General features: G+C 56.3%; 36 protein-coding genes across 36 annotated transcripts; 15 read left to right on the plus strand and 21 right to left on the minus strand.

Moving 5' to 3' along the window:
• Positions 1–28: 28 nt before the first annotated feature.
• Positions 29–2,782, minus strand: IE81DRAFT_319351 (putative HXT5-hexose transporter). Its single transcript, XM_025512701.1, has 4 exons — positions 1,940–2,782; positions 1,596–1,680; positions 1,065–1,510; positions 29–969 (listed from the first exon to the last, which is right to left on the minus strand). The coding sequence occupies exons 1-4, from the start codon at positions 2,340–2,342 to the stop codon at positions 236–238; spliced, it is 1,668 nt and encodes a 555-aa protein (XP_025373147.1). The 5' UTR covers positions 2,343–2,782; the 3' UTR covers positions 29–235.
• A 1,440-nt stretch (positions 2,783–4,222) lies between these two features.
• IE81DRAFT_338852 (subtilisin-like protein) lies at positions 4,223–6,438 on the minus strand. The gene is made up of 2 exons (XM_025515554.1): positions 5,144–6,438; positions 4,223–5,064 (listed from the first exon to the last, which is right to left on the minus strand). Exons 1-2 carry the CDS (start codon positions 6,307–6,309, stop codon positions 4,398–4,400), a joined length of 1,833 nt encoding a protein of 610 aa, XP_025373148.1. The 5' UTR covers positions 6,310–6,438; the 3' UTR covers positions 4,223–4,397.
• Positions 6,439–7,115: 677 nt separating this feature from the next.
• On the minus strand, positions 7,116–7,634 carry IE81DRAFT_79404 (hypothetical protein). Its single transcript, XM_025517647.1, has one exon. It carries the CDS (start codon positions 7,538–7,540, stop codon positions 7,235–7,237), a length of 306 nt encoding a protein of 101 aa, XP_025373149.1. The 5' UTR covers positions 7,541–7,634; the 3' UTR covers positions 7,116–7,234.
• A 488-nt stretch (positions 7,635–8,122) lies between these two features.
• IE81DRAFT_79402 (alpha/beta-hydrolase) lies at positions 8,123–9,421 on the minus strand. The gene has a single exon (XM_025517646.1). The coding sequence runs from the start codon at positions 9,249–9,251 to the stop codon at positions 8,292–8,294; it is 960 nt and encodes a 319-aa protein (XP_025373150.1). The 5' UTR covers positions 9,252–9,421; the 3' UTR covers positions 8,123–8,291.
• A 1,366-nt stretch (positions 9,422–10,787) lies between these two features.
• IE81DRAFT_296418 (translation initiation factor eIF4e) lies at positions 10,788–13,637 on the plus strand. The gene is made up of 4 exons (XM_025512139.1): positions 10,788–11,242; positions 11,327–11,382; positions 11,455–12,040; positions 12,157–13,637. The coding sequence occupies exons 1-4, from the start codon at positions 11,055–11,057 to the stop codon at positions 13,469–13,471; spliced, it is 2,145 nt and encodes a 714-aa protein (XP_025373151.1). The 5' UTR covers positions 10,788–11,054; the 3' UTR covers positions 13,472–13,637.
• Positions 13,638–14,676: 1,039 nt separating this feature from the next.
• On the plus strand, positions 14,677–16,476 carry IE81DRAFT_284530 (FAD-binding domain-containing protein; the record flags this gene model as incomplete). Its single annotated transcript, XM_025511592.1, has 1 exon — positions 14,677–16,476. One exon carries the CDS (start codon positions 14,677–14,679, stop codon positions 16,474–16,476), a length of 1,800 nt encoding a protein of 599 aa, XP_025373152.1.
• Positions 16,477–16,955: 479 nt separating this feature from the next.
• On the minus strand, positions 16,956–17,790 carry IE81DRAFT_319356 (hypothetical protein). The gene is made up of 3 exons (XM_025512702.1): positions 17,509–17,790; positions 17,263–17,417; positions 16,956–17,154 (listed from the first exon to the last, which is right to left on the minus strand). Exons 1-3 carry the CDS (start codon positions 17,513–17,515, stop codon positions 17,041–17,043), a joined length of 276 nt encoding a protein of 91 aa, XP_025373153.1. The 5' UTR covers positions 17,516–17,790; the 3' UTR covers positions 16,956–17,040.
• A 4,998-nt stretch (positions 17,791–22,788) lies between these two features.
• On the minus strand, positions 22,789–25,642 carry IE81DRAFT_319358 (cora-domain-containing protein). Its single transcript, XM_025512703.1, has 2 exons — positions 24,580–25,642; positions 22,789–24,437 (listed from the first exon to the last, which is right to left on the minus strand). The coding sequence occupies exons 1-2, from the start codon at positions 25,440–25,442 to the stop codon at positions 23,171–23,173; spliced, it is 2,130 nt and encodes a 709-aa protein (XP_025373154.1). The 5' UTR covers positions 25,443–25,642; the 3' UTR covers positions 22,789–23,170.
• Positions 25,643–25,955: 313 nt separating this feature from the next.
• IE81DRAFT_338858 (hypothetical protein) lies at positions 25,956–30,387 on the plus strand. Its single transcript, XM_025515555.1, has 3 exons — positions 25,956–27,069; positions 27,140–28,001; positions 28,070–30,387. The coding sequence occupies exons 1-3, from the start codon at positions 26,428–26,430 to the stop codon at positions 30,181–30,183; spliced, it is 3,618 nt and encodes a 1,205-aa protein (XP_025373155.1). The 5' UTR covers positions 25,956–26,427; the 3' UTR covers positions 30,184–30,387.
• Positions 30,388–36,231: 5,844 nt separating this feature from the next.
• Positions 36,232–38,200, plus strand: IE81DRAFT_79541 (hypothetical protein). Its single transcript, XM_025517648.1, has 2 exons — positions 36,232–36,797; positions 36,878–38,200. The coding sequence occupies exons 1-2, from the start codon at positions 36,653–36,655 to the stop codon at positions 38,095–38,097; spliced, it is 1,365 nt and encodes a 454-aa protein (XP_025373156.1). The 5' UTR covers positions 36,232–36,652; the 3' UTR covers positions 38,098–38,200.
• A 2,101-nt stretch (positions 38,201–40,301) lies between these two features.
• On the plus strand, positions 40,302–44,995 carry IE81DRAFT_308022 (P-loop containing nucleoside triphosphate hydrolase protein; the record flags this gene model as incomplete). The annotated part of the gene is made up of 4 exons (XM_025512362.1): positions 40,302–40,808; positions 40,882–41,465; positions 41,508–42,650; positions 42,684–44,995. Exons 1-4 carry the CDS (start codon positions 40,333–40,335, stop codon positions 44,993–44,995), a joined length of 4,515 nt encoding a protein of 1,504 aa, XP_025373157.1. The 5' UTR covers positions 40,302–40,332.
• Positions 44,996–46,547: 1,552 nt separating this feature from the next.
• Positions 46,548–47,814, plus strand: IE81DRAFT_79638 (hypothetical protein). The gene is made up of 2 exons (XM_025517649.1): positions 46,548–47,232; positions 47,304–47,814. The coding sequence occupies exons 1-2, from the start codon at positions 46,690–46,692 to the stop codon at positions 47,592–47,594; spliced, it is 834 nt and encodes a 277-aa protein (XP_025373158.1). The 5' UTR covers positions 46,548–46,689; the 3' UTR covers positions 47,595–47,814.
• On the minus strand, positions 47,703–50,553 carry IE81DRAFT_79677 (hypothetical protein). The gene is made up of 2 exons (XM_025517650.1): positions 50,332–50,553; positions 47,703–50,176 (listed from the first exon to the last, which is right to left on the minus strand). Exons 1-2 carry the CDS (start codon positions 50,356–50,358, stop codon positions 48,035–48,037), a joined length of 2,169 nt encoding a protein of 722 aa, XP_025373159.1. The 5' UTR covers positions 50,359–50,553; the 3' UTR covers positions 47,703–48,034.
• Positions 50,554–51,717: 1,164 nt separating this feature from the next.
• IE81DRAFT_344068 (hypothetical protein) lies at positions 51,718–53,373 on the plus strand (the record flags this gene model as incomplete). Its single annotated transcript, XM_025515767.1, has 1 exon — positions 51,718–53,373. One exon carries the CDS (start codon positions 51,718–51,720, stop codon positions 53,371–53,373), a length of 1,656 nt encoding a protein of 551 aa, XP_025373160.1.
• A 204-nt stretch (positions 53,374–53,577) lies between these two features.
• IE81DRAFT_319366 (putative GGC1-protein of the mitochondrial carrier family) lies at positions 53,578–55,623 on the minus strand. Its single transcript, XM_025512704.1, has 4 exons — positions 55,387–55,623; positions 54,991–55,235; positions 54,544–54,773; positions 53,578–54,322 (listed from the first exon to the last, which is right to left on the minus strand). The coding sequence occupies exons 2-4, from the start codon at positions 55,141–55,143 to the stop codon at positions 53,806–53,808; spliced, it is 900 nt and encodes a 299-aa protein (XP_025373161.1). The 5' UTR covers positions 55,144–55,235; positions 55,387–55,623; the 3' UTR covers positions 53,578–53,805.
• A 297-nt stretch (positions 55,624–55,920) lies between these two features.
• On the minus strand, positions 55,921–57,288 carry IE81DRAFT_319368 (adenylate kinase). Its single transcript, XM_025512705.1, has 7 exons — positions 57,091–57,288; positions 56,887–57,031; positions 56,755–56,819; positions 56,534–56,672; positions 56,425–56,458; positions 56,266–56,350; positions 55,921–56,174 (listed from the first exon to the last, which is right to left on the minus strand). The coding sequence occupies exons 1-7, from the start codon at positions 57,133–57,135 to the stop codon at positions 55,995–55,997; spliced, it is 693 nt and encodes a 230-aa protein (XP_025373162.1). The 5' UTR covers positions 57,136–57,288; the 3' UTR covers positions 55,921–55,994.
• Positions 57,289–58,093: 805 nt separating this feature from the next.
• IE81DRAFT_79805 (hypothetical protein) lies at positions 58,094–62,271 on the minus strand. The gene is made up of 6 exons (XM_025517652.1): positions 60,799–62,271; positions 60,555–60,717; positions 60,206–60,478; positions 58,644–60,133; positions 58,321–58,573; positions 58,094–58,239 (listed from the first exon to the last, which is right to left on the minus strand). Exons 1-6 carry the CDS (start codon positions 62,181–62,183, stop codon positions 58,153–58,155), a joined length of 3,651 nt encoding a protein of 1,216 aa, XP_025373163.1. The 5' UTR covers positions 62,184–62,271; the 3' UTR covers positions 58,094–58,152.
• A 920-nt stretch (positions 62,272–63,191) lies between these two features.
• IE81DRAFT_319371 (Profilin/allergen) lies at positions 63,192–64,685 on the minus strand. Its single transcript, XM_025512706.1, has 6 exons — positions 64,395–64,685; positions 64,120–64,217; positions 63,893–64,030; positions 63,485–63,497; positions 63,334–63,407; positions 63,192–63,244 (listed from the first exon to the last, which is right to left on the minus strand). The coding sequence occupies exons 1-6, from the start codon at positions 64,405–64,407 to the stop codon at positions 63,200–63,202; spliced, it is 381 nt and encodes a 126-aa protein (XP_025373164.1). The 5' UTR covers positions 64,408–64,685; the 3' UTR covers positions 63,192–63,199.
• A 530-nt stretch (positions 64,686–65,215) lies between these two features.
• On the plus strand, positions 65,216–65,743 carry IE81DRAFT_344073 (hypothetical protein; the record flags this gene model as incomplete). The annotated part of the gene is made up of 4 exons (XM_025515768.1): positions 65,216–65,269; positions 65,371–65,428; positions 65,533–65,616; positions 65,697–65,743. 4 exons carry the CDS (start codon positions 65,216–65,218, stop codon positions 65,741–65,743), a joined length of 243 nt encoding a protein of 80 aa, XP_025373165.1.
• A 360-nt stretch (positions 65,744–66,103) lies between these two features.
• On the minus strand, positions 66,104–70,302 carry IE81DRAFT_344074 (hypothetical protein; the record flags this gene model as incomplete). Its single annotated transcript, XM_025515769.1, has 17 exons — positions 66,104–66,529; positions 66,603–66,818; positions 66,896–67,145; positions 67,238–67,299; positions 67,370–67,411; positions 67,505–68,734; positions 68,801–68,881; positions 68,955–69,000; positions 69,065–69,077; positions 69,140–69,191; positions 69,281–69,422; positions 69,498–69,664; positions 69,729–69,792; positions 69,860–69,904; positions 69,976–70,055; positions 70,134–70,217; positions 70,288–70,302. 17 exons carry the CDS (start codon positions 70,300–70,302, stop codon positions 66,104–66,106), a joined length of 3,015 nt encoding a protein of 1,004 aa, XP_025373166.1.
• A 2,575-nt stretch (positions 70,303–72,877) lies between these two features.
• Positions 72,878–75,641, plus strand: IE81DRAFT_319374 (hypothetical protein). Its single transcript, XM_025512707.1, has 3 exons — positions 72,878–73,882; positions 73,948–74,482; positions 74,552–75,641. The coding sequence occupies exons 1-3, from the start codon at positions 73,077–73,079 to the stop codon at positions 75,248–75,250; spliced, it is 2,040 nt and encodes a 679-aa protein (XP_025373167.1). The 5' UTR covers positions 72,878–73,076; the 3' UTR covers positions 75,251–75,641.
• IE81DRAFT_308036 (alpha/beta-hydrolase) lies at positions 75,172–77,523 on the minus strand. Its single transcript, XM_025512363.1, has 3 exons — positions 76,077–77,523; positions 75,768–76,002; positions 75,172–75,681 (listed from the first exon to the last, which is right to left on the minus strand). Exons 1-3 carry the CDS (start codon positions 77,142–77,144, stop codon positions 75,479–75,481), a joined length of 1,506 nt encoding a protein of 501 aa, XP_025373168.1. The 5' UTR covers positions 77,145–77,523; the 3' UTR covers positions 75,172–75,478.
• Positions 77,524–77,683: 160 nt separating this feature from the next.
• On the minus strand, positions 77,684–81,658 carry IE81DRAFT_319377 (hypothetical protein). The gene is made up of 5 exons (XM_025512708.1): positions 81,480–81,658; positions 79,505–81,413; positions 78,837–79,438; positions 78,537–78,763; positions 77,684–78,462 (listed from the first exon to the last, which is right to left on the minus strand). The coding sequence occupies exons 1-5, from the start codon at positions 81,552–81,554 to the stop codon at positions 78,111–78,113; spliced, it is 3,165 nt and encodes a 1,054-aa protein (XP_025373169.1). The 5' UTR covers positions 81,555–81,658; the 3' UTR covers positions 77,684–78,110.
• A 391-nt stretch (positions 81,659–82,049) lies between these two features.
• IE81DRAFT_308040 (Clavaminate synthase-like protein) lies at positions 82,050–83,752 on the minus strand (the record flags this gene model as incomplete). Its single annotated transcript, XM_025512364.1, has 2 exons — positions 83,248–83,752; positions 82,050–83,159 (listed from the first exon to the last, which is right to left on the minus strand). The coding sequence occupies exons 1-2, from the start codon at positions 83,512–83,514 to the stop codon at positions 82,050–82,052; spliced, it is 1,377 nt and encodes a 458-aa protein (XP_025373170.1). The 5' UTR covers positions 83,515–83,752.
• Positions 83,753–84,412: 660 nt separating this feature from the next.
• On the minus strand, positions 84,413–86,669 carry IE81DRAFT_319379 (alpha/beta-hydrolase). The gene is made up of 3 exons (XM_025512709.1): positions 85,885–86,669; positions 85,481–85,807; positions 84,413–85,401 (listed from the first exon to the last, which is right to left on the minus strand). The coding sequence occupies exons 1-3, from the start codon at positions 86,393–86,395 to the stop codon at positions 84,560–84,562; spliced, it is 1,680 nt and encodes a 559-aa protein (XP_025373171.1). The 5' UTR covers positions 86,396–86,669; the 3' UTR covers positions 84,413–84,559.
• Positions 86,670–87,138: 469 nt separating this feature from the next.
• On the plus strand, positions 87,139–89,020 carry IE81DRAFT_319380 (NAD(P)-binding protein). Its single transcript, XM_025512710.1, has 4 exons — positions 87,139–87,804; positions 87,923–88,209; positions 88,308–88,503; positions 88,621–89,020. The coding sequence occupies exons 1-4, from the start codon at positions 87,456–87,458 to the stop codon at positions 88,752–88,754; spliced, it is 966 nt and encodes a 321-aa protein (XP_025373172.1). The 5' UTR covers positions 87,139–87,455; the 3' UTR covers positions 88,755–89,020.
• Positions 89,021–90,276: 1,256 nt separating this feature from the next.
• On the minus strand, positions 90,277–92,560 carry IE81DRAFT_80152 (hypothetical protein). Its single transcript, XM_025517655.1, has 4 exons — positions 91,592–92,560; positions 91,107–91,518; positions 90,922–91,042; positions 90,277–90,849 (listed from the first exon to the last, which is right to left on the minus strand). Exons 1-4 carry the CDS (start codon positions 92,463–92,465, stop codon positions 90,364–90,366), a joined length of 1,893 nt encoding a protein of 630 aa, XP_025373173.1. The 5' UTR covers positions 92,466–92,560; the 3' UTR covers positions 90,277–90,363.
• A 1,862-nt stretch (positions 92,561–94,422) lies between these two features.
• IE81DRAFT_319381 (ARM repeat-containing protein) lies at positions 94,423–98,968 on the plus strand. Its single transcript, XM_025512711.1, has 10 exons — positions 94,423–94,741; positions 94,821–94,892; positions 94,976–95,196; positions 95,284–95,562; positions 95,644–97,282; positions 97,349–97,434; positions 97,684–97,754; positions 97,828–98,057; positions 98,125–98,401; positions 98,477–98,968. The coding sequence occupies exons 1-10, from the start codon at positions 94,736–94,738 to the stop codon at positions 98,833–98,835; spliced, it is 3,240 nt and encodes a 1,079-aa protein (XP_025373174.1). The 5' UTR covers positions 94,423–94,735; the 3' UTR covers positions 98,836–98,968.
• A 547-nt stretch (positions 98,969–99,515) lies between these two features.
• On the minus strand, positions 99,516–102,447 carry IE81DRAFT_344083 (hypothetical protein; the record flags this gene model as incomplete). Its single annotated transcript, XM_025515770.1, has 2 exons — positions 99,516–101,075; positions 101,164–102,447. The coding sequence occupies 2 exons, from the start codon at positions 102,445–102,447 to the stop codon at positions 99,516–99,518; spliced, it is 2,844 nt and encodes a 947-aa protein (XP_025373175.1).
• Positions 102,448–108,604: 6,157 nt separating this feature from the next.
• IE81DRAFT_80404 (hypothetical protein) lies at positions 108,605–110,306 on the plus strand. Its single transcript, XM_025517657.1, has 3 exons — positions 108,605–109,188; positions 109,250–109,780; positions 109,852–110,306. The coding sequence occupies exons 1-3, from the start codon at positions 108,952–108,954 to the stop codon at positions 110,272–110,274; spliced, it is 1,191 nt and encodes a 396-aa protein (XP_025373176.1). The 5' UTR covers positions 108,605–108,951; the 3' UTR covers positions 110,275–110,306.
• On the plus strand, positions 110,199–111,608 carry IE81DRAFT_80436 (hypothetical protein). The gene is made up of 5 exons (XM_025517659.1): positions 110,199–110,832; positions 110,899–111,029; positions 111,115–111,130; positions 111,195–111,318; positions 111,391–111,608. Exons 1-5 carry the CDS (start codon positions 110,321–110,323, stop codon positions 111,481–111,483), a joined length of 876 nt encoding a protein of 291 aa, XP_025373177.1. The 5' UTR covers positions 110,199–110,320; the 3' UTR covers positions 111,484–111,608.
• A 360-nt stretch (positions 111,609–111,968) lies between these two features.
• On the minus strand, positions 111,969–112,519 carry IE81DRAFT_80407 (hypothetical protein). Its single transcript, XM_025517658.1, has one exon. It carries the CDS (start codon positions 112,428–112,430, stop codon positions 112,059–112,061), a length of 372 nt encoding a protein of 123 aa, XP_025373178.1. The 5' UTR covers positions 112,431–112,519; the 3' UTR covers positions 111,969–112,058.
• On the minus strand, positions 112,081–114,064 carry IE81DRAFT_363450 (putative ornithine carbamoyltransferase precursor). The gene is made up of 3 exons (XM_025516771.1): positions 112,915–114,064; positions 112,604–112,808; positions 112,081–112,517 (listed from the first exon to the last, which is right to left on the minus strand). The coding sequence occupies exons 1-3, from the start codon at positions 113,862–113,864 to the stop codon at positions 112,467–112,469; spliced, it is 1,206 nt and encodes a 401-aa protein (XP_025373179.1). The 5' UTR covers positions 113,865–114,064; the 3' UTR covers positions 112,081–112,466.
• A 309-nt stretch (positions 114,065–114,373) lies between these two features.
• IE81DRAFT_319386 (hypothetical protein) lies at positions 114,374–117,988 on the plus strand. Its single transcript, XM_025512712.1, has 7 exons — positions 114,374–114,790; positions 114,906–115,102; positions 115,177–115,551; positions 115,652–116,506; positions 116,589–117,030; positions 117,116–117,312; positions 117,398–117,988. The coding sequence occupies exons 1-7, from the start codon at positions 114,733–114,735 to the stop codon at positions 117,566–117,568; spliced, it is 2,295 nt and encodes a 764-aa protein (XP_025373180.1). The 5' UTR covers positions 114,374–114,732; the 3' UTR covers positions 117,569–117,988.
• A 278-nt stretch (positions 117,989–118,266) lies between these two features.
• On the plus strand, positions 118,267–119,618 carry IE81DRAFT_80530 (hypothetical protein). Its single transcript, XM_025517661.1, has 3 exons — positions 118,267–118,653; positions 118,788–119,200; positions 119,303–119,618. The coding sequence occupies exons 1-3, from the start codon at positions 118,376–118,378 to the stop codon at positions 119,365–119,367; spliced, it is 756 nt and encodes a 251-aa protein (XP_025373181.1). The 5' UTR covers positions 118,267–118,375; the 3' UTR covers positions 119,368–119,618.
• A 422-nt stretch (positions 119,619–120,040) lies between these two features.
• IE81DRAFT_80476 (hypothetical protein) lies at positions 120,041–122,115 on the minus strand. The gene is made up of 3 exons (XM_025517660.1): positions 121,561–122,115; positions 120,472–121,483; positions 120,041–120,356 (listed from the first exon to the last, which is right to left on the minus strand). The coding sequence occupies exons 1-3, from the start codon at positions 121,898–121,900 to the stop codon at positions 120,281–120,283; spliced, it is 1,428 nt and encodes a 475-aa protein (XP_025373182.1). The 5' UTR covers positions 121,901–122,115; the 3' UTR covers positions 120,041–120,280.
• Between the last annotated feature and the right edge of the window lie 745 nt (positions 122,116–122,860).

Genomic DNA, 122,860 nt, shown 5'->3' on the forward strand with positions numbered 1-122,860 from the left:
TGAGGTGGCCATTGAGCACCAACTTACCACTGACCTGTCACGCCCGTGCATTTGCATCATGGCATCACCGCATCTCGTGAACGATGCAGCGAGGTGTGTCTGAATCAAAGGGATTTCATTCTTGCAGCGAATAAGATGTAGCAAAGAATACGTCGAATGTACCTCGCGAGCTCAGACGAGCAAAGCTTTCGCCCGCGGGCAGCTTCAAAGTGTCGCAGATGAGGCCTGATGCACATCAAGCATCCTCCGTCTTCGAGATGGGCTCCTCGCGACGTTTACGCGCAGTATCCGTCTCGTCTCCCTCAGAATTCGGCTGCGATTTCCAATGTCCGTGTTGCGGATCTTCGACATTGAGGACATCGTCCGTCTTTTCGTCTCGAACACGAGCTGCAATGTCCAAGCGGTTGGCTCTTCCCGCAGGAGCCCACTTGCGCGACTGCCACGGCTTGACGCTGTCGTCGTTGTACATTTCGTCGATCTCTTCGAGAGTGAGCCCCTTGGTCTCATACACGAAAAAGTAGACGATGAAGAATCCGAGAAAGTTGGCGCCGGCAAAGACGAAACCAAAGGCGTAGTCAATGTCTCCCGTGATCGGCTGTGTGAAGAAGGCTAGCAAAAAGTTCCAAAACCAGTTAGATGCCGCAGATAGCGAGGCTTGCTTGGCTCTCGTCTCTGAAGCGAACGACTCTCCGATGAACAGCCATATTCCTGGCGCCCAAGTGGTAGCGTAGAAAACAATGAAGATGCACGCCGAGGCGATCATGAGACTGCCGAATGTCGGATCGTTAGGATTGCCGACGTGTCCTGCAAGACCAAAGATGAGGAGCCATACTGTCATGCCGATGGCGCCTACCATCAAAGGGATGCGTCGACCAAAGCGCTCTAGAATGTAGAGAGAGCCGAAAGTCGCAACGAAGTTGACTGCTCCCAAGATGATTTGTGTGACGAAGCTGTCACTCAAGCCGACACCTGCGCAAGAGGAAGCAGAGCAGCGTGTCAGCAATCGCCTGCCGCTATACCCGAGTCCCTCGCCTCGCGCGCTCTGCAAGTCTTTCCGCACGCACTGTTGAAGATGTTTGCTCCGTAGTAGAAGAAGTAGTTGGCTCCCGTCAACTGTTGTCCGGCTTGGAGAACGATGCCAAGGATGGTGCGGTACAGCGTCTTGTTTTGGGGACGGAAGCAGTCGATCCAGCCAGCTTTCTTCAGTTTGGCTTCGTTTTGCACGTACGTGATGATGGAAGCGTACTCTGCCTCCACCCAGGGGTTCGAATCTTCTTTTGTTGCGCCACGAACGCGCGCGACGGCTTCATAAGCTTCATCGTGTCGACCACGGGCAGCCAGCCATCGGGGCGACTCGGGCAAGAACCAGATGCCGATGCCGAGGACGGCAGCAAAGGCCACGCCGAGCAGAATGGGTGTCCGCCATGACCAGCTGCCTTCGATGCTTCTGGTACCGATGTTGATGCAGTTGCTGACTAGAATGCCGAATGTGATGGCCAATTGGTAGGTGCTGCGATGCAACAAGCATAGCAGCGTCAGTGGTGTCGAGTAAGGGTCACGAGCGATGAGCTTTGGAGCGTAATGCGGCGACTCACGCGACTCCTGCACCTCGCAATTGGCTAGGAATTGCCTCTGACTGGTAGAGCGGAACCGCGGCAGACAGCGCGCCGACTCCCAAACCTGGATCGGACGACGTTGGCAGGGCAGAAGTGAGTCAGCGAAATTAAGGTGCGACTCCTTCACTCGAGCTCGCGAGCCTGTAACGGCTGCGCCGCGAGACGTTGCCATTGCATGGGCACTCGAAGCTCTTCAATAGCGTGCGGCAACTCAAAGATCTGCCGATACGCTGCTTTGGCGTGCAGATCCAACGTCGCCAAAATCTGATCTTTCCCACACACGAGCGCTCGTACTTTGCGCGTCCAGGAGCCGCAGAACTCACCTGAGACGAGCCTGCCGATTGCCACTTGGTACCAAGCGTACTGCGCAGTGACTTGGATGAGAACTCCAATGCTAAAAACGATCGTCTCCACCGTCATTGCGAGCCTTCTGCCGAGCTTATCTGCAATAGGGGCGCCGAGCAAGACTCCGAAGAATGTTCCGATACTCAGAAAGGATACGATGAGTCCAATGAGCCAAGAGTTGAATGCCGGCTCGGTCATCATCGTCTCCGAGTCGAAGATGGTTTCCGTCGCGAAGCGTTCCTTGAAGTCGGTCATCTCTTGGATACCGCTGATTTGTCCAGTGTCGTAGCCGAAGAGGAAACCGCCGACACTGGCGACCAGGGCCACCGAGATGGAGGTGAGCCCAATGGGCGAACCTCCTACGGTGAAGGTGATGGCCATCGTGCTTGTCTCGGCGTCCTGAATCGAGACTTTGCTAAACGGGAGGATGCGTGCGGCAGGAGCGAAATCCAGAAAGCGCTTCGGACAGAATCAAGCGCTGGGCTGCACCGGTGGTGGTGGAGACGATGGACGCTGGACGGGATCAGCCCCGCGCTTCTTGTACTTCTGAGATCCGACTTTGTTAGACAAAAGGGTGTGCGGGACTCCAGATGTCATGCACTTCGATGCGGGGCAATCATCGACGAAGACAGTGTAGAAGCCTCGTTCTGCGCGCTTCTCTCTCCTCAGTTGGGATCAAAAACCGCCTCGGCTGCTGCTCGTGTGTGGAGACGAGCTAGGCTTCCTCCGACGCTAGAGGACACGGCCTGCGTACCTGCTTCATATGTGCCCTTTCCTGTGCCCGTCGCATTCCCCCTGCACCAGCCCCTGTCCAATTGCCTCCCACAGTCAAGCAGCAGAAGAGAGTGCATTCATAACTCCACGAGTATCCTTCCATCCGCGGCCATTGCATGGGAAGCGGATTCGGTTTCAGACTTCGCTGCCGGGTCGGTCTCAGGCAACGGTCGAGAGTCACAACAGTTGCGCGAGCATCCTAGCTCGCATGGCTCTCGCCCGAGCTCGTCGCTCATCCTGCCCCGCGCGTCATTTCATGCAGACGGCACGTACAGTACACAACGAGAACCAGCAGCAACAACACCGATGACGCATTTTTCGTCCCTCGAGCTGCGAGTCGCCGACTAAGCCGAGAGAGCCCGTGCGGTTCTGGTGCCGTCTGTTGCAAGTGAGCTGCATACAGCTGCAGCAGATCTTGCCGGATACAGGGTCCGGCAGCATCGTATGTGCGCGATTGCATGCGCATGCAGCCCGGACAACGGCCGGGTGCGGCGCGCGATGCCTCCTCGCTTTTTCCCTTCTGCCCCTTCCTCAATCCTCCGCTGCTACAGTGACGAGTATGACTTACTCGAAGCCTCGTCCAAGCCGATGATGCGAAAGCCACTGAACAAATCGTGCGCTGATCTACGCTGCGCTCTTTGCCGAGCGCCAAGGTGATTGCTTCATTGTGAGCGGCAGACGGTAGCTCCCAAGTCGCCGGAACGGCGCAAGCAGATTTTCCCCGCCCCGCCCAAATACCAAACATGAATGTGCCGTGCAAGAACAGGCGACCAGCAGCAGCAGGAAAGAGAACAAGTCAGACGATCAAGTGGCGCAGGCCAAAGCCGCACGATCAAAATAAAGATGTCCGACAGGCACTCGAGTCGTGACCGCTCGAGAGAGCTTGCCTACAAGTCATGATTCAACACGCCTTGTTTGCCGTCACAATCAGCCCACTCACGACTACTCGTTTGGCTCTCGACGAGATTCTCGGTCGTTGCAGCGCAAGTTGCCAGTCTCAAGCCGATGCTGAAGACGAATTGCCGAGCTCACAAGTCTGTGAGTGTATGACAGAGACGCTTGGCAACGATTGGCAAGGCGGTGTCGCGTCGGAGCTTCGTCGGCGGAACTGAACACCCTGCATGCGCGAGCGCGTATCTTGGTCGCAAGACCAGCAGCTGGATCAAGCAACGCAAGTGTGTCGAAAAGTCGGTCAGGAGGGCTGCCCAATTCAAATTATTCTCGACTCTTAGCTGCACACTTGCGGAACAGATGCGGTTGATGAGAAGCCGGTTGATTTTCTTATTCGCAAAGTGAGTCGGAAGAGGAGCAAATCCAAGATCGTGAGCGACATCCACACTATGAAGCTCTTTGCGCCGCAACAGTCAGCCCTTTACACTGGGACCCTCCTCGTGGAGCGGCCTCAGTCTGCTGACAGACCCGCGCTCCTCCAGGACCCATCGAGCTTCGGAGTGTGCATGGCTCATGCCAGGAGCACAGGGTTTAAAGAGAAATGGTATGAATTCGAAAATGCTAGGTGTGAGTCTGACAAATCCAACGTGCCCTGGGCTCTGTACAGTGGGTGGATGTAAGGATTCGCTTCGTTTCTGATAAATGCACGGTCTTCAGAGAGAAAGGTGCGCGGCTAACGAAAACGTCTCTGAGCTCGCGTGAGCTTCACCTTCATGCCGTCGCGGCGGCGAGGAGCTTCTTGAAGTTGGGAGTTCCGAAACCGGTCACAGGGTCCCATCCCTTGGCGGCAGGGAAGCCGTCAGTGTCGCATCCAGCAGATGAGCCGGAAGTGATGTCCGTGAGCACCTGCTCAGGTTGACCGTAGTACAGCAGGGGGTTGATCCAGCCGAGGTTGGGCCTGCCGACAGCTGCGCGAGCGTCATTGAGCAACGCAATGATGGAGGCGATGGTAGGACCCGAAGCGCTGGTGCCGCCGACGCGCACGTAACGGCCTCCGACGACAATCAGGTAGCGAGAAGCTTGAGCGGCAATGTCGGGGTACGCGCGGCCGTTGGGGTTGAACAGGCCCGCGTGCTTCTTGCCAAGAGTCTTGAGATAGCCCTTGACGGCGTTGTCTTGATAAGCGGGTCTTGCAAAGTACTCGCTGAAACCGCCGCCAGCAAAGAAGCCACCGATCTTGGAGGAGACAGCGACCTCTGGTGCGTAGGCTTCCGTCCCTCCGACGGTGATCGAGTATGGGCAGGAGGCAGGGAATGCGGGGAGGAACTTGCGAGTCTTCTTGCCGTCGTTGCTCACGCAGTTGCCGTCTGAGCCAACACCATTATCACCTGAGCTGAAGACCATAGAGACACCGCGTGCCGCCAGTCCGGCAATTTCACTGGAAAGAAGGGATGAAAATTGTCAGCTCACAGTTTCCCCTCGCAATTGATTTCGTTCCAAGGCCTCGCAGCACTCACCCGCACACGCGGACTGCGTAATCGCGAGGGACGGTCTGTTCGTCATCACCGTATGAAGTGCTGACAACGGAAGGGATGGTTTGTTGAGAGAGCAGGTACTCGAACTCGGTGGTGTACGGCTCGTTCGTGTTCGTAGGAGTGGCTTGGTCCGGGTTAAAGGGAGGGCGGCCGCCATTCGAGTAGTAGGTCGAAGGAATGTTGAAGCTGATGGCAGCGACGGTCTGTACATCTAGATTAGCTTCGACACCTGGCTTGCTCTGGTTGTTTCCGCCACCGTCGATCTGGGTCAGGCGGTACTTGTAGTTGGCTGCAAGAGCGTCAGGGCGCTCAGTGCTCAAGAACTGGTTAAAGTCCTTGTCGTTGGGGTACTCCTCCAAGAAACCACTGATGCCAATGAATTGTGAGTTAGGCTTTTGGACCTTGTAGTCGATTGTGCCGTACAGCTGACGAATGCACGTGAGCGTCGTCTGGTTCGTGGTGGTGCAAGCAGGTGGGGGAACGGCAGCAGCAACATTGACGGCCAGGCGATTGTCGGCGTGCACGACTGTCTCATCTGCGTGAGGCTTGTAGCCCACTGGCAGCCATTCGGCGATTCTCGAGGGGGCACGATGAGCCAAGGGCTTACCAAAGTAGGTGGTGGGGCCGACAAGATCGACATGGTCGAAGACGCTCTCGGGTACGGAGTATTCGAGCGCTCGCACGACGACCTCTCCAGTGCGCTCGTTCAAGAACTCCGCAAATTCGGCACCTCCAAGCATGGCGCTCGCACGCTCCACGGGGACCGTGGCGCGAACCCAGTCGCCCGCGAAGCTGCGGCGCGAAAGGTCCTCCTTGACGCTGTGCTCCTCGAGCCAGCGACGCACAGCTGCAGCGCTTTCTGCGCTAGGTGTGAGGTAGGAAGAGACTTGCTCGCGAGACAAGAATTTGCCGTAGCGGGGAGACTTGGGGTCGGAGACTGCAAGGATTTCCGATTCGAGGTCGGCAAAGGCGCGCTGCTTCAGAGCGATGGAGAGAGGGATCTCTGTGCCGGCAGCGACTGGGCCTCTGCGCACCCATCCAGATGGCATGGTCACCGACTCCTTGACACGCATGGCGCTGGGAGCCGGAGCAGCCACTGCCATAGAGGCAAGCACTATGGCCAAAGCTGTAAACGTAGTGAAGCGCATCTTGAGTGCGGTCGCTCAGAGTATTAAAAGGAAGACAAGGAATGTATGTGCGACCGGATCGTCAATGACGAAAGCCTGGCTTGAGAAGAGGTGGGAAAAAGGGAGCGGGGGAAGGGGGATGGGTGGGTGGGTGGGGAGGTGGATTAGGAAAAGTTGGTCTGGCATCGAGCTTGCGTCACATATATATGACCACAATGACCGGAGCGGATGGACTGCTGTTCAAGCTCTCGCGAGGCAGCATGGAGCTAAGCAAGTCTCGGTGCTCGTGCAAGATTCGAGTGTTCAACGACTGGCTACGTAGGTACAGCCTCAACGCACACCAGGCCCGCCGGGTCAACCTCGCGGTCGTGCACTTCATTCACGATTGCGCGTGGGGCCTGCAAGCAAAGCCTGCATTAGCGCGAAATTGTGCAGAGATAACCAAAGCTACCTTGCGAGTGCAGGCATACAATTTGAATTTGATGTTCTGCCGTCATCTCTCAGTCTGTCTGCTGCTTTGGCAGCTGTGTGTGTGTGTGGTGTGCAAGACTCACGACTCATCAGACTGCTCATTCGACGATGCATGTACGATGTAGGAAGTCCAAAAATGATGTACCGATCCCCGCCTAGAATCGTCATTCTCTGTGTGCACCCCTCGTGTCTTTGCTGGAGGGGACCTGCCGCGCAACATTTCACAACGGCTGGACAGGCGAGCAGCGCCAGCCCCGAGTGGACTTCGAAGGCCAGAAAGAGCCAATGCAAGATGTGAGAATTCGAATCACACTCGTGAATGGTGAGTGGGCATACAGCTAGGCTGTGGCGGAGTTTGGTAGGCAGGGCCATCTCACAATCCTAAGATCGATGCACACAGGCGCGCTAGTCGTGAGCGACGCGCTTGCGTTCTTCAAGTCCCATCTGACGCAAGCGACGAGTTCCTATCGTAGAATCAAATGTATCCGTCCGAGCAAAATGAGGGCTGCTCCCGCACGGCACTTTGCGAGTGTAAGAACCTAGCAAAGCCCGGTTCGCTGATTTGAAACTGCAACAAAAGCTTCTTCTCAAGTGCACTTCTGTCGCAGACAGCAGCAGCCCTCAACGCAGCATCACGAATGGCCCGCCGGCCAAATGAACCCAACCGCAGCGGGGTGCATCGCCCGGCGGTCAAAAGCGGCGATGCGCCCGAGTGAAAGACGTGCGTGCGGTGCGCGGATGCAAGTCCGGTCCGCACCGCGACCACGGAGAGCAGCCTCATATCTGCTTGACCTTATCACCTTCGGCGAAAGGTGGAAGGTGGACAAGGGCCTCACGCAAAAGAGCGACCAGCACGAACATTCGCGACCAAGGACACTCTGGGCTGAGCGGTGCGGCAGCTCCCAATGTTTGTGTCATTAAAAGCGAAAGTACCGGACAGCCAAGCCCGGAATCCGTGACAGCGGCACGATCACCAATGGCGACCAATTTGCAATCCTCGCACCTGCCCCAGCTTCCCTTCGCATTCTGTACATCGCGGCTCCCTTGGGCAGACGTGAGCTGCGATGTGATTCGTGACTCGTACGCAAGTAGTAGTAGCAGTGAGCCTCATTTCTCGGCAAGCGGGATGTTGGAAGATAAGAGAGGAAGTTTTGCGTAGCGCATGACGCCGAAGAGCATGCATGCGACCGTTGGCAACTCGACGCAGCCGTTCAAACAGAAGCTGCAGCAAAGGATGCGCTCGCGACACTTGCCCTTCTAGACAGTCCGGGGTCACGACTCGAGTCCCTGTACGCTATGGACTAAGGCAAGGGCGACACAATCGTGAATAATCCAAGCGTCTCACACCTGATCATGTATCGTGTCTGTGGCGCTGCAGGGCATCCAATCAAGGATTTGGCTGGTGACTGCGAACAATCACGTGAATCAGCAACGAGCGGATTTCGGACTTCTGTCCGACGCAAACGAGGAATGTGGCTCCACCGGCGCTTTGACGTCGTGTGCACGATGATTATTCTGATTGCTGCCTGCACTCACGACTCCAGGCTCAGATGTTTGGTCAAAAAGTCTCCTAGCATCATGATAGACTCGCGGGCAGTCTCTTTGGAGCCTTTGTGTGTGTATGCGTGATCCGCCGCCTCGAAGCACTTGTGCGTGACATCCACACCTGCATCGCCGAGTCTACGTGCGACCTCATCGCCTTCGACCCCAAGAGTGTCTCGACCGCCGGTCGTGATCAGGAGCGGGATGCCTCGACAGGCTTCGGCAAGAGCCGGATCGTGATAAGGCGATGCAAGCGGCGTGGAGCGGGAAGCGATGTCTGGAAAATATACTGCTTGCACAAGAGCCAGCTGCCACGCGGGTACGACTGGGAATATGTTACTGTGCTTCGAGCGCCGCTTGGAGCGCGTCACGTCGAACATTGTAAAGTAGGGTGCCAATGCTCGAAGTCGCAGAGTCTCGTTACTTTCCGCATGTGCCTGCTGAGCAATATTCAGAGCAAGCTTGCCACCAGCGCTAAAGCCACTGACCGAGATTCGACTGCTGTCCCATCCGTGCGCTTCGCGACTCTTCGTGCTCAGCCACTTGCAGACATCATAGACTTCCTCTTCAGCTACCGGAAAGCGTTTTTGCGGCGCGCACGAGTAGACCGGGCTGACCACCACCATGCCGAGTCCAGCCAAATGAGAGTTGATGTGGTCGTCTTCCCAGGGTGACGACAAGATGCAGCCCCCTCCGTGGATGCTGACGTGGATGGGAGCGCCTGTGCCCCGAGACTGATCGGTGTGCGTGTTCAGCTTCGTGCCCGGCGCCGCGTCGTACACCCAGCACTGAACATCTCCGTGCCGTGTCGGAATTGGCAAGACGCGATGCTCTCTCTGCTTTCCCAAGTAGAAGGATTTAGGTGGACCAACGAGACTCAATGCTGCTCGCTGACCAATGTACGCCATCCAATAATTCTTCGACGAGATGTTCGCGCTGCTTCCGGCCATGATGGCGTTTGCGCCTTCGTCCCTGCGAGACAGAGCACTGGGCGCGACTTGAGCGGCCTGAGCTCTGCCAGACTAGAGAAGCGGTCTTACCGCACGTTCGAAGATCTTCTAGGGCACCGCTGAATAGCCTGTCCAAGGTAGATGAAGATAGGCAACCTTGGTCGCTGTTGATCACGAATTCCGCGCGTGACTCGGGAGCCGTGGATCAATCTGTGGCTGCGCCGCTGCGCAGGCTAAATCTCACTGGAGCGTTGCCTGGCTCGGAGGAGCTCCCAACAGTCAACGCGGGGCCAAGTCGCTCGACTTTGGTGCGGCACCAGACTCCCAGGGCGTCCGGTCATTCACGACATGCAATTGTGTCGATCGAGCCTGAATGCTGACGACGATTCTGCAGCTTGACTTGACCCGGTCGAGCAACTCCGCTGAAGTTGTGCACTATTCAAGTTGCTAAGTGCACGCTCGCGGGAACAATTATCGCGATTTGAATCAAGAATGGTTGGTTGGTGATTCTTGTATACCCCCTGACTCGTGACTTTCACGATCGGTGATTGAATGCACCACAGACATAGCATAGACCCGCGACCTTTCTGCGCGCTTTGGCGCTCGTCGTGCATGCGCGTACATACATGGCGCACTCACTTATTACTCGTGACTGCCGGCGCTGCGCCAAAACCGCGCGCACTCCCCGGCCGTCGGAGCGTACGCGTGCGTCAGCCTGATGGGCGCGGGCTGATGAGCTAGCTGCGATGCGTCGCGCCATCAGCTTCTGTTCTTATTGCTGCTGCTGCTGCTGCTGCTGCTGCTGCTGCTGCTGCTCATCATGGCAGCGCCGCATTCAAGAGTGTTGACCGTTGAATTTGAAGGCGCGCGGTATTTTCGCTTATATGATGCTTGCGGCTCGGCGGCCCCCTTGGATTCTGTCGACGACTATACGTCCGAACAGAGCTTCGTTGTGTCGCGCTCGACAAGAACGTTCTGCGTGATAGCAGCGCCTTCAGCCGATCACGATCGAACCACGAACAACGACGAGACTTGACAGAATCTATATGAGCCTCGCGATGGACGCAGCACTCGTGACTAACGGATCATTTTGCGTGGTACCATCAGCTGTACGGCATGGTGGCACCACATTCACATTGTGATTCAGATTCACATTTCTTGATTACCCCATACCGCCGATGCTGCATACAAGTAGCAGTCGTGACTTAAAGTGACGCGAGTATACGGTTACTCGATCTTGACTCAGATCGTGCACGAGGGCAGGGTGCATGATGTCCCAGGTTTAAGCTGTCATGCGCCCACAAGGCGGTATGGCGCACCTCAAAAAGTCCGTGCACCGAGACTGTGAGGCACTTGGTCAGTGTAGACACGAGAGCGGCTGGATGGCGCCCATGCATACGCGCGAGTGCGCGTGCACGCCGCTCCATCATGCACGCCGTGTAGCTGCATGACCGCGGCCCTCGCGAGGACAAGACGTCGCGCCTCGTGCTGAGAGCACGCCAGGATCGAGGCATGGTGCAGTCGAACTACCAGCATGAGCCTTTTTGCTTGCACCGTCTTGCGCTTCTGCTTGACCTCCAGACGCTGATCCACCACATCGCTTGTGCAACTTTGCGCAGTCCGTCGGTACCTCCTCGTTCCGGATCATTGATATTTGAGCTGCTACTCTTGTGCTCACACTACTGATACCATCCCGGGCACACCAAAGGCATCAAGGAACCAATTCGTCGAAGCCTTCCTGCTGGGGAAAAGCGATCTCACAAGGGCTTTGGTAAGCTCGCTCGCCCGCCCGCCCACGCAGCCATGTCACACCCTAGCAGCGAAGAGGGTACCACCCCTGGTGGAAGCTCCTTGGCCGTCCCTGCAAACGCACCAACATCGTCTGCTGGTCTCACGCCCACCTCTGCCATGTCCACATCCTCCCACAACTCCGCACGCTCAAATGCCTCTTCGAAATCGCGCGTGCCAACGCTGAGCGAGCTCGCCGCGCAGTAAGTAATGACAGCGCCCGTTTCTCTTCTGCTGGCATTGCTCTTCAAATTAACGTTTGAGCTCTGTATCCTGATCTCGCCCAGCATGAAGCTAGATGCGCCCACAAGCGGCACGAGCAGCGGATTCTCACCCAATGATGGTATGTCACGCGCCCCTTGGCATATATCCTGGTCGGTCGCTGATTGCTTGCGCTCTCATTCTCACATGTCAGCCGCGCCCGCACGAGGTCGTCTTGGCCTGACCGGACGACTCAACAGCTCTTCGGCTGCGCTTGCACCTGGTGACGATGCTCAGGACGTCCATTCTGCAGATGAAGGAGGCAACGAGAGAGTGCCGGCCATGTTGGCGCATGGGGAGCCTCCAAGCAGTTCAAGTAGATCGAGCTCGCCTACCAAGCGCCCGGCGACAGTCCGCCCTTCCGGCAGCGGGGGTAGCGCCAGAGGTTTGCCAAGCCTACAAGAGATCAGAGAGAGAATGAGCAAAAAGGGTCTGCAGACAGCCGGCGGTGCAGCTAGAGGAGAGACCCCATCCGGCTCACCCACCGAGGAAGTGAGCGAAGAGACCGCGCTGGGGGTTGATGGTCCAGCTGCAGGCGCAGTGAAGCCTGCGAAGTCGGCTGCGGTTGGAAGTGACAGCGTTTCAAAGTCAGCAGAAGCGAAAGCGAGCAGTGTCGCGGAAGACACGAAAGATCTGACCAACGCAAAGGCGGAACCATCTTCGGCAAAGCCAGAGACACAAGCGGCGGAAGCGGCCTCGAGCATAGCAGCTCCAAAGGATCATCCTCTGCAGCACAAATGGTGAGTCCGTGAAATGTGTACAAGCAAGGACAGGCGAGCTCAGTCCTGCAGCACTGCGCCAGCCCTCTCTCTCGCCTGGTGGGCCATTGCTGACCACCGAGCCACACGTGTTGCAGGACCCTGTACTTCGACTCCAAGACCTTCAACCCATCTTCGCAAGCCAGCACACCTGCTACAGGTCACACTGCGGACGGTCCTGGCACGCCAGGTGCAGCGCTACCCGGAGCCTCGCAGAATCCGATCTCGCCGCTACCGCCCACGCCAAATACGGCCAACATCCAGAGTTGGGAAGACACCCTGAAGATGCTTGGTGTTTACAAGACTGTGGAGGGCTTCATGAACGTGTTCGCAACCCTCAGGCGACCTTCGCAGCTCGAGCGCAACTGCAACTATCATCTCTTCAAGAGCGGCATCAAACCGATGTGGGAAGACCCAGCGAATGCCTCAGGTGGCAAGTGGGTGCTGACGCTTCGTGGGACTAGCGGCGCGTTGCTTGATCGTAGCTGGATGTGGCTCGTCTTGGCGCTCATAGGAGAAGAGCTAGATGACGCCAATCACATCACGGGTGCTGTGGTTTCCACCCGGAGCAAAGGCGATCGCATTACCCTCTGGATTCGTAACAAAGATGATGTCGATCTCGTTAACAGGCTGGGCAAGAAGCTGGTGCACTTGCTTGATATCGAGCACGAGCCAGGCGTGTCTCTGGAATTCACGTTGAACTCGGGCCCTGGACCTGCCAATGCAGCTGCTCAAGCTAATCGCTACGTCCACTTCTCGAACGCACCACCTCCGCCAATGCCCGCATTCTCACCAGCGGGAAATTCTGCTGGGCCCGGAGGCTATAATAGAGGCCCTCCGCCGCCTGGTCATGGGCCTCCTGGTCCTGGCCCACAGCAAGCGCCGCCGAGCAATTATGCACCTCCGCGAAATGTGCCTTTTGGCGCTCCGCCCGGGCCTGGCGGGCCCGGCTCTGCACAGTATCTTCCCGGTGGTCCCCCTGCAGGCTCACCACCTTCAGGACCGCCAGGCTCAGCTCTAGGTGGCAATGCGGGATTTGTGTTGCCCAGAAGAGGATCAGAAACTGGCCACATCGGACACGGCCCCGGTAATGTCGCGTCGGCGGCAAACGGCGGCGGAAGCCCAAAGAAAGCGTTCTCCTCGCTGCAGCGGCACGGCCCTCCACACTCGATGCAAGGGGGAGGTCCGCCTGGTGGAGCGGCAAACATTTCTGGTGGGGGTGCTGGACTAGGACTGGGATTGGGCGGACCGATCGGCCGGACCCCGAGTCCTTCTCCAGCTGCCGGAGGTGCTCTCGGCACCAGTCCAAGCAATCGTACGGGCGTCTTGCATGGCAGACAACCACCTGCGATGGGGCAGCTAGGCAGCGGTGCAGGCATTGGTCGCCATACTGGTCCGGCGCGCGGTGCTTGAGGCTTCTAGCTAGTATACCTTTGGACATTCCACTCGATTTTTTCCTTCCAGCCCTATCAAGTGAGCTTAGCAGAGGCGGCCTGCCTCGCGCGTGCCCACACAAATCCTCCCAACGTGTATTCTGATAGCTCGATTGTCTCGACAAACATTCCTCAAATGACTACTGATACCTTTTGCGCGCATGCTGCATGAAGATGTGAGCTCTCAAGCGCAAAGACCTGGGCTGAGATGAGAGCAACTTCAATGATTGCGTGATTTAAGCGTCACGATTTGATGTGTGCGACGGCTCCACGGGCTCTTTTGTTAGCTGTCTCAACGCCTGCAACCGTCATCATGTATCTGCACGACTCGCCAAATGCGAATGGTGCATTGTGAGGGTCAAGCCAGCATCACTTCTTCTGGTTCAGATTTCGGAATGTTGTCAGTCACGAGTGCGCTTTAATTGCGCCGTCTGCGTGGGATCCAAACCCAAACGCGCCTTTTTACGCCCACGAGCATATGCCGGAGACGCCTTGCAGACGGCGCCTGTCGGGAAATGTGGGCGGTCGAAAAGACTGCCAAAGTGCCCTCATCTCGAGATGTGGTGATATCGGCGCCATAAGAGGCACGCGAGTGCAAATCACTCATCAGTCGTGAGTGCATGATATATCATGAGTCGTGACTGAGTGCCTTGGACGCACGGGCGGACACTTCGTGACTTCGTGACTGGAGGATTTCGCGATGCTTACCTTGGCTTTGAACTCGGACGGGGCATATATATGTGATGATGCCAATCTTCGATTTACACCTCACCCATCCTTGCACATCTCACACCATCTCTGACTCAACATTACTCATCGCTGCTATTCTGCTTGTGGGCATCGCTAGACCTCTCCCTGTACCCAAACGCTCGTGACCAGCGCTTCCTCTTCCCTTCTGGATCTGGTATCCACAACACGCTGGTATTGCGATCAACAGCTAGTGCCACGGCTCCAACACGCTAGCAGCACTGCTCGAAGATTACCCGCTTCAAAGTGGCTCATTTTCCAACCTTTCGCAAGCCCACGCCCGTCCGATCAATCAGAGTAAAGGGAGCAGCAGTCAGCATGGCGAGGGTGAGTACTGCCAATGCGTCCTCTCGCCCTACGCGACCAAACTCACCTCTCCTTGCGTTCTCGAGTCAGACTACGAAGTCGCCCGAGGCCTGCAAATGCGGGTCAAGGAGTATGAGAAGTGACCAGGGCATATCTTTTTGCAGCATCCGGAACCTGGCCGCCATCCTCCTCATCCAGGCACTGCTCTCGCTCTCGACGTCCGCCACGCCTGCTGCATCTCACCGTGCCAGAGCGCTCGGAGCTTGGCCACCAGGGAGTGGCGTCACATACCCGTACGAGCGCAGCGTCCTCTCCCCAGATCGAGTGGCACGAGCAGTGAATTGGAATCTGGCCTCCTGCTTGGAAGGTGCCAGCGTTCCCTACGCCTCTTCGAGGACGAACAGCACAGATGCGTATTGGGACGCCGCCCAGTCCGACAACCTCAGGTACCACTTTCATCCCTCTGCCATTGCATATCCTCGCGATCATGCCGGAGTCGAAGAGGCTGTCAGGTGCGCGACCCGAGCAGGCAACACGGCTGTGAGCGCGCGGAGCGGAGGTCACAGCTTTGCTGGATTCGGGAGCGGAGGTCAGGATGGCAGTCTGGTCATTGACCTGGGCGCTTTCGACAAAGTCGTCTATGATGCCGGCAAGCAGACAGCACAGATTGGACCTGGCACGCGCCTTGGCGATGTGGTCAAGGAGCTGTGGAAGCAGGGCAAGGCTGGTATGCCCCACGGAACCTGTCCACCTGTTGGCACCGGTGGGCACGCGCTCTGCGGCGGCTTTGGACCTACTTCACGTAAATGGGGCATGGCGACCGACAACATCTTGAGCGCAGAGGTGGTCTTGGCAAATGGCACCAGCACGCACGTCTCTGCCACTTCAAATCCGGAGCTGTGGTGGGGTCTGCGGGGGGCTGGCTCCTTCTTTGGCATTGTCACTTCTTTCGAGTTCAAGACGTACAACGTAGACAGCCCAATGGTCTTTCTCGAGTACCGCTGGTCTCCATCTATCAAGTCAGCAGATGACACTGTCAGCCTGGTGGAAGCCGTGCAGGCATTCTCGCTCGACCAGCGATTACCGGCCGAACTCGGCTTCCATTTGCAGTTCCAGCGTCCCAATGGCGGTGATCCGTCTGGCGGCACAATATCCATTCATATGCGGGGCATGTTTTCGGGCGACCTGCAGACGTACAAACCGCACGTCGAGCGACTCTTCGCAGAGCTAGCATCGCACAACGCGCCGCGACCTGATATGTCCACGGAAAAGCAAATGGACTACCTGACCATCATGGAAGAGTGGGACGACTTCGGATCTCCTGGCGATAAGCTAGACACTCTTGCCGAGCGTCTGGTGCACAACAGCTTTATTGCGAGGACATCGCTCAGTATGGGTCAAAAGGGCTTCACGCACCAAAGCTTGCTACCCCTTATGCAGCTAATGTGGGACGACATGAAGTCCAGGCAAGATCCTGCGAGACCATTCAGGAATTGGGGTTGGAACCTGTACATGGAAATGTTTGGCGGTGCGAATGCGAGGCACAGAGATGCTGATCTCATCAGAGATAGCTCCTTCCCGCACCGAGACGGACTGTGGCTCATGCAATCCTCCATCGGCACAGCAGGCTTCGGGCAGTTTGGGGACGACGCACGGCAAATGCTGGACAAGTTGGATGACGTTGCTGCCGAAAGCATGCGAGCTTCTGGACTGGATCGACGCTCCTACTCTTGCTACGTAGACCCCAATCTTTCGGAAGAGCAGTGGAGAAGTCTTTACTATGGCGATGCGATCCCAAGGTTGGAAAAGCTCAAGTCTGAAGTGGACCCTACCAATCTCTTCCGCAATCCGCAAAGCCTCGTCCGGAAGGTGCCCAATGACCCTCACAATGGTCAGATCAAGATCTCGCACCCGCTGCCGCGGTCGTCTTAAGATCACCGCTTTGCTTTCTCACTCTGTGGCAGTGGAGCAGCGTCATCCTTGTTTGCACGTCAGAATTGCTACGCCTGCGCCACAAACATGCAGCTTTCGTCTCCTCTTTGCACCTGTCAATGTCATCGCTGTACACTTCTTCAAGGCTGTGAACAACGGCGAGCGCGATCTTGGCCTCTTCCTGCTAAGCTTGCGCCGCCTAGACGCCCGCTCGCTCAGCGGGCAGAGAACGCTGATGGCCCGCATATTACGGCCTCTGGGCACCCACGTTGAGCGCCATGTCAGTCAGCGAGGACAATCAGCACGCTCACCTTGCTATACGCTTCGCTAGCTTCGAATACTTCACGCGATGTCGCATGTGCATTGTAGTGAGAAATGGTGATGCATTTGCTCGTAGCTCCATCACTTTGAGGCAGCTTGTCGGCAGATGCGAGCGACATCCGCTGATCGGCTCCACCCTAGCATGCGACCGACGCTTTCCCTCTGTGTAATCAGCCAGACTGCTACTGATCCTCATACCCATCCGCGGCCCCTTCGTTCCCCTTGCCGAGACTGCGCTGCCCCTTACTTTCCCTGAGCAGCAGATGACATCATCTTTGCATTCTCCTCCTGGAAGCGAGCGCCCACCCTTTCAGAGTGTTTGAGCCACTTTTGTGTGCAATTTGCCACGCAGGCTTCCTGCACAGGGTGATCAGAGGGAATCGTATGCCAAAGCAGGTGCAGGTGCACAACCGTTGTTAGTGACAGTCAAGCTTGATGAGCGACAATGAAGGAACAGCGACTGACTTCTTTGGTGCTCAGAGCCTTGCTGGTGAAGTCGTTGCAGCAGCTGTCGAAGCATCGCTCTACCAGACCAGTGTAGAGCTTCATGAAGTCCTTCATCTGCTTCTTCTCGATGATCTGCTGCATAGCAGCTTGCTCGGAGCCGCTAAAGCTGGAGACTGTGCGCCCCAACAGAAGGAGAGCACGGTCAGCATACGATGCGATGCAGCGTCTTCTCGATGATCAACCTCGAGCTTTGGAGGGACTCACAATCCATGATGGCTTGGCGCAAGGGGAGATCTCCACTTCTGTGGTAGGCTTTGTAGATGTCCTTTGAGTTGCGACCGGGCGATTTGAGCGCGTCGGTCTCTTTAGCGTGTGTCACAGCTGCCTGCCGGACCGAAAGGTATGGATGCCCTTTGATGTTGCGATTCAGAATGCCTAGAAGTGGTGAGGGTGAAGTGAACGGTGGCTTGGATGGCGCGCACAGCTTCAGCGACCACTAAAAATTTCAGGGATCAAGTCGTGGAGGCGTAGCACACCCGAATCGTGAGCGAGGGCAGGCTGCATGCCGCTGCGTACGTGCAGAAGCGCGGTTGCATGGCTTGCGAGAATCAGAGTGGGGCGCGCAATTATGGTGGCGGTATAAGCCCCCTGCGCGCGCAGTTGCCTGACTGTGACTATAATCTGAATCTACGCTGCATGCGCGCGCGCGGGGAAGATGTGTGTCATTCTCGGCTCGCGCGCACGCCGGCGCGTCTTTGGCCCGCCTCCTTCTGGCGTCCCGTCAAACCTCGGACTTCGCGCACTCTGGACTGTCACGCCTTCCTTGCATGCTTCCTGATCATCCATGATCTCTCTCAACGATCGATGCTCGATACCTGTCTGATCACGCTGCCCACAATTCAAGCCTCGCTGCTACCGCTAGTCTGCTTCTCTTCCAGCCCAGCCCAGCCCTACTTCTTTTTCGCTGCCCAGGCTCTGCTGAGCGACCTTCGTGCACCTCTTTCCAATCAACACTTCGAGCTTTCTGGGAGAGGTGAGATTCCTCCTCTCATGAAGTGCATCAAGTGCAAATCCTTCATGAAATCTGAGCAAGGATTGGGCTATATCCGACGGGTGCCTTAGTCGCGTCTTTGCGAGCAGTACGTCAGTTCCAAGATGGGCGACGCTGCACGCCGCGATGGCAGTATCGACACGGCAGCTCCCGCAAAAAGCCGTATGACTGCAACGGAATTGGCAGGCTTATCCCCGTATTCAACACTCTTTTGTCAGGTCAACGCCACGACACAATGGCGGCAAGACCTTCGTGGGTTGTACTCACGAGCAAGCGAGAGGTTTCCGGATGTATGCTGGGAGGCTGGCGCTGATACGTCGGGCGAAGGTAGCACTGCTCAGGGTGACGGCGGGTCAAGCGATGCGGAGGGAAGCAGCAGTAGCAGTGGCCATTCTTCCTTTGCCCATCCGACCTTTTCCATAAGCGCAAGTGGGAATGGTGAGAGCCGTGGTGAAAGGATTTGGGCCCATAAAGGTGAGTTGTCGACCGCACGAGAACCATTGACCGAGCCACGAGGCGAGATGCAGACCGAGCGTGACGCGAGGAGTGCACTGACACTGGCTGACCACCTCTCAAATAGCCATCTTGTATGCGCGAGCGCCCAACACATTTCAAGCGCGATACCTCAAGCTACAATCGCCGGCTACGAATGTCGGCGAGAGCATAGCGTCCGGCAGTGTCATTTCTCTGCCATCTCTGAGGACGCCTTCTCCTGCGTTGTCTGCTTCTGCTCAGTCAAAGGGAAGCAGTAAAGTCAGTGTTGGCTTAAGTAAGCGAGTGCGGGTCAAAGGCCCCGCACCGCCCAGCAGCTTCAGCATGGCCCGCTCAGAAAGCGCTGCGAGAAAGAACAAGGTCAAACGAAATCACGCGGGTAGTGGAACGGAGAGCGATGGGAACGACGCCTCTGCATCCGAAACAGAAGATCTGCGACACAGTCATAGCAATTCCTCGTTGGGGATGAGCATCGGAAGACCAATGTCTCGTGGCAGCATCTCGTCCGCGCGCACTTCATTCTCCCTTGGTCGCGACGCGGACACCGCTTCAATCTCGGGTGCCAGCGTGCTCAGCTCGGCAAGCACGATCAGGGCCCCGTTGGCGCTCGGAGACGTGTCGCCCGCGTTCTTTGAAGCTACGCTAGAATACCTCTACACGGCAGAGGAGAGCATGGTTGAAGCTTTTGAATTCCTCTTCGAAGACCGGCCAGCTCTGGCAGGAAAAGCGGAAGAACGTCTGGAAAAGCTGCGCCAAGATCTCGTATTCATGTGGCGAAGCAGGCTCTACTCTGATGTTCGCATCATGCTAGACGATGCGTCTGGTGGTGGAGCTGTCGATGCACCATTGCAGGTGCGCACAATACCAGACAATGCTTCTGCTTATTCCATCGCAGCAACGGTCACAGATGCAGGGCATGGTGACGAGGAAGGTCAAGGCGGAGAAGGTGGACCGACATTTTTCAGCACACATCGCATGATGCTTGTGTCTCGCAGTCCCTACTTCGCCGCCCAACTGCTTGGTCCGTACGCGGACTCTCACACCCCGGTCCTCCGCTTGCCTAGCCCGCCTTTCACACCAGCGAGTTTGCACTTCACCCTCGGCTTCCTCTACACTGGGACTTTGTTCTTCTCGAATCGGACCTTCGACCTAGCGACTGCGTTCCAGCTCTGGAGATCCGGCGCGTACCTGCAAATGGACACGCTTCAATCTTTGATTTCATCGTTGATCGCTGCCGATTTCTGCCACAATTTCGATTGCTCGCCACCCTGCAAAACGTGCACGAAGCGAGTTCCTCGTGTGCTGGCATTCGCTTCTGCACCTGATGTTGGAGATCTACACTTGCGGGACAGTGCACGTAGAGCTGTTAGCGGTCCGCATTTTGGCTCTTACTGGTTCAAGGATGTTGGGTCTTTGGACTACGCTTCACGCGGCGCTTTAGTGGCGGACGTTTGCCAGCGCATCGAGGCGCATCCCCCTGCCGCTCTAGCTGCTCTCGGGCAGCTCGTCACCATAAGCACGCGCATAGATCGTGAGCGATCTAGCGCATGGGTAGACGCGCTGCGGTGGATGTGTGAGAGCGTCGAATCGCACATCTGTGCGATGTTCGAGCCTCATCTTGCTACCATTGTCGCAAGCGAGGAATGGTGGGCACTTTTGGACGGAGTGGGATTTGCGTCGGATGTGCTCGAAAAGGCTATGCTACTCCTCATGGATGGTCTCAATGAGAAGCGCGCACCCATGACGTACCAACTCATTGTAGGTAGCGTCCTTTTGAGAGAAGAAGGACCGCCGCCCGAAGGCACGTCGAAGCAGCTTGTTGAAGACGCGCGGGATGGCATTGTTCGCTATCTACGCAAACGATGGATCAACGTAAGAGCTCTATCGGGATTCGATGTAATTGACAATTGGGCATTGAAGGAGCTCAGTCATGAGCTGGATGTTCCAGTCGATGATCTACTTGCACCAAAAAGTACCAAAGCCGCAGAGCCAGCTCGTACCCGCACGGGACTGCGCGCAGCTTCTACAAGCAAGAAGCAAGCCCCGGAGGAGAGCGAGCGTGTTGGACCCATACACATGCGTGCCGAGGCCATGAACAGAGCCGCGGCTCGAAAGTCTGCAGGGTCGGCTCAGCGAACGAACACCAGTGGCGCAGCCACAGGAGTAGTCAGGCCACCTAGCACAGCCGCAGCCTCATCCGTCATGTCCCGTCCAAGAGGATCCTTCGCACCTTCAACGGTCTCGTCCACAGCATCGCCCCTTTCACGAGCTTCATCGCCGAGCAGCGTCTCTCGCGCCGCGTCGCCATCGAATGCTAGCACGCAAGCTAGGAGCTCCGTGCGGTCAAGCGGAAGCAGCGTTGCTAGCGCTTCAAGGCCGACACCTGCCCGCGCGACCTCAGCTGCTGGATCTCGGTCCGCAGATGTGACTACACCATCAACCGCACGACTTGCAGCTTCCTCGCAAGTCAGAAGAGCTCCGTCTGTCGCTTCGCTTGCCTCAGCGTCTTCATCTGTCGTCGAATCACCACGCACGCCGACGAGCTTGGCTGGGAATGCGATCAGAACGCATACCAGGACCACGAATGGCTCCGCACGGAATCGTCTCGATAGCAATGCAAGCTTTCTCTCGAATCAATGCACATCAGCTGCCAAATCTCGAACGCCTACAGCGACGCATGCTCTGGGCGCTGGTATCGCGAGCAACTCTAGTTCCCCGCGTCCTGAAAGCGCCCCTCAGAATACCCCACCGAAGCCCGCTCGCACATCGTCGCAAGCAGTGTCGCCCGCTACATCTCAACGAACACCCACTGCTAGTCTGCGGTCTGTTCGAAGCAGCACGAGCCTGGCGGCCGATGCTGCGCCAAACACGCCGCGAGCGAGTGGACGACCTGCAGTGAGACACGCTCCTTCTGCTGCAGGATCTTCCCCATCTAAAGCAACGGCGGCTGCTGACGTTAGAAGACACACGTTCTTGAAGGCTACACCCAAGCCGGCGCAGGCAAACTTGGGCGCTCCTAAAGTCGGTGCAAGTGGGACCAGTGGAACGCGACAAAGGCTTTCAAGCACGGCGTCCACCGCCTCGTCTGTCGTGTCAGCAGCTGCTGGTTCCCCTGCAAAGTCGCCTCGGAAGGCTACATCCACTGCAAGCTTAGCCTCCGTCGCGGTACATAGCGGTGGCGCCCAGCGAGCCGCAGCTGCTCCATCTGCATCCCGCACCCGCAAAATTTCAGCTCAGCCTGGTGCGCCGGCAGCGCAAGTTTCGCGTCAGCCACTTACTACAACGAACGGCGTCAACATGACGGAACCCATATCGAGCCCTGTCGAAAAGCCTTCGCCTACATCTAGTCGCTCATTAGCAGCAACTGATCTTGTGAGCCTTGCGCTCAATGGTATCAGCCTTACCCATGGAATACCTTGCGTCGTTTCGCCTTCCATAGGTGCGGGGGATCCGCCCAAGCGCGCCTTACGCTTCCGAGCTGCGGTCAAGTACATCGGCCCCCTAGAAGGCCGCTCAGGCGCCTGGGTGGGCGTGGAAGTCCCAACACCGCTACCTCAAGGTCTTGAGAGCTTGTCTAGAAATCTCAACGATGGCGTCTTTTCTGGCAAGCAGTACTTCGAACTCGGACAGCGGCCGCTGCATGCTGAAACGCAACCTGCCGTCGCTCTGCCCGCCAGAGAGGCGCGACAGCTCAGAATAGCGCAAATCGTCGGGGAAAGGCACGCGCAGAGGCTGGGCGAGAATGTTGCGCCGCATGCGCGAATTGCAAGCGGAGTCAAATCGGGTACGCTTTCGAAGGACCCCGCAAGCGCGCAACCAGGCAACACTGCCGGGCTGTTCTTGCGACCTGCCGAGGTGTTGTGGGTCGTGACCTAAAGCGATGCACGACTGCCCGCCCCACTACATTGCATACTTCATGCTTCATTCTTCACTTTCACTTCACTAGCCCTCACATATATACCTCGACAGCCTTGGTGCATTCCTGCATTACAGCGACCTTTGCTCTTCTACCATAGTGCATGAAGCCCGACTCTCATTCCCTTCGCTTTCACTGGAGCATTGCATTGCGCTGTGCCAAAACCTCGTGATCTGGTTCGATTCGTTTGCAGTCGCAAAGAAGGACTGGTGCGAGCGCATTCACGGCAGCCGTTTTGAGCCAGTGGCCTCGACTTTGCCCTTCGCAATGCAGAATTTCTATGCATATCCCAAGCGTGAATAGTAATGTGAAAGAGATTAGTCGGCGACATGGAAGAGGACAGCTGAACAGGTTGAGATTCGGACGATATAGAGCTGAGCCGGGCGAGGCTGGGGCGCTTGCAGAGCAAACAGTGTGACTCCGCTGTGACTTCGTGTATTCTCGGTCTTTGGACCTATGAGTGCGATTCACTCGCTGCCCTTCGTGAACGGTCTCCAAGGCTTGAGGGGTTCCTCGCTCTTGGTGTCCAAAGCGTTCGTGCCCGGACGAGGGCCGCCAAGAGCAGTCTTGTCTGCCTTCTTGGCCGTCTTTCCCGCTTTGCGGGAAAAAGAGGAAGATGAGGCTGCGTCGTACAATGGCCCCGTTCTTGTGTGGTCCGAGCTTGGCAAAGAGGGCGGGGAGGGGACGGCTGTGCCGAAAGGATTAGGACCCGCACTATCCATTGGCACAGCATCCGGTGCGGAGCTTGAGCTGAGCGACGCGCCGGATGAGGTGTACGAGGACTGGGCAGCAGTCGGTAGTGCGCCATGCTGAGCAGTGCTGTTGTTCAAAGCACTACTGCCTCCATATCCGTGTCCTTCCAAAGCATCCGAAGGCGAAATTGCGTGATTTGAATGAGAGCTGAGGGCTTCCATCCATGCTTCTTCTCTCCTCATTGCTGCTGCGCTGCGCGAAGACGCCACCCCGTGCAACCACCCAGGCAACAGGCTCTTGCCAACACTTGGACGAGTGCGCATGGCCAGGCCAACCCGTCTGGTCTTGTTCAGTATCCGGTTTCCGAACGAGCCCACGACGACAGCAGAGATGAAAGCTACAGAGCTGGTGGCGTAGAAAGCGAATGGGTGTTCCTCGTACCCGCTCATCAAGTTCATGCCAAACAAGCCCGCCCACAACGTCCCAACGCTGATGCCGAGCATTCCGATGGATGTCCTCAAATCCAGAGTGAGCAGCTGATTGCGATTATTGTCGAGAATCAAGTCGATAATCTCCCTCGTGCCGTCGATGTTGCTCGACATGGCCTCGCTCTGCGCTATCAATTCTTCCAGCTGATGGTCAAAGGACTCGAGCAGGAGCTGCAGCTCAAGGTGTTCGCCCGTATTCCGGCGAGAGTGGGTGAGGTACATGGCCTCCATGTCTTCATCTTCCTCGAGTACATCCATAATGCATCTCTCCGAGCCTCTGCATCTCGCTAGAAACGCTCGGAGCTTTCGAGTGTAGAGAAGCAGACTGAGCAGCTTTTCTCTGTCGATATTTTCTTCCAGCGCCTCGAGCAGGTCTGTGATAAGATTCCGAAGTACTCCAAGTTCAGAAGAGAGCGCAGAGAGCACGGATGAAAGGATTGATTCGAGCGCTCTGAATTCGTAGGGAAGCGTGGAGTGAGGAGGCTGCAGAGACAAATTGTGCTGGAGCGCATAGATAAAGGCACTGTGTAGCGCGGTGTCCGTCGAGCCGTAGCTGCGCAAAGCAGGGCACAGTAGCAATCAGGCGCGAGTGAGCATGCCAAGCAAATTTACACTTGCGCAATCCCGCAGAGACCGACACGGACCCCACATCCGCGGCTGTCTTTCGCGAGCACCACCAACGCTTGCCTGCTCACCTATCAAAGAGCAGCACCTGATCCTTCTTGACGAGCGCCCTGATGTGGAGGATGTTCACCAAGAACGCCTCCCCCCTGACCAAGATAGTGGGCACCACGTTGGGTACTCGGCTATCCACCTTTCTGAGGTCTCTGGCTTCCAGCTTGTGCTGAGCGCAGAGGGAAGCTCTGGAGAAAGATCCTGACACAACCTCTACGCTTCCCTTGGCGTCCAGGATGGTGCATCGCAAGGGCAAGGGCTGAGGCAAGGAGGCAGGTGCCAGAGTCGCATCCCTCTGTCTGGAACTCGTAGAGAAGAGTGCCTTGTGCGCTGGGTGGAGCAGCCTCGACACAGACTCATGACGGTATCGACGACCCAACGCGCTTTGACTATTGAAGGTGATGGACTTTGCCATCGGCACGGGGCGAGGCTCAGCCCTTGCCTTTCGCGCCTCTTGGGGTGGCTGATCTATCAAGCTCCAAGAAGAGTAAAGTGCACCTTGTTTTGCTGTCTCTCCTCTCTGACACCTCGCGGAGAGCTCGAAGCTAGTCGTTGCAGAGCTTGCATCAGTCGTCTGCTTCCCTCTATCCTTCTTCCTGCTGTCTCGCCTTCCGCTGAACGAGCGCAGCGGAAGAGCGTCCGCGCAAGGCAGGCCTACTCGTGACGTGAAGCCCTGGGCATGGCGATCGATTGCGCTGTTCGCATACAAGCGAGGGCCCAGAACATAGCTCGCAACCCTTTGAGCCTGCGAGGCGCTAGGCCGGCAGCGACATGCAATGACGTGAGTGGCTGCGGGCCGATAGCTGGTGCTGGCTGTGGGAATGTAGCTCCGAGCAAAGGTCGTTGGAGTCGCAGACCGCGCCAGGGGCGCGATGGAAGCCATCAGAGGGAGGGGAGGGAGGAGGGGGCCAGCAGCTGCAAACGAGGGGACCGACCGCGAGTGGGGGAAGCTCGATAGTGCTAATCAAGCCGAATATCTACGAGTGTTGATGTGGCACGCAGGCCTTCTGAGTCATCGCAGCCAGAAGCTAATCGGAATGATGAGCTGAGCAGGATGTTTGGTGAGCGTGCAATCATCAGTCCGATGCAAAGCGTGCCATATATATGCTGCATGCCATGGGTGCTGATGCTTGGAGGATTCTTGATTAAATTCGCTCTTCGCCGCGGCACGTGCCTGCTCGTCGCGGGCGCCCTCCACCCAGCATGCATCGCAGCGGGGAAGGTTGGCAGAATCCTAGATCCAAATTCTTGTTCGGCGTGCTCTCCCGCACGAAAGGTGCCGATGCACGGAGAGCGTCACGTGCATCGATGTGAGACGCGGCTGTGCATGCTCCCGTCAATCATTCATGATTCTGTTGTGATTGATTCAAAGTCTCGCGCATCGATGTCGACCAGCTGGATTCGCGCTGGTGCGAAAGCCCTGAGTGCGACCTCTTTCCCTTTCAGACACATGCCCTGTACGCACCGGCATGTACGCACTGCCATCATCATCTGCTTCTTGCGTCGTTCAGCAGCCACGGCCGCGATCGTGAGCTTGCCTCGAGGGTACCCGAAAGGGCCTCTCTGACGGAGGGTGTTCTGACGCCGGCGCACAAAGTCATCAAGGGTCGCTGAGCGAAGGGTTAAGGCTCTAGGCACCGTCGGCATCCTGCTACAGCTTCCCGTGGCGACGCCTACTAGATCCTACAGGACTCGTCCTCACTTGCTCTCGTGAATCAGAATTAAATCATACGTTGCGCAATTTCTCCTCCGTGCAACCACATTTTTGCACATCGAGGTATACGTCAACCTCTCAACAGACGCACGCATACATCAACGCTTTCACTGCAGCCATCACTCAGCTACTCACCCAAGCTTGACTGCCTAGCATGGCGACTCTGATCAAGCCGCTGGCCTCTGCGGAGGAAGCCACGGTGCAGACGAGCGTCAACACCACCATCGCCGCAAGCAGTGCGAGTCCAGTAGCTATGCCAGCCCTCAGCTCCGCGGCAACGTCTGGCCCTCCATCTCCTCAAGTGCACCTCATCGTCCTCGCACCATCCGCTGCGTTGCCAAGCGAGAAGTCCGAAGTCAAATCGTCTGAACTCCGGCCGATCCTGACGTCGATATTTGGACCCATCGCACAGCAGCTAAAATCTTTGCATCCGACTGCCAAGCTGTTGTACAGTATTGTGCGCTATCCTCGTGTCCCTCAGAGCGATCCAGGCTCCTCTCGCACCGCTCTCGACGTTGCTCAACTTGATGAAGAGTGGCAATCGGACTCTGGCTATGGCAATTCACCTTCGCCTGGACAAGCCTCTCGACGCGTGGAAACGCGTCAGTGGAAGGAGTGGACATCCAATTCAAATCAACTCGAGCCTCTGCAGGCCAAGGACCTTGCTCAGCGGTTCGATGAGGGCGCCGAATCATCTCGTCAGGCTTGGTACGTGGAGTTAAACGATTTGCTCTTGGGAAACAGCGAGAAGCTTGGACCTTCTGATGCTCTATGGGGTCTTGTGCGAGTGCTAGAGGTGAGTGGGGAAAACATGTCGCCAGCTTTACACTGCGCACTGACGTCTGCCGTGTAATCTTTGGACACAGCACTTCAAGGAGACTGATCCAACCGGCACGCTCCCAAACAAGACCATTAGCCTCTTCCCTCCCACCGGCAGAGTAGCTGCTAGACATGTTCTGCATCTTTGCCGAGCAGACGATTCCCTGCATATCCAAGGCTCGTTGCCTCGGCCTGGAAGATCCGCTTCGGAGGACTGGACCCTAGCAACTGTCACTGAAGCTCTTAGAAGCCTAAAGGTGCAATTCTCCACAATCGTAGTTCCAGCAAGCAGGGACGCAGGCAAGCGAGGAGAGTGCGACGCTGAGCGTCTGCATGCTTCTCTTGCCCCGACGCGACCTGATGGGAGCGTCGACGAGGACCAAGATTGCTCGGGATTGGAAGCGCACTCGCTACTTGGAGCGGGCTTGTCAAAGAATCTGATACTTATGCTCAGAGGCCTGGCTGTAAGGAGCGCCGCATCGCGAAAGAGATCCCGTTCGCGAGCGTCCCCCGAGTCACTGCGTTCGGATCAGGCCAAGCGGCTCAAGAGTGCTGCAGCTCCTACCGCGGGTTCCGGAGCATCCACAACGCTCTCAGGTCTCCCTGTAGCAGGCCCATTGGGACAGCCAGATGGCGGTGCGCCTCAGGTAGCAGGCACGAACACGACGTCCATGAATGCGGCCATGATTCAACAAGCTGCTGCTGCTGCCGCTGCTCAGGCTGCCGCTCTTATTCCGGCGCACTTACCTGATGCACACAAGGCCATCCTTCGGTCTGCTCTCACCAGACTCATGTTTGTTCAACAGCAGCAAGCGACGATGATCAGGAATCTTACCATCACCCAGAGAGCTGAGGCTGCTACGGCTAGCAAGGAGCGCCAGATGGCACTCGAGCGACTGAGGGCGAAATGTGAGTCTGATCGGATACTCGCTTGGTTCTGTCAAGCACGCACTGACGAGGGCATTTTCCGTTGACAGTGGTCGCTGCGCACGAAGCTATAACTGCGCAGTCGAAGGCTCTGGGATCCGGTGGCGGTCCTCCCGACGTACAGAAGGCTCTCGCTGCATTGGTACACATCTCGCAGGAAGCCGAGTCCATGGGAGTGCACCTGGGCTTGAGCAAGCAGGTCTTGGCGGTCGCAGCAAAAGTTGCGAGCGGGCAGAGTGCTCCCAGTGCAAATGGAAGTGCTCCCGCAGCTGCTCCTCCTCAACAGCCTTTCCAGGCATCTGCCACGGCCCCAGCTCAGGCAGTAAACGAGGCCAACGCCAAGTTTGGGCAGCTGGGATCTGACTCTGCAATACGAGGTGTTCCTCCACCTGACTTTTTGCAAGCCACAGGCAATGCCACTGCTGCACCAGCCCAAGCTAGCTCAAGTCGTCCGACACCCTACTGGTCCGGTCCGATTGTATGGAGCGTCAACGATCCAAATAATCCAGGAATGAAGCGCGAAATCGCTTCATTCGTCAGCGCATCTGCAAATTCTCGTACAGCCAAGGAGAATCTCAACTTACCTTGGCCTGCCAGACTCAACCTGGGTAGCATGACGCCACTGGACATGCCAGCGCTGCAAGCTTATGTCGGGACCAGGCAGACGCCCGCTGTGCTTTTTACGCCTCGACCACCAGGCCAGGCCAGCCCTGGCGAACCAGACGTGCCTGCTCACAACGTGAAAGCGTACGAAATGCTCGCTAGTACCTTGCGAGACCGCAAATGCTGCGCTCTGATCCCTCATGGTGCGCCTGGAGCTGGCATTGTGCTTGTGCCTATGCCCACCGTAGCCGCTCAGATGACGAGATTGTTGGGGTTGGTCTTCAAGGAAGCGGCACCGCTACAAGCTCTGGCAAGCGCTGCTTCGACTGGAGCTTCCAAGCAGGTCGGCACGCAAGTATCTGGTCGACCGTTCGCCGATCCCTCTTTGGAAGCAACTCGGCCGCCACAGATGCCAATGCCTGCGCAGTCTGGTCATCCATCTGGCCAGATACCGCCAGTGCAGCAGCAGCCCACTCAGCGAATGGGCTCGCGACCACCAGAGGCACCGCCTTCCAACTCACTGCAGCCTGGTCCTGGTGCGGGCATCCACTCAGTGCCGCCTGCACAGGGACCCGGGCAAGGTCCAATGCCAGCTCAAGCGCTGTTCCAACCACCGCCACCGCCGTCCAATCAGGCGCCGAGGCCCGCAGCGATTTCCACCACTCAGGCGCCTCAACACGGTCCACGGCCGCCTGCTGCGCCTACGAGCGACGCTCCCAATGCCTTGCAAGCCCAACAAGCTCAAATGTTTGTTCAGCGTCAGATCGCCCAGCTTCAGCAAGCTCGACTCCAGCAACAACAGCAGCAGCGAGCAGATGGCCTGCCTGCTCCTCACAATGGCGGGGCGCAACAGCACCAGCAGCCGCAGCCGCAGCAGATGGGACAGATCACTGCTTCTATACCGCAAATGGTTCAATTCCTTCAGCAGCAAGTGGCCTCGCAGCAGGGCGTGCAGCCTCAGCAGCCGGCCAATATGGGCCAATTCAGCATGCCACCCAGTAACTTCCCGACTCAGCCAAATTGGAATTTCGGTGGCAACCAAAATCTTGGCCAGGTGCAAGAGCCTGGCCAGCCCAGCAACATGGGAAGCGTTCACGCCGCACCCATGTCGGGCGATTTCAACCTTTCCAGCACATTCGCAGCGTCTGGCTACGGTCCACCAAGTCAGCAAGGCGCACCGGGAAAGGTCCCGTGGAACTCAAGTGCAGTGACGGGTGGGCAAAGCAACGCAGGAGGCGTGACTCCTGCAGACGTAGCAGCTCTAGCTGCCCAGCTGGGTCTGAGCCACGCTGCGTTCGGCGCTGGCAACCAGGGCAACAATCCGGGCGTCTCGATGCCTCCTCAGCAACAGCCCCAACAACAGCAGCCCTTCGCTGGAACGCAGTTCCCTTACAAGTCCCAAGCTGGCCCTCAGGGTATGCAAACGTCGCAGCAGCAGCCAACCGGCATGTGGCCTGGTTTCAGTCAGCAACCCCAGCAGCAGCAACACTCGGCAGCTTCCCTTGCCAACGTTGGACTAACGAATGAAATGTTGCAACGCATGCTTGGTGGAGCTCAGTAGGCGGCTTGAAGACTTCGACAAAAAGCGTCCACTTGTACCTGCAACTCGCGGTCTGGCTTGTTCATGAGTGCCTACATCACCTGTCCACATCTATCCATCGCCACTCGCCCGCTTCGCGCACCGCCGGGTGCTTATGTCAACATGTACTTGTAGCAACACCGCCTTCTCTCTCAATCAAATTGGCCGCATCACGCTGCCACATGCAGCCACGCCAAGTGGGACGTGGCGTGCCTCTTGATCTGTGAAAACTATAGCCCGCGGAGCTTTGCACCGCAACGACGAGCAGTAAACTCCTTACACTAGACGCGTCCTTGGGCATCGTATCTGGGGTCAATCTAAGCCACCAAGGTACATGACAGGTGGTCTTGCCGGTGGCTTTGACATGAGTCCTGAGTCCTCGGAGTCGAAGGGCTCAATGTGGTGGCTTGCTGAACGCCGCACGCAGAGGCGAGACTTCAGCAAGCATGAAACGGGCAAAAGAGCGAACGTGACCGTGGAGGCAGACGCGTTAATTGCCTTTGGAGTGCGTGCGCATTGTGGCTTCAACGGGCACAGTCTGAGTTTGCTCTGACCGTCGTCGAAAGGATCCTGCAATCGGACACTAGAAGTGTCGCATCTTGATCATTTGGCATCGTTGTGACCGATGTCGGAGAAGGTAGAGATGACAGAAGATTCCGTCAGGCGCGGCTTGTCCATCTGTGTCACTGCGCGCTGACCCATGCTTTCACGGAGTCTTGTCGCGCCACGATCGGGGGAGGTGTGAACTGGTTTGTCACGCCATCGACCATCAGTCAAAGAGCACACAGCCCTTTTGACTGCTCGCAAAGAAGGTGGGCTATTCACGTGCCTTGGATGGGCATTGCGAAGCATTCGTTGGGCCAGAATAGGGTCAGACAGCAACGCATTGGCAGCGTCTTTCACGATCAAAGGCTTGTCGTTGGCGAGGAGCGAGATTGTGTAAAGACTCTGCGCTCTGTCCTGACCATGAGCTATGGCTCGGTGCGCAATATTCTCATGGCTTATGGCATAGACGTGCCGCCAGCAAATTCGCCAACGGCGACGAGATCACACAGATAGTGCGTCATCAGACGTCGCGTTGACGGCGATGCCCGTGCGCTCAGCCTGCTCTAACACGCAACGTGCTACACATAGAACCCAGCATCTCCTCAAAGCCCTGCGTGCAAGAGCGCGACTCTTGACGTTCTGCGCTGAGTTTAAGAATAGCGAAATTCATGGTCCAGACTTGATCGTGAGGGCTGGAACGCAACGAGAAACCGACGGCTGACAACGCTGAGACATGGCTTGGTCGCGCGTACCGCCACTCAAAGCCGCGGGTCCATGACGCTGCGAGCTAAGCCACTCGGAGGTCGCGATGCACAACGCAAAGTATCGTGAATGCTGACGCTTACAAGAACTCCGTTCAAGCCGGAGTGTGGAACGTCGAATGCAGAATGCGGCCGCTCGATGATGGAGGAGACTGGCCCACGCACGGCTCTAGCCTGAGCTTGGATACAAAGATTCGAGACCAATCCAATGGACTCTACAACCCACCAAGGACTGGCAATAAGACCAGCTCGCATGCTCGACCTCCATGTTCAACCGCGCTTACATGAATCACTCGCCACACTTACTGATGTCCTCTACTCTATGACTGATGACTCTGTGTCTGGGTCTGAATCCCACGCAGGCAGCGGGAACACCTGACCACTTGGGTGTTGACTGTTGACAGGGTCAACCTGTCGAAACTCAGTCAACTCCGATTTTGGTGCCACGTGGAACTGCGTGGACCGCTCGCAGTGAAATACCTCCACCATCCTGCCCGCACTCTGATTCATCGTGAACCGTTGAAGAGCGCAATAGTCTTGAGTGTGTGATCTGCACAGGACGGTTGCCCACGGTGACGACTCACAGCAGTCAGTCTGAGGTTCATCACGTTCGTAAACGTGCGGATGGAAGCACATCGGAACTAAGATTCACATCCCTATTTGCCTCCGGCGCCAACGTCAGTCTAGTAGTGACTCTGCGAAGGTGCGGAGGGTCTCACACAGATTCTTGCTTGTCCAGCGAGCCAAGGTGCACCTGCAGTGCGCGGCAATCTTCGATACGAATGGTGAAGCGCCTCAAAGTTTCATCAGGACGTCATCAATTGCTGCTGCTGCGTGTGGGCCCGGCAGTCGGAGCGGACTAGGCCTGCGTCGATGCAGCTAGACGTATCTGCACCGCGAGCTACTTCGCATAGCGTGCTGCGGAGGAAATCTCTGCTGCATCTACATTTGCATTGCATGCTGCAACTGCACAAGCATGCAGGCGAAAAGGGGTAGAGGCTGCACAGGGCAAAAAGCGAGCACAGCTGATCGGGCAGTAACCTGACCCCAGGCGACCTGCCTGGCATCGGAGCACTACTGTCCTGGAACCACACACGAGAGCAGTTGGGTTTGTAGAGTGAGAGAGAGCGTCGCTCGTGCCATTGCGAGTCTTGAGTGTTGAACAGGTGCTGATTCGTGGTTGTGTGCTCAGTGACGGCCACCGACAAATTAGGAAACTCCAGAAGAGAGGAGCAAGAGACGATACGCACTGTCACGAATGCCATGGTGAACCTCTAGACGCAGCTTCATTCTCCTGACAGGCCATCTCTTCCTTTGTTGAAGACGCGAAGGGCGAGGTCTGTGTTGCCGAGACGGGAACCCCCTGCTTTTTCCTGCGTTGGAACCGCGGCAGACTGCGAGCCACGACGGTGCCATCAAGCTAAAGTTACTTTCAGGCACGACCGTGCAGTACGGCTGTCAGCGTCCCGGCCTCCATGCACAACTTCACCTAGTCGCCGCTGTCTTCTAATTTTCGTTGCCCGCACAGTGGATAGTCGCCTGCGAAGCGTCTTGTCTGCTGAGGCTAAAGCGGATCATCTCATAACATCGTGACAGGATCTGTGTGCTCAAGACCGTCAGTGCACACATGTACGTGGCGACGTTAAAGGAATACATCACATCACAATACTACTGGACTACAGTACTCATACTTATCAAATTACTGCATGAATCGCTTCGTTGGCCGCCGATCAGAACAGGGTGCTGGCAGCGGGAAGTCGTTAGCGTCGAAGAGTCACGGTGGTATTTACTATGATTCCGAGCTGAAGTCCACTGGCGAGACTACAGGCACGCGTTGACGGTGTCTGATCCCTCTATCGCCGGCAGCTTCGTGACTCTTTGACGTTCACTCTGACTACAACAGTAGCAGACCCTGGACCCGGTGGAAGTTGACGTCTAGCGTAGTCAGTGTACCCCGACGGCTCAGCTGGCTCCACGAGATCCTTGTCGGCGCTAATATCGAATTCAGGCCAAGGCGAGATTGCGAGTCCGAATTTGAATGATGTACAGCAGGCCAGGCCAGAATTGGGGTGCTTGCTGTTTATTTGGTGGCAGCGCACCCCAATGCCCATTGTTTCAGACCGTCGCAGGAAGCCAATCACGAATCACAAATCACTTGGAGCCTGCAAACCATGTGTCGCGGGCGAACTTGTGCGTCAGCTCGCAGCTCGCGCTGTACTTCTTTACGAGGTCGCGTGACAAGATCTTGGAGACGCACACACTCATCAAGCGCCTTATTCTCTTTCGTGGAGTTCACCAGGTCGCAGATACGCTGAACTCATCATTCGCAGACCCTACTTCTTCCCTAAATTCACCAACGCGAAGCAAAGTCAGTCGGGAAACGCTCTCACAGTCACGAGGGTAGCGGAAAGGGGTGACAAGTCGTGACTGCAGGCAACTTATTTTCGTTGCTTCACGGTCAGTCTGCTGTGCGCTTGAGATGAATTCACTACGACACGCGGGCTTCGCTGCATGGCCGCTCATTTGCTTCCGTCCTGATCATAGCCTTCCCCGCAATCATCATGCGCGGCTTGGGAACCAATTTGCAGCAATTACGTAGCAGAATGAATCAACGGCAACAAGGGCAAGCGCAGTGCTCATAGTCAAAGTCACAGGTATCGCTACCGATGCTTCGGACTGCCAATGGCCACTTGCCTCACTGTTGGTGTTCAAGGGCGAGACAGCTGAGTATGTGCTTGCGTAGCCCAAAAAAGGCCGGACAGGTACGATTTCCGTAGTCAGTGTGCTGCGTCCCTTCGACTCTGAGAGCAACGCCGCGCCCATACTGCTCGTACCTCGGCCGTCACATACATTGTTTGCGCCACTGGTCAAGAGATCGCAAAGCTCAATCAAGGATCTGTGCGTGACCTCGATACAGCAGCTACTGACTCTTGACTATAATCACGCATAGCGCCGACTGCAGGCTTTATGACGCTTGAAATGATGTGGAATCTTTGAGTCGGCGGCCTTGGCGAGTCGGTGGTACATACAGTACACAAATTTCGAGGTCGCCAGCGCAGGCCCTCCTAGGCAAGCCTGAAGGGGGTTACAGCTTGCTCTGCGAGGATGCAAGCAGTGGTCTCCGTCATTGCGGTTCTCAAGCGCCACATCAGGCACAGCAAGTCACGACTGATACCCAGACGCGCCAGTCACGAATGCTGCACGTCACACAGGGGCGTTTCAGGGCTCAAGAAATTTGAAGTGATCCGCCAGCCAGATCAAGGATCAAACAATATGAAGACGGTTGCGCCGCCATTATGGCCTTCCAGCGTTATCCGAGAACCGGCAGCTGCGATTAGAGATCTGCGCCAATTGTACATGTATGTCGTCGTGTCTGCTCGACGTTCTTCAAAGAACGCTCGCTCCCTGATCTGCCGCACCCTCTGGCCAGCGTGCGGCTTACAATCACATGAATTCAACTTGCCCTGTAGACTCACAGCGATCCAAGCGTGCTGCCTGCCCCAGTGCCCGCCTGGCTGCATCAACGTTCGCGCAGCTTCTCGGACCAGGACGATGTCGGAGCAGTCTCACCCCGTCTATTTTGTACCAACACTTCACGTCTGCCTTCTGAGACCACTGTGTGACGAACGAGGGAATTTTCATGTTCGCAAAATCGTGAGTCCGATTGGATGAGTGCGTTGGTCCTTGGGTTTGCCCTCTGCATGCTGCACTGAGAGGTGCAGCTCAAGGGTTTGCCCGCTGTTGAGCTAGCCGCATGTGCATGACGCTACGCGACGAGGTTTGAGTTCGCCACCGTGACCGGTACAGATTCACCGCTCGGAGCAGGCAAGCTACTGTTGTACTGCACCGTAGCTAGGAGCAGCAATTTCCAACCCCGACGCCCAATTTCCGCAAGGTGCTTCAGTGCCACAACGGCCCACGCTGCGTCGACGATCGGTCTGCCGTGAGTGCGCCCATGGCGGCCATCAACGGCTCTGGCGAAGGTCTCGCCCTCGGCGTGCGCTGCGCTGTCTGACGCGCCTAGCCCCTCTCTCGTAGTCAGCCAATGCCCGACTGACCCTCGACTCGTCTCGGACTTTACTTGCCCATCTGGGTTGGAAAGAGTCCTGCACCAATTTCGCCAGGCTTGCTTCAAAGGCCTTACCGCGACAGCACCTCCTCTGCACCGGCCGCACAGTTGTGCCATCCAATCTTCTCCGGCTCTTCGCCCTCCCGCATGGACCTTCTGCAGAAGCGAACCACACACGCACGCAGCTAGCTGCACGCCGCTCACCCAGCACTACAACCATTGGCAGCAGTAGTGGCAATCTTTGCAGCGCTGAGACTCAATGCTGCACGGCTTGGTACAGTAGCGGGTGTTAGCTTGCGCCGACTTGTGCGACAGCAGGAGCATGCTGCACAATCGAGACAGAAGAGGAAAGCCGTGTCTGGGTGCTTTCTGACTTGGGGCGTTGGTGCTTGCGCCTGCGCTGCTGAAACTTCTCGTCTTGGTGTCACAAAGTTGCCGCTGGCAGCCCGCCCGCCTACGGTGGCCGGATCACCGGACCAACAACAGCGCACCTCTAGCTGTCGTCACGCTCTCCGAAGCGGAGCCAAGTGCGCTGGTGACCCAGTAACACCAACGGTTCCCCACTGCTCCCAGGCCCCCTTCTACGCAACCCCTCCGCTGCTTGGGCACAAGTTCCATATATATTTGCCAGCATTCCCTTGCTCCCCTTTCACAGTACAGGCCGCAACTCAACATTATCGTCACACAGACAACGTCACGTCCCTACCTCATACAAAAGCCTGGTTTTCTGTTTGGCTTCCAACACGTCAAAGGAGGTCACCCTCCTTTCTCCCACACGCGTCGCCAAACGTCGTCTCCCACGCCCCCGCACGGTCCTCTTCGACATATCTCGACCACGACCTCGCGACCCAAGCTCTCTGCTCAGACCTCTGGCGCAAAATTTCCATTTCGCTTTCAGGAACTTGTCCAACCTCCCCCTCTCAGCGGCGTCTCCTTTGCCACTCATCCGTTCGTCGATTCGCCATATTAGAGTGCCTCCAAATCTCCGGTCTCGTCTGATTGCAACCTTGTCTAGACGTCTCCAACATCGAGCTACCTTCCCTCTTCGATATCTACCTTGAAATCATTCCCAACCATGGCAACTGCAGCAACTTCATGGCCGCAATCCGCCATTGCGCCCCAGCAAGCTTCTTGCTCACGGTCAAATTCTAGCGCAAGGTCGTCATCGAGGAAAACCTCGCGCGGAGGAGACTATTGTGACCGGTTCTACGGGCATCAAGGTGAGCAATTGATGACGATGGCGCGTTGAGTCGATGGGAATGATCGTTGACCGTCGTGCTTCTTCCGCTCGCGATCGCAGAGCTCGCCGAACTGTGCGAACGTGTCATTTCTGCGCTTTTCGCATGCCCGCTCGACTCGACGTCGTCATGCACCAGTTCATCCAGCTCTCAGCGCGTTGCTCCTCGTCTCTCCGAATTCATCGCATACGCTCTGCACCGCACTCGACTTCCGCTGGCGGTCACGCATCAGGCGCTATTCCTTCTCAAACGCCTGAAGTCGAGATTCCCCGCAGCGAGGGGTTCGTCCGGACATCGGCTTTTCATTTCAGCCTTGATGCTTGCCAGCAAATCCAGCTGTGACGACACTTACAGCAACAAGAGCTGGACCATCGTCGGACAAGGCCTTTTTAGCCTTCGCGAGGTCAACCAGATGGAGCGCGAGCTCTTTGGCTACCTTGGATACAAAGTGAATGTTGAGAATGAGGATTTGGTGGAGTTCGTTCAGGCCCTCGACGAAGGAGTCATTCCCATGCCCTCCCCGCCAGCTCCAACGGTTGCACCCGTCGCACCTGCTCCCACAGCAAACCCTACAGAGCAACAAGAAACGGCACTACCTCCACACCATTCGAGCGCGTCCGCTTCGACCGTACGACACGGCCGCGCGAGCATCGCAGGCTACCCTGTGGGGCCGGCCACCTGCTCGGCAGCCGTGGGACACGCCAGCGCTCCAACGGGCGCAGCTCCACACCTCACGCGGAGCCAAAGCGTCTCTGGTCGTCAAAGCTACCGATCACATTCGGCCGCCCCCACTCATCACTATCAGCAACAATCACCGTTCGACGCGCGAGAATCGTCGCGACCGTACACGACGCCAACTCACAACGTCTCGCTGTCGGCCGCAGCAGCGGCAGCGGCGCACACAGCTGCTTTCTACAGTCATGTCGCACCGTCAGCTGCATCGTTGGCGTCCTCAAGAGGCAGCATCTCGTCTTCCAGTGGTTCTTCAGAAGGATATGACAGCACATGCATGACACCCGGTTCCTGCGGTGACTCGGCGTATTCTTCCAGCGGTCGTACCACTCCAGACACCCCACCATCCGAAGTAGGCGGCAGCCCGTGGATGAACGACAAGGCTCACCTGTATTGGGATCAATCAGGCGAGCCAGCAGGCACGTACGACAGCCACGTTAAGCAGTACCACGATGGACAGACTTACGACAGTCAAAACGCAGCCTCAGTAGACCATCCTTATGTTGCCCGTGGCGGTGCCCCTAGCGGACATCCTTACACCACTTGGTGACCACCTGCTCGCACTGTCTCTCCCGCAATCCTCTTGCCGCCTTCCTCGCCGCTTCGAACAATGCGTCTCGTACACCATCCGCCAAAAGGAAGCCTCTGAAAAGATACCAGCTTCTCGCATCTGCTGTTTGCGATGAAGCAAACCTTCCACCTTCGTTGCTCACTCGCTCTACGGCCTTCCAGGTCGCCTCACCTGATCTCTTTGCATGCAATTCCCCTACTGCACCACTTTGGCTGTCTATCTGTACCAGTATCTTCTGTTTGCGAAGCTGCAAGTCGGCGCCGAGGTCACAGCGGTGTCTGGGTCTTGCACCGGTGCAGCCTTTTACCATTTCGTTCATTACAACACACACCGTCGGTGCCCCTCGATCGCTATGATCCCGGCCATTTGCTCAAATTTGTCACCGTACCCATCACTGCTAATTGTCCATTGAGCACAAATGCAACATTGCTAGAAGCTTCGCTGCCCGCGTCTGCCCTCAGTGTCTCTTAGGCTTGCAGTGTGACCCAACGGACCGTGCGCTTGCTCGACTTCGCTAACACGATTCGTACGACCTGCTCCCTGACGGGTCCGCCAAGATGACGCGTGGGCCTCGCGCCACTTCCCGGCCGACGCCCAGAATGGCGATGCGAATGGCACGAGAACCACGCATCAGAAGCTAGGCAAAGCATGTCTCGCTTTCAGAGAGGACTTAGTACCCCTTTCCTCGGTGTTCGACGCCATGAAGGGGCCTGAGCGCGAATAAGAATCGGAAGAGGCGCGCCGTGCGAAGGTTGCCACTGCGGTCGGTGTCTCTGCCTATAGTCGCCCTGTCTGACCCGGCCCTTCCTTCAAGCGGCCCTCGCGGACCGCCCCCCCGCTTGGGGCATCCTGGGCGTCTCAAGGGAAGCAGTACCAAAGGCCGCCGGAATTTGGGGCGGCGTATGACGATTCACAGTGCGCGCCTCGCGCCGAGCGATGGGACATCAGCACAATCAAATGTGTGGCCCGCAACGGTCCACATCATGTTACGCTACTCAAAGGATCCGAGCGCACACGACGTGGGCGCGAAAGCCTTGCATCAGGCAGCGCAAGTTCCGCACGTCGTAGATCGTGGGCGTTTTGAAAGCTTCAGTCAGCCGTGGAGCGGAAAGGTGTTTCACGTTTGGAGAGCAGCTCACGAGCCGCCTCCGACCAATCGAGACCTGGCCCAATACGAGTGGCTCGATCATCCGCCTTGACCAATGCGAATATCCGGTCACGGCCACCCGCCGCGCTTGCGGGAGCGCATAGGTGTGTGGGTACTCATCAGACTCCCGCGCTGACTCGGGACTCATGACCCTCAAAGCTGCCGGCCAAGTCGTGAGTCGTGTTTCAGTAGCATGAATGCTCGACCCGAAAAGCTCTCGAATGGCACCCTAGGATCAAGAATTCCCGCCCCAAGGAAGTCAGTCACGTGCACAGATTCGGTCACGTGCTTGTGGTGCTGACCTGCATCGCTCTTGTCCTCGCGCGCACGGTAGAAACTTTGCCTGCTTACATATCCTTTGTCCTCCCAAACTCACACTTTTGGTGCGGGCGGATGCTATGAGAGAACGACGACGTCTGCGCATAACGCTTTCTGAGGTCTCAAGTGGATCAAGATTCGCATGAAGCAAGCACAAGGGAAGAAATGGCAGCGTGCAGCGTGCAGCGAGCACAGCGACCCTCTTGTCCTTGTTGCAAACATGCTGCTCAGTCGCGCCAGAGACCGGTTCCTCACCTGAGTGACTCAAGACTATAGCCTTGGATCTCGCAGTTCTCCCAGCAGCAATCTGGACAATGGAAATGGTATGGATCCCGCGCAGATATTTGTTGTGCTTCTCGAATCGGTGCTGCTCACTGCGAGCAGTTGTGCCGACGCGATGGCTTGTCCTCAGGTGTGGCTTTGACAATGTCCGCTCGATAGGGTCCTGCCCTGGAGGACGAGCGCCTCATTGTCGTCACAGAATGCGCTCACTTCTCACAGCTTTCTCACAAGGCTATTGAAGCAAGGGTTTAGGCCGACGCATTCGCTCACTCGACTCTCTCATTATGGTCGGGCAGTCGCAACTGAACCTCGAATGCTCACTCCTCTTGCTTACCTCTTCCAGCGTCTCCAGCTAGCTCAACAGTCACTTTGGCACAAGTTGCGTTCTGCCACCGTCATCACCTACTCCACCGTACGCATACCATTCCGCCCTCTCGGAAGCCTCTTGGCTTCAACATTGCGTCAAGATGGCCGCCATGAAGGGCAGCATACGCCTCATGTATGCGACCTTGCCAGTGCGGTACGCACCGCTCACGGTGGTTGCCGTGGTCCTCTCCATTTGCTCAGGCGCCATACAGCCGCTGATGACTCGGATCATTGGCGACGCTTTCGACGCCTTTGCCAAGTTCAATCCGACTAGCATGCCAAACGATCAGATCCCACAAGAGAGGAGGGATGCGTTGATGTCATCTGTAGCCACCTCCATCTGGAGGCTCTGCGCTCTTGGCGTCGGAACAATGATACTCAGCACATCGATGATCTCTGCGTGGATTGCCTTGGGGGAGCGGGTAGCGAGCGGGTTAAGGCTGAAGGTCTACACCGCCTGCGATCAAAAGCGCCTTGATTGGTACGACTGCGACATGGGTACAAAGAGCACAGGTCAGGAGCATTCCGAGGACGGCACGGGAATCGGTGCGGGTGGTCTGATGGCTCGATTCGCACGGTGAGTGGATCTGCCCGTCCGCCAGATCTTGGGAAGACGGATATCTGAGAATCAAATTTGCGCATCATATCAGCGAAATCGACGATGTTCGGGTCGCGTCCTCGCAGACTTTTGGACAACTTCTGCAGTACGTGGTGACGACCATTGCCTGCGTCGTGCTCGCCCTGGCCATGCGCTGGGACTTGACACTCGTCGTCTTGGCATCTGTGCCCCTAACTGCCGTCATCGCTATCGCCTGCGAGGTGATCGCAGCCAGCTCCCTCGCTGAAGAGCGCACTCTGTCTGCCAAGGCTAGTGGAAACGTAGAACGGGTAGTCAACGCGATTGCGACAGTCAAAGCCTTCAATGCGGAAGTCAGGGAGCTGCGCAATTTTCAGCGCTTTCTTGCAAAGTTGCAAAGAGTCAACCTCAAGATTACCACCGTATGGGCTGTGCGCACCGGCGCAACTTCCGGCATTGCCCTCGCCATGTTCAGCTCTGGCTTCGCTTACGGCAGTCATTTGGTGCAGAAGGGAGCATGTTCGCCAGGCACAGTCATGACTGTCTTTTGGAGTGCTTTGCTCGCAACCTCCCACCTTCAGCAGGTCATTGACACTTTGAACATCATAGAGAAGGGCAAAGTCGCGAGCGCCAGTCTGCACGCGCTGTGCGCGGAAGGTCCCAGCCGAGGATCAAAGGCAAGTAGCCAGCCTCCTGAAGATGGGCCAGTGAAGAAACTCGGGCACCAACAGGCACCATCTGTCTCATCTTTGCAGACATCGCCAAACTTTGTTAGCTCACCAGCATACGACGAATTCTCCTTCATCGGCACCAAGCCGGCCGCAGGCCCACGTCACCCGCTCTCTCCGCGGCTGACTTCACCTCGAACAGCGGTACAGATGAAATTTCAAGAGATCCCTCAGGCAAGCCGACCTTCTAGCCCCGTTCAGAGCATGCATTCAGAATACGGCTCCGAGTCCAAGTTGACGATGCTACCCGCCAGAAGTCGAGGGCGAGGCAAGCACCTCAGGCCCAGAAAAGTTGGACCCGTCGCGGCTATGCGCCGAATCCGTCCAGAAAGATGCTACGGAGAAATCACACTGACCAATGTTGGGTTCGCCTATCCCTCGCGTCCTGACGTTGCAGTGCTCAAGGGTGTTTCAATGTACTTCGCTGCAGGCGAGACCACTTACGTCGTAGGAGCTTCTGGGAGCGGCAAGTCCACCATCGCACAACTCTTGATGCGGCAATACGAAATCGAAGATGGTAGCATTCAGCTGGACGACCAAGACATCACCTATCTTGACGCGGATTGGGTGAGAAGCAAGATGGCAAGTGTCGATCAGACGCCTATCGTCTTCGACCTGAGCGTGCATGAAAATGTTGCGCTGGGGCTCTGTGGCGTCCTGAGCGAGTCCAACGAACAAGTCAGTGGTGTGTCCAATCACGTACCTGCGGTGCCGCGCGAGGACGTCATCGCAGCATGCCGGACCGCCCTGCTGCACGAGTTCATCATGTCGCTCCCTGACGGCTACGACACTCAACTAGGAGCCCGCGGAGCAAGTCTTTCCGGCGGCCAGAAACAGAGGCTCAGCATCGCGCGAGCAAAGCTTCGTGATCCGAGCATTCTCATGTTAGATGAAGCGACCAGCGCACTAGACCCCAAAAGTCGGCTTTTGGTCAACGAGGCTGTCAAAGCGTGGAGACGTGGTCGCACGACAATCATCATCACGCATGATCTCTCAAGCCTGGGCGATGAGGACTTTGTGTATCTGATGCACGACGGCCAGATAGCTGAACACGGGTTCTGTGGCGATCTTCGCACTCGTGCGGGTCCCTTCTGCGAGCTCGCTGAAAAGCAGTGTCTCGCGACGAAAACAACTAGTATCTACGAAGCTCTCATCAGTCCCACCGGCCTGGATCAACGCGCCTCACTAGCTTTGGAGTCTCTCAAAGTTGGCCCTGACCATTCAAGAGCGGCCATGTGGGGTCAGAGGCTGAGTATGCTGGTCTTGCCGCCAAATGCAGTCGCGCGGGACACTCGACAGTGGTCTAGAACGGTGACAACGTCCACTGGCGCGGAGAGTGTCACACTCGGGCAAGACACCAACAAGCATGATGCCTTGCATGGACTCCGGCCCCTGCAACTCGCACAGCAACAGCAGCACCGAACCTTCGAGGAAGACATCGAGGTGGTAGAATGCCTTCAAGCTGCTGGCGAATACGTCAGCGCTCGCCGACCCCTTCGAATGTCTGATGCGTCGCAAGACGAGAGCATGTTCCGGCGCAGACGCTGGGATCCTGAGGAGCTCAGCATCGCAGCAAGTGAGAAGAGCCACTTTTACAGCAAAGATGATGCGGTCACCGCGAATGCGCGAGATACCGCAGTGGATCTCAGCGGGGCATCAGAAGTGCCCGAGGTGGCCCCGGCCTCTATACGCGAGGTGGTCAAGAGCGCGTGGCATCACCAGCCCTACAAGGTTCTGCTTATATTTGGGCTGACGACGTGCGTTGCAGCGGGAGTCGTGCCCCCAATCTTTTCATTTGTCCTAGGAAAGCTTTTAGCCACCATGGGAAAGGTCGACCAAGGCAGCGAAGTCATCAAATTCGCGCTCATCGTGCTCGGTCTAGCGTTCGTGGACTTCCTCTTTCGCTTCCTATCTTTCTTTACCATGGAGTTCAGTGCCGACTTGTGGGTCCGCCAGCTACGAGAGCTCGGTTTCCGACAAATGGTTGCTCAAGACAAGGCATGGTTTGATCAGCCTGTTGCCGCTGCCGGAGTCATCGTCACGCAACTCGTCAAAGACGCAGACGATGCGCAGGCTTTCATCAGTCGCATCGCGGGCCATCTCGTGCTCATCGCAGCCATGGTGCTGCTTGCATTCGTCTGGGCGCTCGCCGTGGGCTGGCAGCTCACTTTGGTGGGCGTTGCTCTAGCACCCGTCTTCATAGTCGCCGTCGCGCTTCAGTCAAGAGTGGTCACGAAACACGAAGTGCGCAACAAGACCAAGAGAGAGGCCGTTGCCAAGCGATTCTACGACATGGTCGCAAACGTCAAAGGCATAAGATCTATGGCCCTTGAGCCTGTATTTCGTGCCAACTTTGTTGATGCCGTCAAGGAGGCCGAGCAATGCGCGCTCAGAGCCGCTCCAGTCTCTGGCTTTGGCTTTGGGCTGGCAGAAGCGCTGACCTACCTCTCGGAAGCTCTGATGTACTTCGTCAGCGCGGTGCTAGTCTCGCGAGGCATCTACGACCTGGAGAGGATGATGATCGTCTTCAACTTGATCATCTTTGCAGTAACATTCGCTGGTCAAAGCATGGCATGGCTGCCCGGCTTGTCCAAGTCTGTCCAAGCAGCAGGGGACCTCAAGCGACTGGTCGACCTGCCCGGTACGTCGAGCGAAACTTCTGGTCGATCGATGCCACATGTACAGGGCACGCTTGTTTTCGACAATGTGTTTTTTTCATACCCACTGCGGCCAGATGTCCCTGTGCTGCAAGGTATTACGCTCAACATTAGACAGGGCGAGCGAGTCGCTCTCGTAGGCGACAGCGGGTGCGGCAAGTCTACCGTTGCTGCCCTTCTTCAGAGGCTTTACGAGCCCAAAGGGGGCCGCGTCCTTCTGGATGACCGACCCATCAGCGACATCGACACGCGGTATCTCCGAGAACATCTCGCGGTTGTGAGCCAGCACCCGAATCTTTTCGACGCAACAGTGAGCGAGAATATCGCCTATGGGGCTAGCGGTGGTACGCCGACGAGCGTCACTCAGTCAGGCCTCGAGAGAGCGGCTCGACGTGCGCATGCCGACACTTTCATCCGCGCGCTGCCATCAGGCTACGAGACCGCCTTGGGTGAGAATGCCGGGCGAGTGTCGGGTGGACAAGCGCAGAGGCTTGCTATCGCTCGCGCGCTTGTGCGGCAGCGAGCTCGCGTCTTGATCCTCGACGAATGCACCAGCGCGCTCGACCCGGTCTCTCAGGAGGCAGTTGCGAATGCTCTGCTTGGAGAAAGAGGATCACCTCAGGATGCCTGCAACACGCTGACGACGCTGGTAGTGACGCACAAAGTGCAGATGATGCAGCGCTGCGATAGGATCATCGTGCTGGAGGGTGGACGAGTTGTAGAACAGGGTCCTTACGAAGAGCTGATACGACGCCGAGGACCCTTTGCTACCCTCGCTAGCGGCGGCAAGTGGGATGCCTGAGCCACAAGAGACGAAAACACACACACACTCTTTCGCATCAATGTCACCCAGTCAATAATTTGTACAGTAGCTTCGCCTTGATTCATTCATGATTCCAAATGCGGTCGCGGTGACGGAGTGGTCGCGGTGAAGCGATGGCATATTGGGCAGAAAGTTGGATGATGCAAGCCTCTCGCCGATCGCTTTGTGACTTTCCTGCTCTTCACGACCTATGAACTTGATCACGGTTGCTTAAAGAAAGGGGCTTGTATGTTAGTATGTGGAGACGGCCTGAATTGTTAGTGTGATCGTGAAAATGATGGCAAATTTGTGTGCTCAACTACACGAATGCTTGAGCATTCGTACCCTGAGGCCTATAAACCTTTCCTCGACTCGGCAAGCTTCAACCAGAAACGCGCCGAGATCCCAGCTGATGCTGTACGCTGGCACGTGTGCAGCTGCGAGCAGCCGCGTCGGAGCGTTTTGGAGCGGTAATGAGGCTATTTGGGCTGATGATCGTTTAGCGCATTTTGCGCTGCATTAAGGCTTCGCAATGATAGCGAGCATCATAAGTCTTTTTTGTATTCGTAACTCAAGACTGCTCTTTGCACAAGGGAGGACACGAGTGCAATCTGATCAAACAGGGGTGGATGCTGCTGCCTCTCTCTCTCTCTCTTTCGGGAGAGGTGAGGTGGTTCTTTCGTGGTTCTTCTATTTCACCCGAGGAAGTCGATGGTCAATTGGAAGCGTGCTTGGCTTTCAGCAGCAGGAAAAGCTGATGGTCGGGCCCCTGGCTCAAACATGGCAGGGGTGGTGCAGGGCAGACGACATTCAAAGCGCTCAACCTCTGGTGCCTCGAGCGCGAAACGCTCCGACAGCTCGGCCATGTCCACCGGTCCCCAAAAAAGGCTCCATTCACTCGTGACCTTGATGGCCAGCAGACCTCTCGCAAGTTTGGATGCATGTAGACAAGTAGCGTCGGATGCAGAGGGCGTGCATTGATGTGATCGATGAAACATGAAGTCAAATTTGCCGCTCGAGCCGGCGGCGCTGATCTGTCGTCCTCGATGTTGCGTCTGGCTCTCTGCGTCGTCACCTCACCTTCCCATGTTCTCGCTCGCTATTTTCCGACACCAGTCCCGCTTACCAGGGACACGTAGATCTCACTTCTGTCCATCTCACTAGTAATCACGGTGCCCCATTTGCCAACGTGCCACAGCGTCAGACACCTGCTTCGTCCCCTTCAAGATGAGCATGAGCATGGACATGCCCACGATGGCTTCGAGCAGCAGCTCGGCCATGGCCGGCATGTCGAGCATGATGAGCTCTGCTATGCCCTCGGCAACATCCAGCATGTCCATGGGTCACAGCCACAGCGGTGACACAATGACAGGCATGGATATGGGAGAGTGCAGCATGAGCATGCTGTGAGTTGGTCCTGTGCTTTTGCACACGTCACCAAAGCGGTCCCTTCTCACCCTGGCCTACCTTCGCGCCCATCACAACAGAGGTAATTGGCAGACAGTGGGAGCGTGTTTCTTGACATCATCTTGGAGGTCAGTGCTATGCGCCACCACCACTGGTCCGCGCCTTCGCGCAAGGTGACACGTTGCAGCGCGCTCTGACGCTCCGACCTCCCTTCCCACCCCCTTCTTGTTCGGCATCACAGGATATCTACAGAGGCTCAATTTGCGGGCACATGCATCGGCGTGTTCATGATTGTGGTGCTGATCGAGTCTGTGCGAAGATGGGGAAGAGAGTGGGACAGGTACATCATTCGGACCGCCATGGCTCGACGCAGAACTTTGCAGCAGGAGCGTCTTGGAGCACGCAGCTTCAACGCAGCGACTGTCCCAGCTGCTCGCCACGATCAGCCCGTCGCTTCTTGCTGCGCTGATGACGTTGCAGAGACGCAAAGCGGTGGGCATCACGGTGCACCTTCAGGAGCTCAGAGCAGTGCGGAAGCAAGTCCGATGCAAAAGGATGCATTGGCGCTGGAAGAAGAGGGAGGAGCACCCATCGTCTTGACGCACAGCGGTAATGCGGCGGTAGCAGGAGCAGCGCGCGACCGTCTCCACCATGAAAAGCCTCCAGCGGGGGCTGCATACCTTGCCAAGCTCGAAAGGGCCTTTTTTGGCTTGCCAAAGGGGTCTGCAGGCGAACGAGCTTTGAGGTCCAATTGTCCTTCCTGCTTGAGACCAACGGTGCTGCAACAATTCATTCGCAGCTTAGTGTATGCGGTACAATTCACCGGTGCAGTGAGTCTTCTACCTTGTGGGCCCAGCTTCCCAATCTTTGGCTGACGATGAACCACCCTTCCCAACGGCAGTACATCGTCATGCTCATCGCAATGTCCTTCAACGGCTACATTCTCATTTCCATCGTTCTAGGAGGCCTAGTGGGTCACTTTTTCAGCACGTGGGACACTCTCTGCTTCGAGCTTGAAGAGCAAGAAGATCCCTATCTGCTCACGACCGGCGGGGGAGCAGGAGCAACAGGCCTTGGTTCCAACGCCGTGGCTCCCGCCACTCTGCAGCACGATGCCGGCGAGAAGACGACGCAGAGTAGAGGTCAGGGTCACGATACGTATGGTCAGCACAGCGGAGCCTGCTGCGGCTGAGGGACCCAGAAGGTCACCTTTCCTCGTTGGTTTCCTGTCTCCTCTCTTGAATTGGTCCTGGTCTGACTCACGCACTCAAGTCACCCACCTGACTGTCGGCTGTCTTTCTTACCCTCACGAACCTTGCAAACATTGCAAATGTTTGACAGCACGATAGAACTGTACTAGAATGGAAGTAGGGGTACATGTATGCGATGGAATGGCAAGAATACAGATGTGCCTGAGCGTAAAGGGCGAGAAGTGCGACAAGATGTTAGGCAGCCAGGGGTATACGCGCCGAAAAAGATCAGCTGCGTTGGGTGAGGCGGCCGATTAAGTCTCGGTGTGAAATCGGAAGAAGACAACAGAAGTGATCGAAGGCAGACCTGTGGAGTGCATGATCGCCCAGGGGAGAGTGTCCATGTGCCGGACCGCTGGCACACTGGCGAGTCTCAGGTCGTCTAATCGATGGATGCGTCAGGATCCAGTACGAATTCAGGCGCGCCTTCTGCGCTATCAGACGTGCCTTCTTCTCCATCCGATGACACAAACGAAGAGTCGGCAGAATCCAGCACCGGCGTGTCCTGATGCTCGGCGTTGTGACTTGGGATAGCCGTTGCAGCTTCGGATGGTGAGCTATTACCCGTCAACAGGCTCTGATCAGACGCCGTCAGCAGACTCGTATCTGTCCCATCTCTGCCTGTATAATGATCCTGGGCATCCAAAGCTGGACTGTGACCCACATCGCTCGCGCGGCTGCGGTCTGGAGTTTCCTCGACCGCTTCCGCGTGCCTCTTGCGCCTAAGCTGCTCCATCTCTGCCATCTCTATCGGGTGCAGAACGCGTCCACCTCCGCTCAGCGATTCGTGTTCCACCTTGATCTCAGTCAGAGCAGCTCGACCTCGAGCGAGCATCTGCGCAAGGACGCCATTGCATCGAGAAAACGTGGCATCCAGCTCGGCTTCATCTCTACGCAGCGCATCCTCGCCCTCATCCTCCTCATCCTCGTCTGACAGTGCTGTCGGCGCAAAGTCTAGTCCAGCAGCGTCTGCCCCTTCAAGCCCATCCATGGCTCCTGGTAAGACGCTGTATCTTCCCTCTCCCCTCAAACGTCTCTTATAGTCCCTGATTTCCTTTGCCTGCTTCAATCGCGTCTTTTCTAGCCCCTCGTTGATGCTCAACAAGCTCTTATTTGTAATCTCCAAATCTTCTAACCTCCTTCGCACCCTAGCTTCCGCCGCTTCGTATGCCTGAGCTGGCGTGAGACCAAGCGGTTGCTCCGTGGCTGGTGACAGTAGCCCCGTCTCGATCAGACTGGCAAAAGGTGTTCCATTCGTAGAGTCTTTGGTCGCCATGTGAGCAAAGCGCGCTGAGAAGCCAGCGGAGCCTGAAGCGCTTGACGCGGCAGGCTCGAACGTGTTCGCGGACAGCGCGCTCCCGTTGGAGTGTTGATTCGCGCTCCACGCTTCGCGAGACTCTTCTAATCTTAAGGGCTGTGTAGCAGCATTGTTGCTCAAACCACGTATATGCAGCTCAGGTCGGTAGCTGGCAAAGGGAGGATTGGGCCCGGGAAGCCCAGTCGGGCTCCTCAGCGGCGAATATGGCATCGCAGAAGATCCGCTGGAAGAGTTTGCGCTGGTAGGCTCGGCAGGAAAGTCAAAGCTGCGAGACTGGCCAGCGTACTGGGACACGCCAGGCGAGGAAGCCGGAGAGGTGTATGGAGGAGCAAGTGTCGCTGAGCTCCTTCGCCCTAAGGTGTCCGGTGCAGTTCCGAGCCTCGCCTCGGGAGCAGCTAGCGGGCCAGCTTGCAAACGCTGATCTGGTCCTGGCGAAGGGGTGCGACTGCGTGCAATCGGTTTCGGCCTACCATCAGCTCCTATGCGAGACGAAACGCTGCTCGTGCTGGACTTGGCCGGCGAAGCTAGGGCGGTGGCGGCTCTGGTGTGGGTGCGCAGCGTTGGTCTATCGTCTTGAGGTTGCCTTGCGGCGGGATATTGGGTTGGCGTGATGACGGTATTTGGCAGCGGGGTTGCGCTGGCGATGGGAGAAGAGGAGGACGCATCAAAGCTGCGATTACCTGCCCTGCGCCGATCTTTTCGCTGCGTGATGTATGACGGACTCTGTTCGCCAGACGCAGTCGATGGCATGACAATCTGCATAGAGGCGCGGACTACTGGAGGTGCGGCCGCAACACCAGGAGAACTGAGTGCTGCTCGACTCGTCGAAGCAAGGGGTGGATGTGGCGATGCAATAGGAGCGCTTCGAGAAGAGGGGCCAGCGCTGATGGTAGAAGATGCCGCCGAGCCCAGACGTCTCAATGTGGGCTGCGATTCGACGCTGGGCGCAGGAGGTGACATGGCAATTGCGCCGGGACCGAGCAAGGTGCTCATATCCACACGAGCCCTCACATTTCCGGTGGGAGTCTTGCGAACGGTGGCGCTTGGTGAGGAAGCAGTGGATGCCGTGGGTGGAGATGCGATGCCGTGGGAGATGGCAGCGCGAGGAGCTCCGTAGGAGGATGTAGGCCTGGATGATGGCAGGCTGCTGGCGTGCGAAGATGATGGTGACGAAGTTTCATGACTCAGGTCTATCCTACCCATCACCTGCCATGCCAATGGGAAGCAAGCGAGGAGTGAGCTGGCTCGGCCTCACTCTCTTTGACACTTCAGCGACCTTTGCCGCCGCCGCAGCCGCCTTTGCTCGATCGTCGTACTCCCTCCACCTCTTGCGACCAGGATCGGTGCCGTCTTGAACTCACCTTCCTCTTGGCTTGGGGTTGAGCCATGTTGAAGTGTGTGAGCACACAGCGCTTGGCTCCACAGTCCAATGAATCCACTATTCATACACCCGAAGCCGGGAGATGTGATGTTGCATGTGGAGATGGGAAGAGGCGCAGTGACGGAGCCTGACCCTTATGTTGGCACGCTAATTAGCCGTTACAACCATATCAGACTCACGACTGGCCCGCGTCGCGCGCACCACATTCGTGATCCACATTCAAGATTCTGATTCACGATTCACGATTGTGCTTCAAATTCAGATTCACGGTTATGATCGACGACGCACGTTGCACGTGATACCATCACGCGCCTGTCAAGATTCAAGCTTCCTCCATATGTTCACGATTGTTCGAGCAGCAGCTGATAGGCGGCTTCGAGCGGGCGCCATATCCGCAGACGCAAGCCCCTGAACGCGCGCGCCATCCCCAAGCAACCGCTTTCCCCGCCAAGCAATGATGGCCCGTGTGACGCTGTCGAACCGCTCTTCTTCGGCGTGTGATGATCAAGTCGTGAGTGTTGAAGACTCATGCATGCTCTGCGTACTCCTCGTGAGCGCTGTAGGTCTCCAAGGTCCGCTTTCGTGAAATGAGTCTGCTGCGACCAGCAGCCCACTTCTGCCCGCCTGACCTTGCAAATTAATCTGACCCAAGTCTCACGGCTGTACACAAACAACAGTCAGAGAGTCTTGTAGTCTTGATCGAGTGATGATCGAGATGTACTCGTGATGCACGTGACTCTTGAGTGTTGACTGGGCGCTACACGCTACCCCTGCACACACGCGGATCACGGCTAGCGTGCCCTGTGCCCCAGCATTGGCAGTACTCTCCCCCTGAACTTCTTTTGAGCTGCTTCAAGCGCACCTTGGTCACCACCTCATCCCTCGTCAAAGACCTGACCTTGCAACCTGCGCTTGCTACCAAAGGGAATCAAGCGACTGGCTGGGCTTGACGTTCGTGTTCCACTGGCGCTCACGCAAGCGCCGGCTGCCCATCTTGGATCGCTCCGAGCGGCGATAGCGCTGGACACAGCTTGCTTGGCAGCACGCCCGCACTTGCACTTCATCTCGGTACCTCCCTCATTCCATCTCGTACCCGCATTTCCTTCATGAAGCTCTAAAAGCTGAAGCTTCCATAACGCTCTTCACGAACTCTTACGACTATCGCCACGTCTTTACGCCCCGCAACTTTTACATATTCAAACATCTCAAAGCTCAGCATACATTCGCGCATCCATCGCCGATACCACAGGCGCGCAACCTCGAGCACCTCGCCGCCGTCTTGGCTTCGCTGCTGTCGCGTCCCTTCACCATCATCCCAGAATTGTGTCAACCACTTTGGCGAGACCGACGCTGTAAGCGCTAGACAATGGCGCCAGACCCCAAGCGTCGCGTTTCTGGCCAACATCCGCCTTTCACGCCTCATCATCCGCTGCTGGGTGTTGGAGCGTCATCTGCGAGCACCGGTGTAGGCAGTGTGGCCAGTCGAGTTGGAGATTTCGAGCAGCAGCAGCAGCAAAATTCCGCCGCTCGGAGGCTAGCAGCTCCATTGCCGAACGGTGGAGGACGGAGGAGCAGCGAACCTGCCATTCAGAGGCCTGCTGCTTCGCCTTCCTTGCTAGCACGCAAAGTCAGCGCCGAAGCGGATGGCGAAACGAGGATACCATCGACTTCCGCCGCTCGATGCGGCACATCGCCAGTCGATCTGACGGGGAAAAGTGTTGCAGTCAGGCAGCTGAGTGGTCCTCGACCGCTGGACGGACCTGCTTACGACGTGACATACGGCCAGCCAGGTAGAACGAGGAGCATCGCTCCAGACCACAGCCGCCCTCGAGGCGAGTCGAACGAGGCGAGGACTGCTGATCAGTGCGTCCGCGACTGTCCTTCTGTGCCCCAAGCGCGCGTGAACCGACCTTCGCAACCGCGTTCAGGGGTAGAGCGAAGCTATACGCAAGGCTCGTCATCCTCCACACCGGGATACTACTTGCCACCCCCAGGCTACAGCGGAAATGACGGCTCTTTTCGAAGATTTCCGCCGGACTTTCCAATCTCAGGCGAAGGCTTCGACCAGAGAGCGGGAACATGGAAGCAGCAGCCAAGTGGCGCTTGGACGTGGACATCCATACTCGACCAGGGTATCCTTCCAAGTTTGACGCACACCGATTGGAGCTTACCTCAAGCCAAGCAGATTTTGAGCTCCTGGGCAACATTAGCAACGCTGCTCGCCGGTACTCAGACCACTTTGCTCGGCTACTATAGGCAGTCCAAAGCGCTGGACAATACCGTTACCAGTTTGGTCTACGCCGCCATTGTTCTTGATGTGTGGGGCGCCCTCTTGGCCGTGGTGACCATCATCTGCTCCATCACTCTGCAAAGTCCCGAGGCTTCGAGTCGCATCAACTTCGGCGCAGGGACTGATGGAGGTCTAGCGCTAGGCCCATTAGGTCTTCCTCGATTCGCCTCCACTTACGCCTCCGACGATCCTTTTCCCTCCAAAGCGTCTCGCAGCGCGGTCGAAAAAGTACGCACACCACTGAGCAGCCGGAGTCTCTGCATCTTGGATCGCTTGACATACGCTTGCGGCTTGATCATACCCTTGGGCGGATTGTGTGAGCTCATCTCGCTAGCCATATTCAGCGTCAACCAGCTCAAACACACCACCGAGCCGCACGGCGCCCCTGCGCTGTTCATCGCTTTGGGTCTGTGCTTTGCGCTGACTTTGATCAGTCTAGCGACTGGAGCCGTCGCGGGTCATCGCCACGATCGGCACTACGAGCGCGACAAGCAAAGTTCTGGCAAGGAGGACGACGCTGATCGGCCGGGCAGTGGACACGCGAGCGCAGATTGGAGGAATCGTCACCATCATCACCAGCAGCACGATCATCGCCAAGGAGCCGAAAGACGGTATCCTTGGAATCGAAATGGCAAAATATCATCCCCCTCTGCAGTCGCAGACGAAGAGACTCTTCATGACCCATTCGATGAAGAGAAGGGCTTGCTGTTCAATCAGACAGGGCCCATCTGAGCCTCCCTTTTGTCTTTCGCCCGCGACCGCTGCTTCTCGCCTCCCTCTTCCGAACCGGACTCAAAAGATCCCTCCAATCAAGTCACGCTGCTCACGCATTGCAACATCAACTCCACGGACCTTGACCTTAGCATTGCACCTTTGATCTGGATTGCTCTCTTCTCTTGCTGAATCATCATTGAGCTGCTGCAAGAAGCTAGCATACCTCGCTCCACTTTAATACAAATATGACCGATTCTCGATCGAGATTTAGCTCCGTAGACCCCAATGACGCATCGCAAGCCTTGAGCAAAGGTGTTTGCGATGCCTAGTAGAGAGAGCGGTGATGGTACGCTGATACATAGAAAAGAGAGGTGGATGCCGAGCGGAGACGCGCCAGCTCGAAGGTGTCAAGCTGCGGGTGTATGAGAAAATTGATCATTTCGTGCGAGCCTAGTCGATGAGCTTGGCGTACATGGGGATCAAGCTTTGAGCCAGCGTGAAGGAAAAGATGAGCTTGGGTCCTACAACGAGAATCTTGGGCACGAGACCTTTGAAGAGCGCGCTAGGACCCTCATTCTTCAGCAGATCCTTGATGACCGTAAGACCACCGACTGGTCTCTCAAAGTTGGCCTGCTGAATGCGCGTCTTGACGACGTCGAGGGGAGCAGCGACAGTGATGGAAGAGACTGATCCAGCGATGGAGGCGATAAAGTTTTGGGTCCATGTAGTCTCTTTGGAGCCTGGCGTCGATCCTAGTGCTTGATGAGCAAATGCAGACCCACCAAACAAGGCAAAGGAACCGGGCGCATTCCGCATGGCAGTGGTTCCTGCACCCCGGTACAGGCCTGTCCCTTCGTCTGCCACGATGCGCAAAAAGCCTCGAGATCGGAAAGCTTCTGGGTTCGTCTGCCTCTTGATCTTTAGCACGTCCAAGGGCAACAGCACAACTTCACCAACACCGATGATGCTGAGACGGGCAGAGGAAGAGGAGACATCAGCTTCTGCGCAGAACCAATCTCTGCAGCCTTGGAAGATGCGTGGTGGGTGCGTGCGGCGCCATACTCTGCCTCACCCTCGCTCGTCAGACTTTGACAGGGTCCCAGCCCGTGCACAGGTCTGACTTGGCCTGACACCCGCGTCATCCTTCTCCTCCTTTCCCCTCCTCCGCAACGACAATAGACTGCTCACCTTCCGGCTGTGGCCTGCATGATGCTCTTGCCATTCTTCTCACCAAAGGTGTTAGTGAAGGCAGCCTTGTGGTTGCTGACCAGGTAATCGTTCACGAACGGTTGTCCGCCAAACTTGTACACCCTCTGCAACACCTTATATCCCGCAGCGTATCCCAGACCTGGAAAGAGGGAGATGAACTTTGTGCCGATGGGCGCGCTTGCTTTGTCCTTGAAGACGATTTGCGAGACCTGCAAAGGAGGACAGAGCGATGGCCGTCAGCGATGCGCAAACATTCCAGGCCGGGCTGGATGACCATGCCAAGCAGTCTGCAAGCGCGGCGCAGACGTAATGCCAGCGAGTCGAGCGGCAAGCATCCGATGTGCTGAGCCAAGCACGTACGAATAGCCTCCCTGCCCGCCGGCATGCTCTACGCTCGGCCTCGCATGAGGATCTAAAGTGGCTCACCTGTAGGCCGGCTTGCTTGTTGGACATCAGCCGCTTGGCCACGGTGTCTACCGGGTGAAAGATGAGCAGCTCTGCGATTCCCGAGGTGCCGGAACCGAGCACTCTGGCCGTTCCAGAGTGCTTCTTTTCGCCCACCGCCAGTCCGGGTGCCATCTTGTCCAGCGAGTCGAGAGACTGATGAGAGGATTGGGGGGAATGTAATCGCGCAGAGGAAATGATGCGTCGCTTGGCGCTCTGATTGGCAGCTTTGAGAGGGAATAGCGACGGATGAGAGAAGTCAGAGACTAGAGTGAGCTGCTGCGCTTGGAAAGCTCCGTGTCTGGCTTAGCGTACTACTGTTGTGTATCAGATTGCAGATTTTCAACACCTGCGCACCCCTTGGATCCTGACACTCACCAAACGGCCACCAGTGCTATACCCAAGAGCGCTTGTAGGAGAAATGCGATTGCGGCTGTGAGCGTGCTGTCGGATGAGCTCGCAACACAACAGCGTTTCACGTTGACCAGTTGGACGGAGAAGCGTCGGCCAGCTCAGGCGCCGGGAAGATCTGTCGAGGCTCGTCGACCCGCAACTGATGAGAATAACAAGAGCCGTGCGTTGATGCAAGCCGATCGAGCTGATGCAAAAATTAGGACCAAAAATCGTGATTTGAATTTGAGTCCGATTCAAAATACAGGTCAAGTGCGTTGAGTGCGTCCATTTCTTGATTCAAGATTCAAATTGCAGCCGCGATCTGCCGAATTTGCTTCACTTTTCGCAGCGGCGGCGAGATGCAGTCACGTGATCACTAACACCGTCGGATGCTGGCAACCGCGCTCATTCCTCGATCGAAATCGGTATACAATGCGCGTAGGCAGGCATCGTCAAAGGCCATGACATCTCGCTCACGATGTCCTCAAGCATACAGGCTCGGAGCCTAGTTCTTTCAGTCTTGAAAAGCGTTTCAAACTGATTGATGAAAGTCAGTTTTCCTTGATCACAAAGTGATCCTCTCAACGATGTGCCTACTCCAAACGAAACTTCTTGACAACTTCCCAAAGCTGAGGCCAGATCTCTGCGCTGGTATTCCCCTTCAGATTGGCAAAGAGAGGCGGTCTGGACAAGGACATTGTAGGGCTTCTGTAGTAGTCCAGTATAGGTGCGACCTCACGATGATGCGTTGCGAGTCTCGTTGCGAATGCATCCTGCGCAGAAGATTGGTGATGGCGCTGCAGGGTGAGCGGGGCGGGGGCGGGGACACGCTAGGCGACGATCACGTTCATGCTGCGTCCTCACCACATTGTCGTCCGGTCGCTGCTCTAACGGCTCGCCAGTGATATCGTCCAAGCCCTCTTTCAAGGGCTTGTTGAAATTCGTGTTGCTAAGAGTGCAGCACATTGATCAGCGTGTCTCCTCGCCCATGATCGCCACTGGTCGCAGATTCGGCATACGCACTATACACGTCCAGAAGCGGGATGCACCCATCGATCTGCTCAACGAAATGGCGTCATGGCGTCTCAGTGGGTCTCAGTCGGCGCGCAATGAGGCATCCTCGTCCGCGCACCTAGAATGCGGGCAAGCACCACATCTGGTGGCACGTCTAGGTTGATGACGAGGTCCAGTGGGTCACCTTCCTGTTCCAATGTTGAGTCCAGCAGCTTGGCTTGACCGATGGTTCTCGGATATCCATCTAGCATCCACGGCTGTGCACAGAAGAGCGGCTTGCAGTGTCAAAATCCGGCGCATCGCCAATACTTTGCAAGCCAGTGCCAAGCTTCGGCTCACCCCATTGCGCGCAGCCTTGAGATCGGACCAGATGACATCCATCATGGTCTGATCGGGCATGAGCCCTGACATCGAACACGTCGACACTTCAGCGGAATGTATGCGCTCGTGCACCAAAGCAGCAAGACTGACCTCCATCCTTGATGACGTTCTCGGCCTGTCGGCCCACCTCCGTCTTTCGTCTGATGTGCGATCTCAAGCTGTCCCCAGCGCTGAAAGTCTTCAAAGCTGGCGCATGTTCGACCAGCCTTCCGGACAGCGTGCCTTTTCCCGAGCCCTGATGCAGAATGAGACGTGTCAGCGAGTCACCTTGGGGATGCTACGTTCCATACGCACAGGCGAACCAATGATGAGGGCACGAAGTGGGCTTCGACCAGCCATTGTAACGCGTGTGCAGACCAAAGTCTCTTGCTTTGTGACTTGTTCTTGGTTGTACCACGTCTCTGCTATAGCTTCATGACCGCCATCAGGCGAGAGCGACCACAGTGAGTGCTCGCGTCATTCTGACGCTGGTAGTCGATATCAAAGATCACACGGCATCCGGAGTAGGTCGGGACCATCCACCCACGACTGCGAGTCACGCATGAAACGAACTCGAGCCGTGCTGCATGCATGCACCACTCTCCACACGTCCGCACGTCCGCGCAGAAACGGAATGCGGGGAAGCCGTCACCTCGATCGTGACTCGCGCACAATCACGAAGGTGTTTGGCGCAGCCTCTGCGCTAGCACGTGAAACTTGGGACGTTCCTGCTCGAACTTTGACTGGCATCAAATTTCTTGACTTTTCGCTGACCTCAATGACATGATTGGGCCGGGTGAGGACACTCGAATGCAGCCCTATGCGCACAACGAGCCGAGTAATGGCGAGCAATTTGAGGCCTGCACCACCGAGGCGCGGACTTGCGCAGACTCATCAAAGTCGCACAAATCCAAGAATGAATCAGATCGACACCAATCGTCACGTGATAGTATCATTGCACTCGCATGTTGTCACGACTCTTCGAAGCATTGTCTGTACGACTCCTTTGGAACGTCTCGCCTTGAGCTAGCGTGGCATTTAAATGCAAGGCGAACCACAGGCAGCCCCGTTGCTGACCGCGCAACCAAAATGGAAGCTCGAGGCATTGTCCAACCCGTGGCGATGGCGAAAAGTGGTCAAAACGCTCGGCCGAAGCAATTGCAGATCGAGAGGGAGAGCAGATTTTCCCAGATCGTGGCCACTGTGGCTTCACGACGAAGCGCGATTGCTGGAGCTCTGACATGGCCGTTCCGCACATAGGTCCAGAGCCCACTTTGGCGCGCGCGGGGGGCTCGATGCAGTCGCAGTTGATTGAAGCTGCGACCTAAGCCAATTAGCTTTCTTGAGGGCGACGCGGCAACGCTTTCGCTTTCAAGTTCAAGCGACGACACAGTCTTCGCGAATCTTGAAGCCGTACATTTCCTTGTCAATCTGAGCCTCGATTGCCTTGAAATCCGAGCGAGACTGTCAACCCGCATGGCCGCGAGATGTTGGACTTGTGTAAGAGAGCGCTTACAAGCGAGCTGTTGCAATCGAATCACTCACCTTGAGATGTTCGTAAAGGTCCTCAGGGCTGATGAGCCCTCTGAAGTGAGCCGCGTCCCTAACGATGGTTGCCAACTCTCTTGGTGAGTCGATGATATATATATTACCCAGCATCTTTAGCGCCTCAAAGTGTTGCGTCACACTCGGCTGTCGCAGCGTCAGAACAAATGCGTGGTAAGCGTTGAGGTCAGCGATCACTTTGAAGCCGCCGTCGAGATTGATGATCTGCCTTCGTAGGTGCTTGGTGAGAGCACTGGAACAGGCATCGGAATAAGCAAAATGATGAGTAGGAACGAGCGCAGAGAGCAGCGCTGATTACTCACGCGTATAGGCGCATGCCAACCTCCAAGTAAAACACCTCGAGCACATTCTTGTCGGTGCTGCCCACCAGCATGCGACAGTGATCTCGCAGACACTTGATGCAGTCTTTTGCAGCTTGTGTAGGGCCAAGATCGGGATCCTGGCCAGCCGGCGGGCTGAAGTCGCGCGGGTCCTGTCGAGTCTGTAAGATGTACTCTGCCTGCCCCATCAGAAGATCCAAACCGGCATTAAGTCCCTTGGCCACGCTTTCATCGAGCGCAGCTTCGAAGCGTTTCTTCTCTCTAACCACAATGTTTAGGAAATCAGTGCGGTCAAAGTGTCTACCGAGTTCTTGATCAAAGTAGACCTGGACCATCTGCTGGATGGTGTCTCCTACGTGCACGAGCTCAAAGAAGTGCACGAGCGGCATGACGTGCTCAGCCGTGCCTTCCTTGTTCTTCTCGTCAAGCTCGCCGGCTCCAGAAGCGGGTGCACTCTGAGCTGGATCCCAGCTTTCGATCTGCTCGGTAGCCTTCCGAAAGCCAGGCACAATGTGCTGTTCGGCCAAGATGTGCATCGCAGCGGCCGCGTTCTTCTCGATCTCCTCGTGGACGCGCGTGCCATAGGTATCGGGGTATTCGGCAAACGTCTCGATGCGCTTGATGCAGTCTCGATTGACGTGTATGAGCTGCAATGCTACGTCGAGTGAGAGCAGGAGCTGAAGGCGAGATAAGGACTCGGCAGCCGTCGACGGCAGTGCTGGAGAGCTGGGCACTCGGAGCTGAGGCGTGCCCGCACGAGAGGTAGCGGACGAAGAAATCCCCAAGGAAGGCGTGGTCCTCCCGCCAGAAGTCAGTGTTGGAACAAGCGAGCTTGGTCGCGACGATGGGGTCACGGAAGCCCCTGAGCCCACGATCTGGGTTGCGCCAGTGATCGGCGCCGGCACTTGTGCTGGTCGTGCGTTGGCAACTGCGCCCCAAGCCTCTACCTCTGCGCTCCATTCATCCCTCTCGGTTTCGCCGAAAGGGTTATCTCCGAACCCGCTCGGTCCTTTCTCGTTGATTTGGTCGTCGTCATCATCATCCGAATCCTCACCGTACATGCCTGGACCAGCGCTACCGCCCTCAGCGTCGGCTTGGCTAAAGTCGATGTACCCTTTGGCTGCCTCGTTCGTGGCTTTCTCATTGAGGCCGCTTGGGCTTCGAGGTATCGGAAGGTCGGCCTGCTTTCTACCTGATGCGCCATCTTGTGATGGATTTGGGGTCAGCGTATCGCCATTTCCGCTGCCAGTAGCGCCACCTTGCCATCGCATGGGGTTGATAGCTGACAAACCAGTACCTGCGGTCCGTACAGCTGCGCTCCCGACGTATAGAGCTGTACGCGGAACGACAGTGACTGGTAGCAGTAGCACGTCCTTGAAGCCTGAGAGCACAGACCGCTTTACTGCTGCTGGATTTTGGGATGCAAGGAACGCCGCAGCATCCGCTCGCGTGCGCGTGGCTTCGTTCTCGACCTTTTCAACGCCCGAAAGGTGCACGATGAGCGAATTGCTTCTAAACAGCCACAGCTAGCTGTCTACACTCACATCTTCTTGCCACTTGCGTGCTATCCGCAGCATCGCTTCCGAGACCCACGTCCTTTCCTTTTCCAAGTATTCGTCCATGTGCTTCTCCCACATTTTGTAGACGACATCCTCACATCTGGTCTTAGTGACGGTCAGGGGGTCTTTATCGGTGATGGCCATCAGCACGTCGACGAGCCGAAGGGCTTGCGAGAAAGCGGCAGCGCAAGAGCGCAGGAATAGATGCTCTGAGTGCTGCTTTGCTCGTTGCAGGAGGGGCAAGATGTACGCAGAGATCTGGGGATCGTTGTGCGCTCCGGAACCATCAGCTTTGTCTGAAATTGCACCAGGAGGCTGCCTACAAAAGACTCACAGCACTCTCGGCCACGTCTCGTGCGTACCTCAAGACAGCATCCTGCGTCGGTGGAAACACCCTGGCAATGATCTCTGCTTCCTTCCCCACTGCTTCTAACAGTTCGGCCATGAAGACATCCATGGCCGTGAAGTCGAGTGAGATGCCGTCCGGTGGTCGTGAGCTGTCGGGCGTTTGCAGGGACGAAGCGTCAGCTCACAACAGCATATGCAGCGCCACGTTACGCGCGTCATGCAACACTCACACGATGTTTCTTCTCGAATCGTGCTTTTTGCCAATTCTTTGCGCCTCACTGATGACCAGGCCCATGTACTTCTCTGCAAGAGCGTTGGCTCTCGCGTCCTCCTCGAGTGCCAGGCCAACTTCCCAAACCGCATGAGCAGCGTTTGCAAGATCCGCTTCTGCTCGTCGAACGCTGCGCGCCGTATCTGCGCCATGTCTGGCCGCCCTGACGGCATCCGCACGGCGGTCCAGAGTGCCTTCGAAGGTCATGAAAGCGTGATCGACCAGACTTCTGCCAGAGGAGATGACTCCTTTGCGCAGCTCTGCAGCAGGGACCTTGGCTGATCCTGATCCGCCCACACCTCCCTCCTCGGGAGGCAGCAGCCACCTCAGTGCATTGGCATGCAAAGCTGCACTATGCGATAGGCCCAAGTCGCCCCCTAGATTGCATCCCACAACGCCTCCGCCTCCTCCAATCTGAGCAGCGAGACCGTTCAGCTGAGGTCTGAGCCTCTTTGCCAAGGCACACAGCCTTCTGAAATGCACGCTCGACTTTGTGCAGAGAGGCAAGGCGGACTCGGCAGAGTAGCTGAACAGCGACGTCGGTTGAGCAGGCTTTTGCAGCTTCACTGGCGAGATTGGCGAGAAGCCGGATGAATTGCTGTTGTTGGAGCTTGAGCCGCCTCCGAGAGCTACGCTCGCAAGACCGGCCGCTAAAGAGCCTCCGGGTACGCGTGCAGGAGGCGCAGAGGCAAAATCGCCAAAGCCGTCGTCCTCGTCGTCAGCATTGGCTGGTGAGCCATCAATAGAGGGCTTTGCGAAATCGCCAAAGTCGTCATCGACGTCGTGTCTAGCTGACAGGCCACCTTGTGCGAGATGCGGAGACTTGGAGGCGTCCCCATTCTTGCTGCTGGGTGACAATGCACCATTCGCGCTAGCTTTTGCCGCGATCGGCTTGTCTCTCCTCCTACCGACTGCACGCCTCCTCCATGGATCGTCTCCTCCAGCGTCACCGTCTTGGAACAAAGACTTTCGATCGGACTCCTCCTCGCCGTCCACCTGAACCCAATCCAGCCTGTCCAACCTCTCTTTCCAGAGCCTGTCGTCGGTGACGACCCTCGCAAGCCTCCTTCCTGCCAGCTTGCAGCTTCCGAGATCCCTCAGTGGCACGTAGCCGAGGATTGTGCGAATCAGGCTCTCGGGCAAGCCATTGATGGTCGGCTCCTTCTTCTCGCCCGCTTTACCCGTGGCAGGAGAGGTCGGCAGTGCCTCTCCATGATCCGCGTCGTTGCCGGTGGACAGAATGACCGAAGCGCGAGCATAGGAGCCTACGCCCCGGCCTCCACCAATCCCTGGCGCTTGGAGCGAGAAGCGCTTGGTTGGTGCCAAAGGCGCCCAAGAATCCATCTCGAGGCTTCACCAAGACGGCTGGTCGCGGCGCAGCTGATGCGAGCGATTTGAAAGAGCGCGCGAGTGGCAGGCGCAAATCAGAAAAGAGGGAGGCTGCTTCTCCAGCCAATGATGTTGAGGTGTTGACGTGCTTGCAGCATGGCGCACTGTTCAGCATTCACTCGTGACTTGTATCAGGAGGCGGACGCTGTCCGAACCACTCGCCCGTGCTTGTAACGTTGAATTTGCACAATGCGGTAGCAGCCTGGAGGGTAAATGATGTGATGGTAGTGCCGGAGTCGTGGGACAAGTGGCTGCGCAAGTGACAGCCATGGGTTTGCGTGGCCGGGAACATACAGCCTGGATGAGTTTGTGACTTGCCTAGATCTTGCACGCAGCAGGCAGCCATCCAGGATGTACAGCCTTTGATGAGTAGAATCACAAACGCGATTCACCATGCAGCAGCAGGAAACAACCGAGCATCACGAATAGCGGCGGGGCTCATTCACGATTCACGATTCTGTTGTGCGAGTCAAGATTTCATGGCCCGTTCACCCGTCGCGCCAAAAGCCAGTCACGTGCAAGCCATCATGTGCCGCATATATATGGTGAACTCCAAACTCACCACTCACGACTGGCTGGTCAGCTCGCACGACGTGTGTAGTCGAGAGTCAAACGTCATCTGTAAAGGCTTCTCAGAGAAGCATAGCAGGGTCAGACCTCAGTTCAGTCCGTCTCGGCTCAGGGTTTCTCTCTGACTATGTGCGTCGACCTCTTCAGTGTCCGCTGCCGCCCCAAAGGGTGGCACTAGCTCTGGCTTCGATCCGCAGGCCCTTCTCCTCATCCTCCCATGCTCACGCTCCAGTCCGCTCGTGATCCCTGATACATTGCGTAGAGACTGTAGACACCTAGACCCGCTCTCGTCGTTGAGCACATCAACAAATCAAGACTCCAAGAGAGCGATTCTTTGTGTCATTGGGCAAACGTACACGTCACATGCTGAGCCACACGGCGCAGCGAGAGAAGCGCGCCGCTCAGAAGCCAGACTGAATCAGGTAGTCCGCCAACCCCTCAACGACCTGAGCGAGCACATTCCTTGTCAGCCTGCGATGGCTCAGGTATCGATTGTAGAGGAGAACGAAAAGCGCCGATGTGACACCATACTCACCTTGGTAGCTTGACCCGGGACGATGGGGCTGTTGTATTGACCCACCAAGACTGCCTGCGCTGTCTTCACCAGAACTATCGTTGCGCAATCGGCGCGACGGGGTCAGAACTTGTTGAGAGGCGATCATAGGCGAGGTGAAATTGTGACTCACTTATGCCGCCGGCCTATTGTGAAGCAAGGCGTAAAGCACGAGGAGGGGGAGCAGCTCTCGTCAGCAGGTCTGACGCGACCAGGTCAAGGGTCGCCAGCAAGGTACGTGCGTGCGAGCCTGGAAAACTTGCGTTCTTGTCATCGACTACAGTGCGTTGCGCCACAACCAAAGCGCTGCCTGCTGCGACGCCTCTGCAAGCCAAGCCTCTCCGTGTCCAGCCTTATCGATTCCTACTCCAGCGACCAGCGAGAACAGATCATCGCGGCAGGCCGAAACCTCAAACGGAGAAAATCTGGCCGCCCAAGCAGATTTCTACACCGCCACTTAGAAGCGCGGGGCAGCCAAGCGATGCGATGGTGCAGCTTTCAGGCCAAGAGGTCTTTGAGTTGCTCCTACACCTTGACTCACGCCCTGCTTTCCATAAATGCTTCTAGGGTTGGCGCTGAGGGTAAAGTATTTCTTGCCACCCGCATGAATGCCGCCAGCCTGGAGTGGTGAGGGATCATCGAATCCACTGACGATAGCTTGTTGTTCCTGAGGCGTGATCTGAATATTTGAGGTGGCGATGACCGAAACGCGTCAGACGTGGCAGCAAGGGAATGGATGGCTGTGAGGGGTTAAGCTGGCCGACTCACGGTAAATCCGGCGCTAGAGGCCCACACCCCTCCTTTCAGACCCAAGATAGCAGCTGCAGTGACGTTGCCAGTGCCAACCAAATTGGTATCGACGTAACCTGTGATGGGAAAGCGGGTGGCGTGAGGGGTCAGCGGCTGCGCGCTGTCTGTATCCTCCTTCTGCAGCTGCCACGATCCAAGCGTCGTGGAGCGCCAGGGCTGAAGAGCAAGCGGAGAGTCCCGCACTGGCTACCTGCAAATGTCGAGCTTGACCATGCTTCCGCTCGAACACTCACCTTGCCAAGACATGATGCGATGAGGCGCCGATGGGTTGGCTAGTGTCCTTTCTTGAGATCAACGAAGCTGCTTCCGTGCGATGTCGTGAAGTCTATGTAAGCTGAAAGGGTCCTTTGGTCGATAGGGTAAGCGCGAATGAGACCCAAAGGGTGGAGTGCTTTTGCGCAGTCTGGTCTATGATCGTGGATGAAGACTGACGACTTGGACTCTGACTGACGGACATTGGTGATTCTCATCAGCATTCGCGATTGCAAGCGTCGCGGAGACCAACACCGCCGCGGGTGTCTTCGATGTTTCGGTCGAGCACGAGCCAGCTGCTGGGCCGCGTCGCGCGGCTTGCGCCATCCATCGCGCATGCTGCAGCAGCGGTAGATTCACGGTTCAAATTGCTGCTGCATGCTGGTGAGATGCAAGGCAAGCAGGACGCGTGCGCCATTTCAATCGTGAATTGGGGCGCGCCATCCCCCACGTGGGCCCGCCAGGCTTCTCACCAAGAAGCTCATGATGGCTGATGCATGCTGCCTATACCATCGTCAATCGACAGTCTGTGAGTCGTGCGTGGTCTCGAATATAACAACGCTAGCTAGTCAGCCAAATCTCCACATCCATTCGCACTTGATTTTAGGCTTTCACTGTCCTGTATCCGAAGCCGTATTGAGGAGAGCCATCGACCCTATTTAGACCTCATTGGTTCGCACTCTCGAGGATCAGCTTGCCGAGCCTCTCGAAAGGCCCTCAGTACACCCACCGAGGAGCCCAAAGTCGAAGAACGCATACAGGACCAGGTGCGCCATATCGTTCGGCAGGCGCTGAATCAATCATGTCGGCAATCGGATCCATCTTTCGCCCTTTCCAAGCCACCTACAGGTACATGGTGAGCTAGCAGAAAGGCAGCTTGCCTGGTGTCAGCGCCGCCAGGACTCGAGGAATCGTCTTGACTCACAATGCCCAAATCACACACAATCTCGTTCACAGCAATGGGCAGCTCACGAGAAGCCAGAGATCTTCTTTAGTGTTCTGATCGGGAGCGTTGGTGCGTCTCATGCGACACTGTCTCGACGCTTTGTGGGCAGGTGCTGCTGCAAGTAAGTCAAGTCTCGAAGCTGACGTCATCTCTTGCCGCACACGCTCGCGCAGGTCCCGTCTTGGTTGTTACAGTGCCCCCTTTGAGGAGACGCTATGGTTACATTCCGGCCGAGCCCATTCCTTCCAGCTTCCCAGGTGGGTGCATCGCAGCCGAGCGCTGCAAACGAGATGACGATCGCTCATCGTGCCTACCCCATTCTTCTTGCATCTGACAGTCCCACAACGGGCAAGAGAAGAGGTGACGGAGTACGACGATGAGTAGAGCACTGGGTACAACAAGCTCCGAAGCCATCCGCACAGTCACGCCTTAGACGCCCTCAGCTCTTTCAATTCATCAAGATTTGCACCGCTGCATGAAGCGTGTGTGATGCTTGTTCGCAGCGGCTTTTGTGGTGGGAGGGGCGAGAGTACATCAGGTGCCCGCGTGGGAAGGTTTCAAGTGAAGAGGAGCCAGATGCTAGGATAGGAAGTGGTCGTCTTCTCTTCCAGAGACGCAAATGGCTAGACGAGGGAGAGGAGACGAGTAATGTATCTCGAGGTGTTGTGGCTGTCCTATGCATGCTCGAACGGCTGGTCTTGGATGGCGCCTTGGCGCCAAATACTTCTTGTTGAGTAGCGCAAGTCAAACATCAAAATCGCGGTCATCGAGCTCGATGGGCATCGACAAGCTCGCTTTCTGCACTTTGAGTGGGCGTGGAGGGAAAATACCGGGGGTGCTGACGTTCATTTCGTGATCATCGATTGGTGCAACTCTCTTGCCAACTTGCGAACGTGGCGAAGGCGTAGATATGCGTTCGTTGGGGCTGCGCTCAGAGAGTGGGCGGAAGGCCGTGCTCGAAGGGATCGTGCTGGTGGGACCGGGTGAAATCTCGCCAGACGTTGCTTGCGGGAATGCGTTAGCTGACGATGACGAACTTCCCATCGGTCGTTGCAATGGATAGAATGGTGATGGTAAGCGTGCGCCTGCTACTTCTGGCGACGCCTGGATCGAATCATGCTCAGCCATGACCTGATCAGAGGTCTGCTCGACTTGCGATCGAAGTTCGGGCTTGGGTGTCGTTGCACCGATGCGCACTATCAGCTACGGCAGCGAGGGAGCGCGCAAGCCAACACAAACTTACGATAGACTGCGAATCGTCGGCCATCTCAATGTCCTCTGTGATCTGCGATGCGTCTTTCTGGATCGCGGATCCCTGAAGATCGTCAAAGCCGGAAATCTTCGCGGTAGGACACGCAACTTTCCATTTTCTCAAGGTCTCCGCCTCGGCACCGCCTCTTGGCGTGAAATACCTGGCGTTTTTCTTGCGCACAATGTCCGCGGTCTTGACTACTTCGAGCTGCGACGAAGTGGGTGGTGCAGTGAGTATCTGTGGTATTCAAGCAACGCAATCTTCAAGGATAGCTTCAGGCTCACCGCAGCCGGCGTAAGTCGCTTGAAGGGCTTTGCGTTCGGAGTCGCCTCCAGATATCCCTCGTTCTGACATTGCGCGCGCACGAGGGCAGCTGTCGCCGGAGCACACCCGAGACGCTTTGCGAAATTTCCTACCCCATCCCATCCTTTCTCGTGCAGCTTGAATAAAGCGCGGCGGACTAGCGCAAGGGAACCCAGCTCTGCCAGCACGCTCTCGCGCAGGGCGTCCTGCTCAACTGTATGCAGGGGGTCGCTTGCAATGGAGCATGGGCTTGAAGCACAATACAGTGGTTCAGCGCTGCAACAGAGACTGCCAAGCTGCAATCAGTACATTGTATGACTCACTAGCAGACGAAGTTATCCGGTAAATCGACGTCTCTGAGGTAGCCATAGCAGGCTCCATGGAACTAACGAGAGACTTGCAGAGTAAGTGCTGAAGTGTGCTACGACATCTTCTCAGGTGCAGCCAAGCCTCACCCATTTCTTGCACTGATCACAGTGGACCATCAAGCCATCATCCTGAGCGCGGGCAGCGTCTCGTGAGATGGGCGCACAGCCGGCTTCACATCGACGATCTCCGCATACCTCATAAAGCTTGCAATCACAGCGCACCAAGGCGCCGTCACTTTGCAGGCCTTGTTGCTTCTTTTTGTTGCCGCCTTTGCTTTTTTTGTGACGAGACTGAAGCATGACTTGGGTCAATCGTAGCGCCGGATCTTCATCCTGTCCGTTGGCTGATGCAGACTCCACCCCCGATGTCTCGACAGCAGCTGTGTGCTTGACGGGTGCAGCAAAAGTAGGGCTCTTGGTATGCGGCGCCCTTGACATGCTTCGCAGACGCGTTGATGAACGAGTCGGTACTCGTCGGGACTGAACAAGCGTCGCTTGCGTTTGGGTCTGAGACAGATGGTCAGACCCGCTGGCCGCGCCCTTCAAGGGCTCAGCCTGCGAGAGACTTGGCAAGCTTGCACCTGGATTGTCAGATGCGGCATCCTTGGAAAGAGCACGATCGGGAGGTTCATCCGCCCGGCCGGACTGAAGCGCGCCACTGTGAGTCCGCATCGGCGTGGGAGATGCTGAAACCGAAGGTGATTGGAGTCCAGGCGACGCGAGGTAGTCATTGATATCAAAGGACGGCGTCGGTAGGGCCTTCTGAACAGCCGCCCCAGAAATGTGATTCTCTTTATTATGCACCAGGTTTCCATGACGATCGGACGCTGCGGACCGTAACGAAGCGTCTAGAAGCTGCGTTGCTGGGATTGACATGGTGTAACCAGGACTGTTGCAATTCTGCTCCAAGGCTTGATTGATTGAATTGTCCGTTGCGTGCAGCTCTCGCTGGATTGCTTTGGCTACGAAGAGAGTGACGTCATCAAGATCGTCCCTGTCATCCAAAGTCTGACCTCGTTCGCGAGCTTCGGCACGGCGCTGAGCCACCTGCCAAGCCGAGGGTGGAACCGGGCCAATCTTGCCTTCCGCATCACGAAGTCCGAGAGGAGCACCACGTTCGGGTCGACCGAGACCCAAGCGTTTGCGACGTTGACGATTCTGTATGGCCTTGGCGCGTCTCGAAGGAGTCATCAAAGCTGGACTTTCTTCTTCTGCCTCATCTTCCGACTTGATCTCCATCTCTTGAGGAACGGCTTGCTCCTCGGCATCCCAGATCACGACACGCGCCATAGCGCTCTGTAGTTGTGATTGTTCTTCTATCTGTTTCTGCTCCGCTAGCGACTTTCCTTGACCCTTCTCCATGACCTCTTCGGGGGATGGGAGGAGGTGTGCAATAGAGCCGACGTGGAGATTTAAGCCATGGTATCCCGTCTGTAGGCAGCCGACCTGCATCTGTGTTTGGACAAGAACTCACGTCAGCAATGCATGCGCACACAATCTCAAGCGAGCGCGTCCTACCTGCTCTGCTCTATCCGATAGCCCCTGAGTTGTGTACACAAAATGCTCGCGCTTCGGATCCGCGGCTCTGAAGTGTTCAGGCTAGAGACAAAGGAAGCGCTTTTGAGCAATTGTAAGGTCGTAGACGCCGTGTAGCGAAGAAAAGAGCACCTACCTCGTATTCAGGCGGACAATTGTCGTTGTAAGAGAGCTTGAGAGTACTGAGAGCAATGTCTGGTGCTCAACTTCCGCCTTGGCTTCTACTATCCTCGCCACAACACCTACAGATAACGATGTCCTGGGGCATACAGAGAAGGCGTGAGGGTCTACTCTGCTTACCAGTGCCGTTCTGCTACTCACTAGGCAAGTCAATGAGTGACTGTGTCAACGTGATCAAGGAGCGGATGATCGACTAGATGGTGAACGCAGGTGCACTGAGTCAGCTTCACCACACACATTTGTACGCTGCATTCTCCCTTGCTCCCCTGACTCATATCGCACCTGAGTGGAAGAGCGCACATCGCGCATCGTTGGCAGAGCCTCGATAGGCTCCGCGTTCCAGATGGATATGTCCCTTAGCTTGTCCACCATCTCAAGGACAGGTAACTTGATTTTGCTGCCTTTGATCGCACGATACGTGAAGCTGTTGGAGAGCAAAAGGAACTTCATTGAGCAGAGCAAGCTCTCCACATTCCATCTCGGGCAGCTGCCCGCTCACTTGAAAGTGTACACCTCAATGACCTCGTTCGGATGAGCCTTGTCTATGGAGACAGCAAATACCAAGGACTGGAGGTAGTTGCGCTGCAAGGCGTCGCACACGCCCTCCTCCAAGTAGGAGAGCAGCTGATCGGCTTCCTTTGACCATCCTCGCTTCAGCTTTTTGACCTGCCATCGAGCCACAGGAGCAGGTGAGCGCAATCTCCAGGACCCTTGTGTGCAGTTGGCTGACCTTGATGCTCCCATCACGCGAGGTCTTTATAGGCCTGCCTTGGTCGTCAAGCTTGGTATTGGCGCTACAGGATTTTGCGACGATGTCAGTCAGCACTCTGGTACATTCAGTCGTCAGAGCGCTCCATGCACCCTGGAACTGTAGCATCCTCAAAGTTCTCTTCCGGAAAGAGCGCTCTGAACAGTTGCAACAGGTTTGGAGAATCAGCAAAGCTGCACCGAGCTTTGTATTGGTGCTTTTGACGAACCTCAAGTACGTAAAGCAGCCGACCGAGGTCTCCATCAGCGATTTTACTGCCTGTATGCTGTGTGTAACTGTCAATGTGGCCTGCGAAGTCGGGCAACCTCAATTGTCAGCCAAGTTGAGCCCCTCGAAGACGGGCATTGCCATGAAGGGTACGCGCACCTGCTCAGCCAACTGTTTCTTCGTGGAGATTAAGCGTTGGTGTTGTTGCTGCTGCTGCAGCTGTTGCTGGGATTGACGTCTCCGCTGACATTCGAAAAGCGAATTTTGGAAGTCAGCAGCTGAACTAGTTTCAACGCCATCCAATGCGCCTCACCTGCAGCTGAGCCATCGTGCCAAGAAGCGCGGAGCTGGGACAACGGAGGTGACGACGATGAGAATCGAGAGGTCAACAACGCAGGTAATGGAGGAATAGCGGGCGGCCCTGGAAGGTTGTGGAGAGACGAGAGAGCTTCTGGTTGAGAGGGTGAACAGCGTATATAAGGATGCGGCAAAGGGGACGAGGCAGCGCCTTACGATCGCGATGGTTATGTGAGGCGAGGCCCATCAGTAGAGCCCAGAATTGACGATGCTTGACGATGCAGGTGCCTGATGAGGATGTCCCAAGCCGGAGAGTTGGCGCCCGTTCCATTCGAGTGGGGAATAAGCTGCAGGCAGTCGTGAGTGTCATGCCCGAGGCGCACCCGCAATTCGATCTTACCTCGCACGGCAGAAAGCCTGCGTTTCGATCTGTGTGCTTCGAATGAAGCTGCTCAGAGCTATGCATGGCGTTCTGATTCGGCAAAGTGACCTCGTGCTACATGTCATAGGTCCATGATATATATGCGTAGAGGCGCAATACGGTCCGCATCAGCTAGGCGTCGACTGGATGTGCCGCTGCTTGTTGAAGATTGTGCTTGCGCGGGCATGTCAGCTCGCGAGCTGGACCACGGCTAGCTGGCGCTCGCGCACCGATCAAAGATCTCTACTGAACGCTGCGGATGTCCCTCTGGCGTCCTATAAGTTTGCGCCATGACCTATATGGCTGTGGCTTTGTCCACCCATCACAGAGTCATCTTGTTTCGCGGGCATGCAGCAATGAACAATGAAGCGTGCAACGTTAACGTTCATATGATGCAGTCAGGGTTTGAGCGATGACTCATCGATGGTGAATCGAAGTGAGACTCTCGGAAGTTTCAGGTGAATGATTGAGCTGGAGGTTGCGACTGCATGCATGAGCGCGGACTGGCGGCTCGATCTTGATACTGCGGCATGCGTGCACGAGTGCTGCTGCTGCTCCGCCGAGGAATGTCCGCGGTGGACCGCCGCACCTCTAGCTTATACATGTGCTGTATATGTATAGGGACCTGCATCGGTCAAGGTGGCCTTTGAGTCTTCGGAGAGTCACTCTTGACTCACAGACTGAACTTACTCAACAATCAGAATGTCCCGAAAGTCGGCTGAGCTGCTTTAAGTGCGGTGCGCAAGCATCCGGCGCCGCGAGTCATCCACGCGACCAGTCAGCCACGCAGTCAAGATCGAGTGCCGAGGTGATGTGCGTACATGGTATATGCTGCTGTATACATATAACGACTTTGGTCATTCATCTGGACTCACACGAGATTGTCACGGAAGGTGTCCTCTCGAGTGACAAGCTCGTGTGAGACTGATTGCGACCGACTAGCCGTTGCCACTTGCCGGGAGCTTTGCGGAACGCGGAAGCCCGGGAAGGGGGCAGGACTTATGGCTCGGTGGCTTCGACTTTGACTCAAAACCGATGGCGGCCAGATTCTTTGACTGCGCGGCTCCGCGCACGCGGTTCCCATTCCGGCAGCATTTACAGCATGTATATGCTGTAGGCGCATCATGCTTGCTCGAGAGTCTGATTCAAAAATTGGTGTATATACAGCCGCGAGTTGCTGGAGTCAGAGTTATGAGTCTGAGTGTAGCTCTGTGGTGTCCGCGTATGCTGAAGTGTGACTCACTGAGGCCGCACGATCGAGTTGTACAGCCGCGCAAGTAGTCCATCCAAGATATCACGCATGGGCGAAGCATGGAGTTGAAGCAATTAACTTGAGGACTTAAAGCATGAAGTGTAGATCACTGAGGAATCAAAAATGTAAAGTGTGATCGTAACTTGGATCAGGCATACATCATGGCCTGCCAGAAATTCTGATGAGAATTAAGGTGGATTCACGATTCTTGCCCTGGCGCTTCTCGCGCAGCAAGTCCGCGGTCCTGCCTGCTATAGCCAAGGCAACTAACATGCACGTCCACATGCAGCTGAAGCCCGAAGGAGCCACGAGTTGCAGCAGCAGCAGCAGCAACTCTTTGCGCGCATCGCCTTGCCTTTGAGCCTCTTATTGCTGAGGCCTTTCATCTGTCGTAAGGTGAGACGGAGGAGTTTCCGAAGGCACACGTAGTGACTGCACTTGATGCCATGAAGCACTATACTCGCTTTTGTTGACCAAGCCAAAACTCAAGAGTTTAGAGTCACAGTCAAGAGTCATGGGTAATCGTGACTTCTTGACGGAAATCCACGATTCAAAATTCCAAATTAATCTTCGATAATCAAGAATTAAATCAGACGTCGGCGCGATGGAAGGGTCGCTTCCGTACATGCACGCACGTATGGCGCCAAAAGGCGACGATTTCAAGTCTGTTGTGAGCGTTGAGTGGGAATAGCGGCAGCGACTCCGGTCCGCTTCTATCCCTTCACCTTACACCACACGACGAACGCCAATGGCGTTCCTGTTGAGCTCCTCTTTCCGTGTCGCTTGGTGACAATCTTGAATTACGCGGTACCAGCAGACCCCTGATGGCAGGGCAGCATTTCAAGATTTGGGCGCGAGTCTCGAAAGAGTATTTAGATAGAAGCACCGCGCACGCGTGACTGCCGCATGTGGAGGTCAGGAGCTTTGCATGCATGCATGTTAAAGCTTTTATCTGCAGTTACCACAGCAGCAGGACTTGCTTGTACGCAGCCATGCAATCCCCGGCCAGAGGGGCGGCAACGTGATGGAGACAGCAGCACCAACAAATAGCAATCAAGCGCCATCCCGCCTCGACTCCCCCCCACCAACCCTCAGAGGCGGGAACGTGCAGGGACCGCGACTTGGCCACCTCATGCCTGCCCACGCCATCTCGCAAGCCACTGGCTCCCTACACGCAGACCTGATCACCTGGAGGAGCGACCAGATCCTTGATCATCGCGCCACGGCTCAAGCGGCGCATCGCGCCGCGTCAAACCATGACAGCTCTCGTGGCGCATCCGGCCAGCAGAAGAGCAGCGAGCCAACTCTTGTTTCTTCAGGCGCCCTTGAGCGTCGTCACCTAGTATCAACGATGAGCGGTAGCACCGCACAGCAGCAAGGGCAAGGGCAACAGGACATGGCAGTAGGCGGACCATCCCTGCTATCTCTGCCACCAGAGCTGCTACATCACACCTTCTCTCTGCTACTACCCGAATCGCCTACCTCTATCCACCCAGCTCCAGAGATGACAGCAGTGTCTCCCGTCCGGCGAGTCCTGTCGTTCGGTGCACCATCAGCCAACAGACCTTTCCTGGCCCTGTCACTGGTCTGCAAGTCGCTAAACGAGATCGTCACTCCTTTCATCTACGCAACTGCCTCGCTGGACCGCGTGCGGCAAGCTCGACTTCTTGCTCGAACCATGCTGACCTCGCCGAGAGCTCAGGAGCTGTCATTGCTCATCAAGCATCTCAACATTCCCAGCGATGGCATTCTTACTGCGACTGATAGTCTGGCAGATCAACAAGCCTGGCCCTCCAGCCTGGACACCATTTTCCGATGTACGCGCGACCTGCAGAGCTTGTGGCTAGGTATGAGGCCCACCAACATTGCGTTTGAGCAGCTCTCAAAATCCTCAGGTGTCGCGATCGAGCCTAAGCGCGTGAGCCTCAACAGCTTTAGGTGGGTAGCGTTCCCCGCTCTCTTCTTCAGTCACGAGACACCTGACTCCGGCTCTCTACACGCAGCTACCACGCCAATGAACCGGCGACCCGTTCCCTACCAGCCTTGAGGGAAGTAACGCATCTACATTTGATCAAGATGCACTTCGACCCTGCCCTAGTCCAGCTTCCAATCGGAAGCTCTGAAGGAGGGCCAGACGGGCACGTCCCTCGAGCGAGGGACCACACGCTTACTCTCGCTGATAGCGCCGCCCGTTTGGCTGCGAGCTCATCCAAGCTGGCCCAGTTGCGCCTCTCCCAGGTCCCTGCCGATGGTCTGTGCAACTTTGCGGTCAAATGCGCGAATCTGTACTTGCCAGAGCAGTCGCGACGAAGATTGCGGGTGTCCAAACGGGTCAATGATTTTCAGGAGAGCCTGGTGCAATTGGCGAGGTGTAGCGCCAAGATGCCGTCATTTGGAAGGTTGCTAATCGAACTTGGCGAGCTTGGAGCGCTGGACGAGCCAATTTGGGCTCAACGAGAGATGCGGCACATCCAAGGTTGGGAAACAGGCTCAAGATCTAGCAGCCCAGCGACTCGCGGGTTGACACAGCCGCACATTGTGAGTCTCGCATCGGAGTCGGAGATGCGTCTGCATGCTGAACACAGGCTCTGCAAATGCTCTAATCAGGAGCAAATGTCGGATACCAACCCTGGCGTGCTCGCCTCTTTGGACCTACCAGCCAACATTGCCCTCACTGATGCCGAGGGAGCTGCTCAAGAGCAGCAACAGACGGAGGAAGAAGCAGAGCTGGAGAGAGACCGCACGGCTTACCGAGACACCTACTGGATGGACGTGAGGGAAGGCAAGGAAGCGCTCGTCGAGCTGTTTCGACAGCAGAGATCCAGCGTTCGGGATGCGTCAGGTAGCGCCTTGCCAGACTTGGAGGTCAGAGTTGTTGCACCGCGTCCGGGAGGATGGGATCGCCACGAAGCTCGCAACGAATTCTTGGCATCCGCTGCAGCTTGCCATGTTCGGACTCATGCGCCATCGCACCGCTCAAGCGGTTCCGAGCCGATCGAAGCGAGCTTCGCCGCCTCATCAAGCGCCGCAGACGACGACCAGACGTGCTTCTCGGATCCAGACGTCTTTCGTCTCGCAGAGGTCCGCCCCTGGCTTGGCTATGCTGCCACGACCGCTTGTCGGAGGAGCAGCATGACTCAATTCAGGACCCTGTCCACATCCACCGATATGAGGAGGGAAGGATCTGCTAATTCCAACAATCATTATCCCTTGGCCACTCAGAGAAGGTGGTGGACCGGGGAGTTGCCCCGCATGAATTCGGCCGAACCTCAAGCGCCGCCTGTGGATGGGACACAAGTCATTTGAAATCATACATTGAGTCACCATCTGAAGTGAATCTCTTTTTGATTCTGGTCGGCGGGTGCAAGGCGCGCGAGCAGCGAGTACTTTGGTGCGCGTCTCGTCGTAAAGCTTACACAACGGTGCCAAATGGTTCGGAACCGAGGTGGGTGGCGTCGATGGAGGAGCGCGGCAGTGAGGAGCAAAGGGAAGCAAAGAAGGAGTAGAGGACTCTGGCATTTTACACGAGAGCGGTCAAGCGACTTCGTAGCCGCGCTCATCGATGATCCTGTGAGCCCATTTGCCAAGTCTCTTGTAGGTGCGAATGGCCACCGGAAGACTCGTAGCCATGGTGAAGTAGTCGTGAGGTTCGTGGGCGGCAATATCGTGTTCGACGTTGCGCACACCCGCGTTGCGCGCTGCTGCGACGAACTGGATGCCTTCGTCGACCAGGCACTCTGCGATACGATTACAGCGGAGTGAAAGGGTGGACGGTCAGCGTTGTGCAGCCCACCTATAGAGCAAAGCCTTTGTTGGCACTCACCCAGTGCCCCATTGGCAACAAAGATGGGAGGCAATTCTGCGAACTCCTCCTTTGACCTGGTGTACGGGCTGACCCAAGTGTTGGTGAGGTCGGCCAAAGGGCCTGCGCGTTTGGCGTGCTTGGGACCGATGCGCTGCGCGTCGATGCCCCACTCCGGGTAGGCTCTGACGATAATGTCGTACTTGAGGTGTCTCTCGCGAGCGGCGAATGGCTCGTTGACCGTAGCCAATTGAGGCTGCGACGCGGTCAAAATGAGTCAGAAGGATGTGGTCGAGAAGCGCGGACCCATGTCGCGATAGGATGACTCACCGAAAGCAAGATTAGTCCAAGAGGCTTTTGGTCGTGGTCCTCTCCGTGCAGTGCAGGCATTTCGAAGCGCAAGTAGCGCTCCAGCTGAAGAGTGAGCCAGCCACCATACGAATCGCCACCGACAAAGATTTGGCTGGGCGAGTAGCCGAGGGACTGGAGGTGAATCCAAGCTCCAACAGCTTGGCTGAGAGGCACAGGGCAAGGTGCGAATGGCGCGAGGTTGTAGTCGACGGAGAAGACGTCGATGCCAGACGTTCTGGCCAAGTTCTGAGCGAGCGTCATTCCCATGAAGATGTCGCCTGCACCAAAGGTCACACCAGCACCACCATGGAAGTAGAGGATGACTGGTCTATCGGATTTCTTCTCATCCACCTCAGGTGGAGCTTCTCCGTCTTTTCTCATGAACCAAAAACCGCGAGTTTTGGCTTTGGCCCACTTGGGCTCCACCAAGGCTGGACCTCTGTAGCCTGCTGTCCTTACTGCACCTGTACCCTCCTTGCCAGGCTGAATGGCGAGGATACCTCGAAAGTATTCGAGTTGAGGAGCGTCGAACCAAATTCTGTCTCGCCTTCTGTTTTGTTTCTTTGCCGCTTGCAAGGATGTCTTGGCGAGCTGCTTGGGCAGCACAACCCTTCCACCCGGACCGCTAGCGTTGAGGGACTGCAGCAGCGCACCGAGCAGTCCAGGACGTTCTCGCAGACCTCCCTGCCTAGGTGCGATGGGCTGGAGTCTGAAGAAGATGAAGTTGCGCATAGCCCATCGCGTGGCTTCGATACCGAGCGCTAGGCGAAAAGACCATCCTCGGTGGGTTCGGAGCCAAGGCAGGGCATTCTTGGCGATGAGGAGCGGGATAAGGATGGCGCTGGAGGGCAAGAACCAGAGGTGGAACAGGATCATGCGCAGAATGGGGACAAAGTACTTGACTCGAGGTGGTCCCGCTTTGCGAACAGCCAGCGCGACGGCCGGATCGATCTTTGGCGCGCTCTCGATGAACTTGCCAAGGGGCGAGCTACGGGTCGCAGCGCCGGACTTGTTGGTGGAGGAGGTGGACGAGATTGGTGCCGACATGGTCGAAGTGTTCGGCCGCGTCAGGCGTGATACGTTTGTGCTACGTAGACGAGGTAGGAAGGGTGATGTGGTCGGACACCAAGAAGAGCGATCGAGCGTTGACCGCAAGGGCGATTGGGCTGGGCTGGGCTGGGAAGGAAGAAGTAGCGATGGCGAAGGCGGGTATCGCCAGGGGAAAGGGTGAGCGTTTGTGGGTGGCCGAGGTAGCAGTGCATGCAATCACAATCGCGGATATGAAGACGAGGCTTTTGGGCCGCCGCCCAAGATGACGAGCAGCTCGTAACGTCAGAAGGGCAGCAGCGGTCAGGCAGAAAGCGTCGGCAGAAAGCGTCAGCAGGGTGCTGCTGCTGCGACGTGTGCGCGGGCAGTCACGAGTGTAGTCAGTGAGTGTGGGGAAGCGTGCTGCTTGCTATGCTAGCTGTAGCCCAGCCCAGCAGAGGCATGCTGCGGAGAAGCTCGCTCTGACCGGATAGCAAACCAGCGCTTTCAAACCGGACCACCGAGCTGCTGCTGCTGCACGCTTGCATCCGCGCGTGCGTGCGTGCGTGCGTGCGCGTGCCTTTTTCCTTGCCCAGTGCGACTTGCAGCATGGTGCCTTGACTATGCATGTGCGGTGTTGTAGCGAGTTCCAGCGCTTGTGCATCGGGCACCGGTCACGCTAGCTAGCCGGGAGAGCAAAGATCTATAGGCGAGCGAGCGTCCCACCGTCAGAACGCCATCATGAGCGACAGCAGCAAACAAGCATGTTCAGCTGTCTCAAACAGCTTGGTCACGAGGGCGATTCGATGAGTTTCGCCTGGCTGATAATATGACCTCTAGAATGGTCTTGCAGGTCTCGTCGTGGACAGCGATCGGAGCAACAGCAATGCATTCCTTGGAGTCGTGGATGCTCAAACGTGACCACAGCAGCGTAGCGCAGGCACGGGGCGCGCTCTGCTCAGCGAGTCAAGCATGGACAGACACGAACTACTGCAGGAGTCGGCCTCTTCTCGCCGCTGCAAGCTCTTCCGGTCCAGCGAGGTACCAGCGCTCATAATGACGGTTGCTGAAGCCTCCGTCTAGGTTGCTTCTAGCTGAATTTCTGGTAGCTCGTAGACTGCGTATTGGCTGATCCTCCGAAGGGGCTCTTTGAGCTTCGGCGAGTGCCGCGGCAATAGCCTGTTCATGGGAAGCTTCTGCCTCGTCATCGAGGGCATGAACATGCCTCACGGTTGGAGCGTACTCAGTGACGGACTGCTCGCGAGGTAGACGATAGCTATACACAGATTGGGGCTGTTGCAAGCGTAGCAACGTCCACACGTCCTTGCAGTGGCGCAAACTGACGACAAGAGGTAGTCAAGTCAGATAGAAAGCTAGCAAGGCCTAAGTGGACATGAGGCTAGCAACACTCACCGCGCCAAGTCGAATTCAAGCGGGTCAAACGGTGGAAGCGCAACACACTCGGCACTGCTGAGAAGCTTCTGCGCACAATCTTGGATGGCGGCCAGTAGGCGATCTTCGCCTTCGATGGAAGGAATGGCGATGGTCTCTGGATAAGGATGGGACTTGTAGAGCTGCGAGACGTGCGCAGGCTGTTGCACGTCGCTAACGCTAGCGCACATTTGCTCATGCTCGTACAACTAAGGCAGGCATGGAAGAGAATCGTGGTCAGCGATTACCTGTGGATGCCTCCTGCCACCAGCATAGACTCACGTCGCTGTCTCTTCGAAAGATGCGCTGCAGATGCGCGTCTGCAAAAGACCGGGCGTTACAGGCAATGCCGAGTAGGCGCACCTGTTTCAAAATGTCCACAGGAGAATCCGGCTTGGAGACTACACACCTCGCCTCTCCTTCGTCATCGCGGCTCTCTGCCCGAGCGCAGCCGTGGAGCGACGTCAGGTTCCACAGCCCGTGTTCCGAAGACGGTGTCCATTCCTCGGCGTGCTCTTCCCCTAGACCGCCGTCCACATTCCGAGGCACGCCGACCGCGTGCTGGCATGCAAATTGGATCTGGTTTAGTGCGGCTCGGAGATCGTGAGAGACCGTGGGGCTACTCTCGATGTCGCATCGACGCTCGGAGTGTATGAGCTCGGTAGCGGGATGCAATGGGCCATTCGCAGCTACCCTGCGCTCCGACAGGGGATCATGCAGCGTAGTGGTGGTGTGGTAGAGCTCTGTAAGCTCATCAGAGTCCAGCATGTGACCTTCAGCCAGAGCAATGATTTGAAGATAAGGTACGGCTATGGAGGGTGTGGGGCTGCAAAACTGCAGCACTTCTTGCACCGGGAGATCCGAAAGAGGGACATAGTCGACATCTAGCGGGCATGCCGCGTCATTAGAACCGGCCTAGAGCGTATGGAGTGTCATTTCACGTGACTCACCGTTGCATGTAATGACGATCGGTCTGCGCGAAGTTGCTACCAACTCAACCACTGCAGGCCAGAACCCTTTGTCTTCTTCGTATAGAATGTCTGCTTCTTCTAGCAGGATCAAGCTTTGTCGAGCCGCACTGGGCTCGGAAGATGCTGTGGCAGGGCTGCCCTCGTTGCCGCGACCCATGAGAGCAGAAAGAGCATTGGTAGACTGACTTTTTGAGCCTCCGCTTGCCCCGCCTCCAGAGCCAACCATGTGATTTCTCGAGAGTGCGCCCACCGCGCCTTCGAGATCCTTTCCGCTCCGTTTCTTCATTCCAGGAAACAGTTCGAACACCTCCCACCCAAGCTCTGAAGCGCACGCATACACTGCGGCGGTCTTGCCCACCCCGCTAGGCCCCGTGAGGACGATGCAGTTCCTGAGATGCTGCGCTGCTGCAAAGGATCCAGGCGTGCTCGCAGCGTCTTTCATCGAGGCTGGAAGGAGTGCGACGGAAGAGGCTGGTGACGTTGGATCTGTGTCCGTTGCGCGCGAGCCTAGGTGCACGGGGGCTGCTCCGTAATCCGCATCGCCTGGAGGCCGAAAACTGTCAAAGTTGGAATCCTCGACTTGATCTCCCTCTGACGTTTCATTATCCACGATGAAATCAGCCATGTCGTCTTCGTCGCCAGAGCTGTAGCCGCTGGGCCCTCGTTTCTTTCTTCTGGTAGACGACCGACCAAGACGCCGTTGCGCAGACTTTTCCACACGTTTCTCGATTGCGCGACGCTTTGGAACGCTTGCATACCTCACGTCTGCGCTGCCTTTGTGATTGTCCAATCCGACGCCGCTTATTTGCGTTTCTCTCCTCTCCCAAGGCGACACCTCAAGCTCCCGCAACCAGTCTCGTAGGTACGTTGCCATTTCTTCGTTGCCCAGACAGTCGGATGCCGAACACGGACGCCAACGGTGAGTCCACATTTCGCTCGTGCGCTTCGCTTCATGGCTAGCACCACGGCTTGTGACAGTGTTCATAGCGCGGGTCAGCGCAGCAGGTAGCGAGCCATCGCGACCCCTCGCCTTTGCCAGAGGAACAACCTCTTCCAAAAAGCTTGACAGGACCTCTCGCGGCTCACCTCTCCTCGGGAAGGACATCGAGGAGGGTCCCTCGCCTGCATTTCTCCGCGATTCGTGGCTGCATATAGCTGCAAGCTCGTTGCACGTCTCGTCCACCTGGCGCGCTTTGCCTTTGTCCCGGGGAGCGCGCCGATCGAAGACCCGTGAAGAGGCTGCGAACTCTTTGTCTGACGTCGCCCGATTGACGTGAGCATGTCCAGGTCCTGGAAAGGGAGCCTCGATCTGAGGCTTCCGTTTCGCTGTCGCGGACACTCGGCGCAGCATTTCGAGGCTCCGCTGCTCATTCGCGTCGCTCACAGCTGCTGGAGCGCCTCGGGCTGGAGCTGCTGCAGGTGCAGGTCGTCGAGCGAAAAAGCTGTGCGCTTGCTCCGGTTTGGTTGCAGTGCCCTTGACGTCGAGGGATAGCTCGAGCGGCTGTCTGGATCTGTAGCTGACGCTGGCCGGAGCTCCATTGTGATGCTTGCGAGGGGACATGCTATGGCCCTTTTTGTCCTTGCGCTTGCCCTTTCCAAGCCGCACCGCAGTCACCTCGGGAGCTTCGGAGCTGGACCTTGCATCTCCCTCGACGGACTTGGCTTCGGACGAGCGGCCAGCTCCATCACTCTTGGTGCTGACCTCTTCTCGCGGTGTGCGACCCTTGCGCCGGCTTTCCTTGATCGCCTCTCGTTGAGCAGCAGCTTGAAGAACGGAAGCGGCATCTGCGGCCTCTGCCGCAGCCCGCCGAGGACGCTTGTTCGCTTCCTCGCGTGCGAGCGCCGGATCCTGCGGTGCTGTCCGAGTCTTTGGGGTGCTCTTGGCAGCCTGCACGCACACAAAGCGACGTTAGCAGACATCTATACGCCATCGGCTTGATGTGCGGCCACTGACCTTTCTCTCCTGTATACCTGCCGATGCACCCTTGTCGAAAACGGCAAACACCTTGTCTGTCGAACCCTCTGGCATGGTCGCCGCATTCCTGGAGCTGGTGGCACGCGACGAGGGAGAGGCTTGGATGACAGAGCTTCGTGGTACAGTGAGGGCAAGTGGATGAGGGAGGCGAAGCGATGGTACAGAGTGGAAGAGCGCTGCTGCATTTCGTCTGCTGTACTCGTGACTCTTGGGATACACTACTGGGAGCCGCTCCAGCGATCTTCTAATGCATGCAGCACACAGCAGCAGGCACACGGCCCTCTTTACGCGTCGCGTGTTCGTGCGCGCGCGCGCGCGCGCGATGGAGCTTTCGGAAAACCTGTCCAACACAAGTGGAGGCACATCATCGCGACGAGTCAAAGTGAAAAAAGGTACCAGCACCTCCCTTGCATTCACGACCGCAAAGGACATGCACCGTCATTGTCATGGCGTAAATCGTGAATGTCATCATTTCTTCAATCTTGGCGCGAATCAGCTTGGCGGAGTCTCTAGCCCGCGACCAGGGGGCCCCAACGCCAACGCCAACGCTCAGACTCGAGAGTGGCGCTGAAGGAAAGGAGAGTCCCACAAGCTCGCCAAAAGTCTCCTGTCCCCCTCCCATGGCCGCCTCCCGTGCTGCACCGCAAGATTATCAATCAAGAGCACATCGCCCACGTTCCAACTGACGTCGACTTGCTCCTCTGCAGTGATGCGCAGATTCTCCTCGATCCACTCGTTCTCGAACGGCGTATCATCTTCCGACGTGGTATTGCCGACAATGTATGCGGGCAGCTGAAAAGGAGAGGCCAAAGACTGCTCGGCTTGTTGCTCTCGCACCAGGTCCAACAGATTTCTTCTCCAGTGAGGCTTGATCTCTTGTCCTGCCTTGTCGATTCCAGCGTAAATGAAGCGCGTATGCACATTGGTAAAGTAGCTCGGCACGCCAAAAGTCGGGTGAATCCTCACACCCGGCGTTCTCTGCACTACGATGAACGATCCATCTGGCATCCAGTGACCCGAGTAGCCCCTTCGCTTCCACACCGCTACGCTCTCATCGTCCAAAGATGCAGACTCGTCCCAGCCACCTTCGCGTGCCAGTGACCGCACATTTTCCTCTACGATTGCCCTTTTGCTCTCCTCGGGCAGTTGTGCAAATGGCACCTCCCGCTGCAGAGCACCTTGCTCATCAGGGCCAAAGCTGTTGGCGTTGAATACGCTGTTGCCGCCAACGTGACCCTCCACATTCCCGCGGGGATGGTGGATGGCAAAAGCGATGCCCCTCTTGGTGATGGCCTGCAGATACGCGTTCAATTCGCTTTCGAAGCGCTCGTACAGCCTCAAACTCGACGCAATGGGCGTCTGGCCGCCTTTGTCGGGACTGGCGAGGCAGAAAAAGGCAATGTAGGATGGGTAGTGAGAAGAGAGACCGTACTCGTTGTGACTGCCAATGGCCTGAGTAGGAGGCCCTTCATTTGCGGTAGCGACGTTCTTTGCGTGAGGCCTGCGAAGTACCATCAGGCCCTTGTCGACGTGCGGAAGCCAACCGGTGCCGGATGCGAGGTTGTGCATGAAGTCGGAAAAGTCTTGAGCGCTCCTCAACGGTGTCTTTTCGAACTTGAGCACACCTCCCGCAGCGGTCAGGAGGTGCCGCAATGGCGACTAGAAGAGCGGGCGTGACGTGTGCGCGGGTCAGCAGGCGAGCAGGCGCGAGGGTAAGCAGGCATCGGCGTGTTTTTCGCGCACGCACCTGATCAGCATCGTGGTCGCTAATACGGACACCCGCTGGCTGCTGCGACAGTTCTTTTGCGGTCTGCAAGAATCGCGCAAGATCGACTGCTGGTTGCTCTGGCTGCAAGATGTGAGGAAAGCTGACAAGTTGGGGTCCTTGTCGCGTGGGGATGCTCAGCTTGCGCTGGTAAGAAGCCTCGCCGGTGATGAGCCTTGCGGATGCTTGCTCGGAGGGGTCGTTGGAATGCGTGCTAGGCGATGTGGCGCTGTGCAATGCGAGCGACATGCTGGCGAGTGTTGATTCGCTGTTGAGAGGAGCGAGAAGGATGGCGGTGGTGAGCAGGCCGTGTGCGCAAGATGCTCGTACGCTGAAAGCAGGGCTACGTGATTATACCGCAGCTTTCATTACACCGCAGCTTTGAGTCCACCAGCAGCAGCCATTCGGAGCAGCCATCGGTAGCATCAACGCAATCTGAATCACGACGAGCCATGCGGTAAGCTACGCGAGAGAAGGGAGAGCGTGGCCGAAGCGAGCTATACTTACTCACGATTTGCACACATGGATGGCACGACCGCGCAAGTATTCACGTCACTTTGGCGGGATATCACGTCATGCAGGTGCATATATCAGCAAGCAAGCAGCCTGCAGAGCCGCGGGCCGTGCGCATCCAGCGTTCGTGATTACAATCTGAATCACTGAATGGTGAATGTTGACTAGGCGCGGGGTGCGAGCACGCAGAGCACGCAGCGCACGCAACGCACACCCTACTCATCCCTCCATCCAGCTGCTGCCTCCTCTCAAACACTGCGCCCGACACCGATAAACGACGTGGCGTCCAGCGATTCTTGTCTGCGGCCGACAAAGGTAGCATTCATTTTGAAGCCATGGACCGAGCATCCACGCATCGGAGCAAACATCACGGAGCGGTAGGCGATGCCCTCATGGCACTCGTTTGCGTGTCTCCTCGATCTGAGATCGCAATTCAGCGCTCTCCCCGCGCTTCCACAGGGGTCGAGCTTGTTGAGCGCAATTACATGGTGGCCCATCGTCGCGCATCACGCTCGCTGGTGAGCGCAACTGCGTGGTCCTCTAAGCTGACCGTTGCACAACAAAAGGCGCAACCCGATCTTGGCGTCGTGCGCACTGCGCTACGCATCAAGTCAAATCAGAGTGCGCAGTCGATCGAGCAAAGACGATTCGTAGTTGCGAATCTATATATGCAGTTCCTCTACGTGTATTGCGTGACGGTGACGAAGCGAGCGCAAAGGGGAGCGAGTACTGTGGGTAGTGCTGAGGAGTGATTTCACGCGAATGGCAATGTGCATGTTTTCTAAAGGGTCTCACTATCGCTGCTGAATCCGCTTCCTACCCGAAGGCGGCGACCTTCTTTCGCGGCTACGTCGGCTCGTCCCAGCAAGATCTTTCGGATCAGGGTGTTGCTTGCGCGAGGATTGTCAAGGGTGATGTGATGACCCGCATGAGGTACACAGAATACGCTTCCGTGCGCGTTCCCAGCATCCTTCAACCTTTGCACCGCTTCCTTTCCTCCTTGGATGTCCATCCAGTCGTGTTCTCCGTACATGAAGCTGACAGGCACTTTGATTGGCGCAATGCGGTCCACCATAGGTTTGCGGGCATAGGCGCCAGGAGCGAGCAGATGAGCGAGCGCATATTCCGACGAGCCTCGCGCCATGAAGATTCCGGCAGTGTAAGAGTGCATCGTGCGCAGTTGCTCGTCACTGAGCGCTCCAAACCTCCTCGAGGTATATCTGCCTGCTAGCATAGGACCAAAGAAGAAGGAATTCCTGAGCAATCCGAAAGGCGAAAAGTTGGCGTCCCACAAGGTGGTTAGGATCTGTCTTCTGCGCTTCCCGAGTCTGGGCGGGGGATTGTGTTGATATTCGCCATCGTCTGAGGCTGAGGTTCCTTCGCTGGCCTTTTTGCCAGCTGCTTCTGCTTTTTCGGCAACGCGACGTGCATCTTCTGCAGCCATTGTGGAAGTGGAAGGAGCGACATCTGCTTGTTGCGTCCGCACTTCGGCAACGACGGGATCCGGCTCGCTGTTCGACAACTCCGTGTTGCCACTCCATTCGCGCTGCCGACTCGAATGCGTGTCGTGCTCCTGCTTGGCTTCGTTCTTGGGTGCGAACGTCTCCTCGCCCCTGTCTGGATCTACAGATGAGGCAAACCATTCAGCTTCAGTGCACATTCAAGTTACATCCCATTCGTAAAGCAGATAATTAAGACTCACCCGCTCCTATGCCAGCAGGCGAGATCAACACCAGGCGATTGACTCGCTCGGGGTATTTGAGAGTGTACGCAATGCTCAAGTATCCTCCCAGGCTATGTCCCACCAAGGTCATCTTCTCCAGTCCCATTACTTCTCTCCAATCCTCGAGACTATCAGTGAAGAAGGACTCAGCTGCTTCAACTCTCGTATCCGTATTTGCCTGAGCTGACTTGGGCACGTCAAACGGAACGCGTGCAGAGCGACCCATACCGAGCCAGTCGAGCGCATACAGGCGCGAATTTGGATGCTGCGAAATAGCTTCTAGGTTCTGAAAGTAGAATGCAGTGCCTAGACGAGAAGATGCGCAGCAGCTCGTGGCCTCAGAGAGGGGGTTTGGAAAATGCGATGTGCGGCTATGTGCTCACCTGCTCCGTAGCCGTGTAGCAGGATGACCTTCTCTTCCGATTCTCGAGGCTGGGGCGTGCCGATCTCGAGCATGTTGACCAGACGAGGGGCCTCTTTGCGGCCTAGCCAGCTGCCAATACCAGAAGTTGGCTTCTTATGCCTCTCTGGGCCGATATCCACTAGTCTGATGCTTCCCACCTTGCCATCCGCAGCCAATTCAGCTCCCGCAGTTGCTCTACCCGCATATCCATCGACATCCAAATCCGTGGCGTGTCCACCTCCTGACACTTTGCCCGCAGCTGCTGCATGAGCAACGTCTAGAGGAGCGTTGGGAGCATTGTCGAGTGTCGCAGATTTGAAGTAGGGTGTGGACATGCTGTAGAGGTGCAGCTCGGCTGCGGCCGTGTCCCGCTGTACTCCGCGGAACCAAGCATTGAGAGAGGAACGCCAGGTGGTGGGGATGGGTGGCGCTTGGAAAGTGGTTGAGGCCGCCGACGCTGCGGCGGATGGTGAAGCTGCCGTGGTGGCCATGTTGAGGTATTGTTGGAGTGGTGCAGGCTTGAAGCGCTGGAGGCTGCTAAGTCGCGAAAGCATCCACTTTCGCAGATTGCTGTATGCGTATGCGAAAGGGAGGGGGGAGGCAAGTGTCGGAAGGAGCGAGGATTCTATTTGAATGGTGTTGGGAAGCCTATTGAACTTCGAGCAAGATGAAGCAGCGTCAGAAATTTGAAGAAGAGTGTTATGCAATCATCTTGAAAGGATTCAGGATTGCGTCGGTGGGGTGGATGTCACGTTACGCAAGGGCAGAAAGGACAGATGAGAGTCACGAGTCTTCATCAGCTGACCCCTGCTGCGAGGCTGTGCGTTTTCACGCTTCACGCGTCATGTTAGGTTCAGCTGTAGGAGATCGGCTGCGATGCTCCGGCGGATCTCCGAACGAGGTCGACGTGAGCGCGCGGGTGTACGCGGCGGCATGCCGCGGCTGAGAGACGAATGAGCTCAGCAGCAGCTGCGCGAACACGCAATCACGAATCAAATGAGCATCAGCGAGTCGAGTCTGACTCGTGAGTCACGAGTGTGAGAGGCGCCCAAGCGGCTACTCCTCCACACTCACCAGCATGCGTAAATATATGCGTGCGTGCAGCGATTGAATATTCACCGAGCAAATGACCGCTGGCTGTCTGCATATGAGGGTGGAGTTGTGGCTTGCGTCTGTGCTGCTGGTGCTGATGCTGACTCACGCTCGTGACTGACGCGGTACACTCGACTCGATCCATGCACTTGGCGTGATATGTGATGGTGACGACTTCTCGCGCTCGAGCCTCTCACGAAGCGCGATTCTTGCAGCACTTGTGGCTTCACAGCTTTGATTGCTCACCAGCAAGACCCATTTAGCCTTGAGCGAGCCATCTATAGCTGACGTCTATATATATTTGTATGCTGTGGCACGGTCGACAGCAGCAGCAACGGGCCTCCTCTTTCGGCCAGACTTATCAACAAGCGATCTGACGGGCTTCTTGAAAGTGATCGACCTCTATCCAAGTATCCCACCACCCTCCTCGCTGCGACTGCCAGGCTCAAGTCTGACAACATGTCGCGCTTCGCAAAGGACAACGCTTCCGCCTCTCTCGTATCCCAAAGAGCTTTGGTCTCGGGCGGTACGCAAGGAATAGGCGCGGGCATAGCCCTTCGTTTCGCCCAAGCAGGAGCAGAAGTGTACATCATCGGACGCAACAAGGAAAAGGGAGAAGGTGTGATCAAGCAACTGATCGCTGCTACCGAAGAGCTCAAGAAGAGGAATGGCGAATCGATCCAGGTGGACGCGCAGCACGCCTTCTTCAAAGCCGACTTGAGCGATGTAGGAGAGATCAAGAGGGTGATTGACGAGGTGCAGCAGAGAGCCGGCAGCAAGGGCATCGATTGGGTGGTGCAGTGCCAAGGTGCGTGGCGGCGACGTGAGGTCGAGATGAGGCAATCACAAGTTGCGCCTCTTGATCTGCTTGCTCGCTGACTCGCCGCATCCTCTTGTGCTTACTTTTGCTGTACTATGATCGCAAGGCGGACCGCCAAACGGACGCTACGTTCCAACGCCTCAGGGAAGAGATTTCGGCTGGTCGGTTCAGGTGCTGTCCCGCTTCGCCATCGCGCACCTTCTCACTCAGAAAAAGCTGGTCAAGAGGGGCCTCTTTTTCATTGCTGCTCCTGCCTCAGGAGGCTCCAAGCCTTTGGACACGGATGATTTGGACTTCACCAAAGCTCATCAGCAGGGCACGTTCAAGGATGGGTACTTGTCCATTTATTACCAGGGTCGAAGAGACTCCAGCCAATTGGACAGTGTGACTCTGGTAAGCCATTATTTGCTCGCAAACGGGAACAGTGACTGAGCATCGAGGCTGCGTCGAGCTCACCCTCTCCACATGTTTCATGTATCGGTCTCACGCAGAGCTTGGCCGAGCGTCAACCTAACCTCGCCGTAGCGCACCTGTTCCCAGGCTTTGTCAGCACAGACGCTTCAAGCAACTCCAAGTTGCCGTTTCCCATTCCTCAAATTTCCCACTTTCTTGGCCCATGGGTTGGACAAAAGCCCGGACCAGGAGGCTATGCTGAGGCCCCTGTCCACCTGGCGGCACATTCCGAGGGTGCGTGGGCACGCTCCCTACAGACCTCGAGTCTGTCTACGTACCCGCCTCGCATTGCACCAGTGCTGACTTTCCTCCCTGCTCAAACATGCTCACCTCCAAATTTGCTGCCGGCAGGACAAAAATTCCTTCGTCTTGGAGAGGGAAACTTTTTCAACGAACGTTTGAAAAGGCTCGAGCCTAGCACAAACGTGCGAGAGAAGAGCGTCCGCGAGAAAGTGTGGAGCAAGTTGGAGTCCTATCTCCAGTGATTTTCACATCAGCTTCCAACAGACCTTGTCAGCTTGCCATCAAAGACGAGCGCGTGGCCGCCAATCACGCAATGGCCTTACACCAACTCTTCTCTCGGCGCCCTTCCGTCCGAACGTGTTCGACTCTGAAGCGTACTGTACAGCGTCGTCGAACGCACTGCGATTTGCTCTAATCGAAAAGTTGTGTTTCTCTGACGAGCGGCGATGCGCATCGTCTTGTCGAGATCGACTCTGGCGAATCGATCGGCTTGTGTAGTAATCATGATACAGTGTGAGTGCTTAGGATTGATATGAAATGGGAATCGCTGGTGGTTCGCGTGAAGTAAGATGTTTACTTCTAGGCTCGCGAAGGAGCATTCGCGCATGATTCGTCCCTCGCAATGGGCAGCGGAGGCCTCTGCTCCGCGAAGCGCGGGCGCAGCGGCTCCTGGCTGCGATCTCTGTACGTGTTCAATTTCGCTGTCTTTTGTGGTTCAAAATGATCCTCTTGCTGCTACCGCTGGGTCTTTGGTGCGCGAGTCGTGCTTCGTCGGCTTCGCGCTGAGCTTTGGCGCTCGTGCGATCCTGGAGCGCAGAAGTGGCACCATCGTCTCTTGCATCAGTCTCCCGATCGACCTCTGACGGGAATGGTGCTCTGCTCTTCTCGCTGACCACCGAATCGGACTGGCTGCTGGAAGACGTGGGGACAATTTCATCAGGAAGCTCCGGTACACTTCGAGGCTGTGTCCAGCTTCCAGATGCTTCGACTCCAATGGGAGGTGTGGAGTGATCTTCGAAAAGCAACTCGGCGACTGGTGTCTCTGGTAAATCTGCCATGGGGAGGATGATGTCGTCTTCGTTCATGACGTCCTCGTCAGAATTACAAGCCTCCTCAATACCAAAAAGGTCGCCAGGGCCAGAGCCTGCAGATGATTGCGCCGCGTCTCCTACTTGCTCCAGAAAAGCTTGCACCTCAACGCAGTCGGGGTTCACTCCGTCGCTCACTTCTGTGTCCTCCTCTTCTGCCTCCCTCTTGCGCTTGCCGCGGGCGCAGATCTTGCAATCGCACTCTTTAAGGGGCTCAATAATCTCGTCCCAGAGACTCATAATGCCCAGACTGGTCGTGCGACCAATGTCCCTCGCTGAAGCAGGTACGAGCGGCACGCTTGCTGGCTCGTCGGTACTGTTGCGAGCCGATACTCGTCGACCAGTGGCCCAGAGCTGTTTTTGCCGGAGAGAGGCAAGAATGTCGTCCAATTCGAAGGCAAAGAGGTCAATTGCAGCTTGCGTCTCATCTCGACTCGAGTTCTTGATGAATTTGGCCAGATTGAGCAGAGCGGGTCGGATAAGCTCTCTGATTACGTCTCTTAGCCAGTACTGCTCCGCAATTTGCTGCAGGCGCGGAGGCATCGGGGGAGGAAGCGTCATGACGATGCGGAATCCGTCGTCTGCTTGAACGCGCGCTGCAAACTTCGCATTCAGCCTTGGCGCGCCACAATTGCGAGGATTGTTCAAATCGAGATCGTCTGGCTCGATCGGCATCCCAGACAAGCATCCTTTGTGATTCTTTTGTTGCAGAGCTGCTTCGCGAACGGACATCCAGATACCTGCGGCATGAAGAGATGATTCGTCAGCTGCGTGTCGATGTTAGCCTGGATGAGCTGATGATCGACCTACCACCACGCGCTACTTGCGAAAGATATTCGTACACAGACTCGCGGATCGTGCGCTCCTCTTGCTCTTCGTCCAGCTCACGAGGTAGAGCGCTAAACAGTAGCCGCTGCATGTCGTCGATGGAAGGGCACCGTGCCGACCTGCCATTCTCTGTGAATACGAGGCTGTTCCTGTACTGGTCCATCAAGGAGTGATACACAGTCGAGAAACCAATGCGCCTGATTCTTGTAAGCATCCACCTAAAGTTTGATGTCCTTGCCAGCACAGCTTTCGTTTCGAACCATGCATGCTCCCAAAGGTGCCACAGATCTCCGGCATCGCCCGGTCGGGTTTCAACAAAGGCCAGGACAATGTTGCGCTGTTCGTTGACCGCAGACTCGTTGAGCAACTGAAGGGTACTTGCGTAGTAGTCAGGCCATCTCGTGTAGCAGTAGAGCCAATACTTCAAAGCAGGCGGCAGGAAGAGCGGATGATTGTCAATAACAGAGCTTGGGAAGCGTCTTTATAGACTTACGTTCGACGCAACTTCTTCCGCAGCATCGCTGGCAGACCAATCGCCCCAATTAATGTACCTCATCGCAGGGGCATGAATGAGCGCGGACGAGCCGCGAAGTAGGATGCCTAGGTGCTTCCAGCTGCGTGTAGGCTGGAGTCAGCACGTCTCGAACATCCCCATCCGCTGTACTGAAGCTTACTTACCTTCGATTCAAGGCTTCTTCAAGAGCCTTCTTGCGACAAGCCCCGCATGCATTACCCATTTGATTTGTTTCATTTTCGAATGCCTCATCATCCCCGGTTTGGACGATAGCGCAATTTGCATTCTTGCCTCCCTCGTCGAAGCACTTCCAGCAAAGCGCGCGGTGACGGGGAGGATTATGCACTGACTTGACAATGTATGAGTGATTGTTGCACATGGGCACCCATCCGAACGCAAATGATGGTCTTCTGCGCCCCTTTGACGATGTGATCCGATCGTTCAAGTAACATGGCACGCAGATATCGCGTAGCTTGCTGTAAAATCGCTCAAAGGGCTGTTCTGTCGGCTGCATTGGGGGGCCTGGGAACTGAAAGAACACCTCTCCAAGCTGCACCCAAAGAGACGAATTTTTGACTGGAGACTCGAGGACATACCGTGCGTCAGTGTTATTCTAATATGAGGCAAGTCAGGAGCGCATGGACCTCACTTGCTTGATTCCAAGAGGTGTCTAACAGCCGAAGCTGAAGCAGCCATTGCGTCAAGGCGACACCTTCCCATGCCAAAGCGTGACGTGTGAGTTTCTCGTCCAGATTGGAGACATCCATCCAATTGCCATAAACCAAGACCTCGCTTTGCAGGAACGCTTCTCGTGTCGGTATCAGCTCCAGCAAGATGAGTCCCAGCACATCTGGGCGCAACAGCGGCTCCGTCTCTGGGGTAGGCTCTCTGCTGCAGCATCTCGTCTTACCGCTCGCTACAATGCTCTTGCCACGTAGTCTTTTCGTGTCGCCTTTTCTCGACAGCGAGACAGGGACCTTGAGACCCGCTTCCTGGGCACTGGCAACGTCGTGTGGGTCGGGAATGGGCACAAGCTCTGCAGGCGAGCCGGCTTGATCACCTTGCTGTTGGCAGAAGGAGCCGCCGGTGCCGGAAGGGCTCGCAATTCCAGCCGGAATCGGCATGAAGCGTGGAGGCGTCGCGACAGCGGAGCTCTTTGTCTCAAGCTGCATGGTTGCACATGGCGCTGGATCTTGCACACTTTTGTTCGGGTCTGATTCTTGCGGCACGCTGATCCTTTCGGAGCGCTCTTGGGGATCTTCCAGTCGAAATTTTGACCAGCCAAGATCCGGATTAGAGTTTGAGTCTTCTGCTGGCGGGGATCTGATGGCTCGAGGTGTGCAATAGCCTTCGTTGGGGCTGCTGCTATTGCAGGTGTCGACTCGGCCGCGCACTGACTCGTCTTCTCCACTACTTCCGCTGGTATCGCCTGGGACTGTCTGTCTCACTTCTGTGCGTAGGTGGACTTTGGCGGATGCTGGGGCGTCGAGCTGCATCTCTCCAGGAAGATTCGAGCTGCTCATGCTGACCAGCGATCTCTCGCCTCCGTAGCAGCCCACGATCCAAGTTGTCTGGCAAAGACGACCTGGCGGTGCTGACCATCTAGAACCCAGCCAAGCCGAAGCATAAGGTGAAGATTTGGTGATTTCCCGAGTTGCGAGCCCCCGCGACGAGCCACGCGGTATGCACAGCGGACAGAGCAGTTCGAGAATGAATGTTGAGGAGGAGCAGGAAGGAAGCAACGAAGCAGAGTTGCTCGCAAATAAGACCGCGCCTTTCTGGCCAGCCGCTTATTTGCGCCCTCTCAGTGGAGTTGACGCCTTGCTCTGCAACGGAGGTGGCTTTTCCAGCTATCGCGTCCAGATCAGCACACTAGGAGGTGCAGGCCATCAGTTTCCTGGCCGGGAGTCCCGTCTTGAGTCACTAGTGAAAGCTCTGGAACGTCGTGATTCACGTGATTGGGCTTGATGATTCGAGGTGGACCTTTGAGTCTCGGGCCTTACCTGAGCCGGTCCTGCTATATAGTCACCAATGTAGTCTTGACTTGACGACGACGAGCCACGCTGTCTCTGCGGATTGGCTCCGGGGTTGACCGCAAATAATGTGCCAGCCGCGAGCGAATGTCCGCTTGGCCGCCGTTGTTTGACTTTTGGTCGTCACAATCTTCTGCTGTTGATGGGCAAGAAGCGGGTGGGCTGAATCTCTTCTCGCACATCGGACGCTTCACATGTCGTCGCCGAAGCTGTGCACGGGCGACAATTAAATGACGCGCTGATTGCTTGAACCAAGATTAGCATTCACGATTCGTGATTTGATTCACAGATTGGAAGGCCAGCAGACTGCCCAATTCACGATCGTGCAGACAAGCTCGCCCAATCTTGAATGCAGCAGCAGCCATCATGAGAAGAGAGAGTCACGAGTGAGTCACGTACAAGTGCGTGCGCACGCAGACAAATAAGTCGTGACATCTATGCGACACTTTGAGTCGCCAGTGGGCGCAGCCGATAAGTCGAAGCTAGCAGTCTCTCTCACCCCTTTGGCCGGCGAGCAGTGGCGCGTGTTTATTGCAGCGTGTCTTGCACGCGCGACTATACCAATCATTCGTGAATTTAGGTATATAGTTGCTGGGAGTAGAGGACCAGCAAGCCTCGAATTCTGCCGTGCGCCTATACTGCTGCTGCTATATAGAGCTGATATGAACGACCAGCAGCAGCAGTTGCGGGTGTTCCTCATCTACACCTGAGTCATACTCACACCATGCTGATGAGACTTCTGCTGCAATTAAGCCGCGACATTCCAGCATGGCAGATGCAGCATCGCGCGCCCCTTCGTGATTCGTGATTCGTGATTCGTGATTCGTGATTCGTGATTCGTGATTCGTGATTCGTGGGCAGCTTGACTTTGACTGCTCCAGGTCTACGTGGCTGTTCTTGTACCATGCTTCATCTTGCACAATCCATCTTGTCCAAAGGGATCGATCGAGGCGAGTCAACAATCACGTAATGTGAATAGCAGTCACAGTTGCGTATGCGCGTGTGATGATGGATTCGTTGTTGCTATTGCGCATCTCGTCGCGGCGCTGCGTGGGGTGGGTCAGACGGAACTGCAAGCGTCTCAGGTCTGGCTACACATAATGTTCTCGATTTTCTTTTACTACGCGCACGGACTTCAGGCAACATTACAATGTGAATCTTGAATCTTGAATCGTGAATCAAATCACGAGCACAGACTCAAGGATCCTGCTGCATGCTCGCCCGCCACGCGCGAGACGAAGCAGCCGTTCATCCGCCGCCGCGTTTGCACGCGTCGGTGTGACAAGAATTTTCAGCTCTCGATTGGCGCGCGCTGCTTGCATTGCTGCTGCTGCTGCTGCTGCTGCTGTTGGACTTGACTGCAAAAATTACAAGGGCTTTGCAGCATGCGCGGGCACAGAGGCCCCCCGGCCACCAGAGCAGTCGTGAGTTTTTTCAAAAGACATCGCAGCATTCACAGCATTCAAGAGAAGAAGCACATTTGACCAACTCAGGAATGCTCACCCTTGTTCGCCAACACCACCCGTCCACAAATAGCAGCCTCTCGTCCTGCGAGACTCTTCATACATTCGAGAGCCTTCGCACACTGTTCCCTAGTATCTCTTGAGGAGCACTTTACGAATCTGAGACGTCTCTTCGCCCCCCGTCAGCACACCAACGCGTCGAATCACGCTCCATTATCATCAATCCTCGCCTGATACGTCCCCGTCACCACATATACCCAGCTCCGACGTGATCAATCAACGCTACAGGTCGATAAGATGGACGTGAGTCTCAGAGCGCACGACGAGGTTTGTGTGCCTCGACTAGACGCTTACAGCCATCTTGTCACTCTCGCCATGGTAGGCCCAATACGTCGAGCGTCTGCACGCGCTGCTTCAGCAGTCGAACGTGCCAGACACCAACCAACTCCGAGAGGTAAGCATCCGGCCGCACATTCCTTTGAATGGCCGCCCAGCAGGATCCCGATGCTAAAAGCAATTTCTGTGTCCTTCGCGCAGGCTACCGAGGGAATCAAAGCTGCGTCCACACAGCAGCAATTCGTGCCCGCGCTCTTCGAAATCCTAGCATCCAGCCCAGACCTTGCCGTCCGTCAGCTCGCCGCTGTCGAGATGCGCAAGCGCATCCACAAAAAGCCAGAAACAGCGTGGGTCAAGCAAGCTGTCGACGTGAGGACTGGTATCAAGGCGCGCTTGTTGGATCTGTTGCCAAAGGAGGAGAGGTGAGTCCAATTGTGCAAGCTCCACACTTCAATCTTGCACAAAGTAATCACTCACGCAGCGACTCCTTATTTGGCTGCTGCCAACAGCACCCTGGTCCGGAATGCGATTTCACGTGTTGTGTCCGAGATTGCCAACAGAGAACTCATCGCTGGTACTTGGCCTGAGCTTCTCCCATTCCTCTTCGCGGCGGCAGACAGTCCTAACGCAACGCATCGTCAAATTGCGATCTTTGTCTTCTATACGGTGCTCGAGACACTCGTTGATGGTGGAGAAAAGTTGGAGGCCTACCTGCCCCAAATCCTTGCAGTATTTGCCAAAAGTCTTCAGGATCCCGAGAGTATCGAGGTCCGCATCACCACAGTCCGGTGAGCCAAAATTGAACCGCTTATCGACAACACGACCAGATCCTGACAGTCATACGCATTAATACGCACTTCCCCCCTTAGCGCCTTGGGCAAAGTAGCACAAAATCTTGAGGATGACTCGGAGGCGGATCTTGCGCAAGTGCAAGCCGCCATTCCTCAGATGGTTCGCGTGCTGCACGACTCCTTGGAGCAGTCCCACACAGATGGTGTCAAGCAATGCCTAGACGTCTTCGAATCTTTGTGTATGCTGGAAGACTCTGTGCTCGCCAATGCTATCCCCGACCTCATCGAATTCTTCTTGAATAACGGCGCCAACACCACCCTCGAAGAGGAGCTTAGAATAATGTGCTTCAACTCGCTCATCTGGGCTTGTCAGTACAAGCAAAACGTCATCAAGAACCAAAAGCTGGCAAAGCCCATCATTGAGCGCCTAATGACTGTCGCTGTCGAGGATGAAGGCGACGACTACGATGAGGACACACCTAGCCGTCTCGCCCTGCGCGTTATCGATGGCCTGTCGACGTCCCTCCCGCCCGCTCAAGTATTCCCGCCTCTGCACGAGCAGATGCAAGCATATATGGGACACGCCGATGGCAATCACAGAAAAGCTGCGCTCATGGCATTCGGCGTTGCTGTAGAGGGCTGCTCAGAATACATCCGGCCCCATATCGATCAACTTTGGCCTTTCATCGAAGCCGGCTTGCGCGATCCCGAGGTGGTGGTCAGGAAAGCTGCTTGCGTCGCAATCGGCTGCCTTTGCGAGAGCTTGGATGACGAGTGCGCCAAGCGACACGCAGTGCTACTGCCTATGATCATGGAGCTGATCAATCACGAGGAGACCCAGCGATCTGCATGCACTGCTCTCGATTCTCTGCTTGAAGTCATGGGCGAGGACATCAGCCAGTACCTGCCTGCCATCATGGAGCGACTGGCAGGTCTGCTCGAGTCTGCACCTATCCCCGTCAAGTCGACAGTCACTGGCGCTATCGGGTCTGCTGCGCACGCTTCCAAGGAGGGCTTCTTGCCATACTTCCCTCAGACACTTCAACGTATGCTGCCCCACCTGCTCCTCACCGAGGAAGGTGATCAAATGGATCTGAGAGGTATCACCACCGACGCTATCGGCACCTTCGCGGAGGCTGTTGGCAAAGAAGCCTTTAGGCCGTACTTCCAGGACCTCATGAACCACAACTTCGAGAGCATGAAGCTCGAGAACCCCAGGCTTCGCGAATGTGCTTTCATCTTCTTCGCCGTCATGGCCCGTGTGTTTGGCGAGGAGTTTGGTCCCTTCCTGCCTCACGTCGCGCCCTTGCTTCTTGGCTCTTTCAAGCAGAGCGAGCACGATGCAGTGCCAGGTGCCTCTGGGGATGGCATCATCAGTGGCGCTGGCGTCGGTACTAACGCCTCTGGCGAATACACCACTGAAGACGATGGCGACGAAGAATTCATCGATCTCGACGACCTCAATGACGCTTTTGCAAACGTGAACAGCGCCATTGCGGTCGAGAAAGAAGTTGCAGCAGACTCTATCGGCGAAATTTTCACGCACACCAAGCACGCTTTCCTTCCCTATCTCCAAGAGAGCGTGGAACAACTCGGTCATTTGCTTGAACACTTCTACCAAGGCATCCGAAAGAGCGCCGTGGCGGCATTATTCGCTTGCATCAACACTCTCAACGAGATGTCGAACCCCTCAACATGGCAGCCAGGTCTTACTGTGGTGAGTTTCAGAGGGATGCGCTAAATCGCTCGGCCGCGCTGATTTCGCGCGTGTGGCTGCCTACAGCAAGTACCTCTCAACAGCGACGTGCAAAATCTCGTCAACACTGTGATTCCTGCATTGCTGGATGCTTGGAACGACGAAGATGATAGGTGAGTGATGATCCTCCATGCAGCCGAAGTTGTGGCATGAATGCGAGCCAATGAAGGGCTACAACAATGATGATAAACATTATCTCAGCTCACTACGACGGTTGCACGCACACGATGCGGTCGCGCCGAGTGAACACAAAATTCTTACCCACTTTTCCTGAGAGATGTCGCGGGGAATGGGAGGTCTCGATCAAGTGGTGCTTTCGATCCAAGTACTAGCACTGACGATTATCTTGTGCATACCTGCAGAACAACTGCCATCGAGTTCTGCCAATCATTGGCGGAATGTTTGAACAAGAACGGTCCAGCTATCATCAGTCGTGAGTGCAGCGCGTGAAGGACACTTTCACTGTCAGGTCTAACCCGACTCTTTGGTTTTTGCCGATTCTTAAGAGCACGCGGACCGCGTCTGCAACTTTGCTGCCGAGATCCTCGACCAGAAGAGCTTGGCGCAAATAGACAACGATCCTTCAGAAGATGAGGCAGGCGCAGAAGACATTTCGGAGTACGAGTCCGTTCTCATCGGCGCAGCAATGGATCTCGTGGGCGCCATGTCCCACGTCTTTGCTCAAGACTTCCTGGACCCTCTGAGAGCCCTGCTGCCTAAGGTCACAAAGTACTACGTGAGTCGAGCATTGCGATGAGCAGCGCTTCTTGAACCCAAATCTGACAACGGTGTGGTGTGCTCAGTCACCCTCGCGCTCTACAACTGATCGTGGAGCTGCGGTTGCTTCTCTCGGCGAGATCATCATTGGTATGAAGGGCGCCATCACACCACTCACCGGTGACATTCTTACTACATTGTCAAGGGCTTTGCAAGACGAAGAACCTGCCGTACGATCAAACGCTGCGTTCGCATCGGGTGTGCTCATTGAGCACTCCGAGCAAGACCTCAGTGAACATTTCGGAGCGCTTTTGAATGCTATCCGGCCTATGTTTGAGGTGCCTGCTGGAACCGAGAAAACGGGTGAGTACGACTAGTCGCTTGCAGTCAAGACCTTCCTCACGCTGACTGTAATCTCTCCCCCGTTTCTGAGCTCAGACATCCTCAACGCGCGAGACAACGCCTGCGGTTGCTTGTCCAGGATGATCACTCGCAAGCCCGATGCTGTGCCCTTAGATCAGGCTCTGCCTATCTTGTTCTCGTCCATGCCTCTCAAGGAGGACATGGCAGAATGGACGCCAGTTTTCAAGATGCTCATCACTCTGCTACAAGCCAACGACCCGATCGCCATGCAGCACATCGACACGATTCTCGGCCTCTTTGCTCACACTCTCGGCGACGCGAGCGAGCCGCTCGACCCGCAATTGAGAGGCACGGTCGTCGCCTTCGTCAGCTCCTTGAATGCCTCTGTGCCAGACAAGGTCGCTGCTGCCGGTTTGACGCAATTCCTCGTCTAAAGCGCCCTTCACCTGCCTCTAATTCTTCGCTGTTACCGTGGCCCTCCCTCTCTTTGTCTTCGCATACACCCACCACAAAATGAAATTGCTTTCACGACTTTTGTCGCTCGACCCCACCCTGCCCGAATTGTAATTGGGCACGTAGTTCGACCTTGCCTGGAACGCTAAAGCACTCAACTTGTGAGCGCCTTTGAAAAAGATTCTGAGCTGCGCCTCTTCAGATGAAGCCAGAGTAGGCCTGATTCCTCTGGCAAAAGCGTAGGCTTGCGGGTCTGTGAGGCCCAAAGTGCGATCACTCACGCCGACAAGATCGCATTGCCAACGGCCAAGAGAACGACGAAGTGTGATCATACTTTCACATCTGTCTTCTCATTCCTGGTATCGAGGTTTAGGGGGAGGGGGAAAGCCTGAGATTCGTTTTGAAAATGCAAATCGCAGAGCAGGAGCGGTAAGGAAAGAGGCCTGAGTCGCGTAAGATGTCGTTAGGTGGCTTGAGAGAGGTACGGGGGAAGTTCACACGATACATGCCAAGTGCAGATGCAAGAGGGGCAGTGACGAGCGAAGCAAGCGGGCTTTAGGCTCTACAAGCAAAGCAGAAACGACACAAGGCTGCATAGACGTACAACCTCCCTGGCAACCATCAGCAACTCGACTCATCTTGAAACCCTGTCGTAGCGTGCTCAGGGTGCCAAAGGGACGTTCACGTCGTCCGCGTCGTCCGCGTTCGCCACAGCACCAGCGACAGATGAGAGGTCCAACGTGGCGCCATCTGCTGGCTGTGCAGCAGCAGCGCTCTGTGCTGCTGCAATTTTCGCGGCTACCTCCGCTGCTGCCGCTGCCGCCGCAGCGGTCGCATCCTCTGCGCTCGTGGCAGCATTTGGTGACATGGATCCGCTACCCTTTCTGTTCTGCAGCGACTGGCTGACACTGCGCGGTGGATTGCCGCAACGATCTTTGCCGTATGCAATGCGAACGTCGCTGTAGTCTGCATGATTCTTCATTGCCTCGATGGCCTTGATGGCGTTCTGGATGTTGCAGAAGTTGACAAAGGCGCAATTCTTCTCCCGAAGGCTGTTGACCAGCTCGATGTCTCCATACTCTCCAAAGTCTTTTCGCAGCTTCTCCGCCGTGAGCATGTCCGGATTCTCGATGTTGCCAACGTAGACATTGCGACTGCCTCCTGCCTGCACGGCCATTGCAATCGCAGGGCTCAAGGGTCCAGAGTGCTTGCCCCAGCCAATCTTGAGTCGTCTGTTGTGGATCATGATACCGGAGAAAGACGCGAGATGGTAGAAAGCCAGAGCTGCATTCGCGTCGACGAATGTCACGAAAGCTATATGCTTCTCTGGGATAAATCTGACATTCTGCAGGATGCCGCCTCGGATATGGTTGCAAATTTCTTCTGTGGTTGTATCAGGGTGGATATTCCCGAGATAGACCGTTCGATTGCCCATCTGTGAGAGTGCCGAAGGGGCAGGTCCACCAGAGCCGCTCGGTGAACGGCCGAGAGCATCTGGATCTCCGCCTTGCGCTCCAGCGAGACCACTAGGGAAGCCGAGCCCAGCAGGAGCACTGGCAGGGCCGAGCGCAGCGAAACCAGGCACGTTGAAGCCGCCAGTGGCTGGAGTGAATGCTGTCGGGTAGCCGAGCGACGCTGCGGCTGCCATGCCCATCGCTGCGGCTTGACTATTGTGCGCTTGATTCTGCTGCTGACTGCGAGGCACGTATGCGCACCTGTCTTTGCCATAATTGACTCGTTTGTCTGCCCAAGCCGGTTCTGTTGGGAGAGTCGAGACCACTTTGATTGCAGTCGTGATGCTCAAGAAGTGGACAAAGCCTATATTCTTGTCGCGCACGATTTTGACCTGATCGATGGGACCGAATCGAGCAAGATCGTCTCGCAAAGACTGCTCCGTGACACTTTCCTCCAGCTGACCCAAATACACATTGCGCGTGGCCTGATTGGCTTGCACAGCCATGGCAACATTGGTAGGGCACGGTGAAGGTTTGCCCCACCCAATCTTGAGCTCTTGATTGTGCAAAGACATCTTTTTGACCGATGCGTCGGCGTGGAAAGCTGCAGCTGTGCCTCCATCTAGAAACGAGATGAATGCGCAATTCTTTTCTGGCAGCACGCGCACATTCTCGATGGGTCCAAACTTGACTTGATTGAGCAATTCGTCGACTGAAGCTTCTGCTGGAAGATTCCCGACGTATACCGTCCGTCCAGTCGCATTGCCCTGCGGTGGGACCGGAGGCACATCAGAACACATCAGTGTGAGCAGGGTTTCAATCCTTTGTGTCCGATAGCGTAGACTGGCAACTCACCTGAGGGGGCGCGGATAGCAAGCCCGGCATGAATGCACTCAAGCCCATGGGACTTGCTCCAAATGCGGCAGGCGAGAAGTTGGGGTAAATCGCACTCATACCACTAAGACCGCTCAATGGGGTCTGACCACTACCTTGCTGGTGTTGCTGCTGCTGCTGTTCGTGAGTAAGGTTGACCATGTATGGCACCGATTGAGGACCAGGGCTAAGCGGGCTGAAGCCAGCATTCGCCCCAGTGGCTCCGATCATTGCGTTGTTGTTGTGTATCTGAAGAGGTGGTGGTGCGTACGGGTTTGCATGAGCACTATGATGCACGAATGGTGAGGTAGAAGCAGGCATGCCACCGATCTGACCGCCTGTGGAGGTGCCCATGATCCCGCTCGAGAAGGATCTCTGTCCGCCGGTTTGACTCTGCTGTTGGGCGAGACCACCGTACAGGTTGGCACTCGACAGATTGGGTGACGGATCCTGGACTGGTATTGCGGGCGCCAAAGCGCTTTGAGAGAGTGAGGTAGGCCTGCCGGTACTGCCGTACGAGTGCTGGGCTGGGGCAGAGGCGGGCAAGCTGAAAGGGAAAGGTGGTATGTTTCCTTCCGACACAAATCGAGCTTTCTTGCTGATACCATCTGCTGCGAGAGATGGGGGTAGAGCTCCACCACTCTGCTCGATGGCCGCATCTAAAGCGCCGATGGACCCAGTACCGTTCGAGTTGCCATTACCTCCATGCAGCGAAGGCGTGCCTTCGTAAGACTGGGAGCTCGTGCGCTTCATCATCTTGACGAGATGAGGATTGGAAGCGAAGAGTGTAGATCGTGATTGTACGATTGGCACAGAGCCAGGTTGAGGATCGAGATAAGTAGCTTCCAGGGCGCTGACGAAGTCCGTAAATGTCGGATCGCGCGGAGGCTTCGCTGAAGCTTTCAGGTGGACAGACCTAGATAGGTTGCTGTTCGTGACCAGAAAATTTCCTTTTGCCTGGGCACTTGCTGCCCGAAGGATGGCTGCGAGTCGGAGGCCAGCTGCTTGAGCTGAGCAGGTGCTCGACGAGGAATTTGATCGTTCGCTGCGAAAACTTGGCGCGGAGTTGGAGCTGGCCGAGTCAATTGAGTCGACGTCAGTGTCCGAAGTCGCAGTCGAGTCTCGGCTCGGGCTGAGAGTAACTGAAGGCGTGTCCAGATCACCAATGATCAGACTTTGTGGCGATAGATCGTCGAAGTCAGGGCCATTGAGAGTGTTGATCACGTTGTCAGTGATGTGGGCGTGCGATGCGATCGTCGTAGACATGGCGAGCGAGATTGGTGCAATGGTGGTCAGTTTGCAATGCAGTGTCAATGTCAGGACCAAGACGAAGACGCGCGATCCGGTTTCGATTGGCGCGTAGGGATGGCGTGAGATAGAGGCGCAAGTGAACAGCGGACAATAGCGAGAGAGATCCGTCCAAGCGATTCGTGCGTAGTCGGGTAGGACCGGGATAGGGAGCGAGGAAGCGATTCAGTCGTATGCAGCGGCCAAGGGTCAGATACGTTGTTTGGCGACGTGAAGATGGCAATGGTACGTCGATGCAATCAAGATCGCCCGCGCACAGGCGCGCACGAGATTGACGAGGTGAGCCGACCAAGACCGGCGACCAGATCCGTCACACGACGGGCGAAAGCGCGAGCAGGAGGAGGATGAGGAGGTGTCGAAGCGATGCGATGCGGCAGTCGAATGGCGCAGGCCGAAGTAGGCCAAGTCGATGAGGATTGACCAGCCAGAGCGGTCGAAGGTTGGGACGGGAACGAGCGCGAGTGCGATGGGGATAACAGGTAGGGGCGGGAGAGTGAGATGGTAGCGTCAGAGATGCGGCAGACCGATACAACAGAACCTGAGGAAATCGGCTCCGGGACAAAGCATTGGAGGCAGCGCCCCTTTATGACTGCGAATCACGGTCCCCAGGACGATGCTATGAAAAGGCACAGTCTTCGCAATGGCGCCCTTCTCCTTAGACAACTGTGCTAGCTTACGGCCTGCGCCAGGACCCGCACAGCTCATATATGGGCGCCAAAACCCAAGGTCTGCCCGCCTTCAATCAACCATGGTGCCTCGGCGTCAACGGCGGAACACGCCGCCGATGCTGAGATGAGCTTGCCCGTCGCGCCAGCGCCATTGGCGTCGACGTGACGAAGGCGCCTCGCACGCTCAAATGCATCGAGCAAGCCCTTAGCTGGGCGACACAGCGCCCAGCATATGGGCTTGGCTCCAATTTGTAGGGAGCAGACCCATCATCGCGTAACCCTTGGGGTCGAGGCAAGAGGCTTCTGCTCTGCGGCTCGGCATCAGGGCACTTGCCGCCCGCGAAGACATAGGGCGGCTTGACCTTGCGTCGCGAAGCCGGGTAAAGGCGCGCCACAAACGACTAGTCAAGCCTCCTTCTTGCGTGGTCTCTAGCTATCACCGCCGACCCTAGGTTGCGCTAACAATGGAAGTGGTCACTCACATGGGCAAGGCGTAGAAATCTCGGTCGCCTTCTGGTAGGCTTTGAGGACCACGCTATGCTGGGCGCCAAGGGGGCGCGAGTTGTGGGTAGCCGACCTGCACGCGACTGCGTGAAGAGCTCGGTCCTGCCGCCAAGCTACCTGTAGAATACGAAGGCTGAGACCGACACCGAGCTTGAGAGCTACCGGAGTTTCAACCAGAGGAACAGAACAGACGGGGTCCCCAGGGCGAGGAAGCAGCAGTCGTCAAAAGGGGGCTCGCCCGCGATTGCCAGGCTGACGAAGCTAGATGGACAGCAATCGCCGGTCGCGTCTCAAGCGTGTGTTCAATGGTGAGTGTCGTGAGGGCGTGAAAAAAGCGAAGGTCGTCGCAAGGCTGTGTCGCCGACCAGAATGTAGGTTACGCAAGTCGAAAGCAGCGAGCCGAAGTGGTTGAAAGTGCCAACCGATATCTCAACTGAGTGCGCCGGGCTGGATCGAAGTGAAAGCTGCAGGACGAACGGCAATCAGAGAAGTGGTGGGAGAGAGTGAGCTCAAAGTCGGTACAGTGCGAGGCTCGGCGTGGAAGCCGGGTGCGGGCACTGGGCTCGGTCGAACTCCATGCAGATGAACGCGTTCTGCAGACTCACTCGAGGCAAAGCAGCAGCTGGTACTTGGCCGCTTGATCGAAGTCAGCAGCAGCGAGTAAGAGCTAGATGAATGGCCACGCTCCAAGCGAGAATGAAGATTTTGGACCAAATGTGGGGGAGAAGACAAATGAGGTTTTAGCTGCGATGCGTGAGCATTGCGCGAGATAGCCACTGTGACCGACAGTCTTGCTGTTCCTATGCCACAGCTGCAAGCTGCACCAACATAAAGCAGCACAGGCAGCAGCAGCAACAGCTAGCCTGCGTTTGTAAAGCGTCTCAGAAGATCAGAACGCCTGAAGAGCAGGCAGGCAAATGGGCGCGGAGCTGCAAGCTCACTCATATTCGGGCGTGCCTAAAGCGGCATACTCATCTTCTCCAGTATAGCAGCGCATGCAGCAGCAGCAGCATACAGCACTCCGCGGTAGGAACACACGCAAGCACCTTCTCCGCGCGGCTTTCTGCGTGGATTATCGCGCGGCGGTACTGCGCGACTGTTTCAGCGCGGCGCGGCAATGATGAATTAAAGTCGCGCGTTCTCGAGATTGCAAAGCATTAAGCGCTGTGCAGCATAATGGTTCTCTCGCTGGCCATTGCTTTGCGCCGTTAGCGCCCTTATACACAAGCACATCCGGCCCTCATGTGCAGCTGCATGCGTGCATGTTTGCCAGCAAGCGGCCGCGCACCAGCCAGCTAAGCGCCCCAAGAACCGCACCGGTACACAACAGCATGTGCCATCCAGGACGGTTGTTCGCAAAATAAGGCGGCGTCGAGGGTCGATTTTAGCAGCCCAGCTCTCACCACAGGGCTGCCTCGTCTACCTTTGCGTGCTGCATGACATGTGGATGTGTGGCGATAAAGGTTTGCGTCGCTTCCGCGAGCGCATCGACCTACCAGCGTGACCAGGGATACCGTCGTCGCCGGCCGTGGGTGTCAGGCGTGCCGCTTGACTTCGACCCGTCTATGCTCCTTGAAGGTCAGATATACATACCATATATGTATATATATAATATATATAGGTAGTCTGATGCGTGGGTAGCTGTCGCTGCTGGCAGCTATAGAAAGCTCAAGCACGCGAATCACGAATGCTGTATCTCGGTGTCGCAGCTGCGTCGCTGCGGCTGCGCCCTCGACGTGCATGAAAAACCTGCCTGATCCGCGCGCCTTGGTGCATGTGAAGGCTTCAATTTGCGAAGGCATTTCGCGCCGTTGAGTTAGACTGATCTGGAACCGAGCAGATTGATTGCTGATCGAGCTACACTCACAAGAGAAGGCCTGGTGTCCCCTATACCATTGATCTTATTCAAGATTCTGACTCGCAGCAGCTGATGAAGCGGCAGCAACAAACTATCAAGACGCTCAATGTGAATGCACGCATATCAGCCATGAGTCGGACGACCGGCACTTAAGGACGTATATTATCAGTTCAGCCACTCGCCCACGTCCACAAAGCACACTGGATCAATCTTGCATGGCCGTTGAGTCACGATTGTCGACCACTGCCTGCATCACACGGCATCGCATTCAAGATTGGTCGTGCGACGCTCGTGCGTGGCTGTTCCGGGTCCTTGACAAACGAAGTCAGAAGCAGCTGCAACGGAGCGGAGCGGAGAAGGAATCAAAAGGCTTCGCTGTGCCGTCGATCCGTGCACTAGCGTGGCGCACTCTTGACTTGCGTTTGACGGTCGACAGTTGCCTGGCAGCTGCAGATGAGCGACAAGAGCGAGAGAGCAAGGAGCCGCGGACGCCGAAGAAGCCGCATACCGTGTGTGTGTATTCGTGATTATAGCCGCGTGAGTATAGTAGTCTCTGCTGCATGCACGCATGCTCTCCGGGCTGTCCGGGCATGCATCACGATGCAGTGATAGGCTGCGCACACTGCAAAGCGTTGCTTTGTACGAGTGTCTAGCTGCTCACGACTGTGCATGGATTGGCAACCCAGCACAACAGCAACAGCGGAGCCCTCATGTTCAGACTCCGCCAAGATACGCATTCAGGGCTGGCTGCATGCCCCACCAGGTTGTGCTGCTTGTTCCGCCTCAATTCACTCCACATCATGTACAAAGTACCGCGGCAGCCGCTGGCACAGCGCTATCTGACCTAATTACTGTAGGTACTCTGACTAGAGCTGCCTCGTATAGCGTCGACGCATCTGCTCATCAGCAGATCTGAGACAAGGATGAGCAGCCGCATTGGCAGCTCCCCATGCACAACGTGCGTGGCCGCCGTGTCTTTGAAGATGCGCCGCTGGTGAGCGGCCAGCAAGGGCAACAAACAGACATCAGCTGTAGCTAAGTAGACACACCTTCTAGTCTCCAGGTCGAGCAATCATCATTATTACTCTTGACTCACACTGTATCGTTGGTCCGCTGTTCCCGGCATTACTTGCGCGTTCTCATGCCCTGGCTTGCATATATGCGGTGGACCTCGAGCGAAGGGCCGATGGGTGCCTGCTGCTGTGCTGCATATGCACATCGTGTTGACCACGCAGGCAAACGTACTCGTTCCAGCCACCATCTTTCGTGAGAGGCTTTGGAGTCGCGGACGCGACGGCATCGTCGCCACAAGTGCTGTGGCGTTGTGACAGCCAGGCATCGCGTAACAAAGTATCGGGGGCGTGAATCGCTGTGTGGAGATTGTCGAGCAGCTGCAGTACCTTGCTGGGTCGTGCTCATGGGACGTTGCTGATGCGCGAACAGCAACCATCGTGCAACTTTCACACCGTGTCGCGGGCATATACGTGAATTACGCACGTTGACCTGAAGTCAGAGCTAACGCGTAGGCAAAGCGCGCGCGCAACCTAACAAGTCTGGACTTCACAGAGCGTCCTGGCAGAACCTTGCAATCCATTAGGGTAAGAAAGAGGCCTCGGGCGTCTCGACGTGACAGCTGAGACGCATGTGATGACTTCACCATAGGTACGATCTATCGAGCATAGCAGACATGCTGTGTTTCACGTATGCTTGGATGGATGGATGCAAGACTGGTCGCGGGAGCGACGTGATCTCTTCGAGATGTCGAACAGCCCCACACTCACGACTGATGCGGTCGCTAGCGTATGAGATACGGCTCCTGGGCAGCTCCGTGCATGCATGCATGCATGCGTAGCTCATGCCCACACAGACTGGCGGATCAATATGTGCGGCTTGGCCATGTGTCAAGTCATCTTTCGGTGAATCTTGCAGTTCTTCTTCGAATTAACAGCACGATCACGCGGCGGCGTGGACATCAGCAATCACCACATTTTTGTTTCAAGATTCCGCACAAACTCTCTTCTGTACGAACTACCCACCTCCGATCCATGCCAGCACCGAGCGAAGCCTCAGACGTTTGATTACCGTTGGGTGCAATGGTCGCGAGTCGATCGAGAAACAAGACTTCAATGACCCAGGATCAAATGTTGAGAAAGCTCTCTGCAGCTGGCTTCATGCATCATAGAGCTCTAGTCTTGAACCTCTCATGATCGTGACGATCTTTAAGTCACTCGATAAACCTTGACTCACGACTAGGGAATCGTGAGTATAGTCTGAAAACGATTCTTGGTCACACACGGACGGTGGCTATATATAGGGGCAAGAAGACAACCTTGAAACGAGAATCACAATCTTGAATGCATATGCTCCAGACCCAGCATGCATGCATCTATCCTGCTGGATGCTATGACACGTTGTCGATTCACGATTGACACAGAAGTTGGGCGCAATTCAGCCGAGCAGCATCAGCGTGCACATCTTTACGCCGCTGGTCCGGTGTTGATCGGAGTGAACCCGAAGAAGCTCGCGAAGCCATCTCAGCCTCCGCCACTGCATAGGGTTACAGCCGCATACTCACTACACATGCAGCACGACATGGGCAGAGTCGGAGCTTGTCGCATGGCACATTTTGCAGCACATGCTTTGCTATAGAGCTGCGCGGCGAAGTCGCAGCTATAGCACATCGTGACTCATCAATTAAGCCTTTCATGACTGCAAAGTCACTTGCAGACGATTGACAGCATCAGGCACTCGGGCGTGAGCAACATAACGATCGATCGAGCGATGCATTCACGCTTCTTGACTGCCTGCTGCGAAGGCTATATGGGCGCAGAAGACATAGGTGGCCCTATTGACTGGCTGTTGCAGAAGCATTCGCGGCATCCTACCTGCAGTTTAGCTCAAGCCGGTATGATATATGGTGTGAGTCAAGTTGCCCGCGGCGAAGAAGCAAGCGTCGGTCGTGAATGAAGCTTATATATGTATTTATATACAAATATATGTGTGGCAGCAGCTCGAGAGCAAGCAAAGGTGGCGAGCTTCATCTGTCACAGGTCACTCACAGACTGCGCGGTCAATTTTTGTTCAGTTCATGCTGCTGCTCCGGGTTTGTCGCCTCTTCTAGCGCGGCCATCAGCTACGCGAGCAGCTCGTGTCTTGTACACGGAACAGGGTTGGCAGGGGATTTAGATGGGAGTCAGGACCTCCATGACCGATCGCCTGCTCCGACTCGTGAGCTCGATGCTGCTGGTACGCTGGATCTAGCCAGATCATGCAACAAAGGCGCCGCCGTGCCGCGCATACACACGACGAAGGACGGCTTGTGCTGCTCGACCGACGAGCAGCTCTCTACCTATCGCGGCTTCCAACCATCACAAGCATACCCTTTTCAGCTGTCATCGTGGATCGCTGAACGCGGCAAGACGGTGGACGAAGATGTGCTCGTCGCGTACACCCTCTTTCGAGGCAATTTTCATGGCTGCTGAAGTGGGACCAAAACCAGCACACGGCAGCGTGGGCCCTGAAGCGTTCTGTTTCGGTGCCAGTCGACGACCAGTAAGACTGCGTCCAGCAGAGTCCCAAAGCAGAACCACCTCCAACAATTCGCGAGGCCTGCATCACAGACCCATGACATCGCCCTTCACTACGCCTTCCAGATCCTTTCATTACCGGGTGAGCCACACAGGCTTATGTCCATCCCGACGAGCTCTCGCTGACTTAGCATGCATGACAGGATGCCTTGCTTCCTGGTGAGGAGCTACTTGTGAACCCGTCTGGCTCGATTCCATCTGCATCCTTGGCGAGCGTGGAGGCGCATACAGCCCCACCGCTTCAGCTCAGAAACCAAGACCTCCAGTCAAAGAATGTCGCCCACGATCCACACGCTTTTGCGTATTCGTCCTTGGAATTCTCGCAAGATGAATCGGACCAGCAACTCTCTCTCGTACATTCGAACGATTCGCTCACAGAGAGCGCGACAAGCAGCTACTCCGCTCGAACGTATCAAACCGCTGCAGTGATGGTCAAATCTCGTGACAGGAGCAGCTCCGATCTTTCGAGCTTTCTCGGCGCGTACCGTTCCACGTCCCGTGCTCAAGCACAAACAATTCCCGGAACTGCACCGCATGAGTCGCAAAGTGCATTGGGACCTGGCGGCTTCGAAGGAATTGTCGCCGATAGGTCTTTGAAGCGTCGCTCCAGCGCGCCCGGACCATCGGTCAATCCACTCGAGCTCTGCTCCGGCGAAGACGAGCTGTGCGAACAGGTGAGTGGAGCAATGAGCACGGGCATTTCTGTATGCTAACAACCTGCAGGACGTTCGATCTTGACGTCCAGCCGGCTTCAATATTTGGTCAAGACATTTCACTTGATTCATCGTGCTTTTCAAGTCCTTCGGCGCCGTGGACCACTGCAGACGCCAACGCCGGCCCGAAAAACTCCATCAGCTTTGCGGATCGCGTGGCCTTTGCGACACCAAAGGGCAGCGAGGATGGACTGCTGTGCGAGAGCGACTCGTCCATCGGCTCTCGATCTCCCTCCCCAACTCCAGAAGGAGCACATCGGAATGCCACTATTTTGACACCCGGCAAATCCATGTTTCCGCTACGAAGCGCGGCAAATGAAGGCGAAGACATCTCCAGAGACGGAGGAACACCCTTCCGCGTTGCACCTGATGTCGAGTGTAGTGGGTCAATCGCAGCGCTGAGCGATCGCAGCTGCCAATTCACGCTTGCCTTGGGTCTCTTCCCGCATAGATGATGTCCAAAAATCCGAGCAGAAGAGGGCAATCGATGGTGATCGTGAGATGGACATCGCTACTGTGCTACTGGCTATGTCTGGACAGAGTACGGGACGTGTCACACGCAGAATGGCACAGGATGCGCGACGTATTCTCGATGACATCCAATTGCCCGAAGACGTATTGCATTGCCTTGAAAGCAAGCAGGGCCCTGGAGCAGCTCCTACAGAAAGCACACAAAAGCAGACGGATCGGCCGTGGGTCAAGAGGAGAAAGATAGAGAAAACGAGAAGAATCTCGCTGGTCTCCGATAGGGTGCTCGACGCAAATGTAGACGCGATGCAAGGCCCACCGAGGTCTCTGGAGCCCTCGCGAATAGAGCATGTACATCAAACCGATGCTGCATCCAAGGAAGCGCTTTGCTCGTTGACCGGGCAAGCGGCAGGAGGACAAATTGAGATGCGTATCTTCCCAACCAGCTTGTCAATCCACGACGGCTTCGTCGGGTGGTATAGGCGCTTTCCGATATCTTCGGCTTTATCTCCAGCGGTAGCTGAGGCGGTGTACGCCGATGCACGGTGAGCACAAGTGGAATCGCATTTCATGCAGCTGGCCCTTTGACCCTGGCCGCCAATCATCCAAAGATCTCCGAGGAGCGAGCTGTATGATACTGCCAAGCGCGGTTGCAAGACCTTCGGATCGCAGCACGCGGAGCCCAGTCCGCTGGACCTGTACTCGCCGCGCTGGGTTCGAGGCGTTGGCACTACAAAAGAAGGTGCGTTCCTGACCATCCTGAGATCATCTCGCCGTGTCCGAGCCCCACACGTCCCGCTTATGCTCACACTGTTTTCTTTGCCAAGGTTTATGTCCAATATGGTGCGCTGAGGCTGAAGTAATTTGTCGATAATGTGCCTCATGGTATCCAAGTCGCTACATGCAGCTACGAAGTGGGCGAGGTTCGCTGGTACAAGACCAAGATCAGCGGTGAGCATGAATATTTTGGCAGCTCAGCTATTCAGACTGACAGAAAGGAGGACCCAGCCTACAACTACCATATGCAGAACGTGAGTCAGCAAGCACGTTGCATTACACAACACTTTGGGCTCTGACCGCGCAGAGTGCCTTTGTCACTGCAGAGCCACGGTGGGTCCTCGAGCCGGCTATTGTGCCACGGGATTGCTAGAGATCTAACTTGTCCTGGCGCCACGACACAGGCATCTCGGCACTGACAGGAGAGCCATTTGATCCACCCATTGGGTTCAAGGTCAAAAGTAGACCACATGCGTCTGCTTTGGAAAAGCCCAAGGTGTTAACAGGACAGTGTGAGTACTGAAGTACAGCTCAAGTTTTTGCGACTGGTCCGAAGTCATCTCTAATTTTGATCGTCTAACAGGTCATGTATGCCGGCGCTGTGAGCTTTGGAGACGTTGTAATATGTGAGCTACAGCTTTGCTGACATCGTCAGCGCGCCAGTCATCGATGTCGAGGGGCCAAAGTTGGAGGCCGTCAAAGTACCTGAGTGAGTCGTCACCAGAGGCTGGAACAGAAACAGAGTCGCTGCCGACCACCTTTTGCCTAGGATTTACTGGTGGAAACACGCGCAGAAGTGAGGGAGTTGCTTTGCGCCTTCAAGTAGGGCGGAGAACTGAGCTAGGCCCCCTCCAGGTGCCACAAGGACAAGGCTCGACTCGAAGGTGTGAGCGGCAATTTCATCGAGAACGCGGTCAGTAAGGATAGGGGATGGCACGCGGAGAGCATCGGGGTTGATGCTCACTGAAATGCGTTACCTAGCTCCACCGTCGCATCATGCAATACCTGGCAGAGCACCCAGAGTCTGAGGAGCAAAGCAGCTGCTAAGCTGGAAATCAGCGGAAAGGAATGTATCAAGAGGCAAAAGAGGTCGCATGTGGGCGAGTTCAACAGCAGTAATCGTCTTGTACGCACAGACGGCAATAGGACCACCCAACAGCAACCAGCTGAGCATCCCACAGCCAGTCATCCGGTAGCGCAACGTGTCCACCGTGTCGTCATCGCCGTCAATGCCTCTCTCGAGCGACACCTTGCACATGCTCGCGCGCAATTTTTGATCATTCCCGTAGTCATCACAATGAGATGACTCTTGAGAGAGACGACGCGTCACTGGTGACATTGAGGAGAAACGACTTGCGCTTGTCATGTGCGTCGGGAAAATCTAGCCATGCGCCCTTGATGGCTAGTACTTCCATTCGCCGATCATACGATCGAAGAGAGCCATGATGGTCCACTACAAGAGGGTCAAGTAGTCAGCACACGAATTGCTGGAGGCGGTAAAGACGATCGTGCTGCATGACGTCACCTCGCGACACTTACCTTTCGGTTTTCAGCTTCCTCAAAGACGATGCTACGAGGTCCGTAGAACACTTCATCGTCCACCTCATCGGGCTTGCGAGGCAGACAGTGCATGAATCGAGCAGACTTTTTGGCGCCTGCTTTTTGAAGGAGTGACTCGGTAATCTGGAAGCCTGAGAAATCTTTCAGACGTTGAGTCTTCTGAGATTCGTCACCCATGGATACCCTGTAGTAGCAGAGGAAGTCGGGGACGCGCTGCGCTGTCAGCGACTTGGAAGCACGCCAGAACACACAGCTGACGATTCAGACAGGACAGAACTTCGGCAACTCACCAGGTGTCGGTGACAACGATATCCGCGTTGTTCGCAGCAGCCAGCGGATCGTTGCCCCACTCGACCTTTCCCTTCTCGTAGCTCGTCTCTTCTTTCAAGCCGTCCTGCATGTCCTGCCACACGATCTCGTCCCTCTTGTACTGATCGCCTTGTGGCGTTGCGACGCTGAGATGGATTCCTAGTCTAGGAAAGGCGACGAGCATGTCGGCGAGGATGTTGTTGCTGTCGCCGATCCAAGCCACTTTGATGCCTCTGAGCGTATCCAGTGATGCCGAACTAGTGCCACCAATGACCGGATCCTCCAGCATGGTCAAGAGGTCTGCCAAAATTTGCGTAGGATGATATCGGGCAGAGAGGGCATTGATGACGGGGACTCTGGAGTGCTTGGCCAAAAGCTCCACCTCCTCGTGTCCTCCTACTCGGGCCATGATGCCATCGCACATGGAGCTGACGACTTTGGAAGTGTCGAACAAGCTCTCGTTGACTCCTAATTGGATATCTGCGGAGCTGAGAAACAGAGGATGACCACCCAATGAAGCGATGCTGGTCTCGCTAGCCACTCGAGTTCGAGTACTCCGCTTAGAGAAGATGACGGCGACATTCTTGCCTTGAAGTGATTGGGGTAAGATGCGACCTCCTTGATACTTGCCCGCGGCAGGAGACGAAGAGAATGCCAGGTCGGAAGCCCGAGATATGGACTTGAGCTCGGCTGATCTTTCGAGGATGGACGCGATCTGAGGCACGCTCAGATCCGCCAAGGAGAGCAGGTGCGGTGGCTTGCGCAGCTCGGACTGTGCACCGGTCGTGCTCGAGAAGGAGCGCTTGGCGGCAAGGGCCAGGTGAGAGACGACTTTGCCGCTCTGCTGTTGCTGTATGACTCTAGTCAGCTGCTTCGAGCTGGCACCGCTTCCACGCAGCAACGCCGAAGCAGAGGCAGGCTGCAAGAGCATGGCAGGCGTCTGAGGGTGATATGAGCTTAGCACAGGAGCGGTCGAGACAATTGTGTTCTGGTTCACGACAGCTGATGTCCAGAAACAGGTCGATGGCTGTTGAAGTGTTGAGGAGGGCTGTTGAATACACTGCGAAATCAAGTCTTCTGCTGCTGCACCCACAACGCACAACCACGAACACGAATCGAGCAGGTGAGAAGTCACAAGTGACTCGATAAGCAGCACCTGCATGCATGTGTTGCTCGCTTTCTTCGCACTTTTCGACTCCAACGGCCCTCTGTTTTGTGGCTCTATACAGCAGCAGCAGCCTGCAACTCGTATAACTGCTGCAGCTGCTGCTGATCGGGCTCGCTATCTCTCCACACGCAGCAACTGCTGCATGCTCGCCGGCTTCTCGTGCGGCAAAGACGCGCGCAGCCACAAACATTCACGATTGGCGCGCGCGCACATCTATATACGTCGCAACCGCGCCCGCGCGTCGCGCCACGGAACCAGAAATCTGATCGTCATGATCGAATTGTGTTCGCGCACGCTCCACTCAGTCGTTCACTCCTACCCTCGCTCACTCCAATCCATCCATCCATTCCGCCTCCGCTCGACCAGCGGTACCTTCATTGTTGCTTCCAGTAGACCCTCCATCGCTCAAGCTCGATCGAGCGACTGGAGCGATCACTGAAAGGCTATTCGCGGTTTCGGATGCTGCACAAATCGTTCCTCATCTCGATTCGAGCTGCATCGTGAATGCCGAGGTCTCCATCGGCGATCACGTCTGATTCCTCTTATTGTCCGGTGGAAGCGCAGAGGTGGCGCGGATCGCTTTCGGTCAAATCAAAGTGATCACTGTCACATCGTGCCCACTTAGGCCAGCATGACGGTGTCTCATCGCAAGAACAAGCCTGCGGCGGTGCAGACCTCGCAGACCTCAGGTGAGCGGATGGGAGACGCTTGAGCTGGAGAACCTATATACATCTGCGAGTGCGCATACATCCCGTTTTCCCAACGCTGACTCTTCTCGGCCTCCATCTTCGACAATGTACTCAGCGGACGAGCCGGGCATGAGGTATCACTGCGATGCTTGCGGTGCGGATATCACCTTGACCATCCGGATCAGGTGTGCAGAATGCGAGGATTTCGATCTATGCGGGAGCTGTTTCTGCGAGGGATCCGTCAGTCAAACGGAAAAGAGCTCAAGCAGCTCTGAAGGCGGTCACAAGCCTTGGCACGATTACCGAGTCGTCGTGAGTGAACAGCGCTGAGTGGTCTGATTCATCTGCCTCTTGGCTGAACCCCTAGACGTCCTCTCCGCTCGCAGGAACAACATGCTTTTCCCATCTTCACTGCTGACTGGGGCGCGGATGAAGAGCTGCTGCTGATTGATGGAGCCCAAATTTACGGGTTAGGCAACTGGGCGGATATCGCCGATCACATCGGCAATCGCACAAAGGAGGAAGTGGAGAAGCACTACGTGGAAGTGTACGTCGAGGGCAGAGATGGCACCGCAGAAGGGCAACGACAAGCAGAGGCCATTATCGACGAAGCCCGCACGAAAGCCGAAGCAGACGAAAATTCGGGTGGAAGGGTCAGACCCCCAGTTGTGGGCCCGAACATGGCCTTCGATGCGCATATGACCGCGGATGAGTTCCAGACTAGCAAAAGGTCACGCATTGAGGAGATGCGCGAAGGACAGGTGAGCTGCCGAAGCACGCGAGACGAGTGCGAGGCGAACCGTCACCACGTCCAACGCATTGCGCTGATTCTTGTATCTAAAACGTACACCTCTCTATTAGGCTCGAGCTAATCGTGAAGCTAAGGGCGGGCCGCCTCCAAAGCCTCTAGTGTCTGCGCCCACTTCCCATTCAGAACTTGCCGGCTTCATGCCAGGTCGACTCGAATTTGAGACAGAGCTGGAACAAGACGCTGAGAACCTGACAAAGGACATGGAATTTGGTCGCGTCTATCGATTCGGTGGAGACTTGCCTTCGGAGATGGAAGCGCTTGGCACGGTGGCCACCGCTGGTCGTCGTCGCGAAGGGCCTAGCTCCGGACGAATGGGAGCCATGGGCGCGAAAAGCAGCAAAAGGACCGGCGCAGCCGCCAAGAAAGGAACTGCGGACGCACAGCCTGACAAGGACGAAGACGCCGCAGATGGCGAGAACGACGCAGATGAGGACGACGCAAAGGATGCGGATGAGCACAAAGATGAAGATGAGCACGCCAGCGACAAGGATCCAGATGAACCTGAGGCCGAACCAGAGTCGGAGCCTGAGCCAGATCTGGACGCCATGAACGATGACGACCACAGTAGCGATGCGGCCACACCGGCACCCGCCTCCGCCGTCGCCGGCACTTCTGCAGCTAGAGAAGCCGCCGATGTGACCCGCGCCGAGTCAAGCAGCGTCAACGGTACCCCAGCTCCTGCCGACGTCAGCGCGATTGTGTCCGCAGAGGTTAATGGCGCTGCAGCAGGGGCCTCTACGGCCGCTTCGAACGACGACCAAGACAACAAGATGCCAGACTGGGACGAGCACGATGGGGATCTCGACCTCAAGCTTCTCATGCTCGAGATTTACAATGATAAACTGGACCGCCGTGCCCGTCGCAAGCTCTTCCTGTTCGAGCGCAATTTGGTCGATTACCGCAGAGTGAGTCCCCTCTGCTCGGGAAGCGTGGCTGCCCATTGCTGATGCATCCAAGAGCTACCTGCTTCCTCTTCATCCTGCTTAGACCAAAGCCGCAGAAATGGCCTGTCCTCTTGAAGAACGCCAATTGCTTTCACGCATTCGACACTTTGCCCAGCTGCAGACAGCTATGGATTTCGAAAGCTTCCTGAACGGTCTGCTGTATGAAGAGGAGCTACGTAAGACGGCTGCTCAGCTGCAGACATATCGCCGAGCGGGCATTACGTCTTTCGCGCAAGCAGACAAGTACGAAAAGGATGTGGTGGAGCGCAACAGGAAGGCTGCGGTTGCAGCTGCCGAGGGAGGCTTGGCTGCTTTCCCTGCTAGTGGAGCTGCTGGAACTCCGAGGAGAAACGACAGCAGTAGCAGCTTGGCTGCAATGTCCGCGTCCGCCGCTTCTTCCAAAAGGGCTAGAGAAGGCAAAGCAGGTAGTGTCGAACCTTCGGCAAAGCGCGTCGCCGATAACAACAAGACGCCCCGCGCGCCTCGTGAGTGGAGAGCCCAGAGAGCACACACACAACGTTCACAACTTGAGAGTGAGAGTGAAAACTGACGATTCCGTGTCTCGCCTAGCCAAACCTCTCGATCTGTCTTCTGCGCCGTCTCTGCACTTGCTGACCCAAAAAGAAGCAGCGTTATGCTCGGCCGTACGCATCTTACCTGGCCCCTACTTGATCATGAAGAAGGAGATTCTGACGGAATACATGCGACGAGGCAAGACGTTCTCGAGAAGGGACAGCAGATGTCTCTTCAAGATGGACGTGAATAAGGTGAACGACTGTCGCGGAGGTCGAGTCTAGGCAATGTCATCATCGCTGATGACCATTCTTTAATCGTTGTGCCCCGTTTCTCAAGGTCGGCAAAGTCTATGATCTGCTAGCAGAAGAGGGATACCTCGAGCAGCACGAAGCTACACTGGCCTCCATGGCAGGCTTGGATATCCCAAGTGAAGCCGCGAGTCAGATCAAGCTAGTCTCTACCCATCGGCAGTCGAGCCAGCCAAACGGCATGGCCAGCTCCTCATAGCTATTCAAGATCGATCGCAGCTCTGTCAAGCCACTTTCCGCCTGGTGGCCTTGAGGAGTGCCCTCAACACTTGTTGTACGTCTCTTCCAAATTTCCCACAATGCACGTGAGCTTTGAGCTCTTCCTCGGCCTGTACAATCTCAGACGCATCGAGCCCGTCACGCTTCGGACAGCACGGACCACAGCACGCAAGCTCTCTACCATATTGCCAACGACCGCCACGCACCAAAGTTATTGGGAGGAAACCTCCGCACTTGTCTCAAACATCCAAAGACTACTTCATACCTGACTCCTCGACTCGCTTCTCACCCGCAATTTGACACGCATCACAATCATGTACGCATTCCACATTCCACTCTTCGCTCACAAGTATCAAGGTCACGTCCTGAGCGCCTCACTCAATCCATCTCATCCTACGCGCCGTCCGGATCGCTGCGGAGCTCTTTCTTCTGTGTGAGACTGGCGACTGTTGCCTCTCTGCGACTTTGATGTAGCGGGAACTGGCCGAGCGGAGTGACTATCTGATGGATGCGCGTTGCGGAGAACAACCGATGGCGGACTGAGCATGCAGCCATGCAGCCACACGCGCGACCAACGCGCCTAGTGCTAGCGAGCCACAAGCGACATGCAACGTCGCGTTGACGCAGGATACACAGTTGAGTACTGGTTCAGCACGCACGCAATTTCGCGGGAGGCCTGCGCAACTTCGTCTTGTTTATCGATCACCATCGATTGCCATGCCCCTGTTGACCGCCAAAACCGCACATCGCACAGAACAGCGTGACTCTGCCTGTTCATTCCGAAGACATGTCCACCTCAGCTGATGCCGAAAGGCTCAAGGTTCAACTATCCACGCTCCTTTCTCAGGCGCACGAACGAAGCATAGCTCTGCGATTAGCGCCCTCTGCGCCTTCCCTGACCAGACCCATCAAAAAGTCTTTACCTGTCGTATTGAAGGGATTGGATGAGGTCAGAGGGGATGATGATGATGAGGAGGAGGAGCTGAGGAAGAGTTGGGAAAAGATCAGAAATGTGTTGATGGAGGATGAGGAAGGCAGAGATTTGGTGGAAGAGGCGCAAAGACCGTGAGTTGAAGCGGCGACCGGTGTGCGGAAGATGTGAGGAGCCAAGTTGGAGCGTTTGGAATGCTTGGATGGAAGTCATTTGTTTGGCCCAATGAGTTGAACTGATTCGACCGTTTCACTTCTCGATGCCAAAGATACGCTTCGAGGAGTCAGACGCTGCTGGGTGCTTCCAGCTCCAGCGCTGCAGAAGACAGCGCTGCCGAGACGAGCGATGCAAGAGCGGCATACACCTCCAATACGAATGCCTTTTCGGACGAGCCCTACAGGGACGATCCTCGCGCCTCGTCGGGCCCCGCACCGGACTCTCGAGACAATTCAGCGCTGTACACTGCCCAACAAGCCCAGATGCAAGCTCAAGATGGACAGTTGGACGCGCTCGCCCTCTCCATTGCTAGACAGAGAGAGATGGGCTTGAGAATGGGAGACGAGTTGGAATTGCATGGACAACTCTTGAATGAGCTGGACGGGGCTACGGACGGAACGCAGGAGAGGCTGGATAGAGCTCGTGGAAGGATGAGCAGGTTGGAGAAGAGCTTCAAAGAACATGGTCAGTACCCTTTTCTGACTTTTGTATCCTTGCTCCGATATTGTCAATCGAATGCATCGGCTTACTGACTGGGCACCTGACGATTCATCCCTCGCCCCTCAGCTTCTTCGTACACCATCGTATTCCTCATCATTGCTCTGGTCATCTTCATCCTCTTCGTCAAGTGAAGCTCAGCGCAGCTCGACTCAGCATCTCATTCTCCGATCGGAACTTGTAGTCTGCTCCCGCACTCGCCCGCCTGTAACATACCTCTCACCTCGAACGCGCTAGTTGCTCCAAAGCGCTGCGCCCGCCTCAACATAGTCATGCTATCTTACCCGCGCAAACCTTCTACTCGCGACAGACTCGGGCAATGATGATCCGCAACTATACTATTAGGAGGATTAGATGATGCCGAGTAGTACAGTGGGGTGACAAAAGAACGTCGGGGTGAGGGGTTTGGTGGTGGGAGGTCCCAAGGCAAAATGATCAACCTGTGATCTTGTGCGTGAAGCCCCAGGGGAAAGGTCAAGAGAGGAGAGGAGATTTCTGTTTGAGAACGCTGCACTCTTGCTCGTGCTCTCCTTCCTCCTTTCCTTCGTTTCAGTATTGGTCGCTCCATCTAATGTTGCTTATCAGCATTCATCTTGTTCAAAGCTCCCGTCCATTCGCGCATCTGCTGTTGAGCAAATGTGGAAGCTGCGTTCGCGAGGGGCTTCCAGTCGTGTTGCACGCGAGCGACCAAGTGGTGCTCATCTCCTCCTCTTCTAGCTTTGTTGGAGGAAGCGACGCTAAAGAGCTGCTTGGTAGCCCACTTGAAACCAGCCTGCGCGAGCGCTCTGGACTTGTCTGCAGAGGGCAAGCCACGTCTGGACTTGGCACCGGCAGCTTGTTGGGCAGCAGATGCATCCTTACCATCCTTGTTGAGCGCATCATCGATCATGTCGGAGAAAGCCGACCAAACGGGCGCGAAATCGCTGCCCGCATCTCGTCTTTGCTTACCTGCTGCTCCCGCTGCATGCTTCCACTCTTCGTCTCCAATCTTTTTGAGCTCGGACCAAACTGGTTGGAGATCTGCTCGGCGAGTGAGCATGTTGCCCGCTAGCTCGGCCACCTCTTCGACGCTTCGCGCTTGCATGTTCTGGACGCCGTGCATGAAGCCATCCGCCTCGAGAAAGTCTCGAGCGGAGAGGAGCGAAGTCAAGAGCGAAGCGGTGCTGCTGCTGCTCGTCGTGTCCGATGAAGAGGCGTCCTCACTCGCTGCTCCTTTGCTCGAGCTGGACTCAGCGGATGTCTTGTTCTTCGATGAGGACGGGGCCGCATCGGAGTCGTCGGTGCTGGTCGCTGCGCTCTTCGAAGCGCCTGCAGTCGCAGCGCCGACGCCATCTTGATTTGTGAGGGCGCTGATGAGAGACTCGACGATGGGCATAACAGTGTCGAGCAAGTCGCCGATGGTGTCTCGCTCGCCCAGGTCACGTCGACCGTAGCCTGGGCATCCAGGTCGGTATTGACCGTCATTTGGCGTGCCAGGGGGTGGGCAGTCTTTGCCCGTAACCGCGGCGCTCTGAGCCGAAGCTGACGAGGATGGGTCCTCGCTGCGGGTAGACATGGGCAACAAGGTGTTGAGGAGAGCGTCGAGCAGCATCCTAAGCACTGTCAGTAGACCAGTGACACCGGATTGACGAGGAGCCAGGTCCATCGCGTCCCTTCGGTCGAGTTGGGTGTTGGTCTGACGGGCAAGCGTTGCGCTCGCAGCGCTGGGACCGTCATCAGAGCCAGTAGCGCTCTGGGCGGTGCTGTCAGTCGAGGTCGAGTTGCCCGTCGCGGCGGCAGCTTGGGCGCTACCAGTGGCATTGGGCGAAGGGCTGGAATCAGCACTGCTTGAAGCAGCAGCCTGCTTGCCCTTGCCACTCTTCTCCGAATCCTTCTGTTTCTTCTCCGCGGTTGCAGACGCAGAGGAAGACGAAGCAGTGCCGGTAGCGGTGGCAGAAGTCATCTGGTCCTCAGGCACCAACGAAGCCGAGGCAGGCTTGTCGTCGTCATCATCGACAGAAGTCGAGTTTGAGGAAGAAGCTTTGGAGGCACCCTTGGTTGCCTTGCTCTTCTTTGCACCTGCACTGCTGGTAGGGGCGGCATCGTCGTCCGAATTGCATTGATCGGTGCCGTTGCCGAGAAGCTGCTGCAAGAGGCAGAGGATCTCTTGGACCACCGAGCCGACGTTGCCTGCTTGACGCTTGCTTGGAGGCTGCGATACGCGCTGGCCAAGCAGAGTGTCCACCAGCTCCTTCAAAGAAGATATTAGCTCTAAGAGCGAGGCAGGAGCGATCAGCCTCAGCTTCGACGGCGCACGTGTCGCTTCAACAGCTGGTCACGGCACTCACGGTCCAGAATACCACGACGCTCCAGGTCGCGAACGACGAGTCGAGTACGCTCATCGCTCTGCGGCATGTGAGCATAACGGGCCACTACGACGGAGGCCTGTTGCATCACATCTGTCTGACGAGTGTTGAGCTGCTTGAGGGCTTTGTGAACGGCCTCGGGGACCTGGTCTCTGGCAGCGAGGTGCTGAATGATGTGATCCTGAGCAGCAGGGAATGCTCGAGCTGCCAGGACAGCTTGAGGATTCTGATGACCGTTCGCCGTAGAGCGAAGGGGTACTGCGGTTGCCGTGTTGGCAAGACCGAGGGAGAGAAGGGTGAGGACGGCCGGAGAGAAATGCATGGTGAGCGATGTGGGGGTGGATTGGTAGAGTGGCGGTGGACTCTCGCGGGCTTGTATGCTCTGGCCGTACAAAGGCGAGACAGCGATGGAGTAGACGAAGAACGCTATGAAAAGACACGTGTGTGACCGCCAGGGTTCACAGTGAGTGCGAGTGATGAAGATTGATGAAAGAAGGAAAGTACGAAGACAGAGAAACAGGGGGGGGAAAGCAAGAGTTTGTGCGAGGCAGGCCTGGGGGAAAAAAGAGGTTGAGGAGCGGGACACTGAGCTCGGTCGCGATACTTATACCGCACCTCTACGAGTCCGTGCAGCCCTCTCATGGCTCGTCTGAAAGCAGCCGCGTACCTTTTTTCGGCGATGAGGAGATGTTGTATGTACTTCAGCTCGCCGAAGCGGGCAATTGTTGATGTCAGGATGGATGCTCTCGGTGCTCAGCATTCCTGCCGATGCTCGTGTCCGGCGCAATACCGAGTCGTCCCTTTGACAATGCTGTCAGACCGCTGCAATGTCGACTGTGCAATGCAGCAGGAGACGCAGAGATGAAGCCAAAAGTGGGCTGCACAACGTACGTCGTGCTGCAAGCAGCGGGGGCTCACAAGATCGACGCAAGGACCCGAGCTGCCGAGAGCCAGCTGGATCTGCTTGCAGGCAAGGCAGGCCAATCGACGAGCGCGGCAAGTAGAATCTGAGCGCAAGAGATCATTCTGTCCAAGCTTGGCACAGGTCATCGTTCACAGCTCAGTCGTTGTTCAAGGTGCGCTGGTACTGTAGGGTGGAACATGCTCAAACCGTCACCTTTTCGGGTGAAGCCTTTCCCGCTTCGGTGTCGTCGAGAGCTGTGCATACGTGCCCAAAAGCGTCCCAAAGCATCCCAAGCGATCGGCGACGGCGAACCTTGAAGGGCGTGACGCCGTGCGCGGTGCTTCATCCCTTTTTGCGTCACATGTATGTTGAAAATCT

The sequence above is a fragment of the Ceraceosorus guamensis genome (genome assembly GCF_003144195.1).
Source record: "Ceraceosorus guamensis strain MCA 4658 unplaced genomic scaffold IE81scaffold_2, whole genome shotgun sequence".
Lineage (NCBI taxonomy): Eukaryota > Fungi > Basidiomycota > Exobasidiomycetes > Ceraceosorales > Ceraceosoraceae > Ceraceosorus > Ceraceosorus guamensis.

Coding starts and splice junctions, on each gene's coding strand:
- IE81DRAFT_319351 (XM_025512701.1), bottom strand. CDS start 2,342: ATGGCCATCACCTTCACCGTAGGAGGTTCGCCCATTGGGCTCACCTCC. Junction 1,511..1,595: donor TTGCGAGGTGCAGGAGTCGC/GTGAGTCGCCGC, acceptor GTTGCATCGCAG/CACCTACCAATTGGCCATCA. Junction 970..1,064: donor CGGAGCAAACATCTTCAACA/GTGCGTGCGGAA, acceptor CCTCTTGCGCAG/GTGTCGGCTTGAGTGACAGC.
- IE81DRAFT_338852 (XM_025515554.1), bottom strand. CDS start 6,309: ATGCGCTTCACTACGTTTACAGCTTTGGCCATAGTGCTTGCCTCTATG. Junction 5,065..5,143: donor TACGCAGTCCGCGTGTGCGG/GTGAGTGCTGCG, acceptor CCTTCTTTCCAG/TGAAATTGCCGGACTGGCGG.
- IE81DRAFT_79404 (XM_025517647.1), bottom strand. CDS start 7,540: ATGAGGCTGCTCTCCGTGGTCGCGGTGCGGACCGGACTTGCATCCGCG.
- IE81DRAFT_79402 (XM_025517646.1), bottom strand. CDS start 9,251: ATGGCCGGAAGCAGCGCGAACATCTCGTCGAAGAATTATTGGATGGCG.
- IE81DRAFT_296418 (XM_025512139.1), top strand. CDS start 11,055: ATGTCACACCCTAGCAGCGAAGAGGGTACCACCCCTGGTGGAAGCTCC. Junction 11,243..11,326: donor CTGAGCGAGCTCGCCGCGCA/GTAAGTAATGAC, acceptor GATCTCGCCCAG/CATGAAGCTAGATGCGCCCA. Junction 12,041..12,156: donor CATCCTCTGCAGCACAAATG/GTGAGTCCGTGA, acceptor CACGTGTTGCAG/GACCCTGTACTTCGACTCCA.
- IE81DRAFT_319356 (XM_025512702.1), bottom strand. Junction 17,155..17,262: donor AGGCTCTGAGCACCAAAGAA/GTCAGTCGCTGT, acceptor CACCCTGTGCAG/GAAGCCTGCGTGGCAAATTG.
- IE81DRAFT_319358 (XM_025512703.1), bottom strand. CDS start 25,442: ATGGCTTCCATCGCGCCCCTGGCGCGGTCTGCGACTCCAACGACCTTT. Junction 24,438..24,579: donor CAGGTGCTGCTCTTTGATAG/GTGAGCAGGCAA, acceptor TGCTTTGCGCAG/CTACGGCTCGACGGACACCG.
- IE81DRAFT_338858 (XM_025515555.1), top strand. CDS start 26,428: ATGGCGACTCTGATCAAGCCGCTGGCCTCTGCGGAGGAAGCCACGGTG. Junction 27,070..27,139: donor GTCTTGTGCGAGTGCTAGAG/GTGAGTGGGGAA, acceptor CTTTGGACACAG/CACTTCAAGGAGACTGATCC. Junction 28,002..28,069: donor CGAGCGACTGAGGGCGAAAT/GTGAGTCTGATC, acceptor TTCCGTTGACAG/TGGTCGCTGCGCACGAAGCT.
- IE81DRAFT_79541 (XM_025517648.1), top strand. CDS start 36,653: ATGGCAACTGCAGCAACTTCATGGCCGCAATCCGCCATTGCGCCCCAG. Junction 36,798..36,877: donor CCGGTTCTACGGGCATCAAG/GTGAGCAATTGA, acceptor TCGCGATCGCAG/AGCTCGCCGAACTGTGCGAA.
- IE81DRAFT_79638 (XM_025517649.1), top strand. CDS start 46,690: ATGATTGTGGTGCTGATCGAGTCTGTGCGAAGATGGGGAAGAGAGTGG. Junction 47,233..47,303: donor CGGTACAATTCACCGGTGCA/GTGAGTCTTCTA, acceptor TCCCAACGGCAG/TACATCGTCATGCTCATCGC.
- IE81DRAFT_79677 (XM_025517650.1), bottom strand. CDS start 50,358: ATGGCTCAACCCCAAGCCAAGAGGAAG. Junction 50,177..50,331: donor AACCCCAAGCCAAGAGGAAG/GTGAGTTCAAGA, acceptor TTGGCATGGCAG/GTGATGGGTAGGATAGACCT.
- IE81DRAFT_319366 (XM_025512704.1), bottom strand. CDS start 55,143: ATGGCACCCGGACTGGCGGTGGGCGAAAAGAAGCACTCTGGAACGGCC. Junction 54,774..54,990: donor ACAAGCAAGCCGGCCTACAG/GTGAGCCACTTT, acceptor CCTCCTTTGCAG/GTCTCGCAAATCGTCTTCAA. Junction 54,323..54,543: donor ATGCAGGCCACAGCCGGAAG/GTGAGCAGTCTA, acceptor TGCCCGTCTCAG/CATCATCGGTGTTGGTGAAG.
- IE81DRAFT_319368 (XM_025512705.1), bottom strand. CDS start 57,135: ATGGCTGGTCGAAGCCCACTTCGTGCCCTCATCATTGGTTCGCCT. Junction 57,032..57,090: donor CCCTCATCATTGGTTCGCCT/GTGCGTATGGAA, acceptor ATTCTGCATCAG/GGCTCGGGAAAAGGCACGCT. Junction 56,820..56,886: donor GAACGTCATCAAGGATGGAG/GTCAGTCTTGCT, acceptor GTTCGATGTCAG/GGCTCATGCCCGATCAGACC.
- IE81DRAFT_79805 (XM_025517652.1), bottom strand. CDS start 62,183: ATGGATTCTTGGGCGCCTTTGGCACCAACCAAGCGCTTCTCGCTCCAA. Junction 60,479..60,554: donor GAGACGTGGCCGAGAGTGCT/GTGAGTCTTTTG, acceptor AACGATCCCCAG/ATCTCTGCGTACATCTTGCC. Junction 58,574..58,643: donor GTTGGCATGCGCCTATACGC/GTGAGTAATCAG, acceptor TGCCTGTTCCAG/TGCTCTCACCAAGCACCTAC.
- IE81DRAFT_319371 (XM_025512706.1), bottom strand. Junction 64,031..64,119: donor CCTCTAGCGCCGGATTTACC/GTGAGTCGGCCA, acceptor TCAAATATTCAG/ATCACGCCTCAGGAACAACA. Junction 63,245..63,333: donor TCCCGGGTCAAGCTACCAAG/GTGAGTATGGTG, acceptor GTGCTCGCTCAG/GTCGTTGAGGGGTTGGCGGA.
- IE81DRAFT_319374 (XM_025512707.1), top strand. CDS start 73,077: ATGCCTGCCCACGCCATCTCGCAAGCCACTGGCTCCCTACACGCAGAC. Junction 73,883..73,947: donor GTGAGCCTCAACAGCTTTAG/GTGGGTAGCGTT, acceptor CTCTACACGCAG/CTACCACGCCAATGAACCGG. Junction 74,483..74,551: donor GGTTGACACAGCCGCACATT/GTGAGTCTCGCA, acceptor TGCTCTAATCAG/GAGCAAATGTCGGATACCAA.
- IE81DRAFT_308036 (XM_025512363.1), bottom strand. CDS start 77,144: ATGTCGGCACCAATCTCGTCCACCTCCTCCACCAACAAGTCCGGCGCT. Junction 76,003..76,076: donor TTGGACTAATCTTGCTTTCG/GTGAGTCATCCT, acceptor ACCGCGTCGCAG/CCTCAATTGGCTACGGTCAA. Junction 75,682..75,767: donor TGTTGCCAATGGGGCACTGG/GTGAGTGCCAAC, acceptor ATCGTATCGCAG/AGTGCCTGGTCGACGAAGGC.
- IE81DRAFT_319377 (XM_025512708.1), bottom strand. CDS start 81,554: ATGCCAGAGGGTTCGACAGACAAGGTGTTTGCCGTTTTCGACAAGGGT. Junction 81,414..81,479: donor CAGGTATACAGGAGAGAAAG/GTCAGTGGCCGC, acceptor GTGTGCGTGCAG/GCTGCCAAGAGCACCCCAAA. Junction 78,764..78,836: donor TCTTTCGAAGAGACAGCGAC/GTGAGTCTATGC, acceptor TGCCTGCCTTAG/TTGTACGAGCATGAGCAAAT.
- IE81DRAFT_319379 (XM_025512709.1), bottom strand. CDS start 86,395: ATGGCCACCACGGCAGCTTCACCATCCGCCGCAGCGTCGGCGGCCTCA. Junction 85,808..85,884: donor GCTACACGGCTACGGAGCAG/GTGAGCACATAG, acceptor CTTCTCGTCTAG/GCACTGCATTCTACTTTCAG. Junction 85,402..85,480: donor GCCTGCTGGCATAGGAGCGG/GTGAGTCTTAAT, acceptor CCTCATCTGTAG/ATCCAGACAGGGGCGAGGAG.
- IE81DRAFT_319380 (XM_025512710.1), top strand. CDS start 87,456: ATGTCGCGCTTCGCAAAGGACAACGCTTCCGCCTCTCTCGTATCCCAA. Junction 87,805..87,922: donor TTGGGTGGTGCAGTGCCAAG/GTGCGTGGCGGC, acceptor TATGATCGCAAG/GCGGACCGCCAAACGGACGC. Junction 88,504..88,620: donor CCTGGCGGCACATTCCGAGG/GTGCGTGGGCAC, acceptor TGCTGCCGGCAG/GACAAAAATTCCTTCGTCTT.
- IE81DRAFT_80152 (XM_025517655.1), bottom strand. CDS start 92,465: ATGAGCAGCTCGAATCTTCCTGGAGAGATGCAGCTCGACGCCCCAGCA. Junction 91,519..91,591: donor CACCTCTTGGAATCAAGCAA/GTGAGGTCCATG, acceptor TCGAGTCTCCAG/TCAAAAATTCGTCTCTTTGG. Junction 90,850..90,921: donor CGGAAGAAGTTGCGTCGAAC/GTAAGTCTATAA, acceptor CCTGCTTTGAAG/TATTGGCTCTACTGCTACAC.
- IE81DRAFT_319381 (XM_025512711.1), top strand. Junction 97,755..97,827: donor CGGTCCAGCTATCATCAGTC/GTGAGTGCAGCG, acceptor CCGATTCTTAAG/AGCACGCGGACCGCGTCTGC. Junction 98,058..98,124: donor CTAAGGTCACAAAGTACTAC/GTGAGTCGAGCA, acceptor TGGTGTGCTCAG/TCACCCTCGCGCTCTACAAC.
- IE81DRAFT_80404 (XM_025517657.1), top strand. CDS start 108,952: ATGTGCTCGTCGCGTACACCCTCTTTCGAGGCAATTTTCATGGCTGCT. Junction 109,189..109,249: donor CCAGATCCTTTCATTACCGG/GTGAGCCACACA, acceptor CATGCATGACAG/GATGCCTTGCTTCCTGGTGA. Junction 109,781..109,851: donor AAGACGAGCTGTGCGAACAG/GTGAGTGGAGCA, acceptor CTTGACGTCCAG/CCGGCTTCAATATTTGGTCA.
- IE81DRAFT_80436 (XM_025517659.1), top strand. CDS start 110,321: ATGGACATCGCTACTGTGCTACTGGCTATGTCTGGACAGAGTACGGGA. Junction 110,833..110,898: donor GCGGTGTACGCCGATGCACG/GTGAGCACAAGT, acceptor AATCATCCAAAG/ATCTCCGAGGAGCGAGCTGT. Junction 111,319..111,390: donor ACAACTACCATATGCAGAAC/GTGAGTCAGCAA, acceptor TTGTCACTGCAG/AGCCACGGTGGGTCCTCGAG.
- IE81DRAFT_80407 (XM_025517658.1), bottom strand. CDS start 112,430: ATGACAAGCGCAAGTCGTTTCTCCTCAATGTCACCAGTGACGCGTCGT.
- IE81DRAFT_363450 (XM_025516771.1), bottom strand. CDS start 113,864: ATGCTCTTGCAGCCTGCCTCTGCTTCGGCGTTGCTGCGTGGAAGCGGT. Junction 112,809..112,914: donor ATCGTTGTCACCGACACCTG/GTGAGTTGCCGA, acceptor CTGCTACTACAG/GGTATCCATGGGTGACGAAT. Junction 112,518..112,603: donor AGGAAGCTGAAAACCGAAAG/GTAAGTGTCGCG, acceptor ACCCTCTTGTAG/TGGACCATCATGGCTCTCTT.
- IE81DRAFT_319386 (XM_025512712.1), top strand. CDS start 114,733: ATGACGGTGTCTCATCGCAAGAACAAGCCTGCGGCGGTGCAGACCTCG. Junction 115,552..115,651: donor AGGAGATGCGCGAAGGACAG/GTGAGCTGCCGA, acceptor CCTCTCTATTAG/GCTCGAGCTAATCGTGAAGC. Junction 116,507..116,588: donor ATTTGGTCGATTACCGCAGA/GTGAGTCCCCTC, acceptor CATCCTGCTTAG/ACCAAAGCCGCAGAAATGGC.
- IE81DRAFT_80530 (XM_025517661.1), top strand. CDS start 118,376: ATGTCCACCTCAGCTGATGCCGAAAGGCTCAAGGTTCAACTATCCACG. Junction 118,654..118,787: donor GTGGAAGAGGCGCAAAGACC/GTGAGTTGAAGC, acceptor TCGATGCCAAAG/ATACGCTTCGAGGAGTCAGA. Junction 119,201..119,302: donor GAAGAGCTTCAAAGAACATG/GTCAGTACCCTT, acceptor CTCGCCCCTCAG/CTTCTTCGTACACCATCGTA.
- IE81DRAFT_80476 (XM_025517660.1), bottom strand. CDS start 121,900: ATGCATTTCTCTCCGGCCGTCCTCACCCTTCTCTCCCTCGGTCTTGCC. Junction 121,484..121,560: donor GCGTCGTGGTATTCTGGACC/GTGAGTGCCGTG, acceptor CCTCGCTCTTAG/AGCTAATATCTTCTTTGAAG. Junction 120,357..120,471: donor TCCTCATCGAAGAACAAGAC/ATCCGCTGAGTC, acceptor TCCGCTCGAGAC/TTTCTCGAGGCGGATGGCTT.